General features: G+C 34.3%; 1 pseudogene; it reads right to left on the reverse strand.

Annotated features, from left to right (window-relative positions):
- Positions 1-31,193: 31,193 nt before the first annotated feature.
- LOC149543092 (uncharacterized) lies at positions 31,194-116,919 on the reverse strand (annotated as a pseudogene).
- Positions 116,920-144,179: the final 27,260 nt, after the last annotated feature.

The following is a 144,179-nucleotide window of genomic DNA, read 5'->3' on the forward strand; positions in this document are numbered from 1 at the left end:
AAGTTTATAAGTGTTTGAACTCTAATACTAAAAAGTTGTGGAAAGTGAAAAAGTGAAAGTTTATGAGTTTGTAGAAAGAAGTGACAATACATGTAATGAAGAACCTAAAAAATACATTACATTCATATATGTGGATGATAATTCTCCTAGTACTCAAAGTGAATAAGGAAATCAAGTTGCAGTTTCCCAATAGACATGAAATGATGGAATGAAAATTTAGATGACAATCAATAGAGAGTGGGTGCCGAGCAATAAACTAGAGATTCTGAGGCTTAGAATAGTAATTTCAATCATTAGATAGCAAGCACTGAGTATACATAAGCTAAAATATAACCTAAAAAAGAAAGAGCAAATGAGCTTGAGATTGATTTTCAAGATGAACTTGTAGAAGAGAAAAGAAAAAGACTACCTATGCTAGCAAAATATATGAGAAGAAATAATATACCTAAAAAAATCATAGGTAATTCCAAGTCAAGTGTTAAGACAAGGTGAAGACTCAAAGATGACAAATGTCTACTTTGTGAATTTAAGCACAAATCTACAAAAGATGCCTTAGAAAATGAAGATTAGATCTAGACAATGAATGAGGAAATTGATCAAATTGAGAATAACAATACTTGGACTATGGTGCCAAGACCTAAAGATAAGAATGTTATTGGGACAAAATGGATTTTCAGAGACAAACTCAATGAGATTAGAGAAGTAACAAGGAACAAAACAAGACTATTATGCAAGGGTTGTGCACAAGAAGAATGAGTTGATTATGGAGAAATGTTTTCTCCTGTGGCAATACTAGAAGGAGTCAGTAGTCTACTTGCATTCTCAGCCTACAAGAATTTCAAGGTCTATTAAATGGATTTCAAATCTACATATTTAGATGGTATACTTGAGGAAGAAGTGTATATTGAACAACTTGAAGGATTTGTAGATCCAAAAAAGAAGAACATGGTATGTAAACTGAACAAAGCCCTTTATGAATTGAAACAAGCCCCAAGAGTATGGTATGAAAGATTGCATAATTATTTGGTAAATATTGGTTTTGAAAGGAGAAAAAATGGTAAAAATTATGAAGTATTGTTATCTAAAATATTTGTTGATGATATTATATTTGGAGGAGGAGAAGCATTATGCAAATAATTTTTCAATGAAATGAAGAAGGAATTTGAAATCTTTATGTTTGGTGAAATACAATTCTTTGTTAGATTACTAGTATGTCAAATGAAGCTTGAAATTTTTATCATTCAATCCAAATATATCAAGGAGATACTAATTTTTTTTGGTATGGAAGACTCAAGGCCAGTGGCTACACCTATGTCTATAGGACATAAGCTATCCAAGACTGATGATTCTACTGAAGTGAAGCAGACCTTATACATATCCATGATTGGAAAACTACAATATGTTGTACACAACAAACTAGATATTGCTTTAATAGTTGGGATAGTTGCTAGATTTATAGAAAATCCTAAAGAGAATCACATGATGGCAGTAAAAAGGATAATGAGATATTTGAAAGGAACATAGGACTATAGATTGTATTACAATAAATGTAATAGATTTGAACTGAAGATTTTTATTGACTCAGATTGGATAGGAAATGTTGATGACAAAAAAAGTACTAGTGGAGGTGTATTCTTTCTAGGAAAGAGATTGGTATCATGGACACACAAGAAGCATAATTGTATTTTCCAATCAACAACTAAATCCAAGTATGTGGTAGTTGTAGTAAACTACTTAAATATAATGTGGATCAAGCAATTACTAAAAGGTATGAAAGAAGAAATTACAGATCTAGCGGTTATCTACTATGATAACACAAGTGCCATTAACATTTAAAAGAATCCAGTGATGCACACTAAGACAAAACACATTGCTATCAAGTATCACTACTTGACAGAATTAGTTCAAGACAAAGAAGTGAAGCTAGAATATGTAAATAACAAGGACCAAATTAATGACATATTCAAAAAACTATTACCTAAAGATGCTCATGAATATGTTAGAGGTAAATTAGGGGTGATTCCCCTAAACAAAGCTACTTAAGAAGACAAGGTGCATTGCATAAAATATTCTAATCATAACATCTTACACATTGATGCAATACAACTCTACTTTAGAAATTCCTAAGGTAGAATAATTGAGTACCACATAATAGATTAGTCATAAATAAATGACATAGATTAGCCAAACATGTAGAATATACATAATTCAAATGTATGAAGAAGTTGAAGTTTAGAAAGCTAAGTGTCTTTATCATTATTTTCAAAAAGGGGGAGAATACTCAAGAGAATGAGAGAGAGAATATACTCAAGTGAAATGTGGAATGATTACTGAAGAGAAAATACTGAAGGGAGAGAATACTAAAGATAGACATGGAGAGATTGTCAAATGTGGAGAATCTACAAAAGGAGATCAATTATTTTAGAGGGAGAATATTAGAAAAGATGGATCAAAATAAAAGTAACAAAATCTTTTGGATTGTATGGTAACTAAGCTATTACGAGTATTGAGATGTTGCCATCAATGTGAAAGAGGGATATTGTTGGAAACTTATACTTGGAACAATATTTGTTTTGTTATCAATGTCAAATATATTGATAAGACATATTGTTGTCTAATTTATATATCATATCTATTTTGATTGATGAAGAGGATTTGAGAAACTGCTCATGATAATAGCACCTAGAGAAAAGGTTGAGTTATGATGGACATTTGATTAGATAGAGTTTGATAAAGCACAGTTATTGTTTATATCAAGAAAGCTAACCCAAGTTGAGAAATAGAGTAAAAGATTAAGGAAGGCTGAGTGATGCTAGTGTCAACTGAGCTATAGTTAGTGCCAAGAAAATCTAGTGTTGGCCGAGCATTAGTATCAACTGAGAAAGTTTGTAGATGCCAAGCTAGAATATTTACAATGACCAAGTAATTTAGTGATGACCAAGTGCTAGAATTTAAAGATTGCTAAGTAAAAATTTTGAGAATGAATTCAAGGAAATTGTGAGATCAAGATAACAAAATAATATATTGGGATATTTAAACCTTGTTGAAGATAAGATTGATGAGTTGCATCATTAAATTCAAGGAGAGGATTAGGTAAAGACCTAATAGATGGATTCTAGAGAAGTTTCTAGAAGATGATTGAGAAGATGGACAAATACAATGAATTGAGTTGAACCAAATCATAAACCCTAAGATCTATAGTGATTGTGGAAAATGGTAAAGAAAAAGTTACCTATGTAAAGAGGTACATAGCCAAAAAAATTGAGCTATATGTGTGTACATGTGTGAGTAATGCGTATGAGAAATACATATAGATAAAATTTTATTAGAGGCACACAAGAGTGTGTTAGTGAACGTAAATCTCTAGAAGAAATCTTGCATAAATACCACTAATATTGATAAGTGAATGACTTAAGAGTTGGTGAAGTTAGAAGGTTTATTGCTTGAAGGGTTGCCAAGAGAATCTGAGATAGAGATGAAAATAAAGGACTTATCATCACATCGACACAAGAACTGAAAAAAGATTTGAACCTATAAGAGTGAGTTGTAATCACACATATCAAACCTACTATTTTCTTTCTTATCATTGTAAATAGTTTGTATTGAAATCCTTTTAACAGAGGTTGACTTAACAGTCATTTGGAAGACTTAATAGTCTAAGTAAATCCTTTAACTAGGTGACATTCTAAATGCAATGATCAAAGTCCTCTTACAAGGCCACTCCTAATAGGGTGATTAAATCCTTTGACAAGATCACATTTAAAAATGTGTTTTGTAAACCTTTAATAGGGTTTTCTCCTAACAAGGCTCACTTTAAAATAGTGAAAAAGAGTGACATATTTCTGGTGGTTTTTCTAAATTGGGTTTCCACCTAAAATCCTAGTGTCAAATCTATGATGAATGCTTTATGTGTTTTACATATGATAATGCTTTCATTAAGCAAAGAAAGTTATGTTTGAGACAATAATTTGATGTTAACAATAGAGACCGAGCAACAAAAGGATAAAATTAATAGTGAAGTATTTGTGTTTTAATGTTCAAATGGTACATAAGGACCTTGAGTAATTGATTCACCCCCCTTCAATTATTCTAAACATTTCTAGCAGTTGGGTCCCAAGTGGACCCGACTTAAAAAAATTCAAACTCAGTCAATTGAATACTAGTAATTCACTTTCTAACTCATCCTAATTAATTTTTATTCATTTGAAGAGAACTTTCTCACCTTATAATTTAAAACCAATCAATTAACAAAGTACCCCAGATTGGTTGAACTGCTAACTTGACAACCCTTAGAAACTGATGAAATCAAATGTCTGGAGTCTAAAATTTTGTACACATGATCTTTGGTCCATCATCATTCATCCTAGAAATTATTAGACCATGAAAAATTCTAGATCATAAGTTATTTTTGTTTCATTGGAGCATTTGCAAACTTGCAAATTTATTATACAGATAATAAACATAAGTTGCAACTAGAATGAATTTGGAAAATAGGGCATATAAACACACAAGGACTTGAAATCTTGGGAAATATTTCATCTTGAAATGAAGATTGGGTGGGTAAATTTTAGGCTCCTAAAAAATAACTGGATGGATTTGATGAGCTCATGGAGTTGGTATTTGAAACTACATAACTGGACATCATGGTAAAATAATAATTTTTGTATATGGAATGACTTTAGAAAACTACTCAAATGGATTTATCAAGATTTGAAAATTGGAATTTGTAGAGTATTTTCAGCATGTAATAAATTAGAATAATCATTTTGATCTCAACTATCATGGGTTCAAAGGTATACCATAACAAACAAGCCTTTGATAATTTTGCAAATACGATTGCCAGCAAAATTTAGAAATTTCATTTGGAATCTACTTGGGTAACTGATTAAATAGATTCATCAATGGCCAAAAATTGGGATACATAAAGTCTCTGACCCCTAGAATATAATTTAGAAATAAACTCTTCAATAGGGTCAACTAGGTCAAATTTATTCAAAGTTAAACGAGGCTTCCCAAATTTTTGAACAAAGTGCAACAACATGACAATAATTGACAACCAACTTTGGAGAACTCAAAAACCTATCAAGACTTATTGAAATGACTTGAAATTTGAAACATAAGCTCTCTGATATGCATTCTAAATATCCCCAAAGTGGAGGGTCATGAAACTTAATCGGGTGCAAAATATTTAAATGCAAACTAGGCCTTCTCACACAGTTTGACACTTAACAACAAAAAATGCAAGCCTGATCACTTACTCAAAATGATATCTCACAAAATAATTCAAAGTTTAAAATTAATAACCTAAGATGCATCTATATTGTAAGTGAAATGTGTGGGACACTTGAAACACATCATAGGCTTCAAAAAATGAATTGAGCAAATAGGCATGGAAAACATTTATAGGGGTTAATGTGTAAAAGTTCAAATGAGGCACTCTCAAAACTCTTACAAATTTGAGTCCCAACACTAATGAAGAAAAAAATTGTATAGGATAGTGTAATTGTAGACAAGCTATTCAAAATAATGATATAAATGTGAGACTAAAGGGCTCATGGGGCAGACAAAGTAAAGAGGAAGATAAGTGCAACTTCAAGAATATGTAATAGAGATCTACAAGGAAAGACAATATTATAATTGGATCATTCTTATTTAGAATTATCTCTTACCTTTGCATCTATTTGTAAGCTTCAATAGTAAGTTTTTGTAAATCCTCTAACAATGTGTCTCTCAGAAAGAGATTTGTAAATTCTCCAACTAGGTAGCTTTCATAGGATTTTTTAATTCTAATAAGTTATAAACATTCATAGTAGAATTTATTCTTAAAAGGAACAATTGTAGCTCTTAAGCAGACAACCCTTTGCATGCATTACAAGGGCTAGTGGGTATATCACTTCCATCATGGTTTTCATCCTCTCATCAAGGGATTCTATGTTAAAAATAACTTGTCACTTGATATATGCATTTTTGTGTGATCTTGTATGCTTGTATCTAACTACTTTTATTGTCATATTGCAATTTAGACAATTAGTGTTAAGAATATACTTTATGACAGCTCAATTGACTAGTATAAAATTTTGTACCAATTCACCCCCTCTTAGTATTGGTTGGGACCAACACCTCTATCATTTTTTTTTAACCTCCTAGGGTTTATAAATATAGGAGACATCCTTCTAATCCTTTGTTTCAATTACCTTACCTTCAGTGATATATTAAAAAATAAACAATTTTCCTCAATTAACATCCTTCAATCAATGAGCTAACTCCAATAATAAAAAACAAATCCTCTTCCTAACTACATTACATAAGGCCTTCGATGGTGTAAGTCATGTTAGGATTAACTTTAGATAGAAATAATAGTTATATGCAAATATAACCAGTATCAAAAAATAATAGATCACAGATAAGAGAATGCAAGACACCAAGATTTAACATGGTTCACCCAATCCCTGGGCTACATCCAACAATAGCAAGTCCAATATTATTATGATCTAGTGATTACAACCTAATTATAATTTGTAATCCTTTACAACTCAATACCACTACAAGAACCAATTTTTTGCATCACACACTATGAAAATCCCTAACCCTAAGCCTTTTATAAAAGTTTTTTTGCCACTTAATAGAAAAATAGTAGCCAATGCCTTTTACAATATAAGGGCATTTTTGGCTTCAAGGGCACTACCCCTTGACCCCACCCCATACTGTAACATGGAGTGTAGTTGGGGGAACTATCCTCAAACCCCCATAGAAATAATCTGGAGGGAAACTGCACTAAAAATCCCTAACCCTAAGCCTTTTATAAAAGTTTTTTTGCCACTTAATAGAAAAATAGTAGCCAATGCCTTTTACAATATAAGGGCATTTTTGGCTTCAAGGGCACTACCCCTTGACCCCACCCCATACTGTAACATGGAGTGTAGTTGGGGGAACTATCCTCAAACCCCCATAGAAATAATCTGGAGGGAAACTGCACTTATTGTGGAGTCTAATTAGGCTCCACATCACAATAGTCTCCCACTTGGAGATTAATTAGACTCCACAATAATAACCTCCCACTTGGAGATTGATCAGAGTACTACTAAACCTGTAGCTCCCATTAGAATATCAAACCACCTTCTAGAAGACCAACTAAAGCTAAAGAGGAATTCAACTTCTCCCTTATGAAAACCTTTGTAAACATATTGTCTGGATTATCATTTTTATTTATCTTATCTAGCTTTAACTATTCATCATCCAAAACTAACCAAAAAAAATGGTATCACAACTGTATATTTTTTGTCTTTGAATGCAGAGCTAAATTCTTTGCAAGATAAATGACACTTTGCCTATCTGTAAACAAATACTTATCCTTCTAAGGGTGTCCCAATTCTTCCAAGAAGAACTAAATCCATATCATCTCCTTAACTTCCTTTGTAGAAACAACATACTCTGCCTCTATAGTGGATAAAGCATTAACCTTCTCTAACCTAAAAACCCTACTCATAATTGCCCCACCAATAGTAAATACATAACTTGCAGTACTCCACCTAGTATCAATATCCCCTACCAAATCTGAGTCAACATAGCCCTCTAAATAAATAGTAGAGCACCCAAAGTGTAAACACTTACTAGATGTTCCTCTCAAATATTTGAGAATCCATTTAACTACATTCCAATGCTCAAGCCTTGGATGACTCATATACTTGCTAATAACACCCACTGTATCTGCAATATCTGGCCTAGTACATATCATATCATATATCAATCTTCCTATAGATGAAGCATAAGGTAACTTAGACTTCTTGTACCTTGGGACACATCTCCTTAGTCAACTTTAAATGACTAAGGTGTGTTGACAACTTTAGCATTCTCCATAGAGAAACATTGCAACACCTTTTCAATATAATAAACCTAAGATAATGTCAATTTCTTGTTCTTCCTATCTTTGAAAATCTTCATGCCAAGGATTTTTTTTCTTCCCTCGAATCCTTCATAGCAAATGCATGTGCTAACTAGCATTTCAGCCCCTTAATATGATCCATGTTAGACCCAACTACAAGCATATCATCAACATATAAGCATAAAATAATGTAGCTATTGTCATCCAACCTCTTAAAATAAACACAATGATTTGAATGATACCTACTATATCCATGCTCATGCATAAAACTGTGAAATTTTAGATACCATTGTTGAGGTGCTTGCTTCAAGCCATATAAAATTTTATTCAATCTACACACAAAGTTCTCCTTACCTTTGACCTCAAATCCCTTTGGCTAAGCCATATATATCTCTTTGTCCAAATCACCATGAAGGAAGGCTATTATAACATCAAGCTGCTCCAAATATAAATCTTTAGTAACTACAATACTTAAAATAGTGCGAATAGAAGTCATTTTAACAATAGGAGAGAATATCTCATCAAAATTGATGCCTTTTTTCTATGCAAATCTTTTTACAACTAACCTAGCTTTAAATCTTTTCTTACCTCCATCCTCATCTTTTAACTTGTAAACCCACTTATTCTATAAAGCCTTTTTACTTGCAGGCAACTTGCATATCCCAAGTCTTATTTTTCAACAAAGAGTCCATTTCTTCTTTCATTGCAGATTCCCACTAAATCTTTGTATCCACTTGCACAACTTCATCATAACAGTCAAGTTCACTAGCATCAGTAAGTAAAATAAAATACAAGGAAGGAGAAAATCTTTCTGGAGGTCTACTCATCCTTGTTGACTATCTAACATTCACTGGGGTGTGTGGTATTTTTTATTGTGGTTGTTGCACATCATGAGGAATTGTTGGTACATTAGCTTTTGGAGTATCATCTAGCACTACATAATCATTTTCTTTCTTCTCATGTTGCTACAACAGATCTTTGTACAACACTTTCTCATTACATATGACATCCCAACTTCTTATAGTTTTACGATTTTCAAAATCTCAAAACCTATAACCAAACTCATTAATTCCATATCCAAAAAATACACATTTCTTTAACTTATCTTCCAACTTGGTTCTATTTTTAGAATCCATATGAGAAAATGCTTCACAACCAAAGTTTCTAAGAAAAGAATAACTCACCTTCTTACTAATCAATGCTTCCTCTGGAATACCACAACCCAAAGGAGTAGAGGGACCTCTATTAATCACATATATAGTAGTATTAATAACCTCCACCAACATGTTTGAGGGAAACCCTGTATACAACCTCATGCTTCTTGCACACTCCATTATAGTCATGTTCATGCATTCAACTACTCCATTTTCTTATAGAGTCCTTAAAATAGTTTTTTGTCTACAAATACCATTAGCAGAGAAATAATATTCTTTCATGACTACAAAACTCACCACCATTATCAGATCCAAGACATTTTAATTTCTTTCCAGTCTCATTTTCAACCAAGTATTTCCATTTCTTAAAAGTTTGAAATACATTAGATTTCTATCTAAGGAAATAAACCCATAATTTTTTAGTTGCATCATCAATAAATGTAACATAATAATGAAAGCCACCAAGGGAAGATACTTAAGCTGGTCCCCATACATCTGTATACACAAGCTCTAATTTTTCACTTTTATTTTCCTTCCCAGTCTTCACAAAACCGACTCTCTTTTGTTTTCCATACACACAACTTTCATAGAAATCTATATTAACACATTTTAGACCTGGTAAAACTTTCTTTGAATGAAGTACTTTCATACCTTTCTCACTCATGTGCCCAAATCTGTTGTGCTACAATGCTTTATCAAAATCTAGAACAACTATTTGTTCTCTTTGCTCAACTGTAGCAACTGTTCCTAAACATTCATCTTTCTCTAAAGAAATCAAAGTAGAAGGAACAATATGACCTATACAAAGATATAAGGTGCCTACTTTCAAACTTTTTTCTACTACAAGGGAACCTTTTGAAACTTTCCAATTTTTATCATTAAAAGTAACTACACAACCCACATCATTGAGTTGCGTTGCTGAAATTAAATTTCTACTCAGCCTTGGAACATATATTACCTCATGTAGTAGCCAATGATTCCCATTCTACAACTAAATATTAAATTTTCCCTTTCCAACAATGTGACAGGGTTCATTATCCCCCAAATAAACAAACACAAAATCCCCTTGGACATAATCAATGAAATAACCTCTATGAGGTGTAGCATGAAATGAAACACCAGAATCTAAAACCAATGAATCATCAACAATTTCTAAAGATAGAAGTGAAACATCCTCTTCAGATTTGTTACCTACCACATTTGCCTCCTTGTTCCCTTCTAGTTTATCTCATTCATTGTTCTTTTGAGTCTAAAAATCTTTCTTCTTATGCCCTAATTTCCCATAGTAACAACAATCTCTCAGTCCTCTGGATTAAGACATCTTCCCCTTTGACTCTCCTCTTGATTTTTCACAATTTCCAAAATTATTTCCTCTCTTAGTCATTTTGCCTCTGCTTTATGCGTTCAAAGCACTTCTTGATGTAGATCCAATTTTTATCATTAAAAGTAACTACACAACCCTCATCATCGAGTTTCCCTACTGAAATTAAATTTCTACTCAGCATTGGAACATGTATTACCTCATGTAGTAGACAATGATTCCCATTCTACAACTGAATCTTAAATTTTCCCTTTCCAAGAATCTGACAGGGTTCATTATCCCTCGAATAAATGAGCCCAGAATCCCCTTGGATACAATCAATGAAATAACCTCTATGAGCTGTAGCATGAAATGAAACACCAGAATATAAAACTAATGAATCATCAACAATTTCTAGAGATAGAAGTAAAGCATCCTCTTCAGATTTGTTACTTACCACATTTTCCTCCTTGTTCCCTTCTAGTTTATCTCCTTCATTGTTCTTTTGAGTCTGACAATCTTTCTTCTTATGCCTTGATTTCCTACAGTAACAACAATCTGTTGGTCCTCTGGATTAAGACCTCTTCCCCTTTAACTTTCCTCTTGATTTTTCACAATTTCTAGAATTATTTCCTCTCTTAGTCATTTTGCCTTTGCTTTATGCATTCAAAGCACTTCCTGATATAGATCCACCTGAGTATTTTCTACTAGTTTCCTCACTCAAAATAACATTGATCACATCATCATATTTTAGTGTACTAGTTCCAAAAATTAGAATTACTCACAACCATTACCAAGTCATTCCAGCTTTCAAGAAAAGATCACAAAATCAAGAGAGTCATAATTTCTTCATCACAATTGATACTCACAAAAGACAACTAACTAGTAATAGTATTAAAGTCACTTAAATGATCCGAAATAGATCCACCTTCTATCATTTTCATATTAAATAAACACTTCATGAGAAATACCTTGTTTGAAGCAGAGGGCTTTTCATATAGTTTTGCTAGGGTTTGCATCAACTCTTCTGTTGTCTTCTCTTTTGCAATATTAAATGCCACTAATGGTGCTAGGCATAATTGAATGCTTCCAAGTGCCTTTCTATCTAAACAATCCCAATCATCATTTGTCATAGATCTCTAATTCTTGGTTTTTCCTTCTAATGGCTTCTATAAATCCTTCTTATAAAGTTAGTCCTCCATTTGCATTTTTCATAACTAAAAGTTTTTTCCATTAAACTTGTCAACCCTCAGCTTACCCTTGTCTTCCATTGCTCCTACTCAACTTTGAGACTCCCACTCAATCGTGAGACTTCCACTCAACCATGAGACCTTCCTATAGAGGATCACTAAAAAAATGATGACAATCTAGCTACAAAAAAAATGATGTCTGTCTGGCTTTGATATCACTTGTTAGGATTAACCTTAGACAAAAATAATAGTTACATGCAAATATAACCAATATTAGAAAATAATAGATCACACATAAGAGAAGACAAGACACCAAGATTTAATGTGGTTCACCCAATCCCTAGGCTATTTCCACCAGTTGCAAGTCCAATATTATTATGATCCAATGAATACAACCTTATTACAATCCATAATACCTTACAACTCAATACCATTGCAAGAACCAATTTTTGCATTACACATTATAAAAATCCCTAACCCTAAGCCTTTTATACAAGCTTTTGGCCAATTACAAAATTAATAATAGAAAAATAGTAGTCAATGCCTTTTACAATATAAGGGCTTTTTTGGCTTTGGGGGCACTACCCCCAAAACCCTCATAGGGGTGTTTCCCTTCTACCCCACCCTATACTGCGATAGGGAGTGCTTCCCTCAAATCCTCGTAGAAATAATCTAGAGGGAAACCACACCAAATAAACCTATGCGTTTGATTAGGCTCCACATCAGAATAGGCCAAATCCCTAGTTTTTCCACCCCACAAACAAAAAATCTTTAACTTAACAAGTTTAGGAACACATATATCTAATTTTAAGATTGATTCTTTTTCTTTAATACTACTTAACAAATTCAAGGTTACATTTTCCCTAAAGGAGATGGTCTAACCATGCAACTAGAGTCAACATAGAAAAATTTATTAATAATAATGGCAATTGACACCAAAAAATATGCCATAAATATTATCATCATCATAATAATAAGAATTTACATCAGAGTAGTTTACAAGTACACCTTACAAACTTTGGACATACATGCCTCATTTCTAAAGATACTAAATACATTCCTAGATCTATCACCACACTTTTTCACCTCTTTCCTTTTTCATGACTATTGGCTAACAAGAACTACTACTATACTTATATACAAGATCATCGTTGATAAGTTGGAAAGATTAATCACATTCATGACTACCTAAAATAACTACTACTACACTTATATACAAGATTGTCAATGATAAATTGGAAAGATAGATCACATTCTCCAAAGATAAAGAAAACATATTACAACATATAGGTCATGACCAAAATCTATAAGAACTCTCCCACATAAGGTTGATATATTGTGCAAATGTGCATAGAGGCCCACCATAAATGTATTAGCATAGAATAATGTACCACTGATAATTATAGATCATGAAATGCCATCACAAAACCAAATCATTAAAAACTATGTATTAGAAAAAGAAGAACAAGTATCCTACTATACCAGTCTTAACATAAGTTCAACAAGGAAGAACCAATAAGAATATGAACCCAAACATAGATGTATCATGATTTTTATAACATATCATAATCATTACATGGAATAATGAGCCAATTGGAATGATCACAACATAAAATATAGAATCTGGAAAATAAGAATTATTACCCATTATCATATAAGGTTCATTAGTAATGTTTACTTTGATTATTATCATGTGATTTGAGTTATTTTTGTTAAGTGGAGTCATGGGTATTTGTAATGCCTTGCCAAGGAATTCTTAGTAATAAGGATTAAACATATACTAATGTATTTGTTTTGTTAAATAATGATTACAAACATGCATACATCATACATTGTAATCATAAGAGGAAGACTTCTAAAAAATAAAAAGATTTCCAAGTACTATCATTACATTCATATATTTCCATTTTCCATTGAGATGATTAACATGCAAAGCTCATTCCAATTACTACATTGTCATTGAAATCAATATTCATTTTAAATCTCAAAGCATAATTCTTAGGTGATTAACCATACAAGTTTATTTCCAATTATAAATGTCTAAGGATTGAGAAATGAATTCTATTGGTCTTAGATTGGTTTTTAAAATTGAGTGTCAACACACTTAAGAAATTTCTAAGTTGATGTTGAGTATAATATAGATGTCAAGCTATAGTATGTGTTGAGCTAGAAATTCTACGGGTGCCAAGTTATTTAGATGCTTAGTAGATAGACAGTGCCGAGCAAGTTTCAAGTGTCGAGTGACAATTGATGCCAAGCCAATATATGTGCTGAGTAAAGTATAGGTGCTGAGAAAGACTAAATTACCATAGGAGCCAAGCAAGATAGAATTCCTATAGGAGCTAAGCAAGATATAATTCCTATAGATACTGAGCAAGATAGAATTCGTATATGTGTTGAGCATTAGTGATCAGTAAGTGTTGAGTAACACAGAATCAACATAAGAGTTTGTGCCCTCACAAACTCAGATGTAAACCATTTTTTGAGCCAACATATGATGAATCTCAAAGGATTAAAAGATAAGATCAAATCTATTAAATTCCCTATGAAATAACCATGCAACCAATTAGAAAAATGGAAAGATTTGAGCGACAAAGATGGATGAATCTCAATCGTAGATTCATACCTAACCCTAAGTCATGAAACCTTTTTAAGGAAGTCAAAACCCCATAATTTAGTAGAGTGTGAGAGAGAGTATACATGAAGGGAATGAATGCGAGGAGTGAATACTAGCAAAGTTTGAAGGAAGTGAAAGGGGTGAAAAGACTTAGAAGGACATCATTATAGTATCAGTCAACCAATTAGCGAACATCAGAACAGAGCATCAATACTTCAAATAGAGTTATATTAGATCAAGAAGGATCATATAAAATTAGATAGAACAAGGATCTAAAATCAAAAATTGAAGATTGTAAGTCATCAGGTCAACACATTCTACAATACTTTCTAGACATTGTATTAGTAGAATGAAAATCCTATGGAGATAGGTTGGTTTAACAACCATATTGTAAATCCTTTAATAGGGTGACATTCCAAGTGAATGTTTGTAAATCCTTTAGCCAGGTCACTTTTAACAGAGTGTTAGAGCCTTTAATAGGGTAAGCCTTTTACAGGGCAGACCATTGATGATGGTCGAAACTTTGTAACTTTGACAAGTTACATATTGCTGCAGTGATAAGTTGTCGGTGTCATCCCCACCCCAATTTTACGTTCTCATTTTGGAGGGTTTTTGGGTGATCAAATCTTGTGTTATCTATTTTTCACGCATGTCTTTACTTTCATGTAAATTAGATGTGTTACATGCATGTGATTGATTTCAGTTAAAATTTTTTAGAGGTTAAAGTTTATTACTTTTGATTCACCTCCACTCTTAGAAGTAAATCTTCCCACTTGTGAATTCCAACAATTAGTATTAGAGCCAAGTTCTTAGAAGAAGAAGCTTTACAACTTGAAGAAAAGATCTAGCAATGGAGGTCTACAAGCTTGGGAAGATTATAGAGAACCAGGAGATTGACATACATCTCATTCTACATTCTTTGGAAGAAGCTAGGGAAGAATTCAAGAAATCCCTAAAGAGAAGAAAAGAAATTGCCATAGCTGAAAATGATACATAGTACAAGGAGATTGACACCTCAAAAGTGTTTTTCAAAGGAGATTCTAGGGATTTTGATGCAACAATTACTAACTTGATGGAGAAGAATAGAGCTCAAGTAGAAGAGATCAGAACTCTCAAGATTGAACAAGAATCACAAGCCATGATGCTTTATGAAGTGACTGAATAGAAGAATAGAGCTATTGAAGAAAAAGCTATGATAGAAGATGACAAGAGAAACCCTACTAATATATTGGAGGAGAAATCAATTGAGCTTGCAAGAATTTCCAACATGTAGCTAGACACCCTAAGTCAGATGATGAATGCCCATCATGAGCTAATTTTCAAGGAGATTGTAGAAAGCTTCAAAAAACCTAATGAAGCTATCAAGTATTTTGAATAGCTTCTAAAACCACCAAGATCCAAAAATGACACTTCAAGACTAGGATATACCAACACTAAAAAAGAAGGGTCATCTAAGACTGCAAAAGAAAGAAGTAACAAAGGTAAGAACACAAAACCCACTTGTCATTTCTGTGGTAAAAAAGGACATACCTCTAATGTGTGCAGGAGCAAGAACACTAATCAGCATGAAAAACCTAAGAATATGGGTCACTATCACAAGTGCAATAAGAAAGGTCATCAAACACATGACTACAAGACTAGAACCTTCAAAACACCAAGATTTGAAGGTCACTACTATAATTGCAAGAAGTATGGACATAGAGCTTTTGAGTTCAGATCAAAGCCTATGTGAACACCTAACCAAATAGAAAAGACCAAAAGTCATGCACATCACTACAATTAGGACTACAACACCAAGAAAAGTTGTCACTACTATCAAGAGTATGGACACATTCTTGAGAACTACATAAGAAAACATTTTAGTGGCAACTATAATAGGTGGTTGAGTCAAACCAATTGCTTCAGTTGTCTAAAGATAGGACACATCAACAAGTATTGCCCAACTAAGTCAAATGCACCCAACTCTGAGTTCAACAAAGGAAAAGAAAAAGTTGATGTTGAACACATCAAAGGAGAAATGGATAAAACATGGAAAAAGAAAGAAGGAGGTAGCACATCCAATGGAGGGATCACTTCACCTAAAAGGTCAAGTGGTCACACTTCATCCAACTAAGCAAAATAAGGTATGATGGATTGATATTAAAATGCTTTATCATACATTAGTTAAAAGACTAAATTAGTACTAAAAAAGGATAGATCAACATGAATAAAGATGCAAAGTTAAATTCAAAATTTTCACATTGTTGTTGAGTGAGGAAAGTTGCCTTCAGTTGCCAAGTTGTTGATAGAACTAGTAGAAGTGGAGTGGTTAGTTGCTGTTGAGTAAATTTATGCTAGTTGAAGTTGAGTAAGGGAAACTCTAGTGTATACCAAGTGATTGGAAATTTTTTGGAAGTCAAGTAAAGAAAAATTACTTAAGAAGTTGAGTGGATAGTTGTATAAGCACAAGCCTTAAATGCTATGAAAATAAGGGTATAAGGTCATGTTTTCAATCATTTTTCATCATCGCAAACACAAAGAAAGAGCAAGAAGAGTGCAAAAATGGTTTCCAAGTAGTGATTGAGGCATTTGTGAAGATTCCAACCAATAGTCAACATCATTTCATTAATTTTAAGGTATTTACACTTGTGCCGAGCTACGTAGTTAAGCTATTTCTACGTGTCAAAACCCTAGATTGTAGAAATTTCCTCTAGCTCTAGAAAACCCTAGGAAAAGGAGTTTTTTGAAGTCTGATTGGTTAGCATTGAAGTTAAGAAGCCATATTTTAGACCAATCCCTTAAGTTTTTTTATAAGAATGACCCTGTTGAAGCTTTATCCATGATTCCACCCAAAGTGGTGATGGTGCAAGATGTGCGAAGATGTTACAATTGAAAGATTGGTGCAATAGGTGATACAAAAATTAAGGAGGCATATGAAAAATTGTGTGAGAATGGAGTTTTGAAGAAATAATTTCAAATTTTTGAGAGGAAGGGCTTAACCCGTGTGCTAGATTTTCCAACTGTGTTCAAGACAGAATGGATTAGAATTGTGTTGAGTCAAATCCCTGATTTAAGGCTTTGGTTGGAGGATGGAACTCTTAAAATATCCAAGAGAATTATACATAGGGTGATCAGGTATCCAACCCTAGAATAGCCTAAAACCCTAAGGAGTGATTCTAAAGAAACCATAAAGAAGAACACTGGGGCAAAATGGAATAAGAGATGGATGACAATAGACACAATCAAAGAACCTCTTGCTGAATTTGTAGTTAGAGTCACATCCCACAAATTTTACCAATCAAGCTGACTTAACAGTGTTCCCTACATTATAGTAGACATTGGTTACAAACTTGTCAAAAATGATTATGCTTATGATCTAGCTGAACTGCAACTACAATAGATTATGGAAAATTTGGGAGCTATAAGAAGAACAAAGGGAGCCCAATAAAAATTTGGAGCAATTTTGATATGTTTATTTTTCTATGTTCAAAATGAATTCTCCTCTTTTGGAAAAGTAAGCTAGAAAACAAATAGGTTAATAGTAGTACAATTCATTGAATACATAGAGAAGATGGAGGAAAATTTTGAGACCATAATGGCTAGCTACTTTGAAGACTTCAAGAAGTCTATGAAACAGAGACTTAGGATACCTATTTCATTAGTTGAGCAACACATTAATGAAATATGTTTTCTAGAAAACATTGATTTCACATACATCCGAGCAGCAGTGCCAAGGGTGAGATGGATAAGGCCACTTGGTTATGAGATCAATATTGATGAGGCATTAGCATCAATCACAACATTGCTAGTAGAGGATATTGACAAAAGTTCTCAACCCTTTAGCACTTCTGATTTTGTAAGATCCAAGGTGGATATGGAATTGAAAATTGCTTCAACCTTAAAGAAAAAGGATAAATTGGTGAAGAAGCTTAAGGAAATATTTGGTGAAGGTACTATAGAAGGTGAGGAGGATGATGAAGAGGAAGGTGATGATGAAGAAGAGTAGGATCTAGGTCCACTTACAATGACCCAAGACATGGGAGAAGATGCAAAAGAGGTAGAAGGTGCCAAGGAGGAAGAGGAACCAAGGAGGAACCTAAGCCAGAGGCAAAGAAGAGAAAAGCCACCACCAAACCAATTGCCAAGCAAAAGAAAGTTGCAAAGCGTAGCCCAACAAAACTACCACAAGGGCCAGTACAAGAGCCACATCAAAGAAGGCCAAGGAGCAGGAAAAGAAAAAGGCCACTAAATAGGGAGGTCCAAACAAGAAGAAACTGAGAAGAAAGTATGTTGCACCCTCTGAATTAGATGAAGAAAGAATAGAGTCTAATGATAATAGACAATTCAAGGTGGTAAGTCGCACCACTAAATCTGATTTATAAAATATTTGTGATAACATTAGAGATAATGTAGATTTATTAGGCTTAAAAGGTATTGACTTTATTAAGTTAAGTAGAGAAGAATAGAACATAGGGGAAGAATCAATTTACACTATGATGGCCAAGTTCAAGAACACTCCACTTGAACTTGACAATACAATGTCTAAGGAGTTATATTCCATTATAGAAAATAAGTGGCATTATTGCCTCAATATGGGAAAAGAAATAAGATAGTCAACATTGGCTCAAGTAATGCTTGAACTTACTAAAGGGAAAATAAGCAAAGCAAATAAAAATAATGGGAGAAAATTTGCACACAAGTATAGAGCCTTTAGTATACTACAAAATAAAATTGAAGATGTTGTCAAAAAGTCCACTCAAATGTGGAGATTGATTTATGGGTTGACAACTATGAAAGAAGGAGAAGAAGACCCCTTTGAGTGTAGAAAAAATGAAGAGGAATAAGACAATGATAAGGAGGAAGAAGGAAAAAAAGAAAAGGTAGATGTTATAGTGGAGAAGGAGACACAAAAATATAACATGGCAACTACTGAGGAGCAGCAACAAGAATAGAGTGTGCAAGACATAAAATTGCCACCACTAAGTCCTCCATATGTAACTCCCACACCTAAAGATATAGTAATTGTACATGATGTTCTTGGCACTTCTGGTCAAAACATAAACCCACTAATTGTAGAGGACTTTAAAAATATCCTTCACTAGACTACTCTACAATCACAATTATGTACTAACCTAGTGTTGGTGAGTGTGGAAGAATTGAAAAAATTTGTGGCTAATATCTCAAAGGAGAAGATGAATCCATAAGAACCACCTTCACACATCCAAATAGCTACAAGTGGACAAGCCCAAGAAAAAGTTGCACAAGACACACTAGCTAGGGTTGATTCCATAGTACCAGACACAACTGTCAAGGAGAAAGCAAAGGATCAAATATGATAGAATGATACCTCTATTCGTACTACACAAGGACAAGATGTACTACCTTAGATCAAAATAATTGATCAAGGTAGAATAGAAGAGGAGGAGACCCCTAAGGAGAAAGAACAAGAGACAATGCAAACAATGATAAATTTGTGTACAACAGGGACCCCTACAGGAACAACACAACAACCAAGCACTAAAGTAGTACTACTTCAAGTTTTAGCACCAGGTTCGAGCTCTACTAAAGTTGCAAGGGTACTTCACTATGGAGACCCTACTCTTGATGAAGAGATAATCATTCCTAGGTATAACTATAAAACCATGAATATAAATTGGATAAATGAAGTGCAAGAGGCACTAGAGAAGAAGAAGAAACAAGAGATACTCATAAATGAGTACAAGCAGAGGCAAGCATTGATAGACATAAAAGACATCTTTTTAGATGCATTCAGCTTGCAAGTACCTAATGAAACCAAGCCAATTATGGAACTTATCCAATATAGTGGACCAGGTATAGAATGAAGACCTAGACACTAATGCAAAATTATTAGAATGGTCTGAAAGGAAGTTCCAAATGAAGGTGAATGGACGAATATCAAGTGAAATAGTACTATCTCAAGTGGAGCTAGCCAAAAAGATACAAAAGGTATAAGAAGTACATGAGAACATATTCTCATTATACTCAAAGCTATGTGATACATCAATTTTCACACAAGAGACTAGCCAAAAGATAATGAGCTTGAAGAGGAACATGAAAATATCAAGCATGCAGCTACCCAAGGATCCAACTTAGAGTTAGAAGCTTTTTGCTACTATGCTTCACACATAGAAGGAATTAGCTGTGTTAACAATAGATGAGGCAAACATAAAGGCCAAATTGATACAAATACAATGTGCTATCACCCCTCACATGGAAGTTTTTTAGAAGGAATTGGCCTATACTGAGAATGTCATAAAGAAAGACCTCAATCTTTCTATACTAGAAGGCCTAGTTCACCTTGTAGCTGAGAGAACCATCTAGCTTAAAGCACTGGAAATTACACTAGACAATTGGGATGATACTCTAAAGATTGTTATGGAGGTAAATAAATCCTTTTTGGCTAAGTATTTAGTTAATATATAGAACCCTTTGATATAAGTATAAAAAAGGGGGAGATTATAAAACAAAGGGGGATATAACATTTTAGGGGAGATAAATAATTTTTTTTGAGTTTTGAGGAGATAAAAATAAAGGGGGAGATAAGGAGATAAATTTTGAGAAATAATAAAGCTAGAAGGATACAATAACTACAAGGGAAGATGTGTGAAAGGAGGAGCAAAAACAAGTAGATAGAACAGGACATATAAAGCAGAATGATAAGGCAAAGCATAATCAGTATGAAACAAATCTAGCATGAGAAATTGTGGATACAACAAAGGGACATAAGCTCAAGGGGAGATACAAATTTTGAGGTATCTTCACAAAATTTTGAATAGTATTGAAGTTTTTTACATATGCCAAACAAGATGTATATTATACTAATAGAGATTAGATTCATAATGTTTAGTTAAGTGTTTTTGATACTCATGTCAAAGGGGGAGATTGTTGGTCTTAGATTGGTTTTTACAATTGAGTGTCAACACACTTAAGAAATTTTTAAGTTGATGTTGAGTATAATATAGATGTTGAGCTATAGTATGTGTCAAGCCAAAAATTCAACAGGTGCCAAGTTATTTAGATGCCGAGTAGATAGATAGTGTTGAGCAAGTTTCAAGTGTCAAGTGACAATTGATGCTGAGCCAATATATGTGCTGAGTAAAGTATAAGTGTCGAGCAAGACAAAATTACTATAAGAGCTGAGCAAGACATAATTCCTATAGGAGCTGAGCAAGACATAATTCCTATAGATTCTAAGCAAGACATAATTCCTATATGTGTCAAGCATCAGTAATCAGTAAGTGCTGAGTAACATAGAATCAACATAAGAGTTTGTGCCCTCACAAAATTAGATATAAACCATTTTTTGAGTTGACATATAATGAATCTTGAAGGATTAAAAGATAAGCTCAAATCTATTACATCCCCTATGAAATCAACATGCAACCAATCAGAAAAATAGAAAGATTTGAGCGAGAAAGATGGATGAATCTCAATCATAGATTCATAGCTAACCCTAAGTCATGAAACATTTTTAAGGAGGTTAAAACCCCATAATTTAGTAGAGTGTGAGAGAGAGTATGCATGAAGGGAATTCATGCAAGGAGTGAATACTAGCAAAGTTTGAAGGAAGTGAAAGGGGTGAAAAGACTTAGAAGAAGGACAACATTGCAGTATCAGTCAATAGATCAATGAACATCAGAACAAAGCATCAAAAATTTGAATAGATCTATATTAGATAAGAAGGATCATATCAAATTGGATAGTACAAGTATCTAAAATCAGCAATTTAAGATTGTAAGTCATCAAGTCAACACATTCTACAATACTTTCTAGCCATTGTATCAGGAGAATGAAAATCCTATGAAGATAGGTTGGTTTAACAACCATATTGTAAATCTTTAACAGGGTGACATTCCAAGTGAATGTTTGTAAATACTTTAGCCAGGTCACTTTAACAGAGTGTTAGAGCCTTTAATAGGGTAGGCTTTTCATAGAGTAGACCATTGATGATGGTCAAAACTTTGTAACCTTGACAAGTTACATATTGCTACAGTGATAAGTTGTGGGTGTCATCCCCACCCCAATTTTACCTTCTCATTTTGGAGGGTTTTTGGGTGATCAAATCTTGTGTTATCTATTTTTCATGCATGTCATTACTTTCATGTAAATTAGATGCATTACATGCATGTGATTGATTTCAGATAAAATTTTTTAGAGGTTAAAGTTTATTACTCCTGATTTACCCACCCCCCCCCTCAGAAGTAAATCTTCCCACTTGTGAATTCTAACAACTTATAATTACACTAAACACAATTAATAGTGAATTGATTTTGAATTAGGACAATGTACCTCCAAAAAGGCTCAAATCTCCAATTCACACACTCTAGACACGTGCAAAAGTTCCCACTATTTGCAAAATGATAATATATTGACGCAAAGCCTCTTATAAGGATATACTAGTTCCCATATGTTAATATGCAGCTACCAAATGATAATATGTAGTTGAAGACATTTTTTTGTATGGGATTTCATGATTAGCATAAAATGACATTCACTTCAAAAGCCAAAACTTTCACATCTAGAATCTGATTGACTTCATTCAAAAAGTGTTGGAAAGATCTTGAAAATATCTAAGACATAGTTAACCTAAAACCATCTTAGGATATAACCATTTTTGACACCACACAAAGGAATAAATAATACACTACATTGGAAATCATGATTACTAACACATGTAATAGGTAAGATTATTTAACCAACAAAAGAGAAGGCATGCTAAAACCAATGTACAACATGAAATGAACACTTAATCTACACTAGCTAGTACTAGATACATGAATATTGAGGAATCATCCCCTCAATTGTGAATCAAATATATAAAATTAAAGTGTCTAGGTCATCCATCATTTTAATCACAAGTTTTATTCAATCCTACAAAAGAAATTACATCATGGAGTAACGGTATAAATATGAATCCAAGCAGAAAATAAAAGGTGGGATAAGTCAATAGGATCTTGCATATGGAAGATATCTACTAATGTTCTTTAATCCCCAACACTGGTATAGATAGAATACCTCCTAACCACATGGAACCCTTAAGCCCACCCCATCGTACTCATCAAGATAATGACCTGACCTGTTGGAAATATAAGAGGAGTAACTAAGAGGGGAGGGGTGAATTAGTTACCACTAAAATAAATCCCAAATCCCTTAGATGTCAATACAAAACAAAAACTTTACTAAAAATAATGATGCTTGGTAAACACATTGGCACTCGGTTTACACTAGTAAATGTTGTAATTCGGTAAGCACTGAAATAGAAACTATAACTTGACAAATGCTTAACATGAAAATCTTAAGATATTATTTGTGATTAACCTTACTTCACTTAGTTTCATACATAAAATAAATATCATGAACACATGTAACACCAAGACTTAACGTGGAAACCCAATTTGAGAAAAACCACCAATTGCAACTAGTTACTAATTTTCACTCTTTTGAAGTGAGCCCTATTAGGAGCCAACCTTGTTAAAGGTTACAAAACACATTGTTAGGTGTGACCTTATTAGAGGATTTAATCACCCTATTAGGAGTGGCCTTGTTAGAGGTCTTTAGACACTTTAATCTAGAAATGCCACCTTGTTAGAGGATTTACAAATAGTTGTTTAGCCAACTCTATTAAGAGATTTAGATCACTACTACAATGGTTAGAGATTAAAAATGAGATGATATAATTTATGATTCAACTAAATTTCTGATTATAGATATCAATTTTGGCTTGTAAACTTGATCCTTTCGGATCGAATGTATCTTTGCAGCTCAACAAGGATATTCTGCCACTAGTAGAATTTTGGCAAATAAATGACTACGTGACCAAAACTTTTAGTCACAAGACTAAATTTTTTAGTCACATGACTAAAAGTGATCAATTTTTTCATAGTATTTTGCAATTTATAAGTATAAATAACTAAATAACTAATTTGGTCATCAGATAAAATCACAAGGTTAGACAAAGATACGTGACTAAATAAAAGATCAAATAAATGGTCACCCAAAAAAATGAATAATCAATGATTTTTTAATCTTATTAATACATTATTTAACTTTTTAATAACTTTTATTAATCATTTTTTAAGGCTTTTTCCTATCAATACATCAATATCAGGTAACTCTTAAATGCATATGGTTGTTTCAAAGTTTAAAGGGGTATTAGGTTCTAGATTCATGGAGGGCCACTAAAACTTCCTTGAAGTATGATGTTGAGGAAATTTAAGATCCTCTTACTATTAAGAAATCTTAGAGATTATATCAATAAGCAATTTGGTAACAATTTAGCTCTTTTTAAAAAAAAATATCTTATATATTTTATAACATCAATTAATATTACTTTTTAAAACATTTCTTTCTTCTTACAATAATAAAATGTAATCCAATTTCTTCCCGTTCATCATAAGACCTATTCCTATCCCTATCCCTATCCTCCCATCTTATCCAAGAAAGATTATTTATAGAGAAAGAATAATAATAGAAAGGGCATTGTGACTAACAAAGTCTCCTTTAGGGTCAGGATAATATTAGCCAAAGAAGGAATCAAATACAAGGAAAATATTATCGTAAGAAGGAATTGAGTTATAGGTGAATAAAGATCAAAGGGCTTATTAGAGTTTAAGGGTCTAGGTTTGGTGGATGTAGATGAGGGGAAAAAATGAAAATGGAAGGGGTCATGTAGTTCCACACAAACTAATGATTTTGATCTAGAAAAGCCAATGGATTTTGGATTGAAGAAAATTGTAAGTTTTATGCACATTAGTTATTTTATTTTGAAATTTTTTTTATGAAGTATAAATTTTTCTTGCAAAGAAACAAACACAAGATTTCTTGTAAGAAATTTCCTTGATTTTGTTTGAATTACAATAGGAAAGGTAAACTTTGAGGGGGGGGGGAGAGGGGTGAATTAGTGCTTCAAACTTTTTACCCATAAAACATTCACCATACATCCATCTCATTATTCAAAAAGTAAAATAAAATACCATATAATGCATATACATCTAAAGTATGAAAACATCTAAGAATTCACACATGTATGACACAAGATATGATTACCTAGAAACCCTCCAATGAGAAGGTAAAATTGGGGTGGGGATGACACTCAAAAATCTTCACTACTATAGTAATAAAGTGTATCCATTGAAGGTTACAATGTTTGATCATGAAATATGATCTACCTTGTGAAAGGTATGCCTTGCTAAAAGATTACAAAGACTGTTAGGTCTTACCTTGTTAAATAATTTCAACACCCTTTTAGAAGTGTGCCTAATTAAAGGACTTTAACTCACAATTAAGTAAACACCTTGTTAGAGGATTTCAATATAGCTTTTTATGACTACTCTATTAAGAGATTTAACTAATTCACCTATTAGAATGTCTCAGTAATGATCTTGCGATTAGCACTCTTTTGCTTGATGTCAAATCACCTCTATACTAATGTGTACTTGATCCTTTATGATTAGATGTCTCTATGTTGTCCACTATTTCCTTTCCTTTGTTCTCATTTAATTGATTCTACAATGGAACTCAAATAATAATACCTTGGTTACCATGAATGTCCTATTTGTACATACAAACTCTCATTCTCTACTCTTTGAACATTTAGGATTTGTCCTCCTTAAGAAGATCTAGGTGACTTAGGATTAGGTATGAATAAATGACTATGATTCACCCATATTACTACTTAAACCTTCCCTTTTAATTATTGGATGCATGTAATACATAGATATTCACACTTAAGATTTGTCCTTATCAACAAAAGATCATAAATCAATCCTTAAGTCAACTTAAAAATAGTTTACATAGTAGTTTGTGCCAATACAAACAACTATGTCAAAACTATGTTACTCGACATCTGAAGTCCCTAGCGCTCAACACTAACTGTAACTTCAATGACAGTCAAAATATAAATGACTCAACATGCACTACTTGCTTGACACTTGAATCAATTGACACATACTATATACTTGGCATTTGAGTGACTCAACACTTGAGTGGCTTGGCACTCACTGTTTAGTTGGCATGCTTTAACTTATATGTTGTGCTCAACATATGTTACTTGTTCGACATGAACTAAGTAAATGACTTAAGTGTATAGAAACTCACTTGTTAAAACCAATCTTAGATTAACAAAATTTTCTATTAATTTATTTCTTTTCCTACACCTTGTATCATTTGTTTTGTTTGGATTGACTATTTTCCTTTTAGGTATGTAATCTATAGCACATAAAAATATATATCCATAAGTGAGAGAAGAGTTTGTTCATTATACTAGTATGATTAATTATTGTTCTTATTATTTTTTATAGGTAATTGGGCAATACCTAGATTAACTATTATATGTTAAAATTAATTATTACTGTGTGTTAAGCTCGAGTAGACTCAAACCCAAGACCTCCCACATGAGAGGCTTACATGCTACCATTATTTTGTAGGCTCTTTCCTATTAATTATTTTATTTTAATAGTAATGTTCAAAATGAAATTTATATTCTTTGATGATGATGAAGAAATTTAATAAAAATGATATTGTAAACAATATTTTAAAATCTAATATTAGAAGAGTTAAATCAATTAGTATTAGTTAGTGTAATTTATTCTACTAAGATCATAAATATATGAATTACCCTTAGTATTTTTTTAATGTCAAATTTTATTTATCAATGAGTTAAGAATCAGGAGTTAAATGATTTAAATTAAAATATATTATATTATGTAAATATCATTCCACAATTTATAAAAATAATAAATTATTTTTATTTTTTGAGAATTAATTAAATATTTAAACTCTAAAATAAATTTAAAAAAATAACATTTTATAGTCTAGTTATTTTCAACATACATAATGCATAGCAAGATGCAATTGCTAGGTTACCTGCAAAAGTTGATTGATCGATCTTTTCAATGAAGAATGTTGAATGCTTTACATATCAATCCTTCATCACTAGTTTACACATTTTAGGTGGGCACAACTCTAAAAGAGAGGAGCGAAGGTAGGGGTAGAGGCAACCAAACTCATTTCATAACCAAATAGAAGATTGGCATAGCAAGGTACACGTTTTATAAGAGAGAGATTGATTGATTTTACAATGGGGAAGAATTCTTAAAGTCATAAAAGGGCATCAGCAATAGAAGTGATAGCAATAGCAATAAGGTTTTCCTATATTAGGATCGGTGTTTGTTTCCTTGACTCGTAGTTTTCCATGACAGTGATAAATGAATAAGAAATAATCAACAATTATAAGGTAATGTGTAATTTATCATTAATTCCATTATGTTCAATTTATTGCATATTTCTTTTATTTTCTCAAACTGGGTTGCTAGGGTTTGTTTATAATAGAGATAAAATGATTTCTACTACAATTCATTAGGGTAGCCCTAGCTCTACAATTCTTGGCTACTTCATGGGGTAGATGTAGGGAAAATGTTAGAAAGAGTATCACTAATCATGAAGTACATAAATCTAATGACGTATGTTCCATCATTTACATTCCCTACTACCTTATGATAATTTCATAGAAAGGAGATGAAACCTCCAATCGCACACAAAATATTAAGAAGAAAGCATATTTGAGAAGAAAGGATTAAATTTACTATGAGTGTATTTCTTGATCCTTATTGTTTGGGGATGTGTTTCTTGAGTATGAATTTTGTGTTTTGAGTATGATCTTTGTGTTTCTTGAATCACAAGTTGTGATTTAGTGTAGATGTTTAGTTGATGTCAAATCTCATCCAACTAATCTTAATTAGCCACTCTAAGAATAAAAATTAAAAGTTTTTTTCATGCCTTATACATGATGAGAGAGTAAAATTATAACTTCAAGATTTGATTGTGTAATGGCTCCTTTTTTTTTTGACTAATGAAGTTAACCATTCATATTTTACTAATAAATGTTATTAATTTAGCAAATTTAAAAGAAACAAATTTATCTTTTTATCTTGGAGAAATTGAATATCAATCATTCTTTACATGGTATTATTTTGGAGGTGTCTCATCACTATTTAATGCATTGTTCTATTTTATTTAGCTTTTGGCTAGACTGCATTATTCTTTCAAAAGATTTTTGTATTTTTAATTTGTTAGAAGGGGGTCTATAGTTTTCCCTTCTCACAAAAGAAAACAATTACATGACCTTAATAGTTAAGACTAAAATATATTAGATTGTAGACCTAAAAATCCACAGAACTACTTATAAGTCAAAATACACCTGCCAAAAGACCCAATCTACAACACTAAACTAAGGCACCCAATTACCCACACAACTAGAAACATAAATTCCCCAACCTTCGCAAATTAACATTATGGCTTCCTTCTCCCTACCAGTAGTGCCATGTAAAGAAGACACTTTCTTATGATTTCATCTAGTTCCAATAGTTTTAAAGGAAATCTCACTATTTTTAACATTTGAGTAGTCTTCTTGTTGATATTGCTCAAGGATTTGGTCTTGGATAATTTTTTTGTCACATCTAGCATAAGTTTATAATTTGGAGGTGTAAAGGGTTGACTAGACCCTGGATTCAAAAAAATGTTGTGGAGAACTCAGTAAATTATGTTAATTGATTTGGGAAGAGTGAAATGAAAGCATCAAAAGGTCAAACAAAGATATTCAATTACATCACCTGCTCCACCTAGTCACCATTTAATGTAGATTTTCCATAATCAAATGTATTTCCAAATCCATTCAAGCTAGATTTTACATTATTAAATAATGTGTAAAATAACTACCCAGATTCATTCACTAGATGATGTTATAATCTCTAGGCTATCAAGCATCTGTAAATGCTAAGTTGATTTTTTGTTCATAGGACTGGACATCAATCTTAAAGGACTTCTTGCATGCCAAATGTGATCTCAAATTCCTTTAACAACCTTTAAAAAATTTCATTTATACATTGCCTAAGAAAAATCAGTTTTCACAATCCTTGTATTGATTTTTAAGTATGGAGGCTTTAAACAATGAACAAAGACCCATTTTTTGTCGAATGCCACATAATTAATTATATTTGGCTAATTCTATTTTTTACTGATGAAACATGAATTTTAATCCAAGAGATCATATAAATAGAGCACTCAATGTTTTTATATTAAGTAGGTTTTTAGTTTTCTTTTTATCCTTCATTTTATTTGGTTCTTTCTAAATGATATCAATGTTTGTGTTGAGGTTTGTTTTATCAACATTTTGGATCACACTTGTGATCCATCATTAGAATGACTAGTGAGAGGTTAAGGAGATGAAAACATCTCTTTGATCTTTCTATTATTATCCTAATGTCAGGTGACAAAGTTTGATCTAAAATGTTGAGGAAAAATGTCTACATAATCTTAATCCAGAAATATATTATTTTTGTTTATGTGTTTTCTAATCTATGTTATTTTTAGTATCATAAAACTACCCCATCATCTTTCAGAATGATTATCCCAACCTCTAAAATGTTGTACACCCCATTTTTTCCCTAAATTTCTCCTCTAATATTAGATCTTCTTAGATGATACAAAGGAATCTCAAAGCTATAATTCCTTACTATTTTCCCATGTTGGATTTTATTTACTACCCAAGTTATGATTGTTAAGCTCCATTAAACCTTGCGATTTAGACAATCCTTTCTCATTCCAACATTTGTATGGTTTATGCAATATTATTACCATGTTGTTCAATTTAGCTCGCCTCTATCTCTTAGAGACTATAGTTTATAGGATGTCCAATTTATTTTCCAATGGGCATGCCTTACAGACATTAAGGTGGGATATTGAAAAGACATTTATTTGCACTTAATAATATAATTAATAGTCACTATGTAAGTGTACTAATTTTTAAATTAATAGAGAATTACAAAGAAAATTGTGAATTTGGATGACTGGAAGAGTATTGAAATAGAGTAAAGCTATAAAGAAGAAATTTTTTTTATTAAAAGAGAAATAAATTCAAGTGAAAGCTCAAACCTCTCAAGCAATCACTCTTGTCATAGCTAACTCTGTGATATTTTTCAGAATACAAATAAGAAGCCCATCTTATGATTGATTTTGAATTCCCACACCAAAATATGGAAAATGTAAGAACTATAACCTAGTCAAATTGCAATAATTATGTTTTAATTATAAATACTTGCAATGTTACTTGCAACCATTTATATTACTCTAAATTATAGGCAGGGACAATTTTTTTTACACATTAAGACTAGAAAATTAGGATTTAGAAATCAATCCAAGGAACATTATAATTATAGTTACATACAAAGATTTAAATCTCTCCATGTTTTCACTTGAATTACATCAAATAGTACTCACATAATATTTCATCTCAATTGATCTATGTATATGTGTCAATATGTAGCTCATTGAACCTTTGAGATAAGGGTCATTTAGGACCAAATGAGTTATGTTATAGAGTAATCACTAGTGTTACTACATTGTTAATTTCACATCCATTTTCAATTTTTTTTAAATATTATAGAAGTGGTTTCTTTCTTTCAGTCACCATCTTGTAACTTCTTAGTGCTAACTATATTGGCTTAGCAAAAGACATGAGTACATCATAGTTTGCAAACATTTTTATTTCTAATGCACGAGAAGTTCAAATTCAAGGAAGCACCCTGAAATTGGCAATGCATAACTTGTTGAGTAAATGAGAATCTAGCTAGTAAGTTTTTTCAGTTGATAATCCAATTATTTTGATAATTAAAATGGTCTTTGCATGATACATTGTAGCAAGCATTCCCCAAGTTGAATTTACAATAAGTGGAAAAAGATCATTAGAAAAATATTTTTTTAGAACCCATATCAATCAAATAAATGGACCAGATCCCCAAAACATCCATTAGCATTTATGCCCAACACCACCCCATGCTCATATGTGACCATTTTTAAGGTAATATATCACAACTTTTGAATCACATCTTGATCAGTACTACCATACTTTACTGATCAACCTCAATAATGTCCAACCAAATCTAATTTAGAGGAGAGCTTATTTTATTCACATCAACCTTCTAGACTTTATGGATGCCAATATAGTGAAAGCTATATTAATTTCTTAGCAAACTAGAAATACAAAGGATTTATCTCATAGATCACCATTTAGGATATTCTCAAAAGATGGTTTCAACAATGATTGATGTTATTGTTACCTAAGATCTGCTACTACAGATAGAGCCTTGTCACTTGTATCTTTCCTTGCCTTCTCCATAGCCTTCATATCTATTTTTTCTACCTCAGAGGAAGTAATAAAATCCTCATATTCTATCTCTTCCTTATGATGGCCATTTAGTTGGGAATTATGTGATGATAAGCTAGGATCCACATATGGATTTTTAGATGAGTGAACCTCTTCTATTTTATTCATTGGGGACTTCTCTTTGAGAATTTTGAAAAATGAAACAACAATAGAAATTTAGCCTTGCAACCCATTTAGATTATCCTAGACCTTCTATGCCTTCTTCTTGTATGCATGTGAATCCTCTTCAACCTTCCTCAAAAGTGACTTAACATATGCTAACTCATTCTTCTTATGCCAAAGTTGAAGATGTGCAGATTCGATCATGCTACCCTTTACATTTGAAGTTCTTCCACCTTGACTTGCATTATTTCTATCTAAATGACACAAATTTTTAAAGACTTCAGAAGCTCCTCCTTTTCTACCATATTTTTTTGCAACACCTCAATCTGGCTTTACAGTTGAAGTAGCTCTATGTTTTTTTCACTAGTTAGGAGATCATACTTGTTTGCATTACTTAAATTTTTTCTATCTAGTGTAGATGACCTTGTTGAGTGTGGTTGCACTTCATCAAAAAAGTAATTTATATAGAATGGATTTAAAAAAAGATAAACTAGTCATATTGCATCCCATTTTTTTGAAACATAGAGAAGGAATTTGAAAAATCAAATTCTGGGTTTTTCCCAAAGCAGTTTTGTTCAGGTCTCTTGCTGGCAAAATCCTTAATTTTGTTTAGGCCATAATTTTCTAAAAATGACTTTTTCTAGTTTGTTAAATGAAAAACTGAGCACATGTATTTTATAACAAATGAAAGGTTTAGCACACATAGTTCAATTGTCAACACAAAATGGTTGTGTTGAAGTTTGATTCTATTAGTATTTGATTCTTTCTAACTTCTATAGTAGTTAGGTGCCCTGGTACTCTCTTATAGACATGTGAGTATGTTCTATTCATTATTCTTACCAATAATTGCATATATAAAGCTCCTAAGTACACTTTCCTATACCTTGATGAACTTTCTTAAGATTTTCTTTTGTATACCTTTTATTGCCATGGCATCCCATACATAAGATTTCACTGCTATTGTTTGAAGAAAACTCATAAAAAATATCTTTGTAGTCATGCACATTATCTTCTATTGGTATCATGTAGACCTTCCTTACTATGTAACCACTACATTATAGAGATCAACCATGATGCTTTGACTTGGAGATCTAGATATCTTTTTACATTGTTTTGTTCTCAACCTTTTTGCAATTTTTACAAGCTACACCCTTTTAGAATAGATCATCCAAGTTCTATGCATTATTCATAACAAGATTAACTACTAACATATGTTGTAGAAAAATGAAACATAAACAACCACCATAAATAGGTGAATTAAATGACATCCTTGACTAAGTGAATTTAAAATCAATTTTTTTAAAAAAAAATTATTTTGTCAATGTAAAATAAGATAGAATAAAAATTGTTTTATTTCATATTGTAAATTAATCTTAAAAGATATATTAGAAATATTTCTATTTTATTTTAAAAAATAGCTTATTTAATTTATTTTATCTTAAAAAATAAGTGAAGTTTAATAGAATTGTTTCTATTTTATATCGTGATATTGATATTCAAAATCTTGTAAATTAGGAAAGAAAATTAATGATAGAAAAAATTCTCCAAAATAATTATGAAGATTTATTTGTAAAATTAAGATTTGATCTATAAATTAGTTATGAAAAAATAAAAGAATATTTTTAGTATTAGAATGTAATATTGTTTTATTGAGTATAAAATGAAACTTTCTATGTATTTCTATATTGTAATATATTAATGGAAGTTTCCATATTATTTGAGACAAGTCATTAAAAAAAATCATTTTCATAATAAGATGTTACTTTTTTCTATAGATATAAGAGAAAAGATTCCTTATTTTGTAAAATAAAATAAAATAATGCTAATAAAATTATTTTAGTAACATAACGATACTTTTACTATTATTATCATTTATTCTTATTACTTTGTCAAATCTTAAATATCTAAATATCCAAACTAATGATTAAAAAAAAAATTTAAATAAAAGTTAGTACTTAGATTTTTAGCAGTGAATATATGCTATACTTGTTCTTATTGGATTGCCAAATCTCAAGGGAGTGTGAAAGGGTTGATATGATATTACTCATTTTACTTTGACTACTCTCTCAAAATAGAAAACACTCAAATGATATGTGTAAGGTCTATAAGGGTAAATGAAGTCAAACAAAACATATTAAATATGAACAATACAAAGCATAGGCATTGCCTACTAGACTTTATTAGTCCATTATTGCCTTTTGTTATAGGTTTTTTTAAGCAATTTATTATAAACATATTATGTAGTTATTTGTTACATTTATGACTTGGCACCACTTTCCCTATTACTAGGAATAACTTAATTGTAGATCATTGATAAAAAATTACTTTTCATGTGCCTTATTTTTATCAAATTCCCATTTTTTATATGTTTTTTATCGACTAATGTTCAATAAATATCAACATCAAGTGTAATGAACACTTTTAGCACCCACTTGACCATAAGGAAGAGGAAATATTTGATCCTTTGGCACCTCCATATGTTAAAAAAGTGAGTATTTCAATTGATTGTATTTCATAGTTTTTAATAAATGTAATTTTTAAATGGGGTTTGATGTTTTTATTTAATGCAAAGGTCTATTTTCTTGACATAAATTGCATAATCATTTGTATATTTTTCTGAGAAGTTAGCACAAGAAGCAATACTTGTGTGTGGCCAAAGTGCTCCAAATTATATTTTATAAGAGTCTACCACTACAATAATTTAAAGAAGTGCAATTGACATGAAATATAATTTTAAAATGCTTGAACTGAAGAATTTAAAATTGTTGAATTGTTATTAATAAAGATTTAGATTATTATTTTTCATAATAACTAAAATTTGTGTTCTTTCAGAAGAGTATATCATGTTATAGTGACCATGATCAAGGTAGATCTAATGTTGGGAAGATAACTTTGTCAATTTTTTGCATTATTCTTAAAAGGCTACTAGCTCAATGGAAGAGCACCTGCTTTATAAGTAGGAGGATGGTGGTTCAATTCCATCATGCCCTAATATGACTAAATTAATGATTAAATAAACTACAAAATAAACTACCAAATATATTACCATATATTCTACCCAAAAAACTACCAAATATACTACCAAATCAACTACCATATCTACTACCCCAAAAACTACCAAATATACTACCAAATAAACTATCAACATTTCCAAATAAATTACCAAGTAACAACAATAAACAACTAAATCAATGACCTCATGAATGATTAAAATAGTTTAGTCATAAATTTGGTTGGGAGATAAATGCCCAGCGATAAACTACCATTGGTCACATGATCAAAATTAGTCACATATCTACAATTTTTAGTAGTTTATTTAGTAATATATATATTTTTTGTACTTGTGTGCTTATCCTTCTAATTCACTTCCTCTTGGCATCTTATATTTTCTAATTCACTTACACACATTCAATTCTCAACTTGACCTTTCATTAATACTTTACACATTGTCAAGTCAGATTGAATACAGCTTAGAATAATTAATATTCATCTCCTCAATCAGCTAGAACCAACAAAAAAATCTATAGAACTCAATATGCCAAAATAAAAAATCTTTTGTTAGCTAACCCTACTCAATAGACACAAACTCAAAAATAATTTTCCTGTGTTAACCAAGTGAACTCAGCTAACAACGCATCTTCACAAAGTTCCTTTGGTAACCAAATGAACTTGGCTAAGACTGGTTCCATCCAACTTTTCCTTTAATAACTAAGTGAGCTTGGTTAACACTCAATGTTCTACAAACTTCTCTTTTGTCTCTCAAGTGAACTCGGTTGATACTATCTTCTAAACTTGACAAACTCTAGAATGCTCGACAGACATAGGAAACTATCTTCATTACCCGAGTGACCTTGATATTCACTAACTAGAAAAGATATGACATTTTGTGTAACATCAAAGACAAAAGACAATTAACCAATTATATTCACCAATCTCCATCTTTAGCATTGATGGCAACACAACATGTCATAATACAATAATTTTTTTAGAGAAAAATAAATTAAGGAAAGTATCCTTAGTTTCATTTTGATTCTCATCCTTGAGAACTCCCTCTATTAGTGTGAACTCCCTTTACCTTTGGTTTTTCCCTCTATCTTCAACATCTTTTGATAGCAAACTCTACCTCTTTCATATCAGACCAATTTCTTTCTCTTTCTAACATCTCTGCAAATAATTATCCTTTATAAAATTTATGTGAAATATATACTCTCCCTCTTTATAAAATTTCTGTGAGATATGACAACAAACTCTCCCTCTTTGACATCTCATACCAAAGACAATATTCAGTGAATATCAATGTACTTGATGTATTGATTCATATGCATTCTGCCCTTTTCAATACTACATCAACTAACTGATCTTCAACATGTTTTGGTTGATGCATCACTAAACTTCATTTAGTTTGCTTCAGATAGGGGAATGACCCCTAATTTACCTCTTAGATACAAAAATTCACCCTTAGGTAATGGTTTAGTGAATATTTCTACAATTTGTTCTTTAGTATTCATATATTGCAATATTGCCTCTTTATCTTGCACCAATTCTCTCAGAAAATGATATTTTATAGTGATGTTCTTGGTCTTGGTATGCATCATACGATTCTTTGATATATTAATAACACCAATATTATCACAAAAGATAACCACTGGTCCTTGATCTCTACCTTCATACCTACCAAAATTTGCTTGAACCACATAACATTGGAGTAATTAACTACTATTGCCACATACTCTACTTCTACTACAGGCTAAGAAATATAATTTTTCTTCTTACTTGTCCAAGAGACTAGTCTTTTACCAAGAAAGAATGCTCTACCACTGGTGCTCTTCCTATCATCAACACTTCTTTCCTAATTGACATCTTTAAAGGCCTTCAAATCTAGTTTTCCTCCCTTTTTGTACCATAATCCATAATCTTTAGTACTCTTTAGATATCTCATGATCCTCTTGATTGCCATCATGTGATTTTATTTTGGGTTTTCTGAGAATATTACCACCATACCAGCTGCTAATGCAATATTAGGCCTTGTATGCACTACACATTGTGGTTTTCCAATCATTGATCTTTATGTGGTCTGATCTACTTCCTTGTAATCATCATTATTGAAAAGCATATGTCCAATAGACATAGGTTTTCCAAATGGTCTCAAATCTTCCATTCCAAATTTCTTTAGTATCTCCTTGATATATTTGGATTGAGTAATGTAGATACCACCCTTCTTCTACTGAATCTATAATCCAACATAGAATTTTATCTCTCCAAACATGGATATCTCAAATTCTTTACTCATCTCTTCTAAAAAAATATTTGCATAAATCATCATTTCTAGTAAACAATGTGTCATCCACAAATATTTCTGCCAATACAATTTTCTTGTTTGGTCCTTCTTTGATATACAAGCTACTATTATCATTTGTTCTTTAAAAATCAATCTTTATCAAGTAGTTATGAAGTCTTTCATACCAAGCTCTGGGAGCTTTCTTGAGTCCATACAATTCCTTATGTAGTTTACAAACCATATCCTTTTTTCTAGAATCTAAAAAACCTTTTGGTTGTTCTATGTAAACTTCCTCTTCAAGAATTCCATTCAAGAAAGCAGATTTCACATCCATTTGATAAATTTTAGAACCCTTATGTGCAGCATAAGAAAGTAAAGTTATAACACATTCTAATCTTTCAACAGGAGAAATTTTTTCACCATAATCAATACCTTCTTCTCAAGAATAGCCTTTGCATACTAACCTTTCTTTGTTTCTAGAAACCTCTCCATCTTCATTCAACTTATTTCTAAAAACTCACTTTGTTCTAATTATAGTTTTATCCTTGGGTCTAGGAGCAAGAGTCTAGGTCTTATTCCTCTCTATCTATCTATCTCTTCATTCATGGCTTTAATCTAACTTTCATTATCCAAAGCATCTTTAACTAATATAGGTTCAAACTTAGTAAGAAAACACATACCTTTCAATTTGTTTCTTGTCATTGTTCCATCTGACTTGTCTCCAATGATTTGATTAGGTGCATGGTGTCTTTTGAAATATTTTTCTAACATAGGTAAATTGGATTTAGAAATTTTTCCATTAGCCTCATTATGATCTTTTGTATTAAGCTCAAGTCTCACAGTTTGTGACTCGAGTCCATTAGACTCAGTTTGCTCTGGCAACAACTCAGTAGCTTTTGACTATGACTCAGTTTGCACTAGTTGCAACTTGGTAGCCTTTGGATAATTGGGGGACTCAAGAGGTGAAGTCTTTTTGGAATTAAAATAGGAAAGGTAAACTTCTAAGAGGGGTGGGGTGAATAAGTAGTTTAACCTTGAACCCATAAAAACTTTCACCACACATCCATCTCATACATTCAATGTGTAAACTGAAATAACATATAAAGCATATACATTTAAATCATGTAAACACATAAGAAATAATACACATATGAAACCACATATTATTACCCAAAAACCCTCCAATGAGAAGGTAAAATTGGGGTGGGAATGACACCCACAAATCTTCACTACTATAGTAATAAAGTGTATCTAATGAAGGTTACAATGTTTTGACCATGAAACATGATCTACCCTATGAAAAGTTTGCCCTGTTAAAAGCTTATAAAGACTATTAGGTCTTACATTGTTAGAGGATTTCAACACCCTATTAGAAGTGTGCCTTGCTAAAGGACTTTAACTTACAACTAAGTAAGCACCTTGTTAGAGGATTTCATATAATTTGTTAGGACTACTCTATTAAGAGATTTTGATTGAAATCACCTATGAGAATGTCTCAGCTTTGATCATGCACTTAGCACTTGCTTGCTTGATAATAGATCACCTCTAAACTGATGTCTTCTTGATCCTTCTTGATCAGATGTCTCTTTTATGTATCCTTTTCCTTTCCTCTATTTTGCTCTAATTGATTTTGCAATGTTGTTTCACTTCATAACTTCTAAACCACCATGAATTCTCTATTTGTGCATGCAAAATTCTCTCTGTACTTCCTTAATTCCTTACACATTCACTCATAGAGAATTCAAAGTTTGTCCTCCTTAAGAAGACTTTGGTGACTTAGGGTTAGGTATAAATCTATGGCTGAGATTCATCCATTTTTCTGTTTAATCCTTCCCATTTTCTAAATGGTTACATGTAATTGCACAGGGAATCTAACTAGAGATTCATCCTTATCTTCAAAATATCAAAATTTAATCTTAACTTAGGTCAAAAATGGTTTACATAGTTGTTTGTGCCTTTACAAACAAATATGTCAAAACTATCTTACTCAACTTCTGAAGTCTCTAATGCTTGGCATACATTAATCTCTCTGCTATGACTCGACACCCATATTTCTTGGCCTCCACTATTTACTCAGCTCCTATGTCACTTAACATATGTTATCTACTTAACACTTGAGTGACTCAACACATGAGTGGCTCAACACTCACTATGACTTGGCATAGTCTAATATATACATGTTCTCATCATGTACTACTAGTTCAACATGAACTAAGTAAATAACTTAAGTATGGTAACACTCACTTGTCAAAACCAATCTAAGATCAACAATCTCCCCCTTTGACATGAGTTTCAAAAAAACTTGAACATACATTAATATCCATGATTAATACAAAACTTCAAAATGTAAAATTTTTGTAATCACTTAGATACCTCAAAATTTGATAACTCCTCATGAGTTGATATGTCTATTATGTATTCAAAATTTTGTACTTCTCATAAGTAAATGTGTTTCAACTGATACACTTTGACTTCATGCATTATTTTGCTAATACTCTTTCATATGATACTTCTGATATGTTTTGATGCTTGCTCTCCCTTAGCTAATTTAGGCTTTTCTCTATTCCTTTTATTTCTTACTCTCCTTGCATCTCCCCAAAATTCTTATTCTTTATTACTCCCAAAAGTAGTATCTCCCCCATTCTCTTATTTCATTCTCCCCCTTTGCTCTATTTCTCCCCCTTTTTGACACTTATGTCAATGATATATACACTTATTATATGTTTTTCTAGAAAATATTTATGGACATCCAATATCATCCTAAGAGCTACATCCCAATTCTCAAATGCTACATCCAATGACTTGATTTGGATTGATAGCTTGGTAGAAAGGTGGACTAGACCATCTAAGGTAGAAAGATTTGGGTATTTCTTTTTTAAGGTTTTGGTATAGCTTAGCTCCTTGTGCAAAATTTCTATATGGGGGGTGAGAGTTTCCTAGATGCTAGTCATTTTGGCCCTTATGTTGGCCTCATCTACTATCAATACAACTAATTGATTTTGTGTTCAAAGAAGTGTCAAAAAATTCTTCTCACTCTGAGCTGGATTCATTGGTATCTTTGCACCTAATGTAGTAATTTGGCTCTCCAGACTTAGAATGTGACTTCTGGTCTCTTGGGTGAAGAGTGAGGGATTGCACAATTTAGTGTACAATGAGAATATGTTCTCAAGTACCTTCTTCACATTCTAAGCCTTAGTTGCCAATGCAATTTGTGTTAGTGCTATATCACCTAATATTTTCTCATTCAATTTGTTTTGGAACTTCTTTTCTAACCATTCTAACAATTTTGCCTTAGTATCTAGGTCTTCATTATTGACCTTCTCCATTATATCTATCAGTTGTTCTATTAGTGGCTTGGTCTCATCTAGAGTTGGAAAACTAAATGCATCTAAAAGGATGTGTTTAATATCTTGTAGTTCCTTCTTTTTCATGTGCTCCCTTCTAAGCATTTATTGATGCTTTTTCCTTGCTAGGGCCTATTGCAATATGCCCATTTTTTCTATAGTCATGGTATCATAATCATACTTGGGAAAAATGATTTCTTCATCAAGGCTCACATCTCCATATTGGATCACTTCTTCTACCTTTGATGAACTTAGGCTTGGCACTGAGATCTATAGTGGTGTAGTATTTGTGCTTAGTTTCTAAAGAGTATGACTTGATGGAGTGCCAGATACTGGTAAGGTTAACAAGGCTTGGATGATAGTTTGATCCTTTAGTTGTGGTGTCATCTCACTCTCTTTAGGCTTGCCCTATTCTACCATAATGACTTTACTTGCACCTTGTCCTTGTGCTATAGGTGTAGATAAGTCTATCTAACTTGTGTTCCCACTATGCTCTTCTCTATTGTATCAATCTTGGAAATTGTATCAACCTTGTTAGATGTATCTTTTGGCATTTGGACCAAAGGTTCTACATTAGGGACTTGAGGGATGATCAAAGGTGGTTCTTGTAGATTCACCTTTTCCTTTGCAACATCAGTCATTGAATTTTGTAGCTCATCCATACTAACCAAAATAGGATTATCACAAAGTTTGGCACATATTGTAGACTGATCTAATATCTTCTTCAAATTATCTTTAGTAAGGTGATTTATTTTTTGAGCTAATAGATTAGAAGCATCCTTGACAATTACTATTTTAGTATTCTCACTTGTGACATGTGGAGGACTGACACTTGGTAATTATGTGTCTTGCACACTCTATTCTTCTAGCTACTCTAGCTCAGATGTTGCCTTGTCATCTACTTCCATTTCTATTCCTCCTCCAACAATGTCATCTTTGTCATCATCTTCTTCATTATCTTTCACTTCAATGGTTTCTTTTTTTCCTTCCTTAACTATAGTCAACCCATAAGTGAGCTTCCACATCCATGTGGACTTGTTAACAACATCTTCAATATTTTTTTGCAAGATACTAAAGGCTTTGTTTTTAGGTGTGAACCTAATTACATATTTCTTTACTACCTTAGCAATCTGTGCCTTATTTAGTTTAGGCATCACTTAGGCTAGAGATGTTTCTCTAATTTGTTTCTCCAAGTCTAGACAATAGTTCCATTTCTACTCAACTCTATCATATAGACTCTTTGGAATTGAGTTGGAAATCTCTAGTGGAGCTATGTTGAATTTTTCCACCATGACATATATGGCCTCCTCTACTTGATTTTTCTCTACCTTACCCAAATTATCAAAACCAACATGACTAAATCCTAACATGTCTACACTATTCTTAACATTTTCTCATAAATTTTCAAGATCTAACAAAGGATTATGACTCACCACCTTAAGTTGGCTATTGTCATTTGAATCAATTTTCTCTTCATCTGACTCGGCTTGTGCCACATTCTTTCTTCTTGGTCTCTTATACTCTTGACCTCCTTGTTCTATTTATTTTTTCTTTTCCTTGGTCTTTTGGGCTGTTACACATGCACTAGCTCTAGTAGTAGGTGTATAGGCTTGGGATGACTCAACTTAGCTACCTTCTTAGCTTTAGTTACTGGTTGAGCCTTAGCCTTCCTCTTCTTTGGCTCGACAAGAGTAGGTGCTTCCTTTGTTTCTTCTCCCTTGTCACCTTTAGTTTCCTACTCTTCTTGGTCTTCTCCCATACCCTAAGTTAATGCAAATGGTGCTTGTGCTTGGGTTTCTTATTCCTCTTCATCCTCTTCTTCTTCTTCTTCTTCCTCCTCAACACCCTCTCCAAACTTAGCTTTCAGTTTCTTCACTATCTTCTCCTTTTTCTTCATGGAAGAGGTAGTTTTCAATTCCATGGTAATTTTGGACTTTACCATCTCATAATTTCCAAATACCTTTGTAGTTTTATCTACCTCTTCTGCCAATAAAGCTATTATAGTTGTAGAGGTCTCATCCACATTTATTTCATAACTTAAGGGTCTCAACCATCTCACCCTTGGTGTAGTAGCTTGTACAAATGTATAATCAACATCCACAAGAAAACATAAGTCATCATAGTGTTTCTCAACTAAGGATAATGGTATTCTCAATATTTCCTTCATTGACTTCTTGAAGTCTTCAAAATAACTTGTCATCAAAGATTCAAAATTCTCTCCTAATTTCTCAATGTACTCTCCAATCTATACTACTACTAATCTGTTGGTTTTCCATCTCATAGTGCCAAATGAGGGGAATTTTTTTTGCACATAAAGAATATATAAATCAATATGGAACCAAATTTACATTGTGCACTCTTTGTCTTTCTGATTGCTCCAAGGTTCTCCATTAATTGTTGTAATTATAGCTCTACTAGATCATAAGTGTCATCTTTCTTGACAATTTTGTATCCCACATCCACAACTATATAGGGCACAATATTCAATCTACTAGATTGGTAAAACTTGTGTGAATTCACCCTTACAACAAAGTCAATTAATGGATTAGTGATTGTATCAATTGTCATGCCTCTCTTGTTCCAGACAGCTCCAACATTTTTCTCAATCACTTCCTTCGAATCACTTCTTAGTATCTTAGGCTGATCTAGGGTTGGGTAACTAATAACCCTATGAATTATTATCTTAGTAATTTTGATAGGTCCATTTTCCAGCCATAGTGAACCATCATGAATTTGGCTAAGCATTATTTTAATTCTTTTTGTCTTGAACACATTTGGAAAATCTACAGCTTGTGTCAATCCCTTCCTGTTCGTGATTTTGAACTCTTCCTTCAAAACACCATTATCACATAGTTTTTTGTATGCTTATCTCATCTCCATATCACCAACGCTTCCTATTTTATAGTTATAGAATTTTCTTACATCTTGTACCATTATCACATTTCGTGGAATCATCAATAATGCACCAGAAGGGTCTTTCTTATATGCAATATCAAGAATGGCTTTGAAAATGGGTTGCTTGACCTCATTGCTCTCTAACTAAACATTGAAAAATTCATTTCCCTCTTTATTATTTGAACTAGAAACCATAATGTGAAACTAGGGTTTAAAAAATTTAAACTATGTAGCTCAGCTCTTGATGAATACCTTATGAAATCTAATGAACTGGTGAAGAATCCTTGCTAGAATCTTCTACAACTACTTTGAATAGATTTCTAGATGACCTTCTACTTTGCTAGCTCTTTCTTAAATTTTAAATGAGATGAAATTGATCAAATAACCTTTGAAAATCCTACAATAAATGCTGAGTGTTTACACAACTATAAGCTCAACATCAACCAATTTTAGGCTCACTCAACATCCATTGATATTTCAATTACTCAACAACCACTACGGGCTTGACATCAACTAGCTAGTTTGTTAGCTTAACATCTTCTAGCATATCACTCTTCACACATAGGAAATATTTCATGCTTGGAAACAACATGAAAAACTTAAAGATTTATCTTGGATTTCTAATAACATCTTGCATCTTTATTCATGCTAATGTAATCTTTTCAGTGCTAAGTCATTTTGGAATTGATGTATGAGGTAACCTTTAAGTATTAGTCCCACATACCTCTTGATTGCCTAGTTTGATGAGGTGTGAGCACCTAACCCATTGGGTGAAGTGATCCCTTCTCCATTTGATGTACTGAAATCATCCTTTCTCTTCCATGTCTTGTTCATTTCATCTCTAATGTGTTTAGCATCTACCTTGCCTTTGCCTTTATCAAATTCACAACTTGGTGCCTTTGATCTAGTTGGACAATATCGACAAACGTGATCGGTCTTCAAATAGTTGAAACATGTGGTTTGGCTCAACCACATTTGGTAGTTACCTTTGAAGTGTGTCCTAATAAAATTCTTAGGAACATATCCATATTCTTGACAATAATGATAGCTATATCTTGTTTTATTATCCCAGTTACAAGAGTTGCCATTGTTCCTTATTTTTTTTGCTTGTTTGATGACTACATGGGTTTGGATCTACACTCAAAAGCTCTATGTCCATACTTTTGATAGTTGTAGCAATATCTTTCAAATCTTTCTGTATTCATGGTCTTGGTTTTGCATTCATGTGCCTAATGACCTTGCTTGTTGCACTTATGGTAGTGAACCATGCTCTTAGGCTTGACATTCTGATTTATAGTCTTGCTTCTGCACACATTAGTAGTATGTCCTTTCTTACAACAATTATGACAAGTAGGTTTTGAGTTCTTACCTTTTTTATTCCTTTCTTCTACACTTTTGGATGACTCTCCTTCTTTAATGGTTGTTTACCCTAGTCCAAATGTATAATTATTGGATCTAGGGGATCTTAATAGTTGCTTAAAGTATTTGATGGCTTCATCCAACTTGTTGAAACTTTCAACAAATTCCTTTTCTCTCTTTAGGTCACTCTAGAATTATTCATTCTATAGTTTCAATGTAGTTATCTTGATGTCCTTGACATTAAATTCATATTTGGCATTCATCATTTGACTTAGAGTATCCAATTGCATGTTGGAAATCTTGGTTAGCGTTGTTGAATTTTCTTCAGTTTGTTGGCCAAAATTATTTTGTCCTCTTCGATCATGGATTTTTCTTCTACAAATTTCTTCTTTTGTTCAACCACTTCAAATTGCAATATAGCTTGTGATTCTTGCTCTAATTTGAGATTTTTGATCTTGGGATCTATTCCTTTCCTATTGTAATTCCAACAATTGGTATCAAATTCATTGGAGTCTCTATCTGCAAATAGCTTAGTAGTATCTATCTCTTTGTATTGTGTGTCATTCTTCATAATAGCAATTTCCTTCCTTCTCTTCAAAGATTTCTTTAGTTCTTCTCTTGCTTCATCTAGTTGTAGAATGAGTTATATTTAAATTCTTTGATTCTCAATAGTCTTTCCCAACTTGTAGACTTCCATTTCAAGATCTTTCCTCAAAGCTACAAAGCTTCTCTTTTAGAGAACAAAGCTCTGATACGAATTGTTGGAATTACAATAGGAAAGGTAAACTTTTGAGGGGGGAGGGGGGGTGTGGGGGGGTGAATTAGTAGTTTAACCTTGAACCCATAAAAACTTTCACCACACATCCATCTCATACATTCAATGAGTAGACTAAAATAAGATGTAAACACATAAGCAATCATACACATATGACACTAGATATGATTACTTAGAAAGTCTCCAATGAGAAGGTAAAACTAGGTTGGGGATGACACTCACAAATCTTCACTACTGTAGTAATAAAGTGTATCTAATGAAGGTTACAATGTTTTGACCATGAAACATGATCTACCCTATAAAAGGTCTACCCTATTAAAGGCTTACAAAGACCATTAGGTCTCACCTTGTTAGAGGATTTGAACACCCTATTAGAAGTGTGCCTTGCTAAAGGACTTTAAATTATAACTAAGAACCTTGTTAGAGGATTTCATATAGCCTATTTGGATTACGCTGTTAAGAGATTTTGATTGAAATCACATGTTAGAATGTCTCAACTTTGATCATGCAATTAACAATTGCTTGCTTGATAATATATCACCCCTAAACTAATGTCTTCTTGATCCTTCTTGATCAAATATCTCTTTGCTATATCCTTTTCATTTAATTTGTTACAATCTAATTGATTCTACAATGTTGTTTCACTTCATAACTTCTAAGCCACCATGAATGCTCTATTTGTACATGCAAACTTCTCTCTGTACTCCTTCAATTCCTTACACACTTGCTCAAAGATAATTTAGGGTTTTTCCTCCTTAAGAAGACTTTGGTGACTTAGGGTTAGGTATGAATATATGACTAAGATTCATCTATTTTGCTACTTAATCCTTTCCATTATCTGATTGGCTTCATGCAATTGCATAGGGAATCCAACTAGAGATTTTTCCTTATCTTCAAAATATCAAAATTTAATCTTAAGTCGGCTCAAAAATGATTTATATAGTTTTTTGTGCCTTTACAAACAAATATATCAAAATTGTCTTACTCAACACCTAAAGTCTCTGATGCTAGGCATACACTATTCTCTCTGCTATAACTTGACACATGTATTACTTGACATCTACTATTTACTCAGCTCCTATGTCACTCAACATATACTATCTACTCAACACTTGAGCAACTTGGCACATGAGTGGTCAACACTCACTATGACTTGGCATGGTCTAATATATACATGTGCTTGACATGTACTACTAGTTTGGCATGAAATAAGTAAATAACTTAAGTGTGTTAACACTCACTTGTCAAAACCAATCTAACATCAACAAATCTACTGACTTCCAATTGGATTTGGTAATGTATAAAGTTCATAGTAAAAAAATTACCTATAATCCTCAAGTTCTTTGCTGCTCTCTTCATCACTCTTTTTTGCAAAACTCATCAATTCTTACATGTGCACTTTCTATGATCTTATGAGTGGATGGATTCAAACATTTATATGTTTTACTTCTACAAGAGTATCCTAGGAATATCTCTTCATCACCTTTGACATCAAATTTACCTTTCCTAGATTCCTTCAAGATATAAAATCTACTACCAAATACTTTCACGTAACTTACTTATGTTTTTAGCCAAACCATAGTTCATAGGAGTTTGATTTGAGTCTTTCTTTGGCTATAATCTATTCAAGGTATGCACTATAGTATTGATTTCTTCCTTCTAATATTTGATTACAACACTCTTTTCTATCATCAATGTTCTTTCCCAATCCATGATAGATCTATTCCTTCTTGGTGTACCAAGGGTTGATATTTGTCTTTTAATTCCTCTTTCAATGAAAAACTCATTAAATTCATCAAAAATGTATTCACCACCTCTGTCTAACCTCAAACACTTCAACTTATTTCTAGTTTCTTTCTTTGAACTTTCTAGATACCACTTAAAATTTGTAAATGTTTTAGATAATTTATCTTTTAGATACATTATCATCATCATTCTAGAATAATCATAAACAAAAAGAATAAAATTCTTATCTCCACTATAACTCTCTATTCCAATAGGTCCACATAAGTTTCTATGAACTATATCCAAGACTTCTTTAGAATGATAACTTTTTCTTTTGAAACTTGTCTTGCCCATCTTACCAATTTGATAGTATTTGCATAGGCCCATATCAGGTTTCCTCAAACTAGGAATAACTCTCACTCTTTTTATTTTTCTTAGTTTAATAAGATTATCAAAGTTTACATGACTTAGCCTTTTATGCCACAATCAACTTTCTTCTACTTGAGCAATGAAACATAAACTTTAGCTAAGATCTAGGTATAATAGATTACCTTTGTTTTGTTTACTAGATCCAACCATATTTATTTTTACATCTAGTAGCTTGGCCTTTCCATCCATGAATTCTACTTTGAATCCAATGTTATTCAACTATGCCACACTTAGTAGATTATGCTTTAGTCCTTCAACTAATAAGCATTATCACATATAAGTTCATTGGTTAGTGAGATACAACCTTTTCGCTTTATGTAACATGGTTCATTGTTTCCAAATCTCACACTTCCACCATCATAATGTTCCATATGTTCAAACCTTATTTTGTCACAAGTCATATGATGTGAGTAACCACTATCAATAATCCATATATTATTTTTACTAACATAAGAGATAAGTGCATTTTATCTCCTTCATCATCAGATTCATCTTTTACAACAATATAGACCATTTCATCATCTTCACTACTAGCTGAATCTTTGGCCATAAAACAAGATTTCTAACCTTTGTTCTTGTAGTCTTTGAAGTTCTTGAAATCCTTCTTGCCTTTATACTTACTGTGCTTCATTTTATCTTTGTCTTCTCTATTTGGACACCTTGTAGCAATGTGTCCAACTTCTTCATAAGAGAAATAGATCAAAGGAATTTTACCTTTGTAATTCCCTTTGCCTTTGGGATACCTCCTTGCAAGTAATGCCTCAATAGTTTCAAGATCACTGTTAGAACTATCTTCCTCTTCAATTTAAATTGTTTGGATTTTGAATTTTTAGCTTTCTTCTTGAGTGATAACTTGGCTTCAAATATAGACTCAAGATTTCTAGAACTAGGAACATAATTATCATAGTTATCTAGCTCAAATGTTGCCAATAGTCCAACTTATACATGCAATGTTATATCATTCTTTGGATTTCATCTCATTTCTTAAATTGTTGATACCCTAATTGCATATATAGGAAGAATTGTTCTAAGAAAATTACTTACCACTATCTCATCTTCAATCTTTCCTCCTAAAGCTTTGATTTCACAAACACTATCTTTGATTCTATCATTATACTTTACAATGTTCTCATCTTCTCTCATCTTTATTTGATCAAATTATCCTTTGAGATGTTTAAATTTATCTCTTTTTACATTATCATCTCCTCCATAAATGACTTTCAATTTTATCCACATTTCATGGGTAGTTCCACAATATTTGACTTCATCAAATTCAATATTGTTGAGAGATGAAGCAATATTGATCATCATAATGTTATGACTCTTCTTTTCTGCAATTTCTTCAATATTCATAGTTCCAACAAGTGTCATATATTTGGTATCTAGATACTTTGTCCTTGAATGTCCAATGCTTGCCAAGTGTAGCCTCATGAGTTCTTGCCATGCCTTGAAGTTATCTTTGTTTAGTTTGGGTATCTCCCTTCTATAAGACATCATGGTCTTTAGCTTAGGTCCTTGAGACCTTCTCTACAAGCACCAAGAAGCTCTGGTAACAATTATTGGGAATATAAGAGGAGTAACTAAGAGGAGAGGGGTGAATCAGTTACCACTAAAATAAATCCTAGATCCCTTAGATGTCAATATAGAACACAAACTCCACTAAAAATATTAATGCTCGATAAACACATGGGCACTTGGTTCACACTAGTAAATGTTGTAACTTAGTAAACACTGAAATAGAAACTGTAAGTCAACAAATTCTTAACATGAAAATATTAAGATATTATCTATGATTAAACTTTCTTAACTTAGTTATATACATAAAATAAATAGCATGAACACAAGTAACACCAAGATTTAATGTGGAAACCCAATTTGGGAAAAACCACCATTTGCAACTAGTTACTAATTTTCACTCTTCCTGAATTGAGTCCTATTAGGAGCCAACCCTATTAAAGGTTACAATATACACTATTAGGTGTGACCCTATTACAGGATTTAATCACCCTATTAGGAGTGGCCTTTTTAGAGGTCTTTAGACACTTCAATCTGGAAATTCCACCTTGTTAGAGGATTTACAAATAGCTATTAAGCCAACTCTATTAAGATATTTAGATCACTCCTATAATGGTTAGAGAGTAACAATGAGATGACCTAATTTCTGATGCAACTAAATTTTTGATTATAGATCTTAATTCTAGCTTGTATACTTGATCCTTTCTGATCAAATGTATCTTTATAGCTCCACAAGGATATTTTGCTTATCTTTCTAATTCACTTCCTCTTGGAATCTTCTATGTTCTAATTCACTTGCATACATTCAATCCTCAACTTGACCTTTCATTTATACCTTACACATTATCAAGTTGGCTTGAATACAACTTAGAATAATTAATATTCATCTCCTTATTTAGCTAGAACCAAAAAACAAATCTATAGAACTCAATATGCCAAAAAAAGAAAATCCTTTGTTAGCTGACCTTTCTTGGTAGATACTAACTTAGAAATAATTTTCCTATGTTAACCAAGTGAACTCAATTAACACCGCATCTTCAAAAAGTTCCTTTTGTAACCAAGTGAACTCAATTAACACTGGTTCCATCCAACTTTTCCTTCATTAATTGAGTGAGCTTGGTTAGCACTCAATGTTCTATGAACTTCTCATTGTCTATCGAGTGAACTTAGTTGACACTATCTTATGAATTTGGAAAACTCTATAATGCTTGACAAGCACAAGAAATTATTTTCATCACCTGAGTGAGCTTGACATACATTGACTAGCAAAGATATGACATTTTGTGTAATATCAAAGACAAAAAGAAATTAACCAATTGTATTCAACACTGACCATAGTTATATTAGACATAAATATCCATGGTTACTAGTCAAAATACACTATGAGATAACCATGATAATAATTGAAATACATCAGGCTACTAGTCAAAACACACTATAGGATAACTATGTATGGACTCTAGTGGAGTCATCACTTGACTTGTACTAGCCCAAATTATATAGGGTTATGCTCCCTTGGGAGTGATGCAAAGGTTAGGGTATGTTAAACACAATGCTGATATCAATTGAATAGGACAAACCATATACCACACTTCTACACCATGACACAATGACAATGCTAGTGGATCAACATTAATCCATACAACTAGACACTTAGCAACTTGAACCAACACCCATGGATGATGGATTTCCACAAACTAGGACTCCTAGCATGTTAAGAGGGTTCATCATAACACCAAAACCCAGTAATCAAGGCCCAACATCAACAAAAACTTAGATTTCATAGCTCTGTCCAAATAATGCAGCAATTAAGGCTACTAGCCCATCCCAAGGCAAAATATGCAATAAGTATGAAATCTTCCAAAGGACCTCCCAAACCAATGGGCATTATAAATACCATTTATGGAGTTTGTTAAACCTTCAAAAGGACAAGTGTTGGTACCAAATATGAGCCTTCCAAAATTGAACTATTCTACAACCCTAATTCCTTCAATTAGGTCACTTTAATGAAGGAAGTACAAAAAATCAAGTTAGAAAAACCAAACCAATGCATCCAATGATTAGGTTAGGAAAAGGGAAGGTAGCTTATTGAGTTTCACTTACTGGTTCAACCCCCAATGCATGCAAATCACAAAGTGTCTTAATGTAGCAGAGTTGTCACATGGTAATGCCAACTCTTTAATGCAAATTCTATACAACCACCACCATCACTTGCTTGGAAACCACCAAAATCTCAAAGTACATTGGAAAACCTCCCATTCCACCAAAAATAAGAATTTTCCAATAGTGAAAATGGGAGAAATCAACATTTTTGTTCAAAACCCTAGGTAATGAGGGTTTGAAAGCAACTTTCACTAAAAATGTTATAACTTCAGCCTCCCAACATTTCAAGAGCTTAGAGTAGTCTCATTTGAAAGGTGACTCAAAAAACTTCAATAAAATCCAACTTTCTAGGCCCTCAGATTTGTATAGTCTATACAATGTACAGAAAAATAGTCTTTTTGTAGGAAAATGATAATTTTCTTTATTGATTTCAAAGTGAAAAGTACATCTATGTCTTCCACCCACATGTAAGATCTTATGAAGACCTTCCTCCAATTGATCCAACCAATTTTCAAAGGTTGTGACCATTGGAGGGAACCTTTACAAACAAAAACCATATTTATTGCATAAAAATTGCATTATTGCTCTAGTTATGCAACTTATTTGCTTTTAATGTCTTTATTAAGACTTACAAAGTTTCTAACATCTCCTTTGACTTCTAATAAGACCCTAAGAGATTAATAGACCCCTATGACCTCATGAATCAACTGGTTTATAGAAATACAAAAGTTGTTAAGGGTTCACACAATAGGGTCAAATTGCAAGAAATAAGCAAAAATGCTAAAATCAAACTTGAAAAAGGCCTAGAAGACCATAAAATCATTTTTTTTACTAGGAGAAGACCTTATGACTCCTTGGTTTGATGGGATGCTCCCGCAGCATGCTACCCAGGCTGTTTGAAACTCAAGTTCCCACTTCAGGCTAATTGTTCTAGAGTGTACCCATGCTTAGTAATGTCTTGTTCTATCATCCAAGTGGCATCAATATTAGGAAGACCTCTCCACTTGACAAGGTATTGAAAATAAGTCTTGTGCCTAGTCTTCTTGTGGATCTTGGTCTCAATGATCTTCTCCAATTGAAGGGGTTGACATGCTGGAAGTTCCTGCAACCAATTAATATTTGTCTCTTCCTCATCATTAGTACCTGTTACATCAGCATTTCCTTTGAAAGGAGTTAAATCAGCAATATTTAAAATAGGAGAAATTGAAAGAGATGGTGAGAGAGTGATTTCATAGGCATTTTCACCAAACTTGTGTATTATTGTACATGGCCCTATTTTCCTCATTTGAAGTTTGGTGTGCTAATCCTCGGGAAGCCTCTCCTTCCTTAGGTAAGCCCATACCTTTTCTCCTACCTTAAAATGCACTTCTCTTCTCTTCTTATCTGCCATTGCTTTATAGTTTTGTGATGATTGCTTCAAACTATCCTTTACTTGTTCTTGCACTTGCTTTATCATCTCTGCCAACTCCTCTCCTTTAGCATTGATTTTAAAATCATTAGGAAGTTTCCTCAACTTCATAGGACCCCTAGGATGCATGCCATAGATTTTTTGAAAGGGTGTTTTACCTATGGATCTGTTCAAGGAATCATTAAAGGAAAATTCAGCTTGTGGCAACAAAAGATCCCAACTTTGAGTGTATTGTTTTGTCAAACATCTAAGGAGATTGCCAAGAGATCTATTTATGACCTCTGTTTGTCCATCCATTTGAGGATGATAAGCAGAACTATATTGCAAATTTTTTCCCAACTTCTTATGTAAAGTTATCCAAAAATGTCCTTGGAATTTGGCATCCCTATTTGAATCAATAGGCTCAGGAAACCCATGAATTCTAACAATTTCCTTAAAGAATAATTGTGCAATATGTGATGCATCATGAGTACTCTTACATGGTATGAAGTGTGCCATTTTGCTAAAATGGTCTACAACCTCAAAAATGTTGTCATACCCTTGTTTTGTCCTTGGTAGTCCAATAACAAAGTCCATTGAGATAGCTTGCTATGGCCTAGAAGGTATAGAAAGAGGTTGGTAAAGACCTTGCTTAGTAGATGTTCCCTTGGCTTGTTGGCATATAACACAAGTTTCTACAAATTTTCTCACATCATTTTGCATCTTTGGCCAATGGTAATACCTCCTATCTGCCTCTAATGTTTTATCTAGACCAAAATGTCCACTCATTCCCCCACAATGCTTTTTTTTGATAATATTATCCCTCATAGAGCACCTAGGGATACATAACTAATGTCCCTTGAAAAGTAAGCCATCTTGAATGAGAAATTCAGAGAAATCAATATCATATCTGCCCATTAATGTGGTACAAACCTGATAAATATGGATAAAATAAGTACCATCTTTATAAAGGTCCTTAAGAGCACTTATCCCAATGCTTTGGAGTTAGATTTGCTACACCAAAGTGATCTTCCTACTCAATTCATCAGCCACCTTGTTGGGTTGACCCTTTTTATGCTTAATGCTGAAGGAGTATGCCTGCAACTATTCCATCCACTTAAGGTGCCTAACATTCAACTTATCTTGTGAGTTTAGATAGCTTAATGCATGGTTGTTAGTGAAAACTACAAATTCTTTAGGTAGGAGATAATGTCTCCATTTTCTAAGAGCTTGAACTATGGCATAAAGTTCTAAGTCATAGGTGGAATACTTTTTCTTGGCATCATTTAGTTTTTCTAAAAAAAGGTTACTAGTTTGATTTGTAAATGGATCTAAACTAATTGCAGTATTGAATGCTTAAACAAAATAAAATTAGCAGAAGTCCTGTTACATTTATACATCAATGAATTTAAGCATTAAAACTTTAGGTGGAAAAAAAAATTGAGAGAGAAGAAGATAGAAAGTGCAAACAAAATTTGATTATAGAGTTCACCACAAACATGACTAAGTCTCTAGGTCAGCTCCGATAGAGTATGACCGATCCAATTAATCTCTAGAAATCAATTACAAGTGTTTACAACAAGCTATTCATCTCAAGCACAACAACATTCAACCTTCAACATGCAAGAATAACAACTCTTCAACACATCTCCTTCACATCACTTGGCTATTCTCTCCACCTTCATCACCTGAAAGCCTTTCAAAGTGCCCAATACCCCCTTTTTATACATAAATTTAGCCAAAATTAGTCTAAAACAATATAACAAAACAACAAATCCATTTTTGCAAAATAAGACTGCTTATTTCGTATAAAACAACCCCTTTGTTAATATCCACCATTCATGGTTTAGGAGCTATTTAATATTAAGCCTTGTTTGTTAAAGCTTGGTGGGTTTTCAAAGGTTAAATAATAAATAACCTAAATATAGTTCAATAGCTATTCATAGCACAATGACCAAACAATATTTTGGAAGGCTGGTGGTCGAGGGTTCAACCGCCACTAGCCATTCCTTAACCATTTAGTGTAGGAAGTTGTTTATCAAAAATTGCTAGCTATTAATGGCAAATGTGACTGAGTGGTGTAGGGGTAAAGGAGGAAAGTATGTGGAGGGTGGTTGTGAGTTTGAGTCACACCACCTTTTTTTAGATAGCCAACATGCTCCCAGTGCTACGTGGCATCTTCTGAGCGTGCCACATGCTAATTTTATATTATTTTTATATGCCACGTGTCCAAGTTTGATTGGACATAATTGATAAATATGCCACATCATCATATTTTCCATGTGGAAAAGAATGATTGGTTGAAGATGTCACATTGCCACCTCAAAATAATGAGTCATGCTGATGTCATCAGTCAACTATAGTCAACTTGGTCAACCCAACTTTGACCAATCATAACTTTTACATTTGAACTCTGATTTTGACAAATATCATATCGTCAAAATCATCTCGACAAGACCTTTGCAATGATGCTAACTTTGACAAATTTTCTGAAGTTTCAATTTTCACCTTTTTGATGGCCTTTGTACCAAGTTTGATCGAACTTTGACTGGCCATAACTTGAGCATACAGACTCCATTTTTGTCTGTTCAAGTTGCATTGGAATCAGGATGCTGAGATCTTTCTGATGGTGCAAATTATAGAGAGAAATGAGACACTTCAATTTTCACTAAAAATATCCATCAGATTAGGCCTCCCCACTGAAGACCTTTTGGACCTCCAAAAGTGACATCTACTTTGATAGTAAGTGAGGACTTGGCCTCCCCACTTGTCCTGTATCCTCTATACATCTGTAAATCTAACTTATAAGCGTAATGAAAACTACAACAATATTGTTGAACACAAACATTATTCTATCACTTCCATAAGCATCTACATCAACTGTCGTAGCCACTAACCAACAAAAATTGACTAGCATCAAGTTGAACAATAATGAAAAAATGAAAGAGAATAAATCAACAACATATCAATCCTTTACAATAGGAAAAATTTTACCCAAGGAACCATCAATTCTTTCAATCATCATTCCCTCATGCTATACTGTGGGTGCATCCTTCAACATCTGACCTTGGTTAGCTACTCAAAGTTCAAGTGTAGAACCACTTATACTGACAGACATAAGAGTTAACTCTTTACTTGCATTAATTACCCTCTTTAACTACCCTGTGTTTGCAAAAGAATGACCAATCTTAATCCTATGAGAATGTACAATATATTGAATGCCATCTTTAAACAAGTGATAATGATTCTTTTCCCTATAAAAAATTGCTTTTTTGTCATAAAGATAAGGGCTACCAAGCACTATCCCATAGATATCCAGTGGAACCACATCAAACTATACTTCATCCACACACTTACTAGTGATTGTGAATCTTAAGGTGCATTGTCTTGTTACTTGTAACTTATCATTTTCACAAATCTAGCCTAGTGGATAAGGTTTCTTATGTAATGTAGTTTTCAATCCCAAGTTCCTCACAACACTTCCAAAAATCAAGTTCACTTGAGAACCACTATCTATGAGTGCATAAATTTTAGTGTTCTTAGCAACAACCCTTAAATGAAATAGCTCATTCCTTTTCTTATCTTTTGAGAAATCATTAAGTCTAGATGAAGAAGCACAATTATGAACAGAAACACTAGAAATAGGAGCTTTACCTTTCAAACCCATAACTATTATCTTAGTCTCATCATCTGAATCTGAACCAAGATCCATAACAATATTTGCGGCTTTCTCCTTACCTTTCTATTTGTAATCACATTTTTGAGCCCACTTAGGCTTCAATTCGGGATGCAACTTCCAACAATGTTCTTCATCATGACCCTTCCTATCACAATGAGTGCAAGAAAGTTTCTCATCCTTCTTGACTATAGCTATCTTCTTTCCTTTCCTTTTCTCTACATTCTTAGAAGATTTCTTTACATCATTATCAAACTTATCAACAAAAGATCCTTTACCCCTTGACTCTAAGTGTGTAGCTTGAACAAACACTTCATCCAAATTACAAGGGTTCAATACCAAAATAGAATGCCTAAGGTAGGAATATAGACCTCCTATGTACTTCAACAAAGTGTCCTGGGTGTACAAAGGAACATTCAAAGCAATAACCCTTTTCCTAAATTCATGGGTGTACTCTTGGATAGTTTGACCTTTCCCTTGCCTAAACATTTGCTAGTCCATCATTAACTATTGCATATGTCCTAGGAGATAAAACTACTTTTTGAGAGCATTAATAAACTCTACCCAATTTAACTGACTCTACCATGCTGTGAAACTTTTGGCTTAGTCTTACTCTCCCACCAGGTTAAAGCTATACCTCATAATTGAAGAGTAGCTAATTGGATCCTATCAACATCATCTAATAGGTTTTGGACTCTACAATAGACTTCTACTTGCTGAATTCAATCATCCAATTTTCCAGCATCAAGTTCACCACAATACTTTGGTAAGTCAAATTTTACATCTAATTTAATCTTAGGCTTATACCCACTCTTGAAAGGATTGAAAGAAATAGAATGAGGAGAAGATGGAGAAGAAGGAGAAGAGGGAGGAGAAGAAGAAGAGGGTGGATCTGGTTTCTTGTCACCATCTCCATGATGTTTCCCTTTCTTGTCTTCACATTCTTTTCGCTCTTGTCTCTCTTGAAATAGAATGTCCACCTTAGCCATCATCTCGAGGAATGCTCTTCAAAATTCCTACTCACTGATCTCATTAGGAACCTCCACTCTAGAAAAAAACATCTTTGGAAAAGTTCTTCGCTTCCTGATCTCAAGATTAAATTCTTCAAGCTTGCCTTCACCCTTCTGAATCCTGGATCTTGTTAGCATTCAAGAAAACAACTGCAATAATAGTCAACTGGGCTCTGATACCACTTGATCTATAAACGAATCTAGAATAATTGCAATATTGAATGCTTAAACAAAATAAAATTAGTGGAAGTCTTGTTACATTTATACATTAATTAATTTAAGCATTAAAACTTCAGGTGGAAAAAAAAATTGAGAGAGAAGAAGATAGAAAGTGCAAACAAAATTTGATTACGGAGTTCACCACAAACGTGACTATGTCTCTGGGTCGGCTCCAATAGAGTATGAATAATCTAATTAATCTCCATAAATAAATTACAAGTGTTTACAAAAAGCCATTCCTCTATAGCACAACAACATTTAACCTTCATCATGCAGGAATAACAACTCTTCAACACATCTCCTTCACATCACTTGGCTATTCTCTCCACCTTCATCACCTGAATGCCTTTCAAAGGGCCTAATATCCCCTTTTTATACATAAATTTAGCCAAAATTAGGCTAAAACAATATAAAAAAACAATAAATCCCTTTTCTCAAAATAAGACCGCTTATTTCATATAAAACAACCCCTTTGTTAATATCCACCATTCATGGTTTAGGAGCTATTTACTATTAAGCCTTGTTTGTTAAGGCTTGGTGGGTTTTCAAAGGTTAAATAAAAAATAACCTAAATATAGGTCAAGAGATATTCATAGGGAAATGGCCAAACAATATTTTGGAAGTCCGATGGTCGAGGGTTCAACTGTCATCAGCCATTCCTTAACCATTTAGCACGGGAAGTTGTTTATCAAAAACTGCTAGCTATTAATGGCAAATGTGACTGAGTGGTGAAGCAGTAAAGGAGGGAAGTATGTGGAGGCTGGTTGTGAGTTCAAGTCTCACCACATTTTTTAAGATAATTAGCATGCTCCTAGTGCTACGTGGCATCTTGTGAGGGTGCCACATGGTAATTTTATATTATTTTTATATGCCACCTATCCAAGTTTGATTGGACATAATTGATAACTATGCCACATCATCATATTTTCCATGTGGCAAAGAATGATTGGTTGAAGATGTCACATTGCCACCTGAAAATAGTGAGTCATGCTGAGGTCATCAGTCAACTATAGTCAACTTGGTCAACCCAACTTTGACCAATCATAACTTTTACATCCGAACTCCAATTTTGACAAATAGCATATCGTTAGAATTGTCTCGACAAGACCTTCACAATGATGCTAACTTTGACCAATTTTGTGAAGTTTCAATTTTCACCTTTTTGATGGCCTCTATACCAAGTCTGACCAAAATTTGACCAACCATAACTTGAGCATACAGATTCCATTTTTGTCCATTCAAGTTGTATTGGAATCAAGATGCCGAGATCTTTCTAATGGTGCAAATTCTAGAGAGAAATGAGACACTTCAATTTTCATTGAAAATATCCACCAGATCATAGTTTGCCATCTTGACTTAGGACTACCCCAATGGCTAGGTTGCTAGCATTTGTTTCCATTGTAAAAACCTTGTTGAAGTTAGGGAGGGTTAGTATAGGATATTGTGAAATCCTTAATTTGAGGTATTCAAAGGCATCATTGGCTTCTTTTGTCCACATAAACTTAACCTTTCTCCCTCCTTTAATGGTATCTAAAATTGGAGCACACACATGGCTAAAATTATTCACAAACTTCCTGTAAAATGTGGCTAATCCATGGAAGCTTTTAAGATCACTTTGTGTTTTAGGAGGGGGCTAGTTAAATATTGTTTCAACCTTTGAAGGATTCTTCTTCAAAGTGCCTTGGGAGATCACAAATTCTAAGAAGTTAAGTTCCTTTTACAAAAAGGTGCACTTTTCAAGGATGATAATCAGTTTGTGTTCTTGTAATCTTTTGAATACCATGCTCAAATTCTTAAGGTGCTCTTCCAAACTATAACTAAATATCAATATATTATCAAGGTAGATAACCAATAACTTTCCATTGTAGTCTTGAAAAATTTCATTCATTAATAAAGGTTGAAGGTGCATTGCTTAATCCAAATGGTATAACAAGCCATTCATACAAACCTTCCATTGTTTTAAATGCTATTTTCCATTCATCCCTTGGCTTTATTCTTATCTGATGATAACCTAATTTTAAATAAAATTTTGAGAAGAAAGAAGCACCCCTAGTTGATCAAGTAGATCCTCTATTCTTGGGATTGGAAAACTATATTTAATGGTGATCTTATTGACTACCCTACTATTAGTACACAACCTCCATTTGCCATCTTTCTTTGGAGCAAAAATAGTAGGTATTGCACAAGGACTCATAATTTTTTGTATTAAACCTTTTCCTAGTAGCTTATTGACTTGTTTAGCAATCTCATCATTTTGCGTAGGTGTCATCTTGTAAGGGGCTTTATTGGGCAAGGAAGCATTGGGTATGAAGTCTATTTGATGACTCACATCTCTAATTAGTGGGAAGGACAAAGGTAGATTAGTTTTCACTATCTCATGGTACTCTTCAAGAAGTCTTTGCACCTCTTTAGGGATTGGTTTAACTTTATCAATATTTGTTTCTTCCCTTGGTTTATGGATATACACATACCCATGGTCTGATTCTTTAATAGTTTCAAACATTTCTTTCTCATTTACGACAACAACTAGAGACTCCTTTTCATGCTTTTGATCAGGCAAGGGTTTCAAGGTATATGTTTTTCCATCCTTGGTTATAGTATAGGTATGCTTCCTAAAACTATAAGTGGCATCCATGTCATATTGCCAAGGTCTACCAAGCAGTAGATGACAAGCATCCATCTCCACTACATCACATAGGACAGTATCCTTAAAGTCACCCAAGGAGAATTCCACCATGGTTTGTTCAGTCACAAGGGTTTTTTGACCTTTGGTGAATCAAGAAACATGATAAGGGAAAGGATGAGGGATTTTAACCAACTCTAACTTCTACACCATTTCTTTAGAAACTAAATTTTTAGTGGAACTAGAATCTATGAGCAGATTACATACCTTTCCTTGGCATTTAACCCTTGTTCTAAAAGAATTCTTTCTTTTTGGAGGCTCTTGAGCATGTGGCACTTGAAAAAATTCTTGCCTCATCATCAATGCTATATGTTCTTATGCTTCAAGGTTTCTTTCCTCACGGACAAGTTGAGTTCTCCTTTCATTTTCATTCTTGTTTGCTTTCTTCAGGCATTTGTTGGAGTAGTGGCCTAATTGATTGCAATTGAAACACTTTGGAGGCCTATCAGACCTTCCTCTACCCCTACCAAAGGATATTTTTCCTCTTAGATGTTCCGTTGAATTTGATTCTCCTTGTTCTTTAGCCTCTTGATTAGAAGACTTATCTAATTTGTCTGATTTTCCCTTATTCCAAGAGTTTGTTCTTGATCTGTCATTCCTTCCTTTGCCTCTTCCACCTTGTTCACTCCTCCTCTTGAACCTTTCTTCTACCTTGGAAGCCAACATGAAATATTTTTGGATAGTGGTTATGGTGGTAAGACTCAATTCATCTTGGATTGACAACTTTAGCCCTTGCAAATACCTTGCAAGCTTCAAGTTCTTTGGTTCTACAATACCAGACTTCATCACAAGATTGTGGAATTCTTTAGTATATGTTGATACATCCATATCTTTTTGTCTGAATCCCATTCTCCTCTTATGGAGTTGTACTTCATAATCTACAGGTACATAGGCTTCTCAGAGCAAGGCCACCATTTTCTTCCATGTGGAGACCTAATTTTTGCCTCTCTTTACCCTATCATCTTGGATAAAGTTCCACCATACCAATGAAGACCCTCTTAGCCTTGACTTGGCTATCTTCACTTTCTAATTTTTAGGGATAGTTTCACAATCAAAGAAACTTGTTAGGGCATTCACCTAATCCACTGTAGCATCAGGATCCATCTTCCCATCATAAGTGGACAAATAAAAATTAGCATCCAAGGATCTTCTTTCCATGGACTTCAGAGTTTTTACAAGCAACCTCTGCTCTAGAGGGAATTCTTCTTCTTCTTCTTCCTCCAGAAGGGGTTCATCATCACTCCCTTGTTCAAGATCAGCAGAGTTCCCACTGCTCCTTCCAAGCTCTGCTTTAAGTTGGATTATTTCATCCTTAATTTGCATAATCTTAGTATTCCTAAGATCATCCTTTCTTCTTTTCTCAGTTTCTTTTGTTTTTGCTCCCTGAGATACTTGACAATCTCAGCATTTGTCATCCTTGATGACAATCCATCTCCCTCTTTTTTAGACATAATGAAAAAATTCAAGCCTTTAGATCTCAAGGCTTCTATACCAATTTATGCAAAGGTTAGGGTATGTTAAACATAATTCTAATATCAATTGAATAGGATAGATCATATACCCCACTTCTACACCATGACACAAAGACAATAATGCTAGTGGATCAACATTAATCCATACAACTAGACACTTAGCAACTTGAACCAACACCCATAGATGATGGATTTCCACAAACTAGGACTCTTAGCATGTTAAGGGGGTTCAAAATAACACCAAAACCTAGTAATCAAGGCCCAATAGCAAAAAAAACTTAGATTTCATAGTTATGTCCAAATAATGCAACAATTAAGGCACCTAGCCCATCCCAAGGCAAAATATGCAATAAGTATGAAATCTTCCAAAGGACCTCCCAAAAAAAGGGCATTCTAAATACCCTTTATAGAGATTTTTAAACCCTCAAAAGGACAAGTGTTGGAACCAAATACAAGCCTGCCAAAACTAAACTGTTCTATAGGCCTAATTCCTTCAATTAGGTCACTTTAATGAAGGAAGTACCAAAAATCAAGTTAGAAAAACCAAAAAAATGCATCCAATGATTAGGTTAGGACAAGGGAAGGTAGATTCCTAAGTTTCACTTACTGGTTCAACCCCCAATGCATGCAAATCATGGAGTTTCTCAATGCAGCATAGTTGTCACATGGTAATGTCAACACTTTAATGCAAATTCCATATAGCCACCATAATAACCTACTTGGAAACCACAAAAATCTCAAAGTACATTGGAAAGCCTCCCATTCCACCAAAAACCAACATTTTCCAATGCTGGAAATGGGAGAAATCAACATTTTTGTTCAAAACCCTAGGTAGTGAGGGTTTGAAAGCAACTTTCACTAAAAACCTTATAACTTCAGCCTCCCAAAATTTCAAGAGCTCAGAGTAGGCTCATTTGAAAGGTGAATCAGCAAACTTCAATAAAATCCAACTTTCTAGGCCTTTTGATCCACATAGTCTGTCTAATGTATGGAAAAATAATCTTTTTGCAGGAAAATGATAGTTTTCTTTATTGATTTCAAAGCAAAAAGTACTTCTATCTTCCACCTACCTGTAAGGGCTTATGAAGACCTTCCTCCAATTGGTACAATTTATTTTCAAAGGTTGTGACCATTGGAGGGAACCTTTACAAACAAAAACCATATTTATTGTGTAAAAATTGCATGATTGCTCTAGTTATGCAACTTATTTGCTTTTTATGTCTTTATTAAGACTTATAAAGTTTCTAACATCTCCTATGACTTCTAATAAGACCCTAAGAGATTAATAAACCCCTATGACCTCATGAATCAACCACTTTATAGAAATACCAAAGTTGTCAAGGGTTCACACAATAGGGTCAAATTGCAAGAAATAAGAAAAAATGCTAAAATCAAACTTGAAGAAGGCCTATAAGACCATAAAACCATTTGTTTTACTAGGATAAGATCTTATGAATCCTTGGTTTGATGGGTGCTCTTGCACCAGGGAGACATCATGTTGTGTCCTCACACAACTTCTATAGAAGATTGTAACTTGTACAAACATTATTCCCTCAAACCAACTCATATAGGGGACTAGCTATCATATAGACACCATTCCCTTGTATTAGCTCCTTCAAGATTATTGATGACCATATAGGTGTTCTCTTATATTGTATTAAGTTTAATTATCTACTTTGTTTAATTTAGTTTTCACTTGTTATAACCTCCTCACATTACCTTTTTGACCATTTATGGGCTGGGAAAACCATGAAAAGTCACCCCACCTCACTACATAGTGGCCCTAACTGATAATGTCATTGATAGTGGGAGATTGTTAGATGGTGATGCTATGAATTTTTGTAAAAGAGTCATATCAGTTGTTATATTATCATTGATATCAATGTCTTAGTTGGCTAGACATTATGCTAACTCACTAAAGTACCATATCATTTCATTGATGAAAATAATTTGAAGAAAGTATGATGAAGACATAAGTGATATGTAAGGCATTCAATGTTTACTTGAATGAGCTATAAAATGATAATGTATTATTGGTTTTATCATCTTATGGTCATGTATTAAAGAGCACAAGATTAATTGAGTAACAAGGTCAATGAAGGGTGACTATATTCATTGAGTGACTACAGTATTTCCCAAGTGATTGGTAAAGGAAGAAGTGAAACACAATGTTTCTTGAATAAGTTAGTATTAACCGAGTGTTATGTTTCTTGAGTAAATGTTATATTTACTAAGTGACAACTGGATGAACAATTTTGGAAAATTGGAGTTTGAGGCTAATTTTTGATAGAAATTTGGAAAGTTCAAGAAGGTATAAGGCACGAGTCAAAGTTTGTTCTAAGATCTATGGTAGAGAAAATTCAAGAAAGATTTGATGAAGGAACTTGAATGAAGATAAGGATGGAAACAAAGCTTGATGCAAGTTATATTTTCTAAGTGTTTAAATTTATTGTATGAAGTAATTTTTTTATAACCCTAAGATCGATGATGGTGATTAAGCAACAAAAGATGGAAGGATATAGAAGAATTGAGGAAACTATTTGAGGAGAACATCAAAATTTTAGGTAGCTAGTTCAAAGTTGATGTTGGATAATGTTGTTGCTGATCATATTGATAAGAGGAGATCAAAGTATGAAGTTGAAGAAGGTGAAAATAGATTGTTGATCAAGGTGAACCAAGCAGTGGAAGGAGAAAGAGAAAAGTTAATTGGCCAAGTCAAAGAGTGAGATAAAATAGAGAAAGAGCAAGAACAAAGATCCGAAAAAGAAAAGGTAGTTAATATTCAAATATATCACTTAATACTTTTATTGTTTAACCATTGTAGTAGAAAAATTTAGAAGTACCTAGTGGACCTAACAAGCATGTGAAGTTCTATATGGTAACATTGATTAGTGGTGTTTGTAAGTCCTTTAAACTAGACCACTCTTTTTAGTCAAGGAAATGGAGTGATAAGGTATAGATTATCTTTTGGTGAAATCCTCTAACAAGCTAGTTACATTAACAATGTGTATGTAACCTTTCAAAAAGTTGGATCCTAGCATAGCTCACTTTAGAACAATAATTTTTTGGGTTTCCGGTCCCAGGTGGTATTTTCCTTCACATGGTTTCCACATTAAAATCATGCTATTAATTATGTGAATGTTTTTTGTGTTTCAAGTTATTTTACAAGTTTTTATAGTTTTTTTCAATGCAATAATAACCAAGATATCACTAGTCAATAACTAGAATTTGACCACCAATCGATAATGCAAGGAACAATGATTTGAAAGTTTGGACTGAAGTATTTGAAAAAGTTGATTAATGTTTTTGATAAGGTAAGCAGGTTTTAAGGGGTCCTGAAACCCATAAGTTTAACAACAAGAAAGGCTGAAAATAAGCGAAAAAATGCACAACCAAAACATAAGCCTTACGGCTGAAAATAAGCCCAAAGGCCCAGCCCGAAACAATTGCCCACTAAAAAGGTGAGAGAACCAACCAGAAAAATAGAGACCAGACAAAAAGCCAAAGCCAGGAGAAACAAAAACCAAAGGATAGAGACCCAACCTAGTAGACTACTTCTCCATCTCGAGCATGGTCTGGGCAGCTTCGGCGCACTCTTGTTGCTCTTCTGCCTTATGATCCTGGGCGTTCGTCAAATCCTGCTCCATAGTGCTGTCCTTGGCTTTATCCACATCCAACCTATCTTTGTCTCTGTTCTATTTATCATCTTCCTCCATCTGGTTCCTGTCTTTGAGATTTTCCAAGAGAGAGAGGATGTTGTCGTTGATCGAAGCGAGGAGGGAGAGCATTTGACTTGCCAGGTTGTGATTGTAGTTCTTAATATTTTTTACTCTCCTCTCCATCAGAGTCTCCCAGCTGTTCCGGTCGCCTTGGCTTTTAGCACCTGTCTTGCTCTTGATTTTTTCCATTTGGGAAACCCTATCTCTGACATCCTCAAGCTCATGGAAAAGCCATTTAATTGATCTGAAGTTGTCGATCATGCTATTGTGGGCATTGTTCAACAGATTCATGCCCGTTTCTCTTGCATTATCAGAAATAGCCACCATAGTCGAGTTAATTAGCTCATTATGTCTAGGCTTCTCGAGGTCGTCCACCAGGAGTTGGGGGTTCATCGTCTCTCTGTAGATTCCCATAGTGGCCGTTCTCACATTGAATTTGAGCCGTCCTTCCCAAGATTTTATCTTGGTCGATAAGCAACTTTGCCTCCGCTGGAAAATCTTTTCCGGCATGCCAGGTCAGATTATTGGTGGTGTTAACCCCTTTATTAGCAAACCAATTAGCGACTGAGTTTGCCTCTCTGTAAACATGAGTGACGTGGACCTGATCGAACTTTGTGAGAGTGGCGCAAGTCTCAGCAATTATGTTCGCAATCGTCCACGAGGGAGGGGAAATACCATTAATGGTATTAATAATGTTTTTGGAGTCCCCCTCAAGCCAGAGTTTAGTAATCTCGGCTTCAAAAGCCAACTTGACCACCTTACTCGCAGCTCTTGCTTTAGCCAGATGAATAGTCTGGATTCCCAGCGGGGAAGCAAAGGCAGCTATTCCCTCCCCATAGCTATTTCTTATGATTCCATCGCAACTTGAAGGGCCTGGGTTACCCTTAGAAGCCCCATCAAAGTTGGCTTTTGACCAACCATCTGGGGGGAGAAGCCAGCTAGCATCCTGCCTTTTGAGGTTCCTGTCTTTTTCTTTAGCTATCTTTCTGTCCCCTTCTTCTTCTTCTTCCTCCTTCAACACTTGGAGATTTTCCTTTATATTAACATAAAGTTGATTAATGTTAACATCAAGTGATTGATGTTAATTTTTATGATGTTTAGTTGGTATTGGAATGTTTGAAATGGATTGTATGATAACTGGACATTACTGATTCACCCCCTTCTTAGTTATGTAACAATTTGTTATTAGAGCTAAGTTCTCAAAGAAATGAGTTTAAGGAACTTGATATAAAGATCAAATATAGATAAGAGAGAGGTACCAAAGTTGAATAAGGATAACTTTTCCTCATAGAAAGATTAATTGAAGCTACATCTTTCTAGTATTGGAGATAATGCCACACATTGGTTGGAGAATGAATATACTATGCCTATTTGTCCCCTGATTATAGAGAGAATGAATGAGAAGATAAACCATAATAGTCTGATGATTGAAGTTTCATATGATCTCAATGATGTTGAGTTTGATGACATCAAGAATTATTCAAATGGCAAGAAAATGTGGGACAAACTGATGCTAGAACATGGAGGAGATAATAATGTAAGAAAATCCAAAGCTGAAAGTCTTTTAGATAAGTATGATGATATTGTAGAACTAGAAAATATGTTAAAATGTAGAATACTACGAGCAACCACAAACTTAAATACATATGCTAAAACATTCTAATCTACCATAAAAACCACTGAAAGTAAAGAAATTAAAACAAGTAAAACCTCCTTTTCAATTGTAATTCCCATGTCATTCTTTCTTCTCCATTGTTGATGTAGCTCCAATTTCCTATAGTGTACACACAATTGAAATTAAGTGACAAAGTGATATGATGAATACTATTAAGAATACTAGAAGCATGGTTTGGGCATAAGGAGTTCTTAAGGACGGGTTATTAATTTGAAAATGTGTGCAAGATGGCTCAATTTTTAGCCAAAATGCAAGAGGTTAGACATGAATGAGGAGATGGACATTTATCAATTTGAGTTTTCAACTTGGCACAATATTTCTTAGAATATCTATAAAAAAATATGACACAATATCCCACATATAGGATTCTATGACACATACATGTCAACATGACTAAAAGTGAAAGATGTTGGAATACTTTAGAATAACTAAGAGAGGGGAGGAGGGTGAATTAGTTATCCAAGGTCTAGATGTATAAATACAACTTTTGACAGCTTAGTGAACCCATAAAACATTTATCATCATGCATGCATCCATAAGATTATACAATCAGTTAAAAACTTGTAGGTTACGATCAAATAAATTTGTAGAAATGTAAACATGAAACATAATAGATTCAACAACACATTTGACACAATGATTTATGTGGAAACCCAATTTGGAAAAACCACCAATAACATGCTACCCTTTTTTCACTCATTTGAAGTGATTTCTTGTGAAAGGACAACCCTGTTAAAGGTTACAATACACACTATTAAATGTGACCATATTAAAGGATTTCAATCAACTTATTAGGAGTGAGCCTTGTTAGAGGACTTTAGACCATTCACTTGGAATGTCACCCGGTTAAAGGATTTACAAATGACTATTAGGTCAACCTTAATCCAAAGGATTTACCCTAAATTGATACAATTATTAGAGAGTAACAATAAGGCTTGATCTAATAACAACTTACAACTCCATTTGTAGATTATAGTTCTCTATTTCAGTCCTCCATTCTTCTTGGCCTTTATGCATTTCATCTTTGACAACTTGTTCACCCTTAAGCCTTTTTGCTTAACATGCCAATTCAAACTCTTCTCTTAGGTCACCTAATGAAACAAAACCATTGAGTCCTCATCTTCCTTAGGTTATCACACATGACAACCTTTGCTTCTAACCAACCATTCCTATAAATAGGAAATTAAGATTTTTTGCCGCTCATTCTCCATTGTCTAATTTAGGGCTAGGAAAAATTAGGTAGGATACAATGAATCTATCCCATATTTTATATCTCTTCTAGAAACTTCTCCTTCAATTCTCTTTGAATTTGCCTCAAAATGGTTTATCTTGAATTCTATGCTACTAGCTCATCAATCTTATATTCCAACTAGTTCACACAATCCAAGAAAATAAACTTGTTGGATTAGATCAATCAAATTCATGATCTTTCAAATAATGTAGCCACTCAAAATTAACTTTCTTCTAATGCTCAGTACATACTACATTTCTCGACATCATCTACAAAATTACTTAGCACAAACTAAAATTTAATGGTGCTCGACATTAACTTAACTTTACTTGACATCCACTATTTTTCTCAATATACACTAGAATAGACTTTTACTCAGCTCCAACTAATTTTTGCTTGACTTGCATTGACTTTTCTTAGCACCTACTATCCACTCAGTCAAGCTTGGCAGACAGACTTTATTTAACTTGTTCTTCTATACTTGTTTAATGTAACCAACCTTTGTAACCTTAAGTAGATTATCAATACATCATGTTATCACTATATTAACTGATTCTTGAACTCCTTTACATTACATAGCTCAACCTTTCCTTTAGGTTCTATTTTTACATCTTTTGATCAAATTCTCTTCATCAATCAAATAAGTGATAGTACTTAAACTATATAAATAGTTGTCTTACCAAGAAATAGAAGGTTTGACATTACTGACAAAGTAACGATTGAAACATATTGATCATACTTGTATCAATCTGTTCTCAAAAATCTCTTTCTTCAACAATATCCCTTTCTTTTCTCAACAATCTCGTCTTTGGCATTAATGGCAAACCAAACTAACTAGGTTAAAACAAGAGGACCAACAAAATACCAAAAAAATAAAATTCCTTGTATTAAAGTCTCTCCCTTTATAACACACTTTTATCTTCTGAATAGGTTAGAAAAATCCTTTGTGTCATCCTTATATCTCCCTCTAAATTTCTAGTTATATCTCCCTCTTACTAGGTAGATGTTAAGATTTCTCCCTCTTTGTTAAATCTCCAATCTCTTGTATATCTCCTAATCAATAACTATCTCCCTCTTTCTTTTATTTCCCTTGATCAGTAACTATCTCCCTCTTTGACAACAATGCAAGAGACTTGTCATATTAACATGCATATATCAACTTCTTTAGTTTCTTCCTTTGTCACCTTGCTTATGACTAATTTGTAGTGTTAGATCTTTGATTACTTAAGGCAGATCCTAAAGTAAGATCCTTTGAATTAAATTTTAACATATGAAAATTAGCTTGTTTGATCTAGGTCACTCCTTTTGTTACTTAGATAGCCTTTGATAGGGGTATCACCCCTAGTTTACCTCTTTTATATTCATGAGCATCCTTATGTAATACTTTTGTGAAGATATCAACAATTTTCTCTTTTGTGTTAACATATTCCATCTTCACCTCTTTATCATGAACTAATTCTCTCAAGTAATGATACTTGATTGCAATGTGCTTAGTCTTTATGTGCATCACAATATTCTTTGATATGTTTATAACACTTGCATTATCATAATAAAGTGTCACTATTTCTGTGATTTCCTCCTTCATACCTTTGAGTAACTGTTTGATCCATACAATGTTTGTACAATTTACAACAGTAGCAACATATTTAGCTTCAATAGTAGATTGTGAAGTGTAATTTTGTTTCTTACTAGTCCATGTAACCAACATCTTGCCTAAGAAAAATGCTCCTCTATTGGTGCTCTTTTTGTCATCAATGTTTCCAGCCCAATTGACATCAATATAGGCTCTATATTCAAATTTCTCATTCTTCTTATAGTATATACCATACTCCTCTATTCCATTTAGATATCTCATTATTCTCTTTACAACCATCAAATGATTCTCCATGGGATTAGCAGATAATATTGCAACTATCCCTACAAATAATGCAATATTAGGTCTTCTGTGTACTACATATTGTAATTTTCTAATCATAGATTTGTAGAATGTTTGATTCATCTCAGCTAAATATGTTGGAAATTTGATTGAAAAAGAGTACTATCAAAGAGGGAGATTGTTGCAAAGAAGGAATATTGTTGATGAAGAATGTTTTCAATCATTGTTTTGTCACTGATGTCAAACTTGCTATTTGTTGGAATGACAATTTCTTATAAGATCCAAGTACTATCACTTAGTTGATTGATGAAGAGGATTTAATCAACTATATGTAACAAAAGCACCTAACGGAAGGGTTGAGTTATGGTTTTGTAATGAAGTACAAGGATCAATTAAAAGAATGGTAAAATAATGTATTGATAGTATACTTGAAGATACAGAGGTTGGCCACACTTAGAAACACTGGAAGAATAAGTTATAACAAGGCTATCTACAAAGCTTGACTAAGTTCATTAGTTGATGCCGAGCAAGCTAGTTCATACTGAGCATATTTTCAGTTAGTGTTGAGAAAATGAAAAATCTAGTGTGTGCCAAGTGAAATAGTAGGAGCTGAGTAAGTTCAAATGTTGAGCAAAGTAATAGGTGCCAAGCATTAGAAAATTTAGTGGATGCTAAGTGAATCCACAGTAGGTGCTAAGCATCAGTAAATGTAGTATATGCTAAGTAACATAGTATGCGTTGAGCACCAAAATTTCAATAGTGCCAAGTTGGTGCATTATTTGGAAAGTCAAAGATTCTCCAGATCTAAGTTGACAAGTTTTTTACCTTGAATTTTGTGAAGCAGATGGAGGATAAAGATGATGAGTTGGAGGCAAATTTTTTTAGGTAAACCATTTTTGAGCAAATTCAAGAGGATTCTTCATGATGTTTCTAGAAGGAACAAGATATGGGTTAGATTCATTGAATCCTAGCTAATCTATTCCAAAAGAAATTAAAGAAGGGAAGAATCAAGCTAGAAAAGTATTTTGAGACTTCTATTTAAGGAGTCACAAGCCAAGAAGCAAGAGTTGCTGGAGTGCCAAATTGAAAAGTTGTTGAAGGGTGTTAAGGAGAAGGCATCGAGAGGAAGAATAGGGCACAAAGACTCTGCTTCGATAAGTTGCCATATATGAGATTACATTGGTACATCTAGCATGGAGACTCAAGGAGATAAAGCTTGAAGGAGGAAAAGCTATCAAAGATGTAGAGACTAAAAGTCAGACAAATTGTGAGAGCTGAACTGAGATCTAAAATCTGCAAGTTAAATTGTGAGTTGAATCAGGTCAAAAGCCCTTATTGTTACTCTCTAACAATTTTATTAGTTAGGGTAAAATCCTATGGACTTAGGTTGGTTTAACAACCATTTGTAAATCCTTTAATAGGGTGGCATTCCAAGTGAATGTTCTAAAGTCCTCTAACTAGGCCCACTTCTAATAGGGTGGTTAAATCCTTTAACTAGGTCATATTTAATAGTGTGTTGTAGCCTTTAACAAGGTAGGCCTTTCATAGGGCATCACTTTAGAAGAGTGAGAACTGAGTAGCATGTTACTGGTGTTTTTTTCCAATTTGGATTTCCACATAAATCACTATGTTATGTGTTGATATTTCATGTGTTATCATTGCATGTTATTTTTCAATAACTTGCTAAGTAGGAAAGGTTAAGCTTGGATGAATGAATAGTTTGATGGGCTCACTTTACTTGATGAAAAAGTTTTATTAGAAAATTTTGACCTTGAATAACTAATTCACCTCCCCTCTTAGTTATTCTAAAGAATTTCTAACAATTGGTATCAGAGCCATCTGCTGATTTAGTTTAAAGGTACTAGAAGCAGGAAGATCAAGATGTCCAAGAGAGAAGTTCTCAAGCTCAATAGAGATAACTTCACTACATGGAAAAGGTTGATGAAGTTACACCTTGGATCAATAAGTGACCATGCACAAACCTCAATTGAAGTAGAACATGTTGATTCAACTATACCCACTGCATAAGACACAAAGAAAAAGAAGGAGCATAATCAAGCAATGTTGAAGATTGCCTCTACTCTCAATTATGCTAAATTTGATGAAATCAAGAGATGTGACTCTACTTTCAAGATGTGGAAAGCCTTGACTCATATTTATGGAGGAGATCAAAATATTCAAAGAGAAAAAAGAGAAAGCCTTAGAGAAAAGTTTGATGACATGAAAATGGAGGAAGGTGAAAATGCTGTTCAATATGTCTCTAGAATGAAAGAAGTAGTAAGTGCAATAAGAATTTTGGGTGGTCATTTGAAAGATGACATTTTTAATAGAAAATACTTAAGAACCCTACTCCCTATCTATGCTATTGGAGTTTCAGCCATCCAAGAGTTAAGGTGTGCACTAGGTAACACAATAACTTTTGAAGGAATAGTAGGAAGACTCACTACATTTGAGTTGTCCAACTTTGATAATTATAGACTTGAGAATCTTGAATCTACCTTCAAAGCCAAGATATCATTGAAAGACACTAAAGAGGTGAAACCAAAGAAGAAGAAGAAGATGTGGAACGATTGGAAGCACTACTAGCCAGAAGATTTCATAAAGGCAAATATAAATTCAAATGTAAGCTTCCTATCATTTGTTTTAACTACAATGAAGTAGGACATATTGCAACAAGATGCACACAGAAGAAGAATTATAGAGAAGGCAACAAGAGCAAGAGCAGAAGAGAAGATGATAGCAAATATTACAAAGACAAAAGCAAAAAGTGCTACATTGTTGAAGAAGAGGATTCTGATGAAAATGATGATGAGGTGGTATATGTAGCCATGAGGGATGAGCTAGATGAAGATGAAGCAACAACACTAGTAACCTATGTGAACGAAAAATGATAGGTGGATCATAGATAGTGGATGCTCACATCACATGATAGGAGATAAAAGTAAGTTTATTACCTTTATTCGGTATGATGGAAATAGTGTTAGTTTTGGAAATGATGCTCCATGTCTAATCATAGGAAAAGATTCTATTAAACTTACAGACAAAATTTCATGTGATAATGCATACTATGTTGAAGGATTGAACTAAAATTTGTTGAGTGTATCACAATTAGGTAATATAGGTTGCAAAGTAGAGTTTGCAAACAAAACTACCAAAATCTATGACACTAATGAAAATATGATAGGAAGAGGTGAACAAACTAGGAGTAATCTCTTTTACTTAGCTATGGAAGATGCAACTTGTCTTATTGTAAAACTTGATGATGTGTGGCCATGGCACAAAATGTTATGTCATGTAAACTTTGATAATATAATTAGCATAAGAAAAAAGAAGCAAGTCAGAGGCTTGCCTAAGCTGAAAAAGCCTAAAAATACAATGTGCAAACAATTTCAATTGGGAAAGATGACCAAGTCAAGTTTCAAAAGAAAAGTTTACACTTCTAAAGAAGTATTAGAATTAGTCCATATAGACTTATGTGGCCCAATAGAAGTACAAAGCTACCAAGGAGACAGATACATAATGCTATTTGTGGATGATTACTCTAGGATGATGATTGCCATGTTCTTAAAGAAAAAATTTGATGCATTTCAAATGTTTAAGTGGCATTTGGCCAAGGTTTAGAAGGAAATAGGAAAGAATCTAAAGTTCCTAAGATCAGACAGAGGAGGAGAGTTTACATCAAAAAAATTTGAGACATTTTGCAATGACAAAGGAATTGAGAGACAAACATTAGCACCAAGAACTCCCCCATAGAATGACATTGTAGAAAGGAGGAATCGATTAGTGATAGACTGTGCTAGAATATTAATGATGGAGAAAAATGTTTCTCTAAAATACTAGAGAGAAGCTATAAGTACTATTGTCTACACTTTGAATCGAGTTCAAGTCAAGAAGGGTACAAATGCAACACCTTTTGAATTATGGTATGGTCACTCACCCAATGTAAAGCATTTCAAAGTGTTTGATTGTAAATGCTATATTCTTAAAGATTCTAGAAATGGCAAGTTTGATTCAAAGAGTGATGAAGGCGTGTTCCTTGGATGCTTCACTAGAAGTAAAGCATATAAATCTTTGAATACTAACACTAACAAGATTGTGGAGAGTGCAAATGTAAATTTTGATGAGCATGCAGAAGTCTAAGTTGATGAATCCAAGAAACCAGAAGATTATAGATCTTTTATATACTTCTATGAAGGAATGCCTACTTAAGAAGAAGATGCCAATCAAGTTGAGAATCAAAAACAAGTTTCAATTGAGTCATAGCTAGTGAATGCGAAGGAACATTTAGAATCCAAGTTGTAGAACGAAGAAAATGCACATTCTAATTTTGACATCAGTACACATAGAAGAGATGATGAAATACCAAAAAGGAATGTGCACAATGACTCTAAAGCTAAAAGACCAAATATGTAAAGAAGGATAGAACCAAGACTATCAAAATATGTGAGAAGACATCACCCTATAGAACAAATCATTGGTGACAAGGAAGCAAGACCAATGAAAAGGAACATACTAAGAAATGAATCTATCTACTAATCAAGATTGAGCCCAAAATAGTGAAAGATGCATTACAAGATGATAATTGGCATAAAGCTATGAAAGAAGAAATAGATTAGATTGACAAGAACAAAACCCAGACCTTAGTTCTTAGACCAGCTGATAAGAACATGATTGGTACCAAATGGATATTTAGAAAAATGCTTGATGAGAATGGTGAGATAACAGGAAATAAGGCTAGACTAGTCTGCAAAGGTTATGCACAAGCAGAAGGACTAGATTATGGGGAAACATTTGCCCCTGTTGCAAGGATGGAAGGAGTGAGAACACTACTTGCATATGATTCTTATAAAGATTTCAAAGTCTACCAAATGGATGTAAAGTCTACTTTTCTGAATGGTATACTGGAAGAGGAAGTCTACATAGAACAACTAGAGGGATTTGTTGATGACAACAACAAGGGTATGGTCTAAAATCTACATAAAGCACTCTATGGTTTGAACGAAACACCTAGAGTATAGTATGAGAGACTTCATAAATATCTTGGGAAGATAGGATTTGAGAGAACAAATGACAATAACAACCTATATATTAAGGTAAAAAAAGGTAAAGACATTTTGATTTCTGAAATCTTTGTTGATGATATAATATTTGGAGGAAAAGATGCCTTATGCAAAGATTTTTCTAATCAGATGAAACATGAGTTTGAGATATCAATTTTTGGAGAATTCAAATTCTTTGTTGGATTACAAGTACATCAACTAAAGCATGGCATATTTGTGACCCCATCAAAATACATCAAGGAGATACTCAAGGCATTTGGCCTAGAAGATTCAAAACTAGTTAGTACACCAATGGTAATATGACATAAGTTATCCAAGAATGATCAGTCAACTGAAGTGAATCAAAAAATATATAGATAAATGATTGGAAAGTTGAAGTAGGTTGTGCATAGTAGACTAGACATTACATTAGCTATTGGAATAGTGACTAGATTTTCTATAAACTCAAGAGAAAATCATCTGATGGCAGTAAAAAGAATATTAAGGCACCTAAAAGGAATTGATAACTTTGGCTTATATTAAAAAAGGAGTGAAAAACTTGAATTGAAAGCTTACACTGATGCAAACTAGGGAGCTAAGATTGATGACAGAAAAATCACCAGTGGAGGAGCACTTTTCTTAGGTAAGAGATTGGTTACTTGGACTAGCAAAAAGAAAAGTTGTACTTCACAGTCCACAATAGAAGCTGAGTATATTACTACTGCTATCAATTGCACCAATATTTTACAGATCAAACATTTGTTAGAAGGTATAAAGGAAGAGGTAACTAAATCTATGATACTCTATTGTGATAACACAAGTGCCATCAACATATCCAAGAATCCTATGATTCATGTCAAAACAAAGCATATTACAATTAAGTATCACTATGTAAGAGAATTGGTAGAAGACAAGCAAGTGAGGATGGAATATATCAGTTCAAAGAAACAAATTGTTGAAATCTTCACAAAAGCACTACCTAAAGATGCATTTGAGTATCTTAGAGGAAAGTTAGGTGTGATAGCCCTAGCTAACACTATTTGAGCAACAACAAGAATGCATTGCATCAAATAGAGTTGATTGCTAAAATATTATAAATTGATGTAGAGGATACTTACTTTAGGATTTTTTCTGAAGTAATGAAAGTACTAAATTTGCAAACAAGTCACAAGCAAGGTGATAGAGGGAGAAATTGGAATTGCTGCAAATACTTGCATGACAAGATGTTGGAATAATATGTTTGTGCATTGTTGTCAAAGAGGGAGAAATAGAAAAAACTGATCAAATCTATAGAATCAAAGGAAAAAAGGGAGAAATAGTAAAAATTGAGAAATAGTAGAAACTGATCAATTCATATAGAGGAAGAAATACTATGTAGAGGGAGAAATGGCACAAGCACATTTAAAGGAACAAAATGTAAGAGGGAGTCAAGAGTAATACAAGAATAAAGTGAACAATGGTAAGCCATAGAAAAGAAGGAGAAATAGAGGTTCAGATATTTCAAGAGGGAGCAATAGAGGTTCAGATATTTTAAGGGAGAATAATAGATAAAAAGAAGATAAGGAAATAGCAAACCAGAGGGAGAAGACAAAATAGTACAGCTAAGAATTAATTAGAGAAATAGTAGAATAAAAAAAGGAGAAGACAATTTATCAGCAAAGAATTTAGAGGGAGTCATAAGCTAGTGATAGAATGAATAGTTTTTAACAAAACATCTTTTTGGCATTTGATTTACTATTTTAACTCAGTTAGCATTTTGATAACTTGGTTGATCAATTTTCTTTGCCATCAATGCCAAAGAGGGAGATTGTTAGAAATCTGATTGAAAAAGAGTACTATCAAAGAGGGAGATTGTTGCAAAGAAGGAATATTGTTGATGAAGAATGTTTTCAATCATTTTTTTGTCATTGATGTCAAACTTGCTATTTGTTGGAATGATAATTGCTTATAAGATCCAAGTATTATCACTTAGTTTATTGATGAAGATGATTTAATCAACTAGATGTAACAAAAGCACCTAAGGGAAAGGTCGAGTTATGGTTTTGTAATGAAATACAAAGATCAGTTAAGACAATGGTAAAATGATGTATTGATAGTATACTTGAAGATACAGAGCTTGGCCACACTTAGAAACACTAGAATAATAAATTGTAACAAGGCTATCTGCAAAGCTTGACTAAGTTCATTAGTGGATGCTAAGCAAGCTAGTTCATGCTGAGTAGATTTTTAGTTAGTGCCAAGCAAATGAAAGATCTAGTGTGTGCCAAGTGAAACAATAGGAGCTGAGTAAGTTCAGATGCTGAGCAAAGTGATAGGTGCCAAGCATCAAAAAATCTAGTGGATGCCGAGTGAATCCATAATAGGTGCCAAACATTAATAAATGTAGTATGTGTCAAGTAACATAGTATGTGTCGAGCACTAGAATTTCAATAGTGTCAGAAAGTCAAAGATTTGCGAAATCTAAGCTGACAAGTTGGTTACCTTGAATTTTGAGAATCAGATGGAGGACAAGGATGATGAGTTGGAGGCACAAAATTTTAGGTAAACTATTTTTGAGTGAATTCAAGATGATTCTTCATGATGTTTCTAGAAGGAACAAGATATGGGTTAGATTCATTGAATCCTAGCTAATCGATTTGAACTGAAATTAAAGGAGGGAAGAATCAAGCTAGAAAAGCATTTCCAAACTTCTATTTAAGGAGTCATAGGCCAAGAAGCGAGAGTTGCTAGAGTGCCAAATTGTGAAGTTGTTGAAGGGTGTTAAGGAGAAGGCATCGAGAGGAAGAACATGGCATAGAGACTCTGCTTCGATAAGTGGCCATATATGAGATTGCATTGGTACATTGAGCATGGAGACTCAAGGAGATAAAGCTTGAAGGAGGACAAGATGTTAGAGATGTAGAGACTGGAAGCCAAATAAATTGTGAGAGCTGAATTGAGATTTAAAATCTACAAGTTAATTTGTGAGTTGTATCAGGTCAAAAGCCCTTATTGTTACTCTCTAAAAATTGTATTAGTTAGGGTAAAATCCTATGGACTTAGGTTGGTTTAACAACCATTTGTAAATCCTTTAATAGGGTGGCATTCCAAGTGAATGTTCTAAAGTCCTCTAACTAGGCCCACTTCTAACAAGGTGGTTAAATCCTTTAACCAGGTCACATTTAATAGTGTGTTGTAGCCTTTAACAGGGTAGGCCTTTCATAGGGCATCACTTCAAAAGAGTGAGAACTAAGTAGCATGTTACTGGTGGTTTTTCACAAATTGGGTTTCCACATAAATCACTGTGTTATGTGTTGATCTTTCATGTGTTATCATTTCATGTTGATTTTTCAATAACTTGCTAAGTAGGAAAGTTTAAGCTTTGATGAATGAATAGTGTGATGGGCTCACTTTACTTGATGAAAAAGTTTTATTAGGACATTTGGACCTTGAATAACTAATTCACTCCCCTCTCTTAGTTATTCTAAATAATTTCTAACAAAATCATCATTCTTTGATAACTTGTGTCCTGTCACCATATGTGTACTTACTAGTCTAAGTTTTCAATATTTCTTTGACATATTTTGACAAAGTGATGTATATACCATATTTCATCTAATATACTTGAAAAATTACAAAGAACTTGATCTCTCCAAACATAGACATCTCAAATTCTTGCTTCACTTTATTTGCAAAAGCCTTACATAAAGCATCTTGACCTCCAAATATGATATCATCAACAAAAATTTCAATTAACAAAATACCTTTTCCTTTTTTAATCTTCATGTACAGATTGCTAGTATCATCAGTCCTTAGAAATACAATCTTCAAAAGATAATTATGAAGTATCTCATACCGTGCTCTTGGTGTTTGTTTCAAACCATATAGAGCTTTGTGTAATCTACATACCATGTTGTTATTGTTAACATCAAAAAATTCTTTTGGCTATTCTATGTAAACTTCTTCCTCTAATATGCCATTCAACAATGTAGATTTAACATGCATTCAATAAACTTTGAAACCTTTGTATGCAAAATAAGTGAGTAAGAGTTCTTAATCCTTCCAATCTAGAAACAAGAGAAGATGTCTCTCCATAGTCAATCCATTCTTCTTGTGCATATCCTTTGTAAACTAATCTTGCCTTATTCCTTGTGACTTTAACATTTTGAACTAGCTTATTTTTGAATACCCACTTGGTTCCAATCACATTTTTTCCTTCTAGTTTAGGAACTAGAGTCCATGTTTTATTTTTCCCAATTTGTTCAATCTCTTCTTCCATGGCTTTACTCTAGTGTACATCTTTTAAGGCATCTCTTACTGATTTGGGTTCCTTCATGCTCAGTAAACATGTATCATTTCTCAATCTATTTCTTGTCATTGGTCTGGCACCTATGTTTGCAATAATTTGTGTAGCAGGATGATGTCTCTTGACATATTTGAACAATCTTGGTTCAGCTTTAGTTTCTTCATTTGGTCTTTCAACTTCAGAGTCACTATGTACATCTCTCTCAAGTAGCTCATCATCTCTACTAATCTTAGAATTAGAATGTGCTTTGACTTTATTTTGTAACTCAACATTTGAATGTAGCTCAATTTCTGAATGCAACTTGGTAGTCACTAAAACTTGTTGTTGATTTGTAGCTTGATTTGTAGCATCTTCTTCAACAAACATACCTTCATAAAAACATACAAATGATTTGTATTCTTCTAGTTCTTTCATAGGTTTAGCCTCATATACTTCTATATATTCATCAAAATTTACATTTTCACTTTCCACAACTTTGTTAGTGTTAGTATTTAAACATTTATAAGCTTTACTTCTTGTAGAATAGCCTAGGAATATACCATCTTCACTTTTTTCATCTAGTTTACCATTCCTGAAGTCTTTAAGAATGTAACATTTGCTTCCAAATACCTTAAAATATTTTACATTGGGTGAGTATCCATACCATAGTTCAAAAGGTGTTGAATGAGTACCTTTCTTGTCTTGTACATGGTTCAACGTATAGAAAGCTGTACTTACAACTTCTCTTTAGTATTTTAAATAAATATTTTTCTCCATCATGAGTGTTCTCTAGAACAATCCATTATGGATTTGTTCCTCCTTTCAATAACTCCATTTTGTGGAGGGGTTCTAGAGCCAAGTGTCTATCTTTTGATTCCTCTATCATTATAGAACATCTCAAACTCATTTGATGTAAATTTTCCTCCTCTGTCAGATCTCAAACACTTTAGACTTTTACTCAGTTCCTTCTCAACTCTTGCTAAGTACCATTTAAATATTTGGAAAACATCAGATTTCTATTTTAGAAACATAACTATCATCATTCTAAAATAATCATCAACAAACAACATAATTTACTTATCTCCTTTGTAGCCTTGCACTTCAATTGGTTCACACAAGTTAGTATGAACAATCTCTAGTATTTTTTTGGAGGTATGAGCTTTACTCTTAAAACTTGACTTTGTCATTTTTCCTAACTAACATTGTTTGCACATTATATTATCAAGCTTCTTCAACTTAGGAAACCTCTAGCTTTTCTCATGTTACTGATACTAACCATATCAAAATTAACATGACATAACCTCTTGTGACATAGCCACACATCATCAAATTTTACAACTAGACAAGTAGTATCCTCTATGTCAAGGTAGAATGGATTAATCCTAGTCTGATCACTCTCTCCAATCAGTTTTCCATTTGTGTTATATATCTTAGCAATCTTGTTTTCAAACTCAACCTTACATCCTAAATTATTTGGTTGTGACACACTCAAGAGATTATAGTGAAGTCCTTCAACATAGCAAGCATTTTCACATAAAATCTTATTTATGAGTTTGATAGAAGCTCTTCCTTTTATTAAACATGGTGCATCATTACCACTTCTTAAAATATTCCCATCAAAATAATTTAGGGTAATGAACTTACTTTTGTCTCTAGTCATGTGATGTGAACACCCACTATTACTGATTCATCTATCATTCTTGTTCACACAAGTCACAAGTGTAGTTGCCTCATCTTCATCATATTCATCCTTCATTACAACATACACCACTTCATCATTATGTTCATCGGATTCATCTTTTTTTTCTTCTTCAGCAATATAGCAAGACTTTTTGCCTTTGTCTTTATAATCCTTGCTGTCTTCATCTCTTCTACTTTTTTATTCGTCACCACCTCTATAGTTCTTCTTCTTTGGACATCTAGCAACAATATGACCAACCTCATTGCAATTTAAACAAATGATAGGTAATTTAACTTTGAAATTTCCTTTACCTTTGTGGAATCTTCTTGCCAATAGTGCTTCAATTTGTTCTACATCCTCCTTATTTGTATCACTATCACTAGACACATACTTTATCTTTTTCTTCTTCTTCTTCTCACCAGGTTCCTTCAATGAAACCTTAGCTTTTAAAGTAGATTCAATATTCTTAGGTTTTTAATTATCAAAGTTAGATAGCTCAAAAACATTGAGTCTACCTACCTATACCTTCAAGTGATAGATTATTCCCTGGTATACATCTCAATTCTTGAATTGCAAAAACTCTAATAGCATATATTGGTAGTAGTGTTTCTAAAACTTTTTTTTAGCATAGTATCATCATCTATTTTTCTAGTAGCTCCTCTTATTACATTAACAACTTCTTTTATCCTTGTGACATATTGAGCAATATTTTCACCTTCTTCCATTCTCATATCATCAGACTTATCTCTGAGACTTTCATCTTTGGCTCTTAGAACATTAGTGTCTCCTCCATAGGTAGTGGTTAAGGCATCCCATATTTTCTTTGCACTATCAAGACCTTTGATATCATCAAATTCAACATAACTTAGGACAAAGGCAATCTCAAGCATTGCTCAGTTATGTTCTTTCTTCTTTTTCATATCCTTAGTAGTTGGGGCTCTAGTAGGATCAATATCCTCAGTAGTAATGGTAGATTGTGCATGATCTCTAAGTTCTCCAAGGTGTAGCTTCGTCAAACTTTTCCATGTAGGAAAGTTATCTCTTTTAAGCTTGGGTACTTCTTTTTTTGATATCTTGATCTTTGTGCTTCTATGACCTTGAAACTAATCCTCTTAAGTAGATGAATTTGATACCAATTATTGGAATACTTTACAATAACTGTGGGGGAGGGGGTGAATTAGTTATCCAAGGTCTAGATGTATAAATAATTTTTTTCACATCTTAGTGAGCCCATAAGAAATTTATCATCATACATGCATCCATAAGATTATGCAATCACTTAAAAATTTATAGGTTATTGTCAAATCAATTTGTAAAAATGTAAACATGAAACATGACAAATTTAACAACACATTTAACATAATGACTTCCATGGAAACCCAATTTGGTAAAAACCACCAGTCACATGCTACCCTTTCTTCACTCTCCTAAAGTGATGCCCTATGAAAGGCCAACCCTATTAAAGGTTACAATACACTGTTAAATCTGACCCTATTAAAGGATTTTAATCACCTTGTTAGGAGTGAGCCTTGTTAGAGGACTTTAGATCATCACTTAGAATGTCACCCAGTTAAAGGATTTACAAATGACTTTTAGGTCAACCTTAATCCAAAGGATTTTCCCTATACTGATACAATTATTAGAGAGTAACAATAAGGCTTGATTTGATAACAACTTACAACTCCATTTGTAGATTATAGATCACTATTTCAGTTCTCCATTCTGCTTGGCCTTCACTCATTTCAGATCTGACAGCTTGTTCACCCTTTAAGAATTCATACCGTTAAGTCTTCTTGCTTAACATACCAATGAAAACTCTTCTCTTAGGTCACTTGAAGAATCAAAATCCTTGATTCCTTGTCTTTCTTAGGTTCTTGCACATGACAACCTTTTCTTCTAACTAGCCATTCATATAAATAGGAGATTAAGATCTCTTGCCACTCATTCTCCATCGTCCAATTTAGGGTTATGATAGATTAGGTAGGATACAATTAATCTGCCCCATACTTCATATCTCTTCTAGAAACTTTTCCTTCAATTCTCTTTGAATTTGCCCAAAGCTATTTATCTTAAATTCTATGCCACTAGTTCATCAATCTTATCTTCCACCTGGTTCATGCAATCCAAGAAAACAAACTTGTCAACTCAGATCCATCAAATTCATGATCTTTTAAATAATGTAACCACTCAGCATTAACTTGCTTTTGATGCTTGGCACACACTACTTTGCTCAACATCCTTTGTAAAATCACTCAGTATGAACTAAAATTTACTGGTTCTCAACGTCAACTAAAATTTTCTTGGCATCCACTATTTTGCTTGGCATACACTAGAATAGACTTTTACTCAGCTCCAAATGATTTTCTACTTGACTTGCACAGACTTTTCTCAACACCTACTATCCACTTGGTCAATCTTGGTAGACAAACTTTGTTTAACTTGTTCTTCTATACTTTCTTAGTGTAGCCAACCTTTGTAAGCTTAAGTAGATTATCAATACATCATGTTATCACTATCTTAACTAATTATTGTACTCTTTTATATAACATAGCTCAACCTTTCCTCTAGGTGCTATTGCTACATCTTTTGATCAAATTCTGTTCATTAATCAAATAAGTGATAGTACTTAAATCATATAAGAAGTTGATATCAGTGAAAAAATAATGATTAAAACATATTGATCATACTTGTATCAATCTATTCTCAACAAGCTCTTTCCTCAAAAATCTTCCTCTTTCTTTTCTCAATAGAAGAGAATCTATGACAAGCTTATGACACATCAAAGCTACTTGTAAACAAGAATCTATGATGAATATGGCTTATTATTTTTATGCATAAGGAATAATCTATGCCAAATATGACACATATTAGCCAAGTATAGAAAGAGGATCTATGGCACATTATGGCTATGTCAAGATAGGGTAGAATATTTGAATTAAAAATTCATAATTCCACACAAATGAAAATTAGTAAATTAGAAATTAGAAATGGGAAAATAGGACATAGGAAATTGAGAATTCCCATAGTTTTCAAAGATGAAACAATTAATTAATAAATATTAATTAATTGAGAATGGTGTTTAACAAGAATAATTATTAAAAGCGGGATGAAAATCATTGAAATGACATAGGAATAGATTATGGGTCAACTAATTCTATAGGAAAAATTAGTAAATGATTGGCCAATTTGAGGAAATAAATGTAGGATCAACCGTTTGATGAAGTGTGATGATTACATAGATTGACTAGGATGATGGTGGGTAGATCGAATCCATGATCAAATTAGTCAAGTCATTAAGATTGATAACATGTCAAGGACATATGACGTGGATTAAGGACATGTGACATTTAATGGACATTGTAAATTCCAAATAATAGAAATTGATTGATAAGATTGATCATAATAACATCAACAAACATTGTCATTATTATCAAATTGATTAGAAAAGGTTATGATTTGACACCAAGGGACTCCACAATGTCAATGATTAGATGATAAAGATCACAGATTCACCTAGCATCAAGGGACATGAAAGTGCTAAGGTCAGATTTGATAGGCTTGTTTGATTGAAAAGGCACCAAGGGATACAAAAATGTTGAGGGTTGAATAAATTATGATTGGTTAGGGATGTTTGACATGTTTTAGATCATTTAGGGTTGATTTGGGATGATTTTGGGTTAATTAAAAAGGATTTTGATGATACTGGAATAATTCAAGGTTGATCAAATGAGATTCTGAAGATGTTGAAATCATTTAGAGTTGATTCTAAAATGTTTAGATAGAAATAGACCCAATTCTGAAATGATCTATAGTTGATTTAAAAGGAGGGTGTAAATGATAAAGGATATTATTGAAATATGCTTGAATGATAATCAAATTGGCCAAAAGCTTAGAATTAGTGAAATGAGAAAAGGGGAGTTGTTAGTATAAAAATGTGATTAAACAATAGACGTGAACCATTTGTGAGTGTCTAAAATTTTACCCTCTTTGATACAATTTGATTTAGAGCATTGTGTCAAAGAATAACTAATGGAAAAGCCATAAAAATATGCCCCAGTAGGTGTGGTATATATGGGTGCCTCCTCAAGAAATTGAATGAAGAATACATATGATAGGTCAATTTTTTGACAACAATGAGATGAATCCATAGCAACTGACAGATAAAAAATGGGAGCTCAAACACAAATGTTATGGGGTCTAGAGTGTGAAAAGCATTCTAACCAACATAGAAAATGCCTCTTGCACCTCCATCTAGGTAACAAGAGGGCTATAAAATGGATTGGATAGGGGTTTGGAGGTCATTTTCACCCTTTCATTTGGAAGAAGAGATAAATGGAGAAAGAAAGATGGATAGGCTATCCAAGGAGAAATATTGCAGAAAACAAGTTCATACCTACTGACGATAGGAAGACATAGTACCATCGATGAGTACATCAAGGTCTCTTTATGTATTTTATATATTTCATGTATTCCTACATTAGGTAGGGGTCAAATGGGGGTTGAATAGGACCTCATGAGTAATTTTGGGTGTTCAACTACTCTAACTATGCCCAAAACACATCAAAGTGCACCTATGGCACACTTGGCATGACCAAGTGTGCTATGGACATAGTTGGTAAGCCCAATTACACCCTACGATGCTTTGGGGGCAAAAAATAGTGCAAATGGAATCAAAAGTGCCCAAAATTTGGTGTGCATACTCAAAACCCTAGAAAGAGGTCAAAACATAGGTCAACCTAGTCAAACATGGTCAAACATAATCAAATTTGGTCAAACCTAGGTCAAATATGGTAGAAAGCCACTAAGATTTGATAAACAATTATGCAGAGGGGCTAAAAATAACACAAATAAATTAAGGGTGACCCAAAATTTGGTGTGCATGCTCAAAACCCTAGAAAGAGGTTCTAACCTAGGTCAACCTAGTTAAACATGGTCAATTGTAGTCAAAATTGGTCAAACCTAGGTCAAACTTGGTAGAAAGCCAAAGAAAGTTGATAGACAACATATGAACTTATAAGAGAACCTTCCCTTATTGTGGATGAGGAGACATAGACCCCAAAGCCTATCATTGCATCATAGGATGGCCACTGGTAAGTGGGAGATATTAGCCAGGCTTGGCCTATACCACATTACCTTCATGTGTGAGATTAGGGTTACTAGGGGCTTGCTAACATCATTAAGAAAGAGATGGCACTCAGAGATGAGTTCCTTCCATCTACTGACTGGGGAGGCTACCATGACCTTGGAGGATTTATGGTGCATCCTATGGATTTTGATACATGGGGAGTTAGTAGTATATGACCCCATGATAGGGAGGACCACACTACATTAGATGTTTGGATTTGGGGATAAGGAGCTATGCATTAGGGATTATGAGATAGGATGGGACGTGCTAGCAGCTCAACATGAGTGTCTAATTGTAGTGATATGCTAGGTGGTGGGTGACATATTGATTCTAGATAGGAAAGTACATGGATTCCCATGGGATGGGGTAGAATATTAGAAAGGATGGTGATGGACATGATGATGCTTGCAAGGGGATCCTACATGTGAGGGATGTTATCCTACTACCTCCACTAGGTTTCTTAGAGAGGTAGGTTTTCCTTTAGTACAAGAGCCCCATCACTATAGATTTGGGCCTATGAGCACATTGTCATATTTAGTTCTCTGTGGAGAGAGAGGTGGTAGAGGATATTCCTTATGCATAAACCTATGGAGGATCATTGGTGTGAGGAACATTGGGATATGCCTTGTTCTTCAGACATCAGCTGGACACCATGAGGTAGTTCATATGGAGGCCCTATAAAGATTTCCTAGGGTGGGAGATGATATCCACCTTCCCTACTATAGGTAGAAGTGATACTTGATCAGACATATTTTCATTGGACACTTGGTCATTTAGATGTACTTTCCAAAGAGAATATGTCAATAGTTTGGAGAGAGGAAGGATGTGCCTACAAGGCTTGCTTTGCTTGCCTAATCAAGAGTAGAGGTCAAAGAATGGTGGTGTAGGACTAGAAAAATGGGTTAAATGCATAACATACTATGAGAAAATCACAAAACTCAATCAACATACATTAGCACCCACTAGTCTACCATGCAAGCCAAACTAATTAAGAAAGCAATAGAAACCCCCTTTTTCATTTGTAGCTCCCATGTTCTTCTTTCTTCTCCAAATGATTGTAGCTCCAATTCACCTATAGTGCACACAAGGTTGAATCCAAAGCCTATGATGTGGATAATGCCATGAGAATACTTGAAGTGTGATTTTATGTGAGAGAGAGAATGCAACATGCAAAGAAGTAGAGACTCAAAGATTCAAAGATTTGGACTTTCAAAACTTAAGCATTCAGATTCGAAATGAGAGGAAGAGTGTCCATTTTATAATTTTCATGGGGTTTGAGAGCATTGGATTTGTCACCCACAGATATGCAATGTGGCAAGAGATTCCTATGATGCATATGACAAAATATGCCAATTGTGAGATTCTATGACGCATGCAAGTCAAACTTGGCCAAATGTGGAAGAGAATCTATGACGTGTCATAAGACACCTCAACCCACTTAAAGCCAAGAATCTATGACAAAGAAGCCAAATAGAGACATGCGTAAGAAGTAATAACATTTGATTATGACAAATCTCAGCCAAGTGTCAAAGGAGAATCCATGAGGTGTCACATCCAAGTGTCATTATGATGGAATATTTTATGGAATATTTGAATTAAAAATCCTCTTATTCCACAAAATAAGAATTAGTAGAAAATGGATTTAATGATGAAAAATGGAACTTAGGAAATTAAGAATTTCCATGGTTTGCAGATAATGAATCAATTAATTAATAAAATTAATTAATTGAGGATGATAATTGGGAAGAATAATTAGAAAGAATAGGATTAAATTATGGGTTATTTAATCCTATAGAGAAAATTAGCAGATGATTGGCCAAATTGATTAAATGAATGCGACCGTATCCTTTGATGAAAATGTGACGATGATGGATATCGAATAAGATGATGAAAAGGTAGACCAAAGCCATGGTCAAATTGATTGATTGAAGTTGATAACATGCCAAGGACACATGACATGAATTGGTTGATATGTAACATTTAATCGACATTGTAAATGCTACAAGATTGAAATTGATTGATAAGGTTCGATCATAATAACACCGATGGACATTGTCAATGTTATTAAAATGGTTGATGATGTCATGATTTGACTTTGAAAGCCTCAACAATGTCAAAGATTGGATGACATGAATGATAACTCGACCTAGCACTGAGAGCCACAACAGTACTAAGGTTAGATTGATAAGATTGATAGGTTAATAGATTTCCAAGGCAATGAAAGCCACAACAATACCTAGGAGTCAAACAAATGATGATTGATTTGGGATGTTTGATATGTTTCAGGTTGATTAGGACTGATTTTGAATGATTCTGAGTTGATTTGGGGAGGTTCCAAGTTGATTTGATATTGATGTGAAAGCAGATACAAATGACAAAATATGGTCAATCTGGCCAAAAGATAAAAGTTAGTAGAATGAGAAAATGGGACAAATTAGTATGAAGAAATGATGAATGTCATAGATGTGAACCATTTTTGAGCATCTACATTTTGCCCCTCTTGGATACAATGTGATTTAGAGCATTGTATCAAAGAATAACTGATGAGAAAGCCACAACATGCCCCAGTAGGGATGATATATATGGGTGCCCCCTCGATAAATTTACTAAGATAAGAATATGATAAATCAATTTATCTAAAACAAGAAGACAAAACCATAGCAATTGACAGAATGAAAATTAGAGCTAAATGTGAAAGTTATGAGGTCTAGAGTGCAAAACAGGGTCAATCGAGAGCCCGAGAGTGATTGCATGGGTTACCACTCAAGAAAAAATAAAATGATGAAAATGATATTTAATGTTTTCCACAACAAAGATATGAATCCAACACAATTGACAGATTTCAAATCTAAGTTAAAACGCAAAAGTTATGGGCTCCAGAGTGCAACATAGGGGCTCCGAGAGAAGTTTTGTGTATCCTAGGTCCCCAATTGTGCCCAAAACTCAACCAAGCGCATCATTGACACACTTGGTAAGCCCAAGTGCACCATGATAGTACCAAGTGCGTCAATGATGCACTTGGGAAGTGCAAGTGGTCTTAAAAAGTGAAAAATGTGCCCGAGAAGGCCCTGGAGGCCAAAATCAACATGACGGGGGGGAACTAGGAGCCTAAGAGTAATTGCAAGGATTAACACTCCATACAGTGCTGAAATAATGAAGATGATAGCTCATTTTTTTCAAAATAAAGATATGAGTCCAACGCAACTAACGATTCATAAATTGGAGTTGAAACGCAAAAGTTATGGGCTCCGGAGTGCAACATAGGGGCTCCGGGAGCAAATCTGGGTATCCTAGGTCCCCAACTGTGCCCAAAACTCAACCAAGTGCATCATTGATGAACTTAGTAAGCCCAAGTGTGCAATGATAGTACCAAGTGCGTCAATGACACACTTGGGAAGCCCAAATATGCCCTGAAAGTGCAGATTGTGCCCTAAAAGGCTCTAGGGCCCAGAATCAGCTCGATTGGACTCAGAATGACTCAAAACTGTGCGTGCATGCCCAAAATGATGGAAAGATGTCATAACATGAGGGAAATCATAAAAAATGGTTGTATTTGGTCAAAGATGATGAGAAAAATGTCACACTAAGGTTGAACCAGGTGGAAAGCCTCATAATGTTGATTGACAGTGTAGGATGATGCAAGAATGCATGAATGCGAGATGATGATTTGGTGGATCGGAAGACATGTTTATGGTGATGGAGAATGAGATGAAGAAGAAAGATGAGATGAAGAGATATGATGGAAAGAATTTTTCTTCTAAAAAGTGCACTATATGTCAAATGGAGCTTTATTTTAATATGGCAAATGGAATGCAATGCATCATGGCATAAAGGGCCAGAGCACAAATGCAAGCCTTTTGCGTAAACAAGCACGATGCAGACAGAGAATGACCTTGTCCTTTCTAAGGCATATGTACATGCCCCAAACTCTCAAAGGTACATTGTAATAGACAAAAATGGAAAAAGATGACCATGAACCATCCTGGCCACTCTCATAGGTCAATTTATATCATTGAGTAGCATAGGGACATGATCAAAGAAAAAACAAAGCAAAAATAAATCACTCACTAAATAGCATGAGCCAACAACTATTCTTGTCCATTATTACATTCTTGTTAATGTTTTAGGTGTGTAGCTAGTGTTCAACATGTTGATAATGTGATAGTTCTAGTTGTGGATTCAGTTGATAAGTTCATAGTGACATGTTGGATTGATTGTTGGTTCATGCTGCATAGATATTGTGATTGGCATTGAAGCATAGCACTTTGATTTTCAGTCTACAAAGTGCAAGTGTGAATGCAAAAGGGATGGTTATCCACAGTGAATATGTACAAGGTCTATTGCTTATTTTTGATGAGTTTTGTGATTTTTAGGGTTTTTGACGATATTTGATGTTTTTGAGTGATTTTTTTCAGGACATGTTATGGTTTTTAGTATTTTTTCAGGATCGTATTTGAATGTTTAGGATTTTTTTCAAGACATTATGTGATTTTTAGGGATTTTTTCAGGATTGTATTTAAATTTTTAAGAATTTTTTTAGGACATTATGTGATTTTTATAGATTTTATCAGGACATTTTATGATTTTTAGGGACTTTTTTTAGGACATTTTATGAATTTTAGGTATTTTTTCAGTATTGTATAAGCATATACAAGTGTTAGCTCTAATCCGTTATGCGATAGATCCATTGGATAAAAAGAACTTAGAGGTATGCCCCCAGTTCAAATTCAAACTCATGCACCATGTAGGTAATATGCCCCCAAACAAGACACAAACTATGCATGAAGGCCAGTGACAGAGTGTGTGTGCAAACTGGTGATGCTTAGGTAAGGTAACAAAGGACATTAACCAGTTTGGGAGCCATGATAAGGAACCAAGGATGTCTTGCAATATGAAGGATATGATCAAGGAATGATAGAGGGGGAAAAGACTAGATGGAATCCTGATAGATGGAGGAGAGACACTGATTACACATGGTGCCTATTTTCCAAGTTTTCACCATGGTACTTGCCCAAAGCGCCTGTTTGCTAGGTTTTCACTTTTGGACAGAATTTTTCTCTTGACTCAAATTTTCATGCCAAGATGCCTGTTTGCTAGGTTTTCATCAAGGCATCCTTTTTTTTTTTTTTTTTTTTCATGACATTTTTCAATTTTTTTTAGGACTTTTAGATAGAATCAAGTGTAGTACTTGCGAAGATGCATGCTATTGATGGACATGGGCAATGGTTCACCTTCTAGAGTTGCAAGCTAATATACTTTAGATCCAAAAGATGCAGTAACTATATAAGGTCCTTCCCAATTTGTCTCAAATTTGCCTTATTTTTCTCTGTGCTATTATGTCTTGTAATTCATCTTTAGGACCAGATCACCTACCTCAAAATGACAACCTCAGACTTTCTTGTTATAGCTCCCTTTGAGTTGATTTTGGTAATCTTGCAAGTGTGTCAAGGCAGCTTGTCTTCATTCATCAAGCATTTCTAGCTCATGAAGCCTAGATATTCGGTAGTTTTCATCATCAACAACATCTTGTAGGGATACTCTTAATGATGGAATTTCAACTTTGATGGGAAGTATGGCCTCAGTGCCATAGACAAGAGAGTATGGTGTTGCACCAGTAGGAGCACATACACTTTTTTGATATGCCCAAAGAGCTAGATTTAGCTAGAGGTGCCAGTCTCGGCCCAAATCATTGACAGTCTTTTGGAGAATCTTAATGATGGTCTTGTTAGATGCTTCTACTTGGCCATTGCCTTGTGGATGGTAATTACTAGAATATCCATGGTATATGTTGTACTTCTCACAAATCTTGTCTACAACTTTATTTTGAAATAGAGTACCATAGTCACTAATAATAGCTAAGGGGACTCCATATCGACATATGATATAGTTTAGAATAAACCCTAAAATCTGCTTGCCGGTGGTGAAGGTCAAGGGGACAGCTTTAATCCACTTGGTAAAATATTCTATTGCCATGATAATGAACTTGTGATCATCAGAGGACGGAGGAGAAATAACTCCAATGAGATCAAATGCCCATTGTGAAAAGGGCCATGGTGATATGACTGGCTGCAACTCTTGTGCTGGTGCATGGATTAGATTTCTATGTATCTAACACTTATGGCACGTTTTGGCAAAGTCATGGGCATCCTATTCCATGGTGGGCCAATAATACCCAGCTCTAACAAGCTTCTTGTCTAGACTCAAACCATTGAAATGGCCTCCACATATACCTTTGTGAACCTCATGCAAGGTAGTTTCAGCTTCTTGCAAGTCAAGGCATCTGAGAAGGGTTTGGTCAAAAGATCTTTTGTAAAGGGTGTCACCGATGATGACATATCTAGAAGCTTGATGGATAAAGGCTCCTCGATCATTTTTGGATAAGTTGAGTGGTAGGATTTGGGCATATAGGTAATCATAAATGTCTTGATACCAAGGAGAGTTGGGACCAACAAGTTGACACACAAACTCAGATTGGGAGAGCTTGAATGCTGGAATCAAAAGTTGCTCAACAAGGAATTCACAATGTTCCACATTTTGAGGCATATCAATCATAGAAGCGATAGCATTAGCTTTCTTGTTGTGTATTCTTGGTAGCTAATGAAAAGATATAGTAAAAAATTTAGACTTAAGGAAGTTTGCCATCTACTTGTAGGGCATTGGTTTATCATCTTTGGTTTCATAGTCATCATTGACTTGGTGGATGACCAACTAGGAATCCCCAAAGACTTGTAAATGTTGAATGTTCCATTGGATAGCTATCTTAAGCCCTATGACCAGTGCCTCATATTCTGCTATGTTGTTTGTATAGTGAAATGCAATCCTATATGACGTGGGGATTAGGTCTCCTTGAGGAGTGATAAACATAATGCCAGCTCCTGAACCATTTCGTGTATGTGATCCATCAAAATAAAGCTTCCATTTGTTAGCTACATCCATGTGAAATATGGCTTCATCTGGAAAGTCTATTAACATGGGATGATCATCTAACATAGGCACTTCTACTAATTGATCTTCTACCACTTGCCCTTTGATTGCTTTTCTGTCTACATATTCTATGTCAAATTCACTAAGGACCATGACCCATTTGGCCAAGCGTCTTGTGAGAGCAGCCCTACTAAGGAGATATTTCAGTGGGTCAATCTTAGAGATGAGCATTGTTTTCTGATGGAGCATGTAATGTCTAAGCTTTTGGGTTGCAAAGACAACAACAAGGCATGCTCGTTCAATTAGTGAATAATTTAGCTCATAGCCCACAAGTGTTCTACTGATGTAATATATGGCTCACTCTCTTCCTTGTTCATCATTTTGTGCTAGGAGAGCCCCTAATGCTGTACCTGTAGTAGATATATATAAGATAAATGGTTTGCTTGGAATAGGAGCCATTAAAACTGGTGGATGTAGAAGATAATCCTTGAGTTGTTGGAAAGATTCTTGGCACTACTTATTCCATTGAAAGGATACTCCTTTACGTAAGAGGTGTTGAAATGAGTGACACTTATTGGCCAATTGTACAATGAATTTGCGGATAGACTGCAATCTTCCTTGTAGCCCTCTTAGGTTTTTTAGATTTTTAGGAGGAGGAATGTCAAGAATTGCTTTTACTTTCTCAGGATCCACTTCAATGCCTCATTGAGAAACAATGTAGCCTAGGAGATTTCCAGAGACAACTCCAAATACACACTTTTTTGGATTTAGACAAAGCTTATAGTTTTCCATTCTGGTGAATTTCTAATCTAGGACGCCCAAGTGTTCTTTCCTTTTATAGGATTTGCAAAGTAAGTCATCAACATAGTCTTCCATGAGGATGTGCATGAAATCATGGAAGATGGTAGTCATTTCTCTTTGATATGTTGCCCCAACATTTTAAAGACCAAATGGCATGACATTCTAGCAGTATGTTCCCCAAGGACATGTGAAAGCTGTCTTATGTTGATCTTCAGGGGCAATTCTTATTTGATTATAGCCAGAAAAGCCATCCATTAGTGATAACATCTCATACCCAGCTGTCATGTCTAAAATGATATCTATGTTTGGTAGAGGAAAATCATCCTTGGGACATGCCTTGTTAAGATCATGAAAATTGGTGCATATCCAGATGCCCCTAGAGTGTTTGCTTACTGGTACTAGATTAGATATCCACTCTGCATAATCAATGGGTCTTATGAATCTGACATTCGATAGTTTCTTTAATTCAGCTTTGACAAGGAGAGCCACTTGAGGATGCATTTTCCTCAACTTTTGCTTTACTGGTTTCATTCCTAGTTTTAGTCGTAAGTGATGAAGGACTAGTTTAGGATCTAATTTGGGCATATTTGCGTAAGACCAAGAAAAGTTGATCTGCCTCTCTAGAAAAAATCTAATAAATTCATCCTTCTCTTCTAGGGATAACGAGGCCACAAAGTGTATGATCTTGGGGTTGTTAGGAGTTTTCAGATTAATCTCTTTTTTCATTTCCACAAGTAATGCTGATTTTTTCTTTAATGGGAGTGTGTCCAATCTTCCATCCTCAAGCACCTCAGAGAGGTTTTCACCCTCGAATACATCCTTTATTTTTACTTTTTCATGGTCTAATGGCGCCTTTAAGTTTTCACCAAGAGACCTATTTGTGTCTTTTTTGGTTATTTTCTCAATTTTGCGATTGGAAGATGGAGTTGACTCCCCAAAATATGCCATGATATTTAGATTAATGGAAAATCTAGACTTGTGATCACCTTCTGGTACATCTTCACGAAGCTCAAAGAATTCTGCGATGGCATGATCATTTTCAAACTAATCAAACATTGGTGGTCCTTGTTGGTCCCAATCAATAAGTTTAGGAAAAACTAACGAAATGCCATCATCGGTGTTGAATAAGCTTTGGTCCAAGGCATATATATGGATATTTTCTTTAGTGATGTCATCGAGATCATGTTCAGAAGCAGGAGGGCTTGGATCCCAAAATGTTTTGATCCAAGGTGAAGAGTTGGTTTGAGTGACAGGTGGATTAACATATTTATCTTCAATGGGTAAGCTATTTTGGGTCTGCAAACATATGATCAAGACCAAAGGAGTTATCAAGATTGTCAATGTTAGATACAGATTGGGTGGGTTCGGGTTGGTTATTCTTAGATGCCTTTTCATCGTTTGAAGAATTCACCTCCTTAGATGAGGTTGACTCAGTATTAGGAAGACCCAAAACAAATGGTTTGAATCCAAGTCCCAAGCTATGAGGTTGTCTTGATGTAGTGATGGGTTGAACAATGCCTTGTTTTTGGAGTCCTAGACCACTACATCCATCATATCCCTTTTTCTACATGATGGTGAATCTAGGTCCATACCTGTCGGGGGATATAGGAGTAATTTCTTGTTCTGCTTTAGCCTTTTCAATCCATGTAGAGGTATTTTCATAGACGTATTCTTCATGTAGCCCACCTCCACTAGTGAATGCCATAGAAGGTCTGTTTTGAAGTGCAAACTTAGGATTGTTTTGTATAAGCTGAGGTTTACCATATGACTTTGGGGATAAAGGAAGTTTCCCAATGTGAAAGGCATGAGACATGGAGTACTCACCACAACCTTGGTCTTGTATTTTAAGCTTTCCTTTGGCTGCGGGTGTGAGTGTGGAAGGATCAACATACTTGGAGGACTCTAGTGGATTTACTGCATGGTTTGTTGTTACTTGGTATGCAGTGGTTCCTCTAAGATTGGCACAGAACTGGAAGGGATCTGGATCACCAGGGATGGTTACCTTTATATTATTATATGAGAACTTTAGGCATTGGTGATATGTAGAAGGAATCACTTTCATAACATGGATCAATGGGTGGCCTAGTATCATGTTGCAGTTCATTTCTATATCTAGGACTTGGAATAAAATGTTCTCAGTAGCTGGACCAACTCTGATAGGTAAGATGATAACCCCTGTAGAGAAATGCTCACCATCATCATAGGCTTTGATTGTGATCCTTTAAGAGGGATCCACATCAGTTTTAGAATACCCCAAACCTTTGACTACTTTAAGTGTATAGATATTCAGCCCCGCTCCTCAATCTATTAAGACACATCTGACTCTAACATTGCAGACAAAGACTTCAAGGTGGAGGGGATCATTGTGGTTAGATTTTTCCTTAGGAATATCTCGAGGTGAAAATGTGATATGTTGTGATGCAGATAGGTTCCCAACCATGGCTTGGAACTAGGCAACATCCATGTTATCTAGGACTATTGACTCTTTAAGGGCTTGCTCCAAGATCTTTTGGTGTTGGGGGGATGCATGTAGGAGGTCCAAAATAGATATTTGTGTAGGGGTTTTGCCGAGTTGTTCAACAAGGCTATAATCAGCTAAAGTAGGAGCAGTAGGTCTAGATGGGGGTATAGGTCTAGTAGAAGCAGTAGGTCGAGCTGGGGCTCTAGGTAGGGTAATCTTACTACAGTGTGTAGTGACAACACAATGAGGGTTTTTAGCCTTTAATATGAATGTGGATATGTGAAAGTCAGACTCATTAAAGCAATTGATGGTGTAGTCATAGCTGGTACGTGTGTAATTCACATTACCTTGTGAGTTTGAGTTTGAACTTGAGGGTTTCTCTTTGTCATGATTATCGAAAGGATCTTTGAAAATAGTGTGATAAGAGTTGGATGCTAATAGTGATGGATCAACTGTGATGACACCATCATCAATAAGGTCTTGTATTGCATGTTTCGGTTGGAAGCATGATGAAGTTTTGTGTCCTTTGGTGCGATGGTAATCACAATACTTTTTGTCATCCCACCAATCAGCTTTAGTCAATGGTTCATCTTTGATTGGGGGTAATTGTAGGAAGTTATTACTCAGTAACTATTGTAATGTAGTCTCAAGTGGTATTCCCAATGGTGTGAATTTTGTGTCTTTGGTTCTAGGATGTCTTCAAGGTTTATCTTGCATGGGAGTCTCAGTTTTCTATTGTGGAGCTGATGTTTGATTAGTGGTTTGTGAATTTGTAGGGTTTACACCTTTCAAAGTCAATTGAGGTTGTGCTATGCTAATTGTGTGAGCATCCATAATACCATCATTAGTCACATTCTTGTTTTTGAAGAAATTTTTTTCCTTGTCATTAGATGAGTTGGTGTTTGTGTTTTCTTTGTTTATCTTGAGGACCCCCTTACGGATAAGAGCATCTTCAATACTAGCCCCTTTTTTCATTAGTTTATAAATGGTGCTTGGAATCTTGATTTTGAGTTCATACATTAAGTCTGGGACTAAGTTTTCAATGCACAAGTTTACTTTTTGTTCTTCAGGAATGTCTAGTGAGCATTGACTAACTAAGCTTCTCCAACACAGTAAGAATGTGATGAATGATTCTCCCATATTTTCTTTAGTTGAGCACAAATCAAAAAGTGTTACCTCATTTGTAATGTTAAAGGAAAAGTGGGAGATAAACTTGTCTGCTAGCTCTGACCAAGCTTTGATATTACCAGGAAGTTTGGAGTACCATTGAAGTGCAGGCCCCCCTAGAGAACGAGGGAACAATCTCATAAGGTAAGTGGGCTCATCACTGAGTTCAATACATGAAGCACAAAATTCTCAGATCTGATCAATAGGGTTTCCTTTTCCTCAGTATTTTTCAAACCTTGGAGCTTCAAAGTGTTTTGCGAATGGAGGCATATACAAACTTTTATCAAATGGGTTAGGACACAGGTCCCTTTCTGTATATAGAACCTATTTCTTTTGGACTCCCAATGCCTCAACCTATTTGGAAAGTTCTTTGAATTGTTGTAATAGTTCTTCATTGGGGTTTTTCATCATGGTCTTTCCTTCAAGTCTTTTGTGTCTATGAGTAGACCGTTTGTTGTGGTGAGAACTATGTCTACTTGGTTCTGACATTTCTGTGTCTGATGAGTCTGATGAAGTGTCGCTAGATTGTGGAGGTATGTTGGCACCTTGAAGATAGAAAGGTCCCTGTTGTTGGGGAACTTGTTGTGGTATTTGATGTGGCACTTGTTTTTTAGTAAACATTGCTTGTTGTTGTCGAAATTGCTGCTGAAATTGCAAGTCAAGTGGGTTCACATGGGACTATGTATTAGGAATGTTGGATGTTTGCCCCACTTGAGGTTGTTATTGTTGTGTTTGATGTTGTTGTTGATATGTGGGATGTGTGTGAAGTGGATGTGGACTTGGTTGTGCCTTGGAAGTAATGATTCCTTGTACCATTGTAGGTTGTTGTTGTCGTGGGGGTTGACTAAGTCCTTGAGAATTGAACGTCATGTTTGTATTGTTGTTTTGGTACCTTTGTGTTTTAGATGTTCTTGCTTGTGACATTATATTGAATTGACTATAAGATGTGTCCCTGTTAGGAATGGGCATAATGTCAATAAGACTTTTCCTTTGTGCATCTATAGGGATGGTGGCACTTGATGTTTCACATGTTGTATTTATGAGAGGCTCCATAGTGTTTGATGTCGTAGCATGGGGCAAAGTTAGAAGCAAAGGTGTACTTTGTTGATTTTCCTCCAAAGAAGGTATGTCTAGCATCCCTAGAGCATGGGTCCCTTTAGGTGCATCTTGTTGTTGCATCATGTGACTAAAATCAAGTCTCAATGTCCTTTTGGAGTGTTTAGGGATTGGTGGTATTTCATCAAACAAGGGGTTAACATTGATGTGTTCAAATGTACTTTGGAGGATTTCAATTGTTGGTTCTTGATGGGACCTCATAGGTGCCATTATTATGTTTGAAAACTCCAAAGGTTGTTTTCCCTTGTCTAAGTCCAAATTTATCATGGGTTGGATGTTTTCAATTGTTGTGTTGGTTTGATTTTTGGACCTAGGATCTTCCAAGTTTGGGTTAAATTTGACAATTTCTTGTGCTGCCAAACATTTGAAGTTCTTGCAAAAAATTTTGTCTTGACATGCCCTAGCCATTTATTCATTAGTGATGCCATAATCAGTGTTAGAGTCATCACTTAGGTGTACAATACCTTGTTGTATGTTTGATGTGTTAGGTTGGCTGAATTCAAATGCATGCGATTGTTCATCTTTAGGTGAGGTTGGTACACTTCCTCCTCCTGGTGGCATTGGCATGAACATAGGTTCAAAGTCAGGACTCCATTAAACCATCCCATGTGTGGGGGAAGTGTTCAAAGGAAATCTCATGGTAGGTGTATTTTTCAAGGTTTGTTGTGCCATAGCTTGAGGATCTTGCGCATACCTGTTCAAGGGGTCTGCTAGTAATGGTTGTGATGCCTCTGTTTGGTCTTCGTCAAAGGTTTGTTGGATTTTCTTGGTCATTCTTTGTCTTGGATGAGGTTTTGGTTGTGCTTGTGTCTCAAAAAATAAAGGTTGATAGAGTTCCTCGGGTCTCTGCGCTGATTGGCTCCTAGTAAGTGCTGGCATGATACCAAAGAGTGCAAATCCAATGGAATTTTTTGAGTGTTTTGGGTGATTTTAGAGTGGTGGGTATGCAAGATATGAGTGTCTTTGGGATTTTTAATTATTTAGGAATTTTATTAAATATGAGGAAATGCTAGATGAATTATGGTTTTGATGTGAAAAGTGCAAATGTCCTAGGGATGTTATGCAAATGCAAAATGCAAGGTGATGTTTTGAAGTTTGACTAGAGGGGATGAAAATGACTCTAAGGTATGCAAAATGACAATTAGGGTTATGTTTTAGACTTGGTAATGATACTAAATGTAGGTGTATTCAAGGTATACTATGCAAAGGATGGTTCTCTAGGGTTCATAATGACATTTGGGACATGCAAAATGAGGGTAAATGCTCAAGAAGGCAAATTGGTTGATGGACAATTTGATAGGGTTTGGTAGTGAAAACGATGCTAAGGATTTTGATCAATGCAATATGAAGGGGATATACCACTAGAGTAGGTCAAATAAAATTTGGGGATGCTAGAGATATGATTATGTTATGAAAAGGGTATATGGAAAGTTTTGAACTTAGATAAAACCTTTTGAAAGTATTTTGCCTAAGAGTTTAACCTTGTGATAAAGGACTTTGGATCTTGACCAAAAACTGATAAAAGATGAAAAGATTAAATTGATAAAAGATGAAAAGGTCAAATATATTAAGACATAGATAGATTTTGACCAAATAAAATGATAAGCAAAGAGGTAAAAAGACTAGTCAAGATCCATTATCCGTCAACACTAGGAGATACTCTAAGATTTATACTTTGTCTAGATTTTTGACTAAATTCAAAGGTTTTGGGGGTTCAAAATGATGTTTTGAGGACTCAAAATGATAGTGATGCTGAGAAGATATGTGATATGGACAATTCCTATGATGCAAAAGGGGATTTTGGGTGCAGGATATAGTTTTGGTTCAAGTGCAGAACAGGGAGGTCTAGAGGCTCCTAGATGCAGTTTTGAGGTCCTAAAGTGCAGTTCGGAGGCCCAAAATGGTCATGAAGGTACCCAAGTGCAACCTAATAGTGCAAAGTGCACCCTAATAGTACCAAATATGTCATTGATGCACTTGGGGCCAGTTTGGGCGTAGTTGGTAAGCTAGGAAGAATGTTTGCTGATTCTGGAGAGTATGGTTACCAAACTAACATGCCAGGAACCCAAGATTCTGGGGTTGATGTTAGGATGGGTTAGGAGATGTAAAATGAAGGTTATGAAATATAGAATGATTTCTTAAGTGAAGGTGATGAAGACTAGGTGATGTAGAATGCAGATTTGGGCAAGCTAGTGCAAGGGGAGCTAACTAGGTACCTAAGGACACTGTTAAAGCCCCAAAATGTTATCTGGAACCCAAAACTGGATCTCAGGACCACCAAGTGCACCCAAATAGTGCAGACTGCATCAATGATGTAGTTGGGGCCTAGTTGGGCATAGTTGGTAGTTTCTAGGTGCAGTTGGTAAGCTAGGCTGAAACTGAGGCAATTCTGGAAGCTATGGTTTCAGGATTGATGTCACAGAGAGGTAAATGGTTGAGGAAAGTGTTAGGGATAGTTTGGATGCTAAAAATGATGATTAGGACACCCAAAATGATGGATAAAGTGGTAAAAATTATGAATAGGTATGCAAAGATGCAAGGTGGTGAATGTAAAGTGCTGATTTTGAGGTGGGAATGCAAAAACTAAGGAAAGTAAACTGAACCTAAATGGATGCAATATGAAAGGTAATAGATACTAAATGAGAACTAAAAGGTGCAATATGAAGTCTATATGATGCATGAATGAGGCCTATACTAGGGTGAATGTGAGTGAAGTCTATGTAAGTGTGAGATCTACATTTTGCCAAGCACATTTAAGAGCAAAGTCGCCATGTTTTCCAAGGTTTGAGTGTGTTGAGCCAATGTTTGCAAAGTTTGATAAAGGTTGAAATGTTTTCACAATGTGTGAGGTATTGACAAGTTCAAATGATATCCAAGGTGTAAATTTAATAGTTTGGCTTTTATCTTGATTATGTTTTACACACACGCAAGACACATTAAGACAAGAATAGCTGTTGTAAAAAGTTAACAAACACACCACAACCTAGGCTTTTAGGAATGTACCCACTGAATTCCTACTTGAACCAAAGTTTAGCCATGCTTATCCAGAGTGGAAAACCTAGGATCTTGGCACCACAGGCTCCCCCTTACAGTGCACTCACTTCTCGGGGCTACCAAGATCCGCTTCCCAAGGGGCATGACTTCCCAAGGGACTGTTGCCTCTACTAAGGACCACGAGAATGTAGGATGTCTTCATGGGCATGGGTGACCCCTTGAGCCAGTGGATAGAAAGGATTTTGGCCACTAAAACATGGTTTTTAGTAAGGGCATTCTGTTTGGCAACTTAATGATAAACTTTCGCAGAAGGTCTCCCAGCCCTGAGAACTAGGGTTTGACACACCACAAGGGTACTGGAGGAGAGCTATCACACAGCAATATCGCCAACACAACTTTCATTGTAATAGACTTTTATATAGTAGTTGGAACATTGACCTGGCTTTGGCCCATTACCGCTCTGAGGTCATCCCCTGGCATACCCAATATCGAGTATCTTGGTCCAAGGCAGGCCTCCTATAGAAGTTACATGGATTTCTCTTACACCCAAGATCCACGAATGGCGAGGGGAGAGGATACGTCCAATGCAACTCCTAGGGATCTAACACCATAGACATGCTAGGCAGAAAAGAAAAAGGTTCTTTTTAAGCACCAAACGAAATGTTATCTAATCTAGGAAATCCACACACATAGTTTTGAAAGACACACAAAGTCTTCGACAACGTCTTGCAAAACACACACATCAGTAGTTTTTTATGATCATATCTTCATCCAATGATCACCACATGCTGCAAATAGATCATCAATAACACAAAATCACCTAATCTATGTCCTAGAGAGTGATAGGAGCTTGAAATGCAAATTTTGATTGGTGTATGTGTTTACTATGAACCTAGGTTTGCTCCGACAGTGCAAATGGCTCCCCAAAAGGCCAAAATGGCTATGAACATCCCCAAGTGTGCCCAAATAGTGAGACTACATCAATGAAATAGTTGGGGCCCAGTTGGGTGTAGTTGGTAGTTTTAGGGTGCAGTTGGGAAGTCAAGTGCAGGGTGTGGGGAAATGGGTGCCTAGTCAAGACCCAAAAACTGCAATTTTCAAAGCTACACTCCTAAGTGCACCCAAATAGTGCATACTACATCAATGACATAGTTGGGGCCTAGATGGGCATAGTTGGTAAGTTGGAAATAATAGAATGAGATTTTGGTGGTTTTTGGGCTCCTAAAACTGCTCCTAGGGGTCCCAAGTGCACCCTAACAGAGCAGAGTGTGCCCTAAGGCTAACCAAATGCATGAAACAAGAGAATATATGCATTTTACTAGACCCCCTAATTAATATAGGTGTGAAAAGGAAGAGTAGATAGTCATTATACCCTTCCAAGTGAGCTCCTTCCTTGCACCTACAAGCACAAAACAAGAAAACCCAAGTTAGATATGCATGTTCACATCGGGTTCACCAAATGTAGGACCAAAAAAAAGGGTTAAATGCATAACATACTATGAGAAAATCAAAAAACTCAATCAACATACCTTAGCACCCACTAGTCTACCATGCAAGCCAAACTAATTAAGAAAGGAATAGAAACCCCCTTTTTCGTTTGTAGCTCCCATGTTCTTCTTTCTTCTCCAAATGATTGTAGCTCCAATTTTCCTATAGTGCACACAAGGTTGAAGCCAAAGCCTATGATGTGGATAATGCCATGAGAATACTTGAAGTGTGATTTTATGTGAGAGAGAGAATGTAACATGCAAAGAAGTAGAGACTCAAAGATTCAAAGATTTGGACTTTCAAAACTTAAGCATCTAGATCCAAAATGAGAGGAAGAGTGTCCATTTTATAATTTTTATGGGGGTTGAGAGCATTGGATTTGTCACCCATAGATATGCAATGTGGCAAGAGATTCCTATGATGCATATGACAAAATATGCCAATTGTGAGATTCTATGACGCATGCAAGTCAAACTTGGCCAAATGTGGAAGAGAATCTATGACGCGTCATAAGACACCTCAACCCACTTAAAGCCAAGAATCTATGACAAAGAAGCCAAATAGAGACATGCATAAGAAGTAATAACATTTGATTATGAAAAATCTCAGCCAAGTGTCAAAGGAGAATCCACGAGGTGTCACATCCAAGTGTCATTATGATGGAATATTTTATGGAATATTTGAATTAAAAATCCTCTTATTCCACAAAATAAGAATTAGTAGAAAATGGATTTAATGATGAAAAATGGAACTTAGGAAATTAAGAATTTCCATGGTTTGCAGATAATGAATCAATTAATTAATAAAATTAATTAATTGAGGATGATAATTGGGAAGAATAATTAGAAAGAATAGGATTAAATTATGGGTTATTTAATCCTATAGAGAAAATTAGCAGATGATTGGCCAAATTGATTAAATGAATGCGACCGTATCCTTTGATGAAAATGTGACGATGATGGATATCAAATAAGATGATGAAAAGGTAGACCAAAGCCATGGTCAAATTGATTGATTGAAGTTGATAACATGCCAAGGACACATGACATGAATTGGTTGATATGTAACATTTAATCGACATTATAAATGCTACAAGATTGAAATTGATTGATAAGGTTTGATCATAATAACACCGACGGACATTGTCAATGTTATTAAAATGGTTGATGATGTCATGATTTGACATTGAAAGCCTCAACAATGTCAAAGATTGGATGAAATGAATGATAACTCGACCTAGCACTGAGAGCCACAATAGTACTAAGGTTAGATTGATAAGATTGATAGGTTGATAGATTTCCAAGGCAATGAAAGCCACAACAATACCTAGGAGTCAAACAAATGATGATTGATTTGGGATGTTTGATATGTTTCAGGTTGATTGGGACTGATTTTGAATGATTTGATATGGTTTTGAGTTGATTTGATATTGATGTGAAAGCAGATACCAATGACGAAATATGGTCAATCTGGCCAAAAGATAAAAGTTAGTAGAATGAGAAAATGGGACAAATTAGTATGAAGAAGTGATGAATGTTGTATATGCAAACCATTTTTGAGCATCTATAGGTGGGTACCTATTAGGATACTATTATCCTATGCATAGTTGGAGGAGCTACAACCTATATTATGGGGAGTAGTAGCATAAATGATGGAAGAAGGCATGAAATTGACATATGATAGGTGGTTTTCTCAACATCAACCAAGGCCATTTATAGCTCTAGGAGTGCCAATACCATGGGTGAGACCACATGAAGAATACAATGGAGAGCAAGAGAAGAAATAGCCCTAATGAGATCAAATGCCCTTGATAAAAAGGACCACAAAGAGATAACTTGATGTAATTCTTGCACTGGTGCATGAATCATATTACTATGTATCTGGCACTTATGACATGTTTTGGAAAAATTATGCACATCTTGTTCCATGGTGGGTGAATAATATCCATCTCTTACTAGCTTCTTAGCTAGACTCAAACCTTTGAAGTGTCCTCCATAAATATCTTCATGTACCTCATGTAAGGTAGTTTCATCTTGTTGCAAATCAAGGCATATAAGAAGGGTTTGGTTGAAGGATCTCTTGTAGAGGGTGTCACTGATAATGATGTATCTAGTGGCTTGGTAGATAAAGTCTCGATGTTCATTCTTGGATAATTTAGGGGATAGGATTTAGGAATTTAGATATTCATAAATTTCTTGATACAAGGGGGAATTGGGACCAAAAAGTTCACACACTAACTCAAATTGAGAGAGCTTGAATGCAAGAATCAAGAGTTGTTCTACAATGAACTCACAGTGCTCCACATTTTTTGGCATATCAATCATAGAAGTGATCATGGCTATAGCACCAACTTTCTTATCATTTATTCTTGGGAGTTGATGAAAAGAGATAGTGACAAATTTAGACTTGTGTAAATCTACCATTTGTTTGCAAGAAACCATCTTATCATCTTTGGTCTCATAGTCATCATTGATTTGTTGGATGACTAACTGGGAATCACCATATACTTGTAAATGTTGTATGTTCCATTGGATGGCTAGTTTCAATCCTATTATCATTGCCTTGTATTCTACTATGTTGTTTGTATAACTAAATGCTATTTGGTATGACTTAGGGGTTACATTTCATTGAGGTGTGATAAACATATGCCAAATCCTAAACCATTTCTTGTATCTAAGCCATTAAAGTAAAGCTTCCATTCATTAGCTATATCCATGTTAAAGATGGCTTCATCTAGAAAATTTATTAACATGGGAAGATCGTCTACTATCAGTGCTTCTGCTAACTAATCAACTATCACTTGCCCTTTAATTGATTTTCTATTCACATATTCTATTTTGAATTCACTAAGGATCATAACTCATTTGGCTAAGCACCATGTGAGAGTGGTTTTACTTTGAAGATATTTTAATGAGTCTATCTTAAAGACAAGCATGGTTTTCTGATGTAGCATATAATCTCTTAGCTTTTGGGCTACAAAGATGACAACAAGGCATGCTTGTGAAATGACTATGACAATACATTGAGAATATTCTTTCTTTAAGATGAATGTGGACACACATGAGTTAGATTCATTAAAGAAATTGATGGTGTAGTCATGTCCAATGCACATGTAATTGACATTATCTAGTGAGCTTGAATTTAAACTGGAGGCTTTCTCTTTATCATGGTACTCCAAAGAATCCTCAAATATGGTATGATAAGAATTAAAGGACAACAATGAAGGGTCTACAGTAACTATTCCTTCATTGATAAGATCCTATATTTCATGTTTAATCTAGAAACAAAGTGGTCTTCCATCCTTTGGTATGATGGTGTAGATGCTAAAAAATGGTCCACATCTAATATTTAATCACATTTTCATACTAACACATCCCATTTTCTCATTTCACTAATTTTGATCTTTTGGCCAACTTGATTATCATTCGAGCATGTTTTGACAGTATTCTTTATCACTCACACCCCATTTTAAATCAATTGTAGATCATTTCATAATCTATTCCTATTTTATCTAAACTTTTTAAAATCAACTCCAAATCATTTCAACACCATTAAAATCTCATCCAATCAACCCTAAACTATTTCAATATCATCAAAATCCTTTCTAACCAACCCAAAATCATCCCAAACCAACCCTAATCAACCTGAAACATGTCAAACACCCCTAATCAATCATCATTTGTCTACAATAAGGCATTTTCATGTCCCTCAGTGCCTTCTCAAATCTATCAAACCTATCAAATCTAACCTTAGCACTACCATGTCCCCCAACACTAGGTCAAACCATCATTTTCATCATCTAATCATTGATATTATTGAGTCCCTCAGTGTTGAATCAAGGTATTATCCAGTCAATTTAATAACATTGAGGATGTTTTTTTATGTTGTTATAATCAATCTTATCAATCAATTTCAATCCTATGGCCTTTAAAATGTCCATTAAATGTCACATGTCCTTAATCTATGTCATATGTCCTTAACATGTCATCAATCCTAGTCACTCAATCAGTTTGATTGTGTCTTTGATCTACCTACCATCATCCTAGTCAACCTGCATAATCATCACATTTCACCAAAGGGTTAATCCTACATTTATCTAATTAAATTGGACAATCATTTACTAATTTACCCTATAGGATTAGATAACCCATAATCTATTCCTATTTCATTTTAATCATTTTCATCCCACATTACTAATTAGTCTTACTCACCATCATTCTTAATTAATTAATAAATTGATTCATCTTTTCAAACTATGGGAATTCTTAATTTCCTAAGTCTTATTTTCTCACTTCTAATTTCTATCTCACTAATTACCATTTGTGTTTAATTATGAAAATTTAAGTCAAATATTCCACCTAGTCTTGATACATGGGCAAGATGTGTCATATATCCTCTCTCTACACTTGGTTAATATGTGTCATATATTATTCCTTACACATGACTATAATAAGCCACATTTGTCATAGATTCTTGTCTACAAGTGGCTTTGATGCATCCTATATATGCATGTCATAGATTCTCTTTTGCATTTAGCCATGTTGACTTTTATGTGTCATAAAATCCTATATTTGTCATATTGTGTCATATTTGTTATAGATATTTTGAGGAATATCATGCCAATTTGCACACTTGAATCGATAAATGTCCATCTCCTCATTCATGTCTTACCTCTTGCATTTTGGCTATAAATTGAGCCATATTACACTCTTTTTTGATCTTTAATATCCTTAACATCCATATTCTCTTGAATTATGCCCAAGCCACACTTCTAGTATTCTCAATAGCATCATCATATCATTTTGTCATTTTATTTCAATTGTGTGTGCACTATAGGCAATTGGAGCTATGTCAAGATGAAGAAGAAATAATGACATGTGAACTACAACTGAAGAGAGGTTTTTTTTTGACTAACTGCACACCTTCCCCTTCAAGATTCATGAAATGGTTTAACCACCTCCTATCTTCTATAAGTCTAGTGGTTGTATTGGGCAATAAGAGGTCAATCTTTTGGTGCAATGAAAACTCTAGCTTGTAACAAGTGGTATCAGAGCTTGGTCTCAGGTTTGAATCTCCTCAGGTAATGCTAAGGGGGGAATTTTTGGACTAATTGACAACCTTCCCCTTTAGGATTTTTGACATGGTTTAACCACCTCCTCTATTCTATAAGTCTAATGGTTGTATCAGGCATTAACAAGTCAATCTTTTGGTGCAACAACAACTCTAGCTTGTAACAGGTTTTACTTGTGTTGATTGCTTTACTTTAATTAATTTTCATGGTAGATTATAATACTTTTTAGAATATGTTGATTAGGTTTTGTGGTTGCTCATAGTATGCTAGGGTTTAACCAATTTCCTAGTCTTACAGATGGTAGTCTAAAAACTTGTTGCCATCCCACCAAGAGGGTTTAGTTGCTGGTTCATCCTTGACTAGTGGCAACTGTTAGAAGTTATTCTTGAGCAATTGTTGAAGTGTAGTCTAAAGTGGTATCTACAAGGGTTTAAATTTTATATCTTTATTCCTAGGAGGTCTTTGAAGTCTTTACTATATTGAGGTATTGGTAGTCTTTTATTGAGGTGGTACTTGGTTAGGAGTTTGTGAATTCATGGGATTTGCACCTTTAAGGGTCATCTGAGGTTGTACTATGCTAATTGCTTGGGCCTTGATATTACCATTGTTTGTGACATTCTTATGCTTGGAGAAGAACTTCACCTTTTCATTAGACAAGTTTGTATTGGTATTTTCTTTATTTGTCTCTAGGACACCTTTACAAATGAGGGAATCTTCAATGCTAGCTCCCTTTTTCATTAACTCGGTAATAGTTCTACAAATCTCGATCTTAAGTTCATACATCAGATCAGGGACTAGGTTCTCAATGCATATATTGAATTGTCATTCTTCCAAAATATCTAGTGAGAATTGACTAACAAGGTTTCTCCAATGTAAAAATGATGTTATGAATGGTTCTCCTATATATTTTTTTGTTGAGAATATATTGGATATCATCACCTCATTTGTTATTTAAAAGAAAAATGGAATATGAATTTGTCTACTAGTTCCAAGAAAATTTTTATAATACGGTAGTTTAGAGTGCCATTCTAGTGCTGCTCCAACAAGAGAATGAGGGAATAATATCATAAGAAATGTTAGTTCATCACTAAGCTCAGTAAAAGAGGCACACAATTCTCTGATATGGTCAAGTGGGTTTCCTTTTCCACTATATTTCTTGAATCTCAACACCTCAAAATGTCTTGGAAATGGAGGCATATATAGATTCTTGTCAAAGGGATTATGATGTGAATCCCTTTTTGTATATAGAAATTTCTTCTTTTGGAATCCTAATGCCTCAACTTGTTTAGCCAATTATTTTAATTGGTGTATCAAATCCTCATTAGGGTGTTGAGCATTAGCTCTTTCTTCGAGTTGATATCTTACTATGGTGAGAGATAACTCTACTTAATTTAGACATATCTATATTTGAAGACTTGAGTGTTGTATCACTAGGAGGTGGAGGTATATTGGTACCTAAAAGATAGAAAGGTCTTTGTTATAGTTGTTGTGCCATTGATTGAGATTTTTGTGCCATTGGTTGTAGTTGTTGTTGAGGTACCTCTATTTATTGAATGTATGGCCATGCACGAGTGTCTTTTTGTAGAGGTATTTGTCAAGATTGTTGTGACACACTATCCTAGCACATAGGGCCTATGTTGTTGTTGTAATAATTGTTTTTGATAGGAAATCTATTGTTCCAATTGTTATTGATATTTTAGTTGTTCTTTCAATTTCTCTTGTTTCTTTGCAAAGATTTCTTGTTATTGTTGGAATTGTTGTTAATACATTACATGTATGTAAAGTGGATTTAGACCTAGTTGTACATAAGAAACATAAGGTCCTTGTACCACTTGATGTTGTTGTTGTTGTTTTGGATGTTGACTATGTCTCTTGGAAGTTAGCATTGATTTAGGATCTTTGATTTGATATGTTTGAGGGTTTGAAACTTCACCTTGGGAAATTATGTTTATATGGAAATAGGCCACATCCTCTATGGGATTGGTGAGATCCCAATAAGAATATTCCTTTTTGATTTTATAGGTTCATACGGTGTACTCATAGGGGGCTCTACAGTAGTTGATGTTGTTATAGTTGGTAGAGTTAAGAGTGAGGGCACACTTTGTTGATTTTATTCCAAAGGAGGTATGTTTGGCATCCATATTGTGCAAGCACCCTTAGGAATTTCTTGTTGTTGGATCATTTCATTAAGATCAATCCTTAATCTCCTTTTGGGTTACTTCAAAAGGGTCTTGTTGCCATTAATTGATGGATGTTCATCAAATAGGGGGTTGATATTGACATGTTCAAAGGCACCTTGGGGAATCTCAATGGTTGACTCTTGGTGAGGTCTCTTAGGTGTTACCTTTGTAGTTGAGTATTCCAAAGGTTTCTTCCCCTTATCTAAGTCTAAGTTGATCATAGGTTGTATGTTTTCAAATGTAGCATTGTCTTGGCTTTTATACTTAGGTCCTTGCAAGTTGGAGTTAAACTTCACTATTTCTTGGGCAACCAAGAGTTTGAAGTTCTTTTGAACAGTTTCATCTTGACATGCTCTTGCCATTTCTTCATTAGGATGCCATTATCTATGTCAAAATCATCACTTAGGTGCAAGGTACCTTTTTGTATACTTGAAGGAAAAAAGGTACTTGTGTACAGTTTTCTAAATTCAAATGAGTGGGTTTTTAGTCCTTGGGTGTCATAGGCACACTTCTACATCTAGGTGGTATAGTGTTGCCCCACTTTTCAGCATGTACAAGTTTTGCAAAGTGGAAAGTAAACTGAAGTCACGATTTGTCAACTCGGGTCAATAGGTCTTTCTTCTTTAGGTGCTGAGTTTCTCCATCGGGTTTTCATCTTTTCCCTTCTCTGGTATCATATATGGTCTAGGTGGGTATTTTCATCATTGTCATGAGTCTTAGGGGTAGTTTAGAGCCATCCTAGATGGAGATTCTTGATTTGTGCTACATCATTCATTTTTCCTGCAGCCCATTTAATCTGGAATCATGGAAAATAGCACCGACGAAAAATCAAGTTTTGACTTCTCCTTGGTGGGTTTTCGCACCCCAAAGGTAAATTTTCGCAAGACTAGTAAATGCTATTGGTAAGCTTCATCAAAGTAAAGTGAATCATGCTAAGAAAAGATTGTTCAAGTGATGTCATGATTTCATAGCGAGAGCCATTTAAAAACTTGGAAAATGATCGGGATGAACATTGGTGGAAAACCAAAAAAGAGCTTCTCCGTAGCGAAATTCACAGTCAGTTCTCAATTTTTTGAAGAAATATATGTAAAGGAACTAAGGAAGCCAATGGGCTCCACCCCTAACTTTCAAAGTTAGCTTTGTGTTTTCTGAAAGTTTTAAAATAAAGCGAATGGAGTAAAGGAAGTAAACAATTGGCTTTGGCGGGAAAACAAGTTTCCTCTTATTCATTGTGGGTTTTTGCACCTAGAAGGTGAAACTCTGTAGCAATCTATAAATGCTATCCATAGGCTGAAAGGGGGAAAGAATAAACAGTGTCAAAAAATTTAGAAAGAACTTCTCTTCTGGCGGACTTCACACCCCAAAGGCAAATCTCCGCAAAAGCCCAAATAGAGAAGTAAAGTAACTAAGTGGGTCCCATTTTACTTGCGCAACTTCTCTTAATGTTTCTTGAAGGTTAAAATAAAGTACTTAAGGCAGAAAGGTAAAAGTGAAAGCTTAAAAGGAAAACTCAAAATCTGTTTCTCCGCTGTGGGTTTTCTACCCTCGAAGGCCATTTTTCACATTTCAAAGAAAGTCAATTTCTGCAAGCATGGTGATTATTATGGGTGAGTAAATAAATAAAAATTAGTGGATTGATTAGGTTTTTGTGAGCAGAATTGACCTAAGTGGATTTTTCCCAAAGGAGTACTCCGTTCTTGTTCTTCTAAAAGATGAATGAAATGAGAAGTAAATAAGTAATTAATGAGAGTTATCGTTGAGCCAACGAAAATAGTGAAAAGACAAAGATAAACCTATTGGAACTTCTGCGTCCACCAATCCAATAGATTTACCCTTAATTTTGCTCATGTGGCATGAGTTATGAGATTCAACAGGAAAATCTAGGTTGTTCTATAAAGAGGGAAGTAACAGATTTTCAAACTCCCGTCTTATTATTATACTATTGTACTAAATAGTGCTTTCAAGTAATTATCAAATTAAAGAGTTTGCTCCTTGTATCAATTGCAATTGTTCAAGTTGTTGCTATCATACATCATAGAAAATGGCAACAAGATTTGCAGGTTTTGATGGTTTGGGTGGAACTAAGTCAGAGTGGTTGACTTTCATGGATACTTCACTCCGCTTCTATGATATGCAAGATTTTCAAAGGAGGTTAAGATCAAAGCCAATTCATCCCATAATGGAAAAACTTCAAGGAAGCAGATTAGTTGAAGCAGGTGGGTTCCCTGTAGCAGTACAAGCCCTTGAGTTGATGCTAGAATGTATCAATCATTACAAACCAAATACAAGGTAGATTCTATTGCCTGATCAGACAGTGTAAATTTCAATCAATCAACACTCAGTAGTGAATTGCTTGCAAATTCCAGAATGGGAAGAGCTCTCTGATTTGATAGTGAGTGGAGCCATGTCTATGTACTCTTTGATGAAGATGGTTTGGAGGAAGGAGATCATGCAGTCTTGGTTTGAGAAACCAAGGGGAGCTAAGAGTAAAGTCCCTAAAACTCTTTTCGGGACAGACCTCAAACCAAAAATTGTTGACATTTTGGTTCTATTGCATTGACTCAAAGGTGAGGTAGAAGCTTTTAATTTAGTAGAACAATACTTTTTTCTGGTGCAAGTTATTTGCTCAAACACACAGTATATTGACTGGATGCATGAGGTCAGTGAACAACTTTCTAGGGCTCTTAGTATAGCTAAGTTTTATAATTCTTTTTATATGTCCTCATTCTTGATATACATGTTGGCTTCTCTTCAATTGTGGCTGGGACTTCCTAGAATTGAGGATTTCCTTGACAATATAAAAAGTTATGAGTTTTAGCCATGCTTGCAATTACAGAATAGTTATGCAGAATACATCCAGGTAAATGATGCATTCACCATGAGGATTTGCAGGGAACTATAGGGACATCTAGGGCAGAGATTTAGTCCAGAGGCGATGGCAATCATTAGCCAATTTGGCAGTCACTTCATCTAGTTCTCATCATTTTCTTATTTGCATCTTGCAGCATTCGATAGATTCCCACTGAAGCTGCATAGGTATCCAAATGATATGATCATGCTCGTAGAGATCGTGAGGTAAGCAGTACAAGTGAATGTGTTGAGTGCTAGTCTGAAGAAGAAAGGGTATGAATTCCCTACAAAAGTTGGAGCATACAGTTGTGAAACTAGATCAGATGCAAAGAATATACTCAAAGCATTTGAGGGTAAATACAAATTGGAAGAGTATGAAGTAATAAGGCCCCTATTTGATCCTAATGGATATGCTAGGGATGTGCTCCAGATTGGGAGCATGATCAATCATATAATAACCATGGAAGATTATTGGGCAAATTGTAAGGATGAGCTGGAGAGCTGAGATCGCGCCTTTGCCAGATTCACAATTGATCAAATAAAGACATATGGAATAAATTTAGATCTAGAAGGGCTGGAGGATGACGATCAGAATATGTACAATAATACATATTTGAAAAAATTGAGGAATACTCCGGTTAGCTCTAAACCATATGTTGACATAGAAGAAAGATTCGATGTCATGATGGCAAGAATTGTCAAAAGAACTAGAAAGTGGGTTGAATGGACAACTAAGAAAGGCTGAAGCAAGACCAAAGCTACTCAAGCCTCTCTAGCTGCAACTACTCCTACTTCATCTCAAAGTATCACTCCTAGCGCTACTGTGATGGCTACTCAAAGGCCAGCCCAATCTACGGGAGGAGGTGATCAGCCCCTAGAGAAGTATGTTCTGATAGCCCCAACCTATCAAGGTGGATTGCTACCAGTCATTGGAGCTCAAGTTGAAGCTGAGAAGGGAACGAAAGAGCAGAAAGATGGATCCCCTACTCCAATCTCACCTCTACACGTCGCTTTACCCCCATCTCCTCAAGCTTCTCCAAATTTGTCTCCTCATGTCACCCCTATCTTATCCCCTCATCATAGCCATACACCATCTATAAGTTCTCCCCTTCTAAATCCCACTGGTCCTCCTATTCAAATAGTAGAGGTCAGAGATGATAAAAGTAGTAGTAGCGAATCTACTAATTCTAATGTGAGAAAGCTCCTAGTTCATCTCAACTTCTTTCTCGAGATCCAAAGACCCCCTTTTCTAAAACTACAACAACAATGACTCCAGTGAAGAAGAAGATGTTTACCATTGAGTCACTTGGAATAGCCTCCAAAGTGATTAGTACAAAATCTTGGCTCGAGGATAGTTTGGAAAAGAAGAGGAAAAGGAAAGATGAAGGTGTTCCTTCTAGAGATGTTGTATCCTAAGTGATTCGCTCAGGATCTACCATGGCAAAAACTAAGAAGCAGAAGACTTTGTCAATTCTAGGACAAGATCTAGAAACAAGACATTTAACTCTGGAGGTGGCGAAACCAAACAAGGTAAGGCGAATTGAAGATATGACACTAGAAGACTTCACTCTGCATTCAATTGATCTTGGGGAAGCCAGGCATGATACAAAAGTAGGCCTATGGAGATCAACTAACGAGGTGATAGAGGAACAACTGGAGGATCTCAAATTGTCAAAAATCAGAATGAAAGCAGAGATTGAGGAATTAAAAAGATTCATCAGGCAACTAGTTGTTCCATTGGTAACCATTACTAGTGTGCCTGCTACTGAGAACCCTACTGTAGAGGAGGTGCAAGCCTTCATCTCACAACTCCAAAAGGATAGACATTATGGCAAGATCGGAAAAGAATGGATTGAGAAGCTCAGTATAGATGGAGCTATTCTGATTGATCAGATTGGAAATGTTATCCTTTGGTTAGAAATTAAGAAGGATAATATCACTTCTAATCATAACACTTTAGCTGCAGAAAAGGAAAGGTGTGAGGAATGTGTTCCTCTCCTAAATATGATCATTCAAATGAAGGCAAAAGAGGTGATCAAAGCAAATATTTTGAAAAAGGGGACTGAGCCTCTCTTCAAATGGCTTCAAAACATGTAGTTCAAGCAAGAAATGATTCAAGAGGCAGAGGAAGGACTCAAAGAAACAAAGGAAAAGGTGAAAAAGATCCAAAATAGAGCATTTGAGCTCATGCAAGGGCTACACATAGATCGACAAAGTAGCAGACAAGGAAAGGCTCTCATTGGGATAGAGGTAATGAAGGATAACTTCTCTACATACTTGAATAATCTATCTGGGATGATTTCAAGAAGTCAAAATAGAGTGATAGAATTGCAAACACTCAGTGGATGCATACATGTGGCTGCTGGAGAGTTGACAAGTCAGCTAAGTGTAGTAAAGGAATTGGCTCGAGAGCATTCAAAGTGGCTCTTAAGATTCACCAATGTACATGTGCCTAGTCACGGGGAGATGATCCCAATTATAGTGGCTGCCAGAGCATATAGGGCAAAAATTGAAAAGGGAAAGAAGTCTAAATGACTTATTCAATATTCCTTTTCTATTTTATGATGTAAATGTTATAAAGTTTTGTAAATTTTGAAATTTGACAAACTGGCATCTTGCCATTTGTCATCTGAGAAGATGAACCGATTGATATTCCTATTGTAATGGTCATCCCTCAAATCCTATATGTATGAAATTTAATGATTAATCAAAGGTCAAAAAATTTTGGTGTGAAGTACTATCTGTTGCAGAGACAACTGAATGGCACTTTGTTTCAATCATTTTTCGTTCCAGTAGGTACTGTAATTAGTTAGTATTTCCTTTGCATGTTACGAAGAACTAAGAGAGAATAGAGTTTCATTTCCCCTAATTTTTGGAATTCAAATGGATGCGATAAGTATATTTATATTTCATTTGACGAAAGGATTTTGTTAGTTTTTTTGATTCATCAGTTGTAATTCAGTTTTAGATTTTAACCTTTTTTTAGTCTTATGCAGATGGACTTATGAATTCATAAGAAGTGTAGATACATAAATCTGTTTTGATCTTGAGGAGTTTTTCTTGCCTAAATTAAGTTTTAGATAGGCTTAATTTGGTTTGCCTCTCCTACTCTCCGGTCAAGAGCATACCCCGAATTAGATAAGTAGAAGCAAACATCATTCATTGAAGATTATTCATATAGGGAGCTATACCTAACAATTCAGAGAAAAGCCAGTAACCATAAAACAACTTTTCAACTATTGTAAATAGATATTGTTCGTGATTTGGTCATTAAGAGTCATAATTTCACGAAAGATAAAAGAACAAATCTGTTTACCAACAGATTTTTTGCAACTCTTCTGTGGAAAAAAATAGTCGCTTGATCAAAAAAAGCCTATGTCATGAGGAAAAATGGTACTGCCTCATGAAAACATAATCCTAGTGCTCCAACCTAACCTTGGTTTTCAAGATGATCAAGAGGATATAATTTCATCCCTTAACACATTTTTTTGGAGGCACAGAAGGAACACTGAACATTACCAAAATGTTAGGAAAATATTAGAGGAAGAAGAGAGAAGAGCTGAAGCTTTTGAAAGAGCTATTTAAAGAAGAGATATTCAGAGAGCAGAAAGACAACTAAGATAGTAAGCTTAGACCTAACATCCTAGAAAAATTTAGGTTCCTTAGAAGTACCAAGAAACAAGGAGGGCGAGATCCCACTTTTGATAAATTAACAGAGCTTAGTTTTCCTATCTTAGAAGTTCCAAGGTGAAAAGGTGAAGGTAAAAGTCAAAGTAGACCCCCTTCCCCTGTTAGAAATCAAGACACCAGCACTTCACATTCCACTTGCTAGGTGCTAGCACTTCACAGAGTTACCACACCTCCAGTTGTCAACTTTCCACCATATACTACTAGAACAATCATGGCTGCTCCATGGGTCATGGTGACAGGGCTGCTAGCACTAAATGCTTATCATCCACTTCCAGCTGGTTCAAGGAAGAACTTCCCTAAATTCTTAGGTGATGGGAAAGTCACAACAGATGAACACATTAAAGCATTCTTTGCGGCTACCCATATATTGGGGGTGGGACATGAAGATATTGTTGTAAGATTGTTTGTAGAGACCCTTACAGAGAACGCAACAAACTAGTTTTATCATTTAGCTGATGGTTCCATAATAGATTGGGACATGATGAGAACTAAATTTGAAGATAGATTCAAGACTGCAGAAGATGAACATGCATTGCTAACGCAATTGACTTCAATTAAGAAGCAACCAACTATGAGCATGCAAGATTTTGTTGCCAACTTCAATAAGATTAATAGCAGGATTCCTACTGCTGATAGACCCATGCTTGGCAATTTGAAAACCTTCTTTATTAGTGCTATGCCTCCAGACATCAATTATGATCTGAGAAGAGCATGCCCTACTGATCTAGCTGATGCACAAAAGAAAGCTATTGAATGCAAAGATGATCTAATTTTTGCGAGAAAATGGAAACAGGAACTTCAAACTAAAGGGAGTTCTAGTAACACCATGTCATTAGAAGAAATGATTCAGAAGTTGTCTAATGAGTTGGTGGCAATGAAAAAGAAATTACCCAGATTCAATAACTCTTATCAATGGAATTACTAAAAATCACCAGGTAGAAATAATGAAATTAGATTCCCGCAGCTTATAAGTTCACAACCTAGGCCACAAATTGAAGCAGCACCGAAAAAGGGAAATATGTGCATCTTCCATTTAACCACAGATCATGACAGTGAGAATTGTCTGGAGACTATTCGTATGATGTAATTGCTATCTACTAATGAATTGAATATTGCAGCTCCATGTTTAGGACCTAATTCTTATTCAAACGGTGACTCTAGAAATTTATTTTTGGAATATGAATCAGATTCTAAATCAAAAGGTGAATGTTACACAACTATTGATGGGACCTCATACAAAGTACTTACCTGTGGACAAAGAATGAAGAATCAAACCTCTAGTCATACTCACAAAGATGACTCTGGTCCTTCTACAAGCAAGATACATACTGATCAAGGAACATCCACTTCACAAATAGGTAAGGACAATACATCTTTTGATTTCATTCAATTTTGTGAAGAGTCAAAGGTTCAAATCTCTACTATTGATTATTTAAAGTCACATCCTTTTGAACTAAAGAGGTTAGTAGATAAATGTAAAGGAGGTATCTCAGACTTGAATCATAATGTGAATATTGAAATTGGAGATGAAACCTTAACGTCTAGCTTGTTTAATCAAGAAGATGCTACTATTTTAGCAACCTCCCCTGGATAGAAGCCTGAACCTTTTTATATCTCATTGTATATTAATGGATGTAAACTTAGCAATTGCATAATAAATTCAAGCGCATCAGATAATGTTATCCCATACTCCGTAGCCAAAGCCTTGGGATTGAATCTTACCAAAGTACATGGAAGATGTTATTCTATGGATGCCAAACAAGTCCCTTTGCTTGGACAAATTAAAGATGCACAAGTAGCTCTGGCTTCATATCCAGAAAAGAAACTCCTGTTAACGATTTTGGTAGTTGATATTCCTACAAGTTATGGACTCCTTTTAAGCATAAGTTTTTGTCAAGACTTAGGAGGAGAAATCAAGCTACACTGGTTCCAAGCTATGATAACTATTGGTAATAAGAAGGTCAAGTTGGAACCTGAGGAAAAAGAAAAATTCACAGTCTTGAAATCGGATGATCCTAAAGCTCAAATTTTATATCAGGAATTGGAATTCGATAATTATATGTTATTTACTGAAGATGATTCAGGTAAACAAATGAACAAGAATTAGGCTGAGAAGGTTCCTAATGAAAACAAAGAGGCTTTTGACATATGGACACTTGAATTTGACGAAAGTTGTTCTTCCTCAGGTTCTAGAGCTGGCATAGTGTTGATATCCCCAAAAGGAGAAATTGAGCCCTTAGCCTTCAAATTGGAGTTTGGTAACACAAACAATATAGCAGAATATGAAGCTTTAATATTGGGGATAGTTACTACAAAAGAAAAAGGGATAAAAGTCTTAAAGGCCCAAGGTAATGCAGAGCTTATTGTGAGGCAAATCAAAAGACAGTACTCTGTGAAGAATCATAAATTGAAAAATTATAGGAACATGGTGTGGGATGAGATAGAAGGTTTAGATGCCTTCTCCATTAGAGCCGTGCCAAGAGAAATGAATACAAAGGCTGACTCACTGGTAGTCTCTACTTCCTTGTTACTCCCTCACCCATATTTTAAGGATAAAAAATATCAAATTGAAATTTTATATAGATCTGCTATACCAGATAATATAGAGTCCTGGAAAGTCTTTAAGGATGATAAGAGTTTGCAACTATTTTTGGAAAATGATAAGGCTAATTTTGAAATTGAGTCTTGTGAAGATGATGAACATAACAAAAGTAGTGAGATTCAACTGAAAAGCAATATTATTCTGCCATATTTTGTAGCTTTGGAAAAGTTATTTAATAGACATGATGCTTATGTTAAGCAGAAAAGAATGGAAAAGGAACCAACCACGGGTGAATATGAAAGATTGAATATTGGAGATGTCCATAGTCCCAAAATGATTAATGTTGGAAAATGTTGTACTCCTAAAGAGAGAGAAACTGCAAAGAGATTATTCGAAGAATATAGAGATGTCTTTGCTTGGAATTATGAAGATCTGAAGAGCTACAGAGGAGGAGAGGTGAAACATCAGATTCCTCTCAAACCAGATGCAGTACCTTTTTGGAAAAAGCAAAGAAATTATAATCCAAAGGTTATAGATGCTATTTTTTGAGAAGTTGATAAAATGTTAAAAGCAAGAATCATTTACTCTATCCATCACTCTACCTAGGTAGCCAACATAGTGCCTGTTAGGAAGAAGAATGGAGAGATAAGGATTTGTGTAGATTTCCATAATTTGAATCAGGCGTCTCTCAAAGATAATTTTGCTCTACCGAACATGGACCATTTGTAACAAATAGTTGCAGGATCTGAGATGATGTCTATGCTCGATGGCTTTTTGAGATATAACCAGGTCGAAGTGGAAAAGAAAGATCAACATAAAATAGCATTCACAACTCCTTGGGGTACATTTGCATATCACAGGATGCCTTTCAGACTAATCAACGTTGGAGCTATGTTCCAAAGATGTATGAGCAAGACCTTCATTGATATGAAAGATCAAATAATAGTCATATACTTGGATGATCTTATGGTGTTCTCAAAGAAAAGGAAAGGTCATATGGAAGATCTTAGAATATTTTTACAAAGATGCAGGGAGCATGGAATTTCCCTCAATCCAAAAAAATTGGTATTTTTTGTAATTGAGGGAAAATTACTTGCACACATAATGTCATAAGAGGGCATTAAAATTGATCCTAATAGAGTAGAGGCCATCCAAAGACTAAGGTTTCCTATAAACAAAATAGGGGTTAAATCTTTCTTTGGCTAGGTAAATTTCCTTAGGAGGTTTGTTCCCAATTTTGCAGAAACTACTAAGCATATAATCGATATGATGAAGGGAAATCCAAGTTTTAAATGGAGTGAGGCAGGAAAGTGAGCTTTTCAAGATATAAAAACTGCTATTGCTAATGCTCCAGTGTTATGTCACCCAAATTACAAGCAAGATTTTATTATTTATTGCTATGCTTCAGAACATACATTATCAGCTATTCTTGTGTAGGAGAACGGTGAAGGAATACAAGCCCCCATTGCTTTTATGAGCATACCTTTGAAAAATCATCAACTGAAATATTCCCAAATTGAAAAGCATGCTTATGCAGTAGTTAGGGCGGCACTTAAGAATTTCCATTTTTATGTTCTACATTCACACTCTGTTGTATTCATCCTAGACACAGCAGTGAAAAGTGTATTAATGCAACAAGAATTAGGTTGCAATGTTAGAGGAACATGGGTGGTGAAGATATAGGAATATGATATTGAGATTAAACCTACCAAGCTGATAAGAGGAAATTCTCTATGTAGAGCAATTCCAGAAAGTAAAACCACTAATGAATTAGAAGAATCAAATAAGAAGCAACTGGTGTTGGCAGTAGGTCTCTACGATTCATGGTTTGAGAACATTTCTTACCTCTTAACATATGGTGAATGTGCAGAAGGTTTGAATACAAAAAAAAGAAGAGATCTTAGATTAAAAGCAACCAAGTATGTGATTTGGGATGGCAAGCTTTTCAAAAGGGCTATTGATGGTACATTCCTAAGGTGTGTGGATAAGCCGCAACAAGAAAAGCTATTGAAAGCATTTCATGATGAGGCCTATGGAGGACATTTCTCTTCTTTAGTTACAACTTTCAAAATACTAAGGCAATATTATTACTGGCCTGGGATGTTCAAAGATGCATATGCATGGGTATTAAAGTGTGAAAAGTGTAAAATGTTTTATGGACGCCCTCAATTAGCTGCACTACCACTCACACCTGTTATCATTGAAGGACCTTTTCAACAATGGGGTCTTGATTTCATTGGTCCAATTACTCTTGCATCCACTTCTGGTCATTAATACATCATAACTACAACTGACTACTTCACCAAGTGGGTAGAAGCTAAGTCTACAAAGAAGACTACTTCTGAGGTGGTATGTGAATTCATTAAAGAAAATATTTTGGTCAGATTTGGCATTCCCATTAAATTAGTGATGGATAATGCATCCTATTTTTCTTCAATTGAGATTACTAATTTCTGTTTTGAGTTTGGGATCACTATCAACCATTCATTCGATTATTTCCCTGAAGGGAATGGCCAGGCGAAATCTAGCAATAAAAATTTGATCAATATCTTAAAGAAACTGGTGTCAGATAACGAGAAGAATTGGCATAAAAAGATTCATGAGGCACTCTGGGCAGACAGAGTGACACCCAAGAGAGAAATTGGTATATCCCCTTTTGAATTGGTTTATGGAACTGAAGCTAATCTACCTCTACCATTGGACTTGGCTACAAGAAAACTCAGAACAATAATTGAAGATGATGTCTATAAGGATGGTCTAGAAAAGAGAATCTTGTATCTAAATAAACTAGAAGAGGAAAGGATGGAAATTGTTGATCATATCACACAACACCAAATGCGAGTAAAAGAACTTTTTGACAAGAAAATAAGACCTCAAAAATTTATGGCAGGAGATATGGTGTTACTCTGGGACAAAAGAAAGACTCCAAAAGGAATGCATAAGAAGTTTGATACTCTATGGAAAGGTCCTTTCAGAATTCAAAAAGCATTTGAAAATAATTCTTTCAAATTAGCATATGAAGATGGTGAAGAACTTCCCCTGAATTATAATGGTCAGGATCTCAAGCTCTACCAAGTTACAAATTGAAAATAGGTAACCCCTGTAATGTACTATAGTTAGACTTAGTGTTGTGTGTGCCTTAGTTTTTCCTTTCTAGTGCCTTTCCCTCACTTTCCTTGTTTTGTTTTGTTTTGGTTGTGTTGTTTCCTTTTATTTTCTTTTGTGAAACCAGAGATTTTAAATTCCTCGCTTGAGTATACTCTACCCAAGTCCCCAGTCAGAGCCAACTGTTGCCCCACTTTTCAGCATATACAAGTTTTGCAAAGTGGAAAGTAAACTGAAGTCACGATTTGTCAACTTGAGTCAATAGGTCTTTCTTCTTTAGGTGCCGAGTTTCTCCATCGGGTTTTCATCTTTTCCCTTCTCCCGTATCATATATGGTCTAGGTGGGTATTTTCTTCATTGTCATGAGTCTTAGGGGTAGTTTAGAGCCATCCTAGATGGAGATTCTCTATTTGTGCTACATCGTTCATTTTTCCTACAACCCATTTAATTTGGAACCATAGAAAATAGCACCAACAAAAAATCAAGTTCTAACTTCTCCTCAACGGGTTTTTGCACCCCAAAGGTAAATTTTTGCAAGACTGGTAAATGCTATTGGTAAGCTTCATCAAAGTAAAGTGAATCATGCTAAGAAAAGATCGTTCAAGTGATGTCATGATTTCACAGTGAGAGCCATTTAAAAACTTAGAAAATGATTGAGATGAACATTGGCAAAAAACCAGAAAAGAGCTTCTCCGTAGTGGACTTCACAGTCAGTTCTCAATTTTTTGAAGAAATATATGTAAAGGAATTAAGGAAGCCAATGGGCTCCACCCCTAACTTTCGAAGTCAGCTTTGTGTTTTCTGAAAGTTTTAAAATAAAGCGAATGGATCAATGGAAGTAAACAATTGGCTTTGGCGGGAAAACAAGTTTCCTCTTATTCATTGTGGGTTTTCGCACCTAGAAGGTGAAACTTTGCATCAATCTATAAATGCTATCCATAGGCTGAAAGGGGAAAAGAATAAACAATGTCAAAAATTTTAGAAAGAACTTCTCTTCTGGAAGACTTCGCACCCCAAAGGAAAATCTTTGCAAAAGCCCAAATAGAGAAGTAAAGTAACTAAGCGGGTCCTGTTTTCCTTGTGCTGCTTCTCTTAATGTTTCTCGAAGGTTAAAATAAAGTACTTAAGGCAACAAGGTAAAAGTGAAAGCTTAAAAGGAAAATTGGAAATCTGTTTCTCCGCTGCGAGTTTTCTACCCTCGAAGGCCATTTTTTGCATTTCAAAGAAAGTCAATTTCTGCAAGCATGGTAAGTATGTGGTTTAGTTGCAGATTATTTTGGGTGAGTAAATAAAAACAAATCAGTGGATTGATTAGGTTTTTGCGAGCAAAATTGACCTAAGCGGATTTTTCCCAAAGGAGTACTCCATTCTTGTTCTTCCAAAAGATGAATGAAACGGGAAGTACATAGGTAATTAATGAGAGTTACCATTGAGCCAACAAAAATAGTGAAAAGACAAAGATAAACTCATTGGAACTTTCACATCCACCAATCCAATAGATTTACCCTTAATTTCGCTCGTGTGGCACGAGTTATGAGATTCAATGAGAAAATCTAGGTTGTTCTATAAAGAGGGAAGTAACAGATTTTCAAACTCCCGTCTTACTGTTATATTGTTGTACTAAATAGTGCTTTCAAGTAATTGTCAAATTACAAAGTTTTCTCCTTGTATCAATTGAAATTATTCAAGTTGTTGCTATAATACATCATAGAAAATGGCAACAAGATTTGCGAGTTTTGATGATTTGGGTGGAATTAAGTTGGAGTGGTCGACTTTCACAGATACTTCACTTCACTTCTATGATATGTAGGATTTTCAAAGGAGGTTAAGATCAGAGCCAATTCATCCCATAATGAAAAAACTTTGAGGAAGTAGATTAGTTGAAGCAACTGGGTTCCCTATAGCAGTACAAGCCCTTGAGTTGATTCTAGAATGTATCAATCATTACAACCCGAATACAAGGTAGATTCTATTGCCTGATCAGACAGTGTTAGTTTCAATCAATCGACAATCAGTAGTGCATTGCTTGTGGATTCTAGAATGGGAGGAGTTTTCTAATTTGATAGTAAGTGGAGCCATGTCTGAGTACTCTTTGAAGAAGATGGTTTGGAGGAAGGAGATCATGTAATCTTGGCTTCAGAAACCAAGGGGAGATAAGAGTAAAGTCCCTAAAACTCTTTTTGGCACAGACCTCAAACTAGAAATTGTTGACATTTTGGTTCTATTGCATCAACTCAAAGGTGAGGTAGAAGCTTTTAATTTTGTAGAACCATACTTTTTTTGGTGCTAGTTATTTTCTCAGACACACTGTATATTGACTGGATGCATGAGGTCAGTGAACAACTTTCTAGGGCTCTTAGTGCAGCTAAGTTTTATAATTCTTTTTATATGTCCTCATTCTTGATATACATGTTGGCTTCTTTTCAATTGTGGCTAGGACTTCCTAGAATTGAGGATTTCCCTAAAAATGTAAAGAGTTATGAGTTTTAGCCATGCTTGCAATTATAGAATAGTTATGTGAAATATATCCGAGTAAATGATGCATTCACCATGAGGATTTGCAGGGAACTATAGGGATGCCCAGAGCAGAGATTCAGTCTAGAGGTGATGGTGATCATCAGCCAATTTGGTAGTCATTTCATCCAGTTCTCATCATTTTCTTATTTGCGTCTTGCAACGTTCGACAGATTCCCACTAAAGCTGCCCAAGTATCCAAATGATATGATTGTGCTCATAGAGATCGTGAGGCAAGCAGTACAAGTGAACGTGTTGAGCGCCAGTCTTAAGAAGAAAGGGTATGAATTCCCTATAAAAGTTGGAGCATACAGTTGTGAAACCAGATCAGATGCAAAGAATATACTCAAAGCATTTGAGAGTAAATACAAATTGGAAGAGTATGAAGTAGTAAGGCCCCTGTTTGATCCTAATGGATATGCTAGGGATGTGCTCCAGATTGGGAGTGTGATCAAACATGTAACAACCATGGAAGATTATTGGGCAGATTGTAAGGATGAGCTGGAGAGCTAAGAGCACACCTTCGTCAGATTCACAATTGATCAAATAAAGACATATGGAATAAATTTAGATGTAGAAGGGTTGGAGGATGATGGTCAGAATATGTATAGTAATACATATTTGACAAAATTGAGGAATACTCCCGTTAGCTCTGAACCATATGTTGACATAGAAGAAAGTTTTGATGTCATGATGGAAAGAATTGTCAAAAGAACTGGGAAGTGGGTTGAATGGATAGCTAAGAAAGGCTAAAGCAAGACCAAAGCTACTTAAGCCTCTCCAGCTATAGCTACTCCTACTTCATCTCAAAGTGTCACTCCTAGTGCTACTGCCATGGCTACTCAAAGACGAGCCCAATCTGCGAGAGGAGGTGATCAGGCCCCAGAGAATTATGTTTTGATAGCCCCAACCTATCAAGGTGGATCACTACCAGTCATTGGAGCTCAAGTTAAAGCTAAGAAGGGAATAGAAGAGTAGAAAGATGGATCCCCTACTCTGGTCTCACCTCCACACGTCGCTTTACCCCTATCTCCTCAAGCTTCTCCAACTTCATCTCCTCATGTTGCCCCTATCTTATCCCCTCATCATAGCCCTACACCATCTGTAAGTGCACCCCTTCTAAAGCCCACTGGTCCTCCTATTCAAATAGTAGAGGTTGAAGATGATAAAAGTAGTAGTAGCCAATCTACTGATTTTGATGAAGTTGCAAAGAAAGCCCAAAAAGAAGAGAAAGCTCCTGGTTCATCTCAGCTTCTTTCTCGAGATCCAAAGACCCCCTTTTCTACAACCACAACAACAATGACTCTAGTGAAGAACATATTTAGCATTAAGTCACTTGGAACAGCCTCCAAAGTGATTAGTACAGAATATTGGCTCGAGGATACTTTGGAAAAGAAGAGGAAAAGGAAAGATGAAGGTGTTACTTTGAGAGATGTTGTATCCCAAGTGGTTCGCTCAGGATCTGCCATGGAAAAAGCTAAGAAGTAGAAGAATTTGTCAATTCTAGGACAAGATCCAAAAATAGGACATTTAACTCTAGAGGTAGCGAAACCAAACAAGGCAGGGCGAATTGAAGATATGATGCCAGAAGAATTCACTCTACATTCAATTGATCTCGGGGAAGCCAGGCATGATACAAAAGTAGGCCTATGGAGATCAACTAACAAGGTGATAGAGGAACAACTGGAGGATCTCAAATTGTCAAAAATCAAAATGAAAGCAAAGATTGAGGAATTAAAAAGATTCATCAGGCAACTAGTTGTTCCATTGGAAACCATTACTGGTGTGCCTGTTACTGAGAACCCTACTGCAAAGGAAGTGCAAGCCTTCATCTCACAACTCCAAAAGGATAGACATTATGGCTAGATCAAAAAAGAATGGATTGAGAAGCTCAGTACAGATGGAGCTATTCTGATTGATTAGATTGGAAATGTTATCCTTCAGTTAGAAATTGAGAAGGATAATATCACTTCTAATCATAACACTTTAGCTGCAGAAAAGGCAAGGTGTGAGGAATGTGTTTCTCTTCTAAATATGATCATTCAAATGAAGGAAAAAGAGGCAATTGAAGCAAATATTTTGAAAAAGGGGACTGAGCCTCTATTCGAATGGCTTTAGAACATGTAGTTCAAGCAAGAAATGATTCAAGAGGTAGAGGAAGGACTCAAAGAAACAAAGGAAAAGGTGAAAAAGATCCAAAATAGAGCATTTGAGCTCATGCAAGTGTTACACATAGATCCACAAAGTAGCGGGCAAGGAAAGGCTCTCATTGGGATAGAGGTAATGAAGGATAACTTCTCTACATACTTGAATAATCTATCTGGGATGATTTCAAGTAGTCAAAATAGAGTGATAGAATTGCAAACACTTGGAAGATGCATACATTTAGCTGTGGGAGAGTTGACAAGTCAGCTGAGTGCAATAAAGGAATTGGCTCAGGAGCATTCAAAGTGGCTCTTAAGATTCACCAATGTACATGTGCCTAGTCACGAGGAGATGATCCCAATTATAGTGGCTGCCAGAGCATATAGGGAAAAAACTAGAAAGGGAAAGAAGTCTAAATGACTTATTCAATATTCCTTTTCTATTTTCTGATGTAAATGTTATAAAGTTTTTTAAATTTTGAAATTTGACAAACTGGCATCTTGCCATTTGTCATCTAAGAAGATGAACCAATTGATATTCCTATTGTAATGGTCATCCCTCAAATCCCATATGTATAAAATTTAATGATTAATCAAAGGTCGGAAAATTTTGGTGTGAAGTACTATTTGTTGCAGAGACAATTGAATGACACTTCATTTCAATCATTTTCCATTCCAGTAGGTACTGTAATTAGTTAGTATTTCCTTTCCATGTTATGAAGAACTAAGAAAGAATAGAGTTTCATTTCCCCTATTTTTTGGAATTCAAATGGATGCGATAAGTATATTTATATTTCATTTGATGAAAGGATTTTGTTAGTTTTTCTGATTCATCAGTTGTAATTCAGTTTTAGATTTCAACCTTTTTTTTTAGTCTTGTGCGGATGGACTTATGAATTCATAAGAAGTGTGGATACATAAATCTGTTTTGATCTTGAGGAGTTTTTCTTACCTGTATTAAGTTTCAAATAGGCTTAATTTGGTTTGCCTCTCCTTCTCTCCAGTCAAGAGCATACCCCAAATTAGATAAGTAGAAGCAAACATCATTCATTGAAGATTATTCATATAGGGAGCTGTACCTACCAATTCAGAGAAAAACCAGTAACCATAAAATGGCTTTTCAACTGTTGTAAATAGATATTGTTCATGATTTGGTCATTAAGAGTCATAATTTCGCAGAAGATAAAAGAACAAATCTATTTACCAACATATAGTTACAAATATAGGTTCAAAATTGGGACTCTGTTGAACCATTCCATGTGTGGGGGATGTGTTAAGAGGGAATTTCATGGTTGACATGTTGTTGAGGCTTTGTCATCTTGTATCTTGAGTGTTATTTTTTGGAGGATACATGTTTAGAGGGTCTACTAGTATGGTTGTGAAACCTTGGTTCGATCCGTGTCAAAAGTTTGTTGAGGTTTCTTGGTTTTCTTTTGTCTTGGATGAGTTTTTGGTTGTGTTTTCTCTTGAGAAAATAATGGATGATATAATTATTTTGGTCTTTGAGCCGATTGTTTCATTTTGAGAGTTGGCATGATACCTAAGTATGTAGATGCAATGAGGGATTTTGGAATGGACCTTTTGTCTCCCAAGTGCACACCTAACGTACCAACTATGACTAGAAGATACCAAGTGTTCCCCTAAGGTGTGTATTGGAACCTAGAATGGTATAGTTGGTAAATGAGGTGTTTGGATGACAAAAATGTAGAGTATTTATGTTCTATGTTTTATTAGAGATTTTTTAGGGTTTAGGTATGCAATGTAGGTTGTGAAAATGCAGTTTCAAACTCTAGAACCTAAAAGGGATTTCCTAGTTACCTAGTGCTCCTTGAAACTACCAAGTGCACCCTTGATGTTTGCACTTTGTAAAAAAGGTTTTCACTTGGTAAAATAGGTTGAAACTTGATAATTTGAATGGGGTTATATAAGACATGACTATTTTTTTAAATTTTAGGGGTTTAGGTGTGTGATACAAGTTGTGGAAGTGTAAAATGAGCTACGGTTATGATATGAAAGGTGTAAATGACCTAAGGGGATGATGAAAAAGTGTAAATACAAGTGACATTTTGGAAATTTTAAATAAGGGATATGGAGATGATTCTAAGGTATGCAAAACAATGATTGTGTTTGGCCTTGGACTTTAGATTTGTGAAAATGAAATTAAGGGTTGATGTATGCAACTAAGATTGGATTATGCAAGGGGGTTGTGCTAGAGTTGATAATAATGTTTAGGACAAGCAAGATATGGATATGGGATCATGTACAGTGTTGGATTTGAAAAATGATTTGGACAAGTTGATTGCTAGAAATATTAGTGGGACTTATGAGGATTTTGTTACTTTGGAGGAAGTGTTTTGGACTATGCAAGGTGAAATGATTATGCAACTAGGGTTTAATCAAAATGACATTTAAGGAGACTAGGGATGTGATAATTATATGAAAAGTGTATGCAAGTTTTGGACTTAGGATAAAATATCAATCTAAGAGTTTAACCTTATGGAGATGGAATTTGGATCTTGACCAAAAGAGACAAAAAATATAAATATCAAGTTGATAAAAAGGACAAGGTCAAATCCATCAAGAAATAGATAGAATTTGACCCAAAAAATGATAAAAAAAGTGACAAAAGGACTAAGGTCAAGATCCTTTATCCATCAACACAAGGAGATACCCTAAGACTCATAAATTGTTCTAATTTTTTTGACTTAGTTCAAAAGGGGTTCTAGGTTCAGTTTATAAGGGGATAAAAATGAGGGATATGTGAGGTGAGTATGCAAGATGCAAGGATCCTAGGGTGAAAAATTATGTTTAAAAAATGACTAAAATGAGGACCTATGTAGGCATCCAGGGGAAATTCTAGGATCTAAAAGTATAGTCTACAAGTCAAAATAGACTATTTTAGCAACCAAGTCTACCTAGAAAACACCAAGTGTGCCCAGAGGCCTAGAAGGGTGCTGTTGGTATTCTAGGGGCATAGTTGGTAAAGAGGGATTGAAACTTGGGGATTTTGGACTTAATGACTATCAGATTGGTGTGCTAGAAAGTGGGTTGACTGAAGATGATGTTATGATTAGAATATGGATGCAAAATGAGGGATAGGACATGGGAAATAAGGACTAGGATGTGTAAAATGAGGGATTGGACATACAAGAATGCGATTTGGGGGATGCAAGATGGAGACCAAGGGCTGAAAGGTGAAGACTAGGAGATGCAAAATGAAGACTAAGGGACACAATATGAAGACTAAGGGATGCTCTATGATGGCTAAAAGATGCAAAATGAGGTCCAAAGGATGCAAATAAGAGGATCAAAACATGGAAAATACAAGGGTATGCTATGAAAAGATGAACATTAACTTGATTAATTTTAGGTACACACACAAGACACAATAGACAAGAATAGTTGTTGTTAAACTTAAAAGACACATCACAACCTAGCATTTAAGATTATATCCACGAAATTCTTGCTTAAACTAAAGTTCAACCACACTTATCTAGAGGGGACAACCTAGGATCTTGCTACCAAAGGATCCCTCTTATAGTGCACTCACTTCTTGGGGCTACAAATATCCACCTCCCAAGGGTCATCACTTTCAAAGGGACTATTACCTCTACTAAGGACCATGATATTATGAGATGTGTTCATAGGCATGGGTGACCCCCTAACCCAGTAGATAGAAAGGATTTTGGCCACTAAGACATGATGTTTAGTTTGGGCACTCTATTCAACAAGTGGATGCTAAACTTCCTCAGAAAGTCTCCTATCCGCAAAAATCATGGTTTGACACACCATAAAGATACTGGAGGAGAGCTATCACCCAACAATACCATTGATAGGACATTAACTATATCAAGTCTATTATAGTGGCTAGAGTGTAGAATTAGTGTTGACCTATTACCACTTTGAGGATGACCCCTAGGACTCACCAAGTGGTGATTCTTGGTTCCAAGGTAGGCCTCTTTATTAGAAATTGTATGGATTTATCTTACATCCAAGATCCATGAATGACAAGGGGAGAGGATATGTCGATGCAAATCTTTGGGTTCTAAATAATGCACATACACCAATAAGAAAAAATTTCATTTTAAAGCACTAAACTAAGTGTTTTCTAATATAAAGAAAAGCACAAACATAGTTTTGACAAACACGCAAGTCTTTGTCAATATCCTCCACTAAACACATTAATAGTTTTCAAGTGATTAGTCTTCTCTTAAAAAATGCCACATGATGAAAAAAAATTATTAGTAACATAAAAGGATCTATTCTAGGTTCTAGAATCAAAATAAAACCCTAGATGCAAATTATGACTCAAACTTGACCTTTTTGTCAACCAACTATGTAGTGATAGTACCAAATGCACTAGGGATGGCTAGAAACACTCAAAAATATCCCAAGTGTGCCTAGATAATACAAAGTGCACCTATGGTGTAGTTGGGGCCTAGAAGAGCACAATTGGTAGTTTAGGGATGCAGTTGGGAACTTGAGAACCAGACAGGGTGACAAAGAGTCAAAATGACACCTATACTAAGAAAAATTTAGACTAGGGTTACCAAGTGTACTCTAATAGTGCCAAGTGCACACTTGGGATAGAGAGCTACCAAAATTCATAAATAATGGATCATGTCTTGATATTGTACATCATAATTAGAGTAGGTATGATCACAATAAATTCAAGCACAAATGAGCTCTATCCTTACACCTATAAGCACAAACAAATAAAATCCAACTTAGTAAGCATGATTCATGTTGGGTTCACCTATTGTAGGACTAGAAAATAGGTTAAAACCTAGCATACTATGAGAAACCACAAGCTCAAATAAATATGCTAAACCATTCTAATCTACCATGAAAACCAATGAAAGTAAAGAGATTAAAAGAAGTAAAACCCCCTTTCTAATTGTAGTTCCCATGTCCTTCTTTCTTCTCCATTGTTGATGTTGCTCCAATTTCCTATAGTGCACACATAATTGAAAGAAAATGATAAAGTGATATGATGAATGCTATTGAGAATACTAGAAGTGTGGTTTAGGCATAATGAGTTCTTAAGGATGGGTTGCTAAGGTGAAAATGAGTGCAAGATGGCTAAATCTATAGTCGAAATACAAGAGGTTAGTCATGAATGAGGAGATAGAAATCTATTAATTCAAGTGTGCAACTTGGCATAGTATTCCTTAGAATATCTATGAAAAATATGATGCAATATGCTATATACAGGATTATGTGGCACATACAAGTCAACATGGCTAAAAGTGGAAGAGAATCTATAAAAAGCTTATGACACATCAAATCCATCTGTAGACAAGAATCTATGATGAATGTGGCTTATTATAGTCATGCGTAAGGAATAACATATGTCGAATATGATACATATTAGCTAAGTCTAAGAAGAGGATCTATGATGCATTATGGCCATGTGTCAAGATACAGTGAAATATTTGAATTAAAAATTCATAATTCCACACAAATGGAAATTAGTAAATTAGAAATGAGAAATTAGGACTTGGGAAATTGAGAATTCCCATAGTTTACAAAGATGAACCAATTAATTAATAAATATTAATTAATTGAGAATGTTGCCTAACAAGAATAATTAATAAAAGTGGGATAAAAATGATTGAAATGACATAGGAATAGATTATGGGTTAACTAATCCTTTAAGACGAGTTAGTAAATATTTATCCAATTTGATGAAATAAATGTGGGATCAACCTTTTGATAAAATGCGATGATTATGTAGATCAACAAGGATAATGAGGGGTAGATCAAAGCCATGATAAAATTGGTTGAGTGATTAGGATTGATAAAATTTCAAGGAAATATGACATGGATTAAGGACATGTGACATTTAACATATATTGTAAATTCCACAAGATCAAAGTTGATTAATAAGATTGATCATAATAAAATTGATGAACATCATCAATGTTATTAAATTGATTAGAAAAGACCACGATCTGATACTAAGGGACTCAACAATGTCAATGATCAAATGATAAAGATGATAGACCAAATTAGCACTGAGGGAAATGGTGGTGCTAAGGTCAAATTTGATAGGTTTAATAGATTGACAAGGTAGTGAGGGACATGACAATGCCTAGGGTTGAATTAATTATGGTTGATTAGGGATGTTTGACATGTTTCAAATCATTTAGGGTTAATTTGGGATGATTTTGGGTTAATTAAAAAGGATTCTAATGATATTGGAATGATTTAAGGTTCATCATATGAGATTTTAATAATGTAGAAATGATTTAGAGTTGATTCCAAAATGTATAGATAGAACCAAATGCAATTATGAAATGATCTACAATTGATTTGAAAGGCGGATGTGAATAATGAAGGATATTGTCAAAATATGCTTGAATGATAAATAAATTGGCCAAAAGCTTGGAATTAGTGAAATGGGAAAATGGGATGTGTTAGTATGAAAATTTGATTAAATAGTATACGTGAACCATTTTTTAGTGTCTACAGACATGAGAATGAAAGAAGCTGAAAATGCTGCTCAATATGTGACCTGAATAAAGGATGTTATGAGAATGTAGTAAGAGTTTTTAGAGGAGCTATTTCTAATTCTAAAATAGTAAATACAGTTCTTAGAACTCTTTTTCCTATTTATGCTATCAAAGTTTCTACTATTCAAGAAGTTAGAGCTATGATTGGAAATGAATTGACACTTGATGGTCTAGTTGGTTGGTTGAATGCATTTAAGTTGAGAAATTATGATAGTAGTATTTTTATAAAGCAAAATGCTTTTAAGTCTTCACTAGCCATCAAAAATTCAAGCAAAGAGAAGAAAACCAAAAAAAAAATTGAGTCTAAAATTGAAGATGATCTATATGAGACTGAAGCATTGCTTGTAAGAAGGTTTTCAAGAGGTAAAGTTAAATACAAAGGTAAACTACCCTTGATCTATTTAAAATGTAATGAATTTGGTCACTTTTCTACTAAATGTCCCAAGTGAAGTATGTCTAATAGAAATGAAAATAAAGATTTGAATTATTGGGAGAATAGAGATTACAAAGACTAAGGCAAGAAGTCATGCTACATTGCTAAGGAAGAATATATTGATTCTAGATTCGATGATGACGAAGAAGTAGTTGAAATGGTCTATGTTGCAATCAAGGAAGATCCAAATGGTGAAAGATATGAGAATGAAACTACTCTTATTTCACATGTTACTAAGAATGATTCATGGATTATTGATAGTGGTTGTTTACATCACATGACTAGTGATCTAAGAAAGTTTGATAAATTTGAAGAAATTGATGATGGTGGAACTATTACATTTAGAAGTGATGTTCCATACTCACTCAAAGGTAAAGGATCACTAATGTTGAGTGATAAAATCAAATGTCATGATGGATAGTAGGTTCAAGGACATAAATAGAATCTTTTGAGTGTTTCTTAGTTGAGTCATTTAGGTCACAAGTTGGAATTTGAGAAAAGGAAGGTCAAAATATTTGATGATGAGGTAAATATTATTGGAACAAGAATGAAAATAAAATTTAAATTATTATACCTTGATCCTATAGTTAAGACATGTTTATTTTCTAGAATTAAGGATGTATGGCTATGGCATACAAGGTTGTGTCATGTAAACTTTGAGAACATGGTGAAAATTAGTAAAAAGAAAAGAGTAAGAGGTGTACCAAATCTATAAGAATTTGAGAATTCTATGAGTAAAGAATGTCATCTTAGTAAGACAAAAAAGTCAAGTTTTTCTAGAAAAGAACACACTTCAAATGATATTATGGAATTGGTGCATACGGATTTATGTGGTCTAATTGATATTGACAGTCACTATGGTGATATATACTTCATATTGTTTGTGGATGATGATTGTACTATTTATGAAATAGAAATCACATTCATTTGATATGTTTAAATGATATACAACTAGATTTGAAAAAGAAACTGGTAAATCTTTGAAATGTCTAAGATTTGATAGAGGTCGTGAGTTTATGCTTGTTGAATTCACTAAGTTTTGTGATGAGAATGGTATCAAGATAGTTATCTACATTGAGGGAATCATAATGTAATGGTATTGTTGAAAGAGAAATAGATTTATCATGGATTGTGCAAGGAATTTGATGATTGAGAAGGAGGTCTTTCATATATTCTAGAGAGATGCTATCAATACTAATGTTTACACTCTCAATTAATTTCAATTAACGAAAGGAACAAACAAGAAACCCTATGAACCATGGTATGGTCATACACTGAATGTAAGTTATTTAAAAATATTTAGAAGTAGGTATTACATTAATAAAGATTCAAGGAATGGTAAAATTTATGTTAACAGAGATGAAGGTATATTACTTGGTTATTCGTCTAAGAGTAAAGTTTATAAATGATGATTGAAAGTGCAAATGTTAGATTTGACAATTTTGCAAAAAATAATGACAAGGAAAGAAAGAAAGAACCTAAAGATTATAACAAGTCTACTTATGTGCATGAAGAGACACTCGATACTATACCCGAGTTATAACACAAAGCTACTGAGCACCAGACAATTTCTACCAAATCACTCATAATTGTACTCAAGCACCAGACATTAGAACTTAAGTAGGAAGATGAACCCTACTAAGTGGAGAAAACATTGATTATCAGAGAAATGAACTTGTATTGGCTAAATATGTGAGGAATAACCATTCACCTGAACAAATAACTAGAAATAGAAGTAGTGGAGTAAAAACAAGAAGAAAGATAAGAGAAGGTACATGCTTAATAGCTGGTTTTGAACCCAGAATAGTAAAAGATGCATTGGATGATGAATTTTGGGTTAATTCTATGAATGAGGAGATTGATCAAATGGAGAAGAACAATACCCAAACATTTTTACTAAGACTTGCTGATGAAAATGTGATTGGAACAAAGTGGATTTCGAAAAACAAGTTGAATGAGAATGAAGAAGTGGTAATAAAAAAGGCACAATTAATTTGCAAAGGATATGCACAAGAAAGAGGAATTGATAATGGTGAAAAATTTGCACCTATTAAAATACTAGAAGGAGTAAGAACACTATTGGCTTATGCTACATACAAGAAGTTCAAGGTCTATCAAATAGATGTAAAATCTACATTTTCTAAATGGAATACTTGAAGAGGAAGTCCACATTAAACAACCTAAAGGATTTGTGGAACCTAAAAAGAAGAACATGGTTAGTAAGTTAAACAAAGAATTGCATGAATTGAAACAAATCCTAATAGAATGGTATGGAAGATTACATTATTAGTTGATTAAGATTGGATTTTCAAGATCAAGTTAAAAAAAATCTATATTTGAAGAATGAATTTGAAGATATGGTGTTGATTGCTGAAATATTTGTTTATCACATAATATTTTATGGAAATGATATGTTGAGTAAGACATTTAATCAAAAAATGAGTACTGAATTTGAAATTTCAATGTTTGGTAAGATAATGTTTTTTATTATATTACATATTTATCAAGTAATGAAAGGTGTCTATGTACTTAGTCTAAGTATGTGAAGGAAATCTTGAAAACATTTGGCACAGATGAGTCTAAACCATTTGGCACACCTATGGTGATTGGTGTGAAATTATCAAAAGAAGATACTACTGGTGAAGTTGATCAAACAAAATATAGATCTATAATTGGAAAACTATAATATGTTGTACATAGTAGACCAGATATTTCCCTAGCTATTGGAATTGTTGCAAGGTTTTCATCTAATCCAAGGGAAACTCACATGACTATAGTAAAAATGATATTTAGATATCTAAGGGGAACTAAAGATTATGGACTATGGAATAAATAAGAGGACAAATTTAATCTTAAATTATACACAAATGTTGATTGGGTTGGTAATATCAATGATAGAAAAAGAACAAGTGGTGGAGATTTATTTTTAGGAGAAAGATTGATTACATGGAAAAGAAAGAAATAAAGTTCTATTTGAAAATCTATTGCTGAAGCTGAATATGTTGCTATAACAATCAAATGTTCAAATATTTCCCCTATCCAAAATTCACTAAGTGAAGATGCATCCTGCATCAATTTATGAATGAATTAAACTATCTTTATGGAGTTGATGCATAAGTGTTCACACTTTAGGAGCATTTTTGAAGTTGCAAAGTCAAATGTGATGAAACTAAAGTAAGATTTTCATGTAAGGTACAAGGATAAATACAAGGTTTTATAAGTTTCATGTTGAAATTTGTAATAACCTTTAGAATTGTTGTCAAAGGGGGAGAAGACTACTGAATGGGAGAACATACTGAATGATAAGAGAAAATTATGTCAAAAGGGGAAGTGCAACAAAGATGAAGGTGAGATAGAATACCGAACCTAAAATAAGAGATCATATCCTAAGGGGGAGAAATGTTGAAAGTGTTGAAGATTTTTGCTACTAAAGATATAGGCCAAGTACTAGTTTGGAGAACAAGAATATCAAATTTGTATTGTTGTCAATGCATATATTTGATTATCTTATGTAATTTTTTATAATGTAAAACCTTATGTTATGTGTTTCCATCAATGCCAAAGGGGGAGATTGTTAGCCCCAAATGATAGTATAATTGATAGTGGGAGATTGCTAGCTGATGATGCTATGAATGTCTATAAAAGAGTAATACTATTTATTATATTTCATTGATGTTAAAGTCTTAGTTGGCTAGACATTATACTAACTTAGTAAAGTACAATATTATTTGTTGGAAATATTATGACAAGCTAAGTTACCAAGAGGGGAGGGGTGAATCAGTAACTTATAAAAATTTTATCCCAATTAGCAATTAAACCTTTATGTGAATTCTGATCTAATTGCATGCATGAGAAATTGAAAACATGAAAGCATACACAATACTTTAACACAAGATTTGGTGACCTAGAAACCTTCCAAATAGAAAGAAAAATTGGGGTGGGGATGATACCCACAAGATTTAGTGCTATAGTATAAAGTTGGCCTATTAAGGCTTACAATAATCACTTCTGATGATCTGCCTTGTTAGAATCAATAAGGATTGCTAGGTCCACCTTGCAAAAGGATTCACAAACATACAATGAAGTATGCACTTAGTAAAGAGATTTACATAAGACTATTAGGTCTACCTTGTTAAAGGATTTGACTGATCCACCTATTAGGATGGAGCAATAGATGATCTCTAATCTATAACTTGGTTTGTTGAATGAGATTCTTTTGAGTGTACAAATCACCTTGCTGTGATAGATGAATCTTTACTGCTCCTTATACTATTGTAGCCTTTGTAATTCACTCTTCTAATCTTATCTAATGATTACATTACTTCCATACAATCATTTGGATGTGATACAATACATTACATATATACCAATGCAATTACATGATTATGAAGTCAACCACAATACAAGATTACACAAATATTATAAAGTTGGCCAAAGTATAGAAACTCAGGTTCTAAAGACTAACTCGGTGAGGTTCTGACACTCGACATCCATTCTCATTGCTCAACATCGTCATGCACTCGATAGACATAGAAGCTTAGTCCATATTAATCACTTCCAAGTAGTCTTGAACTTGGTCTACATTGGTGACTTGGAAAATATTGTAAAACTCAGCATATAAACTAAATCACTTGATTCACAGTGCATAGCTCAATCAATGCTATCATGTTGAGCTTGGTACAAATCAAGTCTCTTGGTTAACACTGAGTAGCTTGATTAATACTCAACTCGCATCACATCAATTATGAACTTGGTGAGCACTACACAACTTTGTTTGCACTAGTAAACTTAGCATACATTGAGATGATCAGTTTACACTACTAATCATCACCTTTGTAGTATCTACTCAGTACAAATTGAAACTTATCCAAAAGGACTCGATAGCAACTTTATAACTTGGTAACAATTGAAATGCTTGGTTAACACTCTTAATTGTACATTTTTCTAGGTATGAACTTATAATATGAATAAGTGTATGTCACTAATAACAAACATGACTTGAGATTGTCAATAATCTAACACTTATTAGTCAAAACTAAATTCAAGAATGTTCAACACACCTTTATTCATCACCTTATATCTCCAACTTGGTAGAGTATACTATTTTTGAGATTTTTCAAAATTGGTTTTGTAAAGGATACATTTCTATACATGGTAATGCTCCTCCATACATAATATACAATATACTATATATACAATATACATTTTCTCTACAATTTGCAATTTTCTTTCAATTTTCACATCTTCTTCCCCTTTTATCTCCTTATTATATCTCCTTATATCTTCTCACCCTTATAGCTTCTCCCCCTTTTTGACATTAATGCCAAAGATTTATTCTATATGTATTTACATAGTAATTCCAAAATGAGACAAGAAATCTAATTGTACCTTCAATATGAGCACCAAAGTCTTGTCCCAATTCTCTTGCAAGACTCTGCATGTGTGCAATGCAACATGCACTTTTGCTGATAATTCAATCATGTGGTTTGCAATAGAGAAATTATTATCATGGATGAGGGTTTTTGAATATGCAATATGCTTTTGCAGTGCATCCATGTTAGGGATAATCATATTCTGGATATCTATCAAAGTAGATCTAATTCTGCCTTCTTCTTTGAGTAGTTCTACCTACATATCTATTAGAAATTTGATCTTGTTGAAGTATGTAGAGCTAGAATTTAGGTCAAGCTACAACTATTGTGCACTTTCCTTCAGATCTTCATCAATTTTAGACAATTTTTCTTTTATTTCTTTTGTTAAAAGTGATGTATCACATAATTTACCAAAAAGTAATCATACATTAATGCAAGAGGTTTCCAAAGAACTCAAACTAGTAGATAACTCTACTTGGTGAATGACAATCTATTGAGCAATAAGTTTTAGAACTTTATTCTTAAATTTTTTCTCATCTCTCTACAATAATTTATCCTGTCCATTCAAATCTTCATTATATTTTTGGATTGCCTCTGCCAACTGATACAAAATTGGTTGAGAAGTATAAGCCTTTATTCCTATAGCCTCTGCTAGAATGTTCTTGGCATCCTCAATGATCTTGAATTCTTTGTTCCTTTCTTCTCTTAGCCTTTGCTGCTTGGCTTTCTTTTGAAGAAGTTCACCAAAGGCTTGCATCTGATCTAGAGTTAGATTTGAGATGTCCCATTTTGGAATGAAAATCTCCTAATTAAGATCTATATCCTCCTCTTTTTCTTTACCTTTACCCAAAAATTTTGTGCTCGGTCGAGACTTGGTCTCAATTGTCCTTGCAATTATTACTTGTGTACTAGGAATGGAAATAATATTTAAATTAGTAGGTCTTGTTGTAAAAATGAATACTACACTCATTGTTGAAATACTAACAGAAATACCTAATGTAGCCAAAATTGATGTAGAGGGTAGAAATTGCATCTAGATAGATGCAGTGTTTGGTACTTTAGTCAATGATGTGCTGAGCTGCAATGCTTGTGCTAGTAGTTCTAGTCATAATCAATCCTACTGAGACAACCTCTATGCTTAATGCTATCAATTTTTTAATTAGAGAGTGAGGAAGTGAGGCTATAACCATTGTAGCAATCTTAATTGGGTCAGTTTCCTCAAAATCTTGTGCATCTTCCTTGGTAGCCTCTTGCTCCTATTCCTCTTCATCATCTACATTATCAAAATGAGTTACTTCTTTATCATCTTCCTCTTCATCTTTTTCTTGATCATCATCATCATCATCATCCTTATCACTTATACTAACTAGAAAATCACTCAGTTTGTGAAGAAGATAGAAATTATTCCATGTATTTGTGGTGTTCTTCACAACATGCTCTATTTCATTCAACAAAATAAGACAAGTATTGAATCTTAATGTTAACTTTTCTTCATTTTTCTTTAAAGATTATTTCACATCTTTGTCATTCAAATTTGGCATAAGCTACCTTGATGTCTACTCATGATTATCCTTTGCAGTTTGAATTGCATGTTCCCATCTTGGCTTGATTTTTTCATTAATACATCTAGAATTTGTTAAGCTAATCAAGTGAGTATTTCCATTTACCCATCTCAGATATAAGTATATTTTCAATCTACTTCTACTCATTAGTAGTTTTGGTTATATATTTTAATGCCTTGAAGTCTTTAATTGTAGAACTTGATTCCAATTCTTTCATTCTCTCCTCAAATGTGGGTGGAGACCTCTTGAAAGTTATGTCTACTCCTCCTTTGTCTGCTTTCTTCCTAGAGGATCTCGTAGTGAACATTGCAGTGGATGTCTTGGTAGGTTTGGTAATGATTATCTTGCCCTTTTTCTTTAGTGGCTCCTCTTCCTCTAATTCTTCATCCTCTGCTTCCTCATCCTCATCTTTTCCCTCAGTTAACAAGAGAGTAGAACTAGTTTTCAATTTGGAAATCCTCTTCTTTCCCTTGCTAACTACCTGGGGAAGCTTGATCTCCAGTTCAATCCTAGCCTTAGCCTCATCATAGGTGCCAAAGTAAGTAGCCATCATATCCAATAGCTCACAATTATATATTATTTCATCAATGTTCACCTCATATCCTAGAGGTTTCACCCATGTAATTCTAGGTCTAACTACTTGAATGTATACCTTGTCACTATCTACCATAAAAAAAATCATCTTTATAATCCTCAACTAGTTTCTTAGGGACTCAGAATTTTTTATTCATTTTCTCCTTGAATGCAACAAAATAATTATCCATGATACTTGTATAATTTTCTCCCATCTCAACAATGTATTCATTAATCTGATAGAGTACTGGCACATCTTTTCTCCAAACAATAGTACCTTTTGATGGAAAGAATCTCTAAACATAGAAGAATAAACATGTCAATAGTGAGCCAAAATTACATGGATTGTTCTTTGATGCCCTGATGCTCTCCATATTTTTTTTGAATTGATTCAATAGTAGCTCGACAAGGTCAAGAGAAAGGTTGTTCTTGACTACCTTGTAAGCTAAATCAATTGCTTTGCAATACACATTGATTTTGTGGACAATGACATGAATACTAAACTTTAGTTCCATGTTTGTCACACTACTTATTTTTATTCCCCTTCCATGCCACTCATCTAGGGTTTTCTTCTCTAGTTCAACCTAACCTAGGGTTTTAGTCATTTTAGCTTTTGATAGCATGGGGAGACAATGATTTTATGGATCATCTTCTTTGTGATCAAAACTGGTTGCTCCAACCACACTAACCATTATGCACACAACTTATGATGTATCTTATACATTTAACTTGAAATTCTTGTGGCATATTATGAATATGTGTTAAACCTTTTGCTTCCAAATGTTGGTGTTCAGGTTTCAACATGCCATTAACACATAGCTTCTCTAGGGTTTCATCCATCTCTAGTGTGCCAATATCTAAAATTGTACATTTGAAATGAGAGTAGATATATTCAATCAATCGTACCTTAGGAGGGATTTGAGACTATGCTCCACTCAGATCTAGGATTTTTGTAGCTATAGGAATGAGCTTGAAATTTGGTACTTTCCATTCCACACCATGAACCAACATGTCTGATCCTCATTTTTCTTTGCTACTGGTAGCTGTCGTATTTACTTGGTAGGGTTTGAGAGAATTAAACAACTTTTGGTAACAATTTTCTTACATCACTTGATTTCCCTTGAAGCCCACTTTGCACAAATAGCTCAAAATTTCATAGTGAAAAAATGACTTCAATTTCATTACTTTTATCAAAATTTTCCATAAATTCTTGGTATAAATGTTAGATCAAATTGACAGACTATCATCCACTTCATTAGCATTGAATACTCAGTGGGGTCTTTAATGACTTGGTAACCACATAAGACTTAGTTACTCCTAACCTCATTTGGTAGAGTCTATAACCTTACCTCACTCAGTAAGGAAGGTAACTTGGTAGTAGCTAGTACTTCTTACTTGGTGACCCCTTTGCATCTTGAAAGATGATATGGATATTTTGTCCTATCAACTAGAATTGCTTTAGAATTCTTCTTTAGGAGCCTAGTTTCAGTTCTCCTCTAAGAAATCAAGTGGAAATGGTGGAGTCACCCAATTCTTGAGTGACTTGATCATTATTGCTTAGACTTTCATTCTCAGTAGAATTTGGAACCCATTGTTGTCTCATTTTTTTTTTGATGTTATCATCTTTTGCCTTCTTTTCATCTTTAATTCTTACATCATTCATATAGTTGTTGGTAAGATGACCAAGTTCTGTACAAATGAAATATCTTTTGGAAATATCTCTTTTACTCATGTGATGTTTTACACAATTCATCCCAATGTGTCCAAATTCTCCACAATAATGACATCTACACCAAGTGTTATAGTCCTAACCAAATATAGCTTTCGTAATTTATTCTGCTCGATTCAATATCTTAGTTTTACATGTTGATGACTTGTGTTCACGTTTCTTACATTTGTGACATTTGCCTTCAAATCTTAGTTTTTCATTGCATTCATTTGCTCTATGACCATGTTGATTACAATTGTAGCATTTCTCATTGAATTTTTCTTTCCCATTGCTCCAAAATTTGTTTAATGTATGACCTATTTTACCATGGTGACTACAAGTAGGTTTTTGATTCCTTTGAGCTCCTTTCTTGGATGATTCACCTTCTTCTATGTATCCAATTCTTGCTTTTCCTTTTTTTCTGTAATGACTTTTCTCATTCAATCAATTCATTTAGTCTTGGGATTTCATCATTCTTTCATTGGTTTTTCTTTCAGTGTTTACATCATTCTACAATCTTTCATTCTTTGATCTTAGGTTCATGATTTCTTAATTTACATCAGTGAGCTGATTAATGAAGTCTTCTTGTTGAAGGAATAGGTGTTGAATTTCACTGTTCTTTCCTTCTATCTCTTTTCTTGTCTTGTTTTCTCTTGCATGACTTCACACAATCTTACTGACATAATTTCTCGTTCTCTTTGTAGTTTTCTCACCTTTTCTTGAAGAGTACTATTCTTCTCCAATAGTTCTTTGATTACTTCATCAAATTCATTTGAATTTTCTTGAATGGATGTCTTTAATTCTTTCTTCAATGTAGAATGAATCATTCATCTAGATTGCAAGGTCTTTTCTTCTTTTTAGGGATTAAGAGAGTTTCTCTTTTGCTTTCTTGACTTATTGAATGGCCAATTCCAAATCTAGCTTCTCATTATTAATAGCCTTGTCATGTTTGAATACCTCCATTACTTTTGATCTTTGCTCAAGTTGCTAAACTTTTCATTGAGAACCACAATGTTCTAATAC

Source organism: Cupressus sempervirens, chromosome 8, assembly GCF_028749045.1.
Source record: "Cupressus sempervirens isolate cs-2001-9-10 chromosome 8, ASM2874904v1, whole genome shotgun sequence".
NCBI lineage: Eukaryota > Viridiplantae > Streptophyta > Pinopsida > Cupressales > Cupressaceae > Cupressus > Cupressus sempervirens.